The 144,179-nt window shown below is 37.0% G+C and overlaps 2 protein-coding genes across 2 annotated transcripts; one reads left to right on the top strand and one right to left on the bottom strand.

Annotated features, from left to right (window-relative positions):
- Window positions 1–66,172: 66,172 nt before the first annotated feature.
- PNPLA4 (patatin like domain 4, phospholipase and triacylglycerol lipase) lies at window positions 66,173–91,105 on the top strand. Its single transcript, XM_082337857.1, has 9 exons — window positions 66,173–66,217; window positions 67,521–67,833; window positions 68,598–68,724; window positions 74,312–74,496; window positions 78,599–78,693; window positions 78,865–79,000; window positions 82,422–82,487; window positions 88,271–88,423; window positions 90,389–91,105. Exons 2-9 carry the CDS (start codon window positions 67,603–67,605, stop codon window positions 90,518–90,520), a joined length of 1,125 nt encoding a protein of 374 aa, XP_082193983.1. The 5' UTR covers window positions 66,173–66,217; window positions 67,521–67,602; the 3' UTR covers window positions 90,521–91,105.
- Window positions 91,106–104,216: 13,111 nt separating this feature from the next.
- LOC309603844 (uncharacterized protein) lies at window positions 104,217–113,459 on the bottom strand. Its single transcript, XM_082337691.1, has 4 exons — window positions 113,388–113,459; window positions 109,788–110,135; window positions 108,522–108,625; window positions 104,217–104,967 (listed from the first exon to the last, which is right to left on the bottom strand). Exons 1-4 carry the CDS (start codon window positions 113,434–113,436, stop codon window positions 104,788–104,790), a joined length of 681 nt encoding a protein of 226 aa, XP_082193817.1. The 5' UTR covers window positions 113,437–113,459; the 3' UTR covers window positions 104,217–104,787.
- Window positions 113,460–144,179: the final 30,720 nt, after the last annotated feature.

Genomic DNA, 144,179 nt, shown 5'->3' with positions numbered 1-144,179 from the left:
AGTTTCCCTGACTTTTAATTACTACACCACCCACAGCTAGGACAAGTTCACCTACTTCTTCTGGCTGAGACTTAATTCATCTTCTCAAATGCATCCTTATTAAAAGTGATGTGTCCCAGTTTGGACTTTTGCTAAACTGTAATATAACAAAAATGCAACATTATGGTAAGCAGTATCTTTCAGAGCGGCCATTCTTTTTCACTTAGAAAGAACATTCATTTTCCTTTCTAGTGGATCAAATTTTCTGCCTTCTCAAATCAATGAGAGTTTTCTCATCAAAAGTAAGTTCAGGCTTTATTTGACAAATGTTCAGCATTTCCCTTAGAATATCTTGGATAAATTAGAAGACTGAAAAGGAAAAAAAATCCTTGATACTGTCCTGTATCTAAGATCCCAAGGAAATGATCCTAAATCATTCTGTTGTATTTTATAAAGCTTGATTTTAACTATTTAAAAATAGGTATTTCACTGTGACTATGGCTCAACATGCATTAGGGCTGAAATCTGGCAAGTGTGGGAACTTTTTAGGTAAAATGTTATTCCAGTAATCTGACATACAAAGCTGATTGCATTATACTTTTTCAGAAATATTTTCCTTATTATCTTTTTTGTATTTACTATTTTATTAACAGCATTCTCATCAAGATGAAAATCAGAGGATTATGTGTTCTTTTTGCCATCTATAAAAGTCTTACATGATATGAAGGATGTTTTTGTAGTAAAGTTATAACACATGCAATAAGAACATAAATTAATGTTGAAACAAGGTATCTGCACGCATAAGCTATAAGCATAAACTGTACATTTTTTGGTAACTACAGTGCTCCAATAGACATGAGACCAAAAAATTAATTCCAAAATAAAATCTTCATAGTACAAAACAAAAGAGTTCTCTGCTGGTCTCCCTTAGCATATACTTTAGTTTTAGGACTAAACTTAAAGCAGGGTCAGTGCAAACCTTCATACTTAAATGATCTGTAGACACTTGTTAACTGATAGCTGCAGGTTAAGGAGAGTTTGGGGAAACAAGCTCAGCTTTCCACACCTACAGGCAAGACTGATTATTCTCCAGGCTGGAAAGACCAGTGATTCTGAGACAAACTAAAGCACAATTAAAATTATAAACTGGAAGATTAGGAGAGCGTGAGGTACTCTCTGCAAGAGTATTTCAGGCCTGTGGAACCCCCTCCAGAAATTCTTCATAAAGAAACACCTGCATTGCCTCAGACAAAAATGCCAAATGACGACAGATATGAATATGTGTGTGCTTTTGGATGAGTGGGAGGCTTGCATAGAGGTGGTGTGAACATCTGTGGTTGGTCATGGATGGTAAACAAAACCATGGTACAGGGAGTCAAGAAGAGCCCAGGAATTCCCACAGATAATGGAATGTGCTGAAGGAAATAAGGCTTCAGCCTGAGGAGTTGTTCTTATCACTGCTGGAACCAATCCCTTAAGCTATATGAAGCAGGGAAAATATTAATCTATTCTTTTAGGAATATAACAAGCAATGCTTGCTGAGGAAGTCTGGCATAGTATATACTTGGTGGCAGGACGGCTGAGCAAGAAGGTTTATCCCTCTTCAATTTTTATGTTTAAAAATTATTAGTCCTGGAGGAAAATGAAACCTTTTGAAAAACGGTGCTTAAAGATGCATAGTTTTGCATCTTCTGTGAGGTGACAATTTTATGTATATAATACAAAATTTAGAAAGGAGATCACATCTGATATAAATTAACAGCGGTGCTCATATCCTACCTTGTGTTCAAGGTGTAACTACTTATTTCTGCAGATAGGAACCATCCAATGTTCCAGCAAAGCAAACACTAATCCATCTCATCTTGAAAAAGAAGGAGGAACTTCCTGCATTGCCTTCCTATCATTTGGGAACATCAGCGTGATTATCTAATGCGGAGGAAAAACTAATGTAAATATTGTTTTTAAAGGGGCACTAATCCTATGACATCATATTTTATGAATCCAGAATGGTTTTAAACAAGATATAAAAACTTTATTTTTCCTTATTTCAGTTTGGAAAAATATCTGTTAAATTCTCAGTAAAATGAAAATCAGAATAGTTGAGTGCCAAAATATCTTTCTTGCTCAAGAGAGACACCAGCAAAAGATATAATGGGATGAAAAGATCTAAAATTATGTGCACTACTCGAGTGATCTTGGGTCTTTATTACATATCTTACTCTGAAACATGGAAACATTTGTTAGAAGTTGTTTGTTATAAACCACACATAGTCCTGATCAGCAAAAATCTTTACAGCTGACAAAGAAAATTAATTCTGCAAACTATGTGGCAAACTGGGCTCTCAGTTCCAGTAAATCTAGGCTAATCCCTCTGTGAAAACTCTTGAGACTACATTACTTCTTTAGTGTTGTTCTGTAACTGTACAGGTTCTGTACTGAGATTCCATTGTGAATGCAAAGAAAACTATCCTAAAAATAATGTTAATTTATGAAGTTATTAATTCAATTTTCACAGCCACATCCATATGAACACAAAAATTTGTATTTCATTAATTCTAGTGAAAGAGGAGAGGATATAATTTACAGTGGGTTTTTCTTATTAGTGGGAAATTCCTTACAATACTAACTTTTGCATTCTTATATTCCAAAGAACTGAGTAACATTTTGCCTTGCACTGCTAGTAAGAATATAAAAAAAAAATCTTGCATATCTTTAGGCAGAAAGCAGCTGTTATGCCTCCGCTCACTTTTTACCCCTCTGACTGTGCAGTTCTTCCAGAAATTCAGGCTACACCTTCACGATAAAGCAAACAAACAAATAATCTAACAGTTTGGTTAGTTGGTTGGTTGGTTAACAAGAAAAGACAAAGAAAAAAATCAGACTTATAGCTTTTCCAGGGCTGTATTTAAACAGGACTAGGAATCATTTTACAAAGACAGAAGAATGCTGTGTTTTAGATTCATGGAACAGTTTTACAGTTATTCTTTATTAAAATGCTGAGGGATTTTTTTTCTTCATTCTGAGATGAACACATTTTTTTTTCTTGAATAACAAGAACCTTAGATTTGTGCCAAAATGATCTTAAGAGATGATATTTTATCTTTTTGCCGAATTCCATCATTTTTCACATCTTTGTAATTATATTTAAAAGGCAGAATGCACGGTTAATGATGTGCAGCACTGTTGCTGGAAAAAAACCAAGCCCTGAAAATACGTGTGGCTTGATAACTCACAAATCTTGAAGGATCCAGATGTAATTTATTTTAGTGTCTCTTTATTTTCCATGTATTTGGTGTCACCTACAGATCTGACAGTTTATCTCCCAATATTAAATGAACTACGGGGGAGAGGGGGTGAACAGGAAGAGAAAGGCAATCTTTCTGATTTAGAAATATAACTCACTAACCCTGTATTAGGAATCACACATTAATAGTACTTTGGTTTATATTTTTTTGTTATAGCTCATTACTCACCTGTATCTCCTTATGGGGCGCTTACTACAATAAAAGCACGGTTTCCATATCTAATATTATGCATACTAATCATATTTTACATATCTAATTAATGCTATACAGATGAGGACTACTATACAAATAATATTACACACCCTTAAGTGCTTGTTACGAGAACATACAGCTGCTTTTCATAGGAAATACAAGTGATAGCTTGTTTGCATTTTCCCTCAAAAACATCAGTGCAAATCTGTGCTATTTTGCCATCAAAGGAAGCCATTTAATGGATTTCACAGAACAACAGCAAAGGCCACATGGTATTAAAATGTATACTGCTGGATCTGTTACATTAGTAAGTTACTTCGATGGCTGGTCTGCCTAATTCTCCAATCTCACTTTGTCTCTTTAAGATCTTAACTCAGTTCCTGTCATTAAATCTTTTGTCAATGAGGTGAGAAGTCCATTGAGCACAGGTTTAGGGAACAGCAGTAACCCTGAGTGAGATTTGACTACAAGGGAAGGGGGCTAGCAGACAACCATCAAACTCATGCCCTCAGAAATTGTGAACACTCACCAAAAGTGCATTTTCCTCTTCAAAAGAGGAATGTATTCACACACTTACAAACGTCAGGGAAGATTCCAGTTAATGGCACACTTGATAGATGTGGAGGGCAGTAGCAGAGGAGACTAGTGCCAGTCCCACTGCAAATGACCCACCTGCCTCCTTGAAAGTCCCCCATAGAGCTGCCACATAGCAACCTGGCCTACAGCTTAGGGCAGGGGCTGCACTGTGGAAAACAGCATAACTGTGACTCAGAGCAAAGCCTGCTATAGATCACAACACGACAAATTCTTGTCGGACCTCCTTCACTTCCCACAAGTCCAAAGTTACTGCAGGTTGGAGATGAGTGAAGGCAGACCTCATTAGGATAGTTTGGAGAAAAAAGACATCATCTGCATCCACAACAGATATATAGTTTTGAACCTCAATGTCCTCATGGCACAATCTGTGCTCCTCCTTTAGAGTAGCATGACTATTATGAGTATGAGCTAGTCCTGGTCATAGTCTCCAAATGAAGCTATTAGGAGATGGTTCCACAAATGTGTAATATAATGATATACTAATTCAAATCAAAAACATGAAAAAAAATGTAACTGTAAATAATTTTTAAAAAATCTTCATTAAAAAATGAATCAGCTTTTTAGAATAGAATAGAATACAATAGAATAGGACTATTTCAGTTGGAAGGGACCTACAACGATCATCTAGTCCAACTGCCTGACCACTTCAGGGCTGACCAAAAGTTAAAAAGCATGTTATTAAGGGCATTGTCCAAATGCCTCTTAAGCACTGACAGGCTTGGGGCATCAACCACCGCTCTAGGAAGCCTGTTCCAGTGTTTGACCACTCTCTCAGTAAAGAAATGCTTCCTAATGTCCAGTCTAAACCTCCCCTGGTGCAGCTTTGAACCATTCCCATGTGTCCTATCACTGGATACCAGAGAGATGAGATCAGCACTTCCCTCTCCCCTTCCCCTGTTCAGGAAGCTGTAGAGAGCAATGAGGTCACCCTTCAGCCTACTTTTCTCCAAAGTAGACAAATGTGTTTTAACAAACAAAGGCACTGACCCAGACTTCAGTGAAAACAGCGGGCTGTCCTTCACCCCACTCAAGGAAAAATTAAGTTGTCTAATCATATAAACTTTCAATGATATTTCAGATCTTCAGGGTGTCAGACATTCACATAGGACCAACAGATGTTATGGGATTAGGAGAGACCCTTACTCTTCTGCAGGTGGAGGCTTAGATACCTATGGTAAGAGTATCAGATTCCAGCCACCTTGGGGAGAAGCCTGTGAGACACAATTTGCTGTGTTGACATCTCAGGCTGGATGGAGAAGCCAAGAGATTCTGGTATTCAGTCCTTGGGGGGAAAAAAAAAAAATCACAACTTTGGCTTCTGTACAAATTGTTTAACTGTCTTTGACAGTTTTAATGTTAAATTCTTTCACAGACATGCATTTTCAAAGCCATTTTGTGCAGTACTTTGTAAGAACAGTGCACACAGTACCTGGTCAATGTAATGATTTATTGTATATAGACTGTACAAACTATATAGTCACATAGCATGCAAGTACAGAATTTTATTTTATGGATAAATCAGTCTAAAAATAATTTATTTTATAGAGAATTTAAAGACTAAGCTTTCTGAAGAAGTTTGGGAGAAAGTTGTTCAGAAAATACAGTGATTTCAAATTATATTTGATCAAAAGAAGCAGCATTCAAAATCAGATTTAACTAATCCTTAAGCGAGGGTTCAAAGTTTAGAGTAGAAAGGAATCAGAGCTGCAGTTAGAGGATGAGGCCACAATGAATTCTTCTCATAGTAAGAACTTAGGTCTGGATTTCTGCCATCTCCTTCTCTGATTGATGTTTTTCATGTGATTTCAGCCTTGGGTGAAACGAGCAAAATAAAAAAAAAAAACAACAGATCCTCTAGGAGTAGGCTAAAATCAGGAATTTTGTTTGACAGAGACTAAAGTTTAAGACTATTAACAATGGGATCTGCAGATTCATTGCAAATATCCAAATTGCCTTTGTTCTAACTAGATCAAGGAACCACTTTCCTGACTATGGGGCTCTTGAGAATACTGTCCTCTGATGTTCTGCTTCTGGCTTGGGAAATGAAGTGTATTGCTCAATACCATGTGTGATGCCTAGTGGCTGAAGAAAAAAACCTCATTCAGTTTCAAATGACTAACAATGGATGGATGTTTTCCATTTATTTCTTCTAAACACATTTAAATTATATTATTTAAAATGGTGTTTTTGTATAAGGCAAAGGGAAGACGCAGATAAAATCTACAACAATCTTGTCCCTATACAGGTTCTTCTTTAAAAGACTGCATGACATAATAAACATATAGCTGAAATTGAATATTTTTTTGTAATCTTTGTATGGAAAGCCAAGGTCACATTAAGGTGGGAAACAACACAGAAATTGAGATGGAAACATTTTAAGAGTTTAAATTAACATTACAGCCAAGAATAAAAATATATTTTTTGTTTTCACCTACTGTATCTATATTTCAATCTTATGTAGTGTTTTTCATCCAGAAGTGCCCCAGAGAAATTCTGTGGAAACATCAAGAAGTAGGTAGAATTTTCATGGCCCTTTAGTAATGAAGGAAAGCCTTTGTCTTTCTGGTCTTTCTCTACATGATCATTTCTCAAATGGTTGGGGTGTCATGCTGCCCTTTAGGTTTACACTTAAGTCCATGGACACATGGTTCTAATGAATTTTAATGAATCCTTAGGAATTTTTTAACATTAGTCAATAGTTTGTAGTAGTAGCACATATTGTGCATTAATAATAGGCATTTTTCCATTTCCAAGCCAACTATTGAACAACATATGTTCTTCTTAAAAGAATAGATTAGGAAAAATATTATACAAATTGCTCTGAAAATAATAAAAAAGGTACATATCAATGGCAATGAAGTTGAGTAAAAGGCAATTATTTACTGAAACAGGGCCTTAATTCAGCAGTCCATTGGTAGAGAATTTCAAAGTCATTTGTACATGAGTATATGGTGTGTCAGACTTTATTTAGATTACAGTCTAAAGAGAAGGAGTGAGGAAAAGCGACATGTTGCTACAGAAGTGATGAGACTTGTTCATTAGAGCATCAATCCTTCTCAGTTTAAATCTATTGAAGTTTAGGGAATGCATCTGGACATGATCACTCTGATTTTTGGCAGAGTGAAGAAATCAGAAGTCACCTGGAGGAAGTCAGGCCCCATATCCATTCACAGGCAGTGTTAGATGGTGAGCCTACTTTGGGGGGCTGAATGTCCTTCAAGACATGACATTCTCTCTCCTTCAGTCACAGAGGAAAATTTTAATTAGGACAGCTGCAACCGGATCAGCTAGTCTCCTGGTCTAGACAGGTGTCTCTTGTGAGAAAGAATGATACCAGCCTCTTTAGACCCTGCAGTTGGGTGGCCCATGTGTTTTACTCTAAGCAGGTCCAACTCTATTATCTGACATGAATTAGGGAAAACCTCTTCCTACCTCTGTTCTGTTGCTTTTATAAGAAAGATGACAGAGTTTTAGGGACTATCTAGTTTTTGTTCTTTTACCATGAATAAACTAGAAATAATTCGATGTAGTGTTTCACAGCTACACCACTATTATTATCATCCATTTTTTCTGCATTCGGTAGACTGGTATGCAAAGGACCTTTTGCTGACGTTCAATGACAATGATGTACTGGGTCACTAATGAGAGCCCTGTCAGCTGTGGGGGAGCCACATCCCATGTCCTCTGGATCCCTGAGAACCTCCAGGAGTGGGGCTGCTCCATGAGGAGGATGAGTCAGAAGCCACAGTGACCCAACCAGCAGCAGGGCAGTGTCCTCACAGAGAAGGGCCCAGCCCCACGGGACCTGAGCAAGGCAAGTAGGGCAGGGTTGCTGAAAATAACAGGTTATGCCAGCAGTCCAGTGACGATAAGACAAATTCAGAGCGGCAAGTCAGGTCCAACCTCCATCCAGGAAGTCCATCCAACAAGTCGGGAACAGTGTAAGGCAGACATTGGTCTGGAAGCAGCAGCAGCACAGCCCAAGCAGGGAATGGGGGCCCAGCCTGAGCTGAAATAGGGTTCCTGGGACACAGGCAAGGGAGTGGGGAAGGTCCCTGGTGAAGCCAGTCAGGGCCATTAGGTGAAGCCAGTGCAGGGCCATCTTACTGCAGTGAGAAGCAGTCCAGCCTTACAATCTCCAGGCCCTGCACCTCACGCCTTTTAACTCAAGCATTGCTCAGAGTGAAAGGAGAGATGCAGCAGTTATAAATCAGTTGGTCTGCAGTGTAGAGAGCCAACGGCCATTATCATGATCTATTATTTCTACTATGAGAGCAGTTACAGACCAAGGTTCCACTGTTCTTGGCACTGCAGAATAGAGCTCTTCCACACGCGGGTCATGGCTCCGCTTCATAAGGAAGGTAAGGAAACAAGGGCATAAGGGAGGAGAAAGATGGGTGAAATGTACAATTCTGTGCAATGAACAGCACTCTCTCACCAGCTCCTGTTTTAAATGGTTAATGAGAATTGCTCAGTGTTTCTTTGCTCCCTCCCCTGCTTGAGGTTCATAAAGCCAACTGTGGGAGCTCTGAACTGTTGAAAAGAATCCAATTAACTCATTTTTCTCATTTGACCTGACAATTTAAGTGGTTTCACTGTTTATAATGTGTATGTTTATGTGTGTGTGTGTGTGTGTGTGTGTTTATGTCTATGTACTGGTGAGGTCTTTAAACAACTGTACTGCGTTGTTGCTTTTGGTCCCATCCCACCCCCCCACCCCCTCAACAGATTTTCTTTCTGATTTCTGGTATGAGAAATCTTTTGGAACATGCAATCTAACAGCTCTTCTAGAATAGCCTTTCTGTCCTTGTGTGTTAAGATCTAGTAAGATTCTCAGTATATCTGAAGGTATTTCCAAGTTAGTCAGGAAGTGGAGGAGAGCAGTGATAATCAATTACCAGGACAAAGTAAATGTTGCCTTCTGGTCTCTTATTATAAGAACATAACTCACATCACCTACCTAATTTTTATGACTGACCCTTTCCTGTCTATACACAGTTCAATTAATTGGATATGACTATTTCAGAAGACTTCTGTGTCTTACTGTTTTCTTATGACAAGTTCTGGGTTAAATTAAATTAAAATGAGTGTGTTTGTCTTGTTTCGTTTACTTTGCAATGCTTAGTTAGATTGATAGAGAAATAATGTCAGTCTGCATGAAAGGCATCTGCATGAAAGACATTGATATTTATCTATATTCTGTCCCTGTGTAGATACAATTTTTGAGTGGAAGCCTGCTATTAATTCTCAGCTTTCAATATGGGACAGATTGAAATCCATCTGTGCTCAAAAAATTTTAGCCTATTCAAGCACTGGCAGCCAGACCCGTTCTGAGATGAATTAATGGTGACACTATTACTTTTTAGAACACACAGGATCAGTTCTGAAATGAACAGGGAACAATGAATCCATTACATTGTTAAGCGTTGTATTTTATTAAACATGGTTATAGTCCACATGCCTGGGTCAACCAGAAATAACACTTTTTTCAGCAAAGAAATGCCAGCACCATTTATCTATATGCAACAGGAGGGGGAAAAAGACACAGAGCAGACTAGGGACAAATTATGGGTGCAGTCTGTCACATACACACACAGCTGTAAATCTTTTTGTTTGCTTCATATGTAGGTATAAGGATTGAGTGTAAAAAGACATTATACTGATCATCCTTTAGCCTTAATTTGGGGAATTCCAGAGCTAGCAGATTGAGCCAATGTAATACTAGCTGAAAGGAGGTTGTAGCGACGTGGGGGTCGGTCTCTTCTCCCTAGTAACAAGCGATAGGACGAGAAGAAACGGCCTCAAGCTGCGCCAGGGGAAGTTTAGGTTGGATATTAGGAAAAACTTCTTCACCGAAAGGATAGTCAGGCACTGGAACAGGCTGCCCAGGGAAGTGGTTGAGTCTGCATCCCTGGAGGTATTTAAAAGACGGGTAGACATGGTGCTTGAGGACATGGTTTAGTGGTGGACTTGGCAGTGATAGGTTAACAGTTGGACTCAATGATCTTAAGGGTCTTCTCCAACCTTAATGATTCTATGATTCTATGATTGTAAAGGACAAATTCATCTCAGTGGGAGCTGTAACGGTAATATGCATCATAGATAAAGAACATGAAAACATATGAGATGTGTTGCTAAAATTAACTTTTATGTGTCCTTTACAGTTTTCAAGTACTGTTGAATGAAAAAATATGTGTTCATATGAATGTTCATGGATAATTAATGACAAAGATTGAAGGCATCATGCAGTGAACTGAAAGTTACCAGCCAAATTAAATTTGCAAATACATTTTTTCTAGAGACTAAAGTACTTATTGCTAGCTAATAATATTACTTAAAGAACTGCTAATGAAATATATTGTTAATAATAACACAGAATGAAACTTCAGACCTTTTAAACAATGGCATAACTCATTTTGACTTCAGAACGGTTAAGATTAATGCATACCTCTTCATGTAAGCAGCAATGAAATAAATAAATAAATAAATAAATTCACCATTATGTTGCCAAATCTTTGTCAAAATTCAGCTGCGCTAAGCAATAATTTTTTATCAACTACTTTCTATATCGGTGGAGGCTTCTGTGTTCAAAAATGGGCCAATTACTGAATTTACTGACTGTAACCACTCGTATTTATTCACATTTCTTCATCAGTGAGTGTGGAAACTTATTTCACTTCTCAGTGGTCTGGCATTGAAACAAAAGTTAAGCTGTAACCTTTTTACGGTCCTTTAAACGTATTGTTTTCACCAGACAGAAGGTTCTGCTATATGCCTCACAAAAAAAAGGGGAAAAAAATATCACCCTTTTCCACCTTATTTTTTTTTCTGCTAACATATATGTGGTTGTATGTTGTGGCCAACATATTTTATAATTGACATTCATATAGATTTAACAGGCAAGAGGGACTAGCTCATTGGTAAACCCTGTCTCATTTATACATAAATTTATTGATCTGAGAGGTCACCCAGCATATAAATTTAGAAGTGCTGAAGCATTAATTTCTCTAAAATGCATGGAAACCTCCCCCTTTGTGCTTAAGTAGCCATCTGAGGCCACACAGGAACAGTCACAGTGTGGTTAAGTCTCCCATTATTCCAGCCTTGCAGAGGCCATCTTGTGCGAAATGGCTAATGCATTTGTCCCACCATCATAGATTAAACAGACAACATGGAGTTGGGAGCCTGCAGAGGGGAGGGAGCCTTTCATTAGGCTAAACCCTTCACATTCTCACCCATGCCATAGGTAGCTCTGACAAAAGGTTAGAAGCACAAAGATTTAGGTGCTCCTTCAGGATGTGAACTTATTACCCGTCTCAGGAGAGAAATGCAGTAAGAATATAATACTTCCTAGAACAGCACCAGGTCAGTCAGCATGGCCTTGGCTGTTATGGTGAAATCTTAACCTCAGTGAGTGCAGAAGGAATGCTTTCAATAATAAACTTAGATACTGGGCTCAGTAGAGGAGCTGATGCTGGTTTCCTCATCTCCAGAGATCTTTTCCCTTTGCATGTAATCACATACAGCAGATTGTACTGTCAATTTGCAGCTCCCTTCCTCCCTCTAATACTGATCTCTGATACCAGGAAAGGAGAAAGATAAATATTGATTTTCAAGGGGGTGGCTTGCCTCTCTCATAGAGCCCGTCACTGTCCTTTTCAACATCTTTCATCATATGATCTGACACTTGCCTTAAAATAGACCTGTCTACTCCCGTATGTCAAACAGGGCATTAACACAGACCGAGACTTTTAAGATAAGAAAAGAAAGACCCACTGAGAAAAAGGAATGATGAGTGCTACAGATCTAGCAGAATCTGTTCAGTCAGTCCACTAATTTCTTGTCAGTCTCATCAGGGAAGAGATTAACCACTTCAGAAATCACAGCTGAAGAGTCTGAGTTACTATCATTCTCTTTCGAGAATCAAGGCATGACGTTAGTCTTTGTATGTGGGAGAGGACTGTATGTATTGCCTGCCCAGATCCAACTAATGACCCATCTAGTCCAGTATTCTGTCATAGTTCCCAGGCAACCCCCTCATAATGCTGGTAATTTTTAAATAGAATGTCCATAGGATCTTTTTTCCCTTAAAAATTCATTTGTTTCCAGAAAAAGAATCTTCCAAATGAGGTGCCGCAGAAGCTGCATTACCGTCACTCCTTTCCAGCAGCTCTGCAAAAACCTAGGATGGAAATAACCAGGTACAGTAGGTGGTAAGGAAATGTTACTTGTTCATGACAAGAGAAGGTTTGGACTTTTAAAATTTTCTTCTTGAACAACAATTTGGAGGTAGCCAGCTGCTACTGTATACTTCCTTATGCCTTGCTTTTAGTTTACCTGGAGTTTAAGAATTATTGTAATCAGACCTACTAAACAGCACAAATCAGTTTCATCCAGAAAACTTGTATTATGTCCAAACAGGTTCACCAAGTCATTTTATTACTCGATGGACTCAGCTTCACATCAGTGGCACAGATGAGACCAGTGTTTGCCCAAAGTCTTTAGAGGCAGGCAACGGAGATGTGAGGGACAGGTGAAGTGTACCCAGACAACCTCACCAAGCTCTATGATATAAACAAAGCCAATCAAAAAACTTCTTAGCCTTCACAACCCCTATCAGGTGATCAGTAATCATTTAACACTAGTCAGCCATCTGAAAATTAACATTCTCTGTAACCTCTCAACACATGGGGCTACGCTGTTAATTATCTCACCTTTGATAATAGCTAATATTTCATTCTCCAGAGGGAAAAAAAACCCAAACACTTTTCAACAGATTTATGTAGGCTTCTCTGCATCTAGAGATGGAGAAGGGAATCATTGTTAAGGTTTAGAGAATGAGTCTTAATTGTAATTGTTAACTTTAAACAAAGTTATTTGGCATGTTGAGTGCTATACAGGTGCCCAGGTCTTCATTAATGCCCATGAAGGTAGGGGATGAAACTCACAGATTTTAAAAGCAAAGGGACTAGCTGAACAACCCTCCCTTTCTTCTGTCCCCTTTCTGCCCTGGAAATACTCATGCAAACACAACCACACAGAAGATAAAAATTTGCTTTTAAATAAATTATCTTCAAATTACATCAAATCTGATTCTAAAGTCCCTTTTGGTGACTGGACCATCTCCCTCAATAAGATGTTTGTTGTTTAGTTGCATTGCTACTCCTATGCTGCTAGGAGATATCATCTTATTTCAAGTTTAATTTTTTGTAACTTCAACTTCCAGCAACTGTATTTTGTTATGTCTTTATCACCAGACTTGAAAAACCTTCCAACAGCAGATATGCCACCTTTCAGCCTCCTTTTCTACAAATGGAAAAACTAAGCTACTCTGAATTCAAATAAATTTGTGAGCGTCCTTAGAATTCTCTTATTTTTTAATGTTCTTCAAGACAGAGCATTAGACCTGGACAAAATGTTGCATAGAAAGGCAAGATAATTTCCCTCCTTATGCTCAAAATTACACTTATTTTAATCCCAAATTTGAATAAATCTTGTTGCAAAATTACAAAAATATTTTCTCAAAATCCTTTATGTTACTCTCACTTCTAAAATACAGATAAATTGCATCTTTATTTCATAAGTACTTTTGAAAACTCAAACATGACTATAAACTCATTCATTGACTCTTTTTTTGTTTTTGTTTGAAACAATTTTTTGTTATAGTAATTTCCCTACTAGGTACAATGGTGAATGTGCAACTATTGATAGTCTTTTTACAACACTCCACATATTAACTTTTTTGTTATTTTATTCTAAAAAATTACAATACATGATCCAACCACACTGAATGAACGTACACACATTGAAATATAGACATTAATATAGGAATAACATACTGTACAATTTTTCACTTGTATTTTAAAATGTCATTTCAGGATATAGAGATTAAAAAACAAAAAAAATATGATTTGATCATTTTAAAGACTCTCTCTGGAACAAAGACTCCAATTTTAAAGACTCTGAGAAATTACATGTTATCTGTCCAGGTCAGAGAATAGTGAGAGATTGCCTTTAACTCTCATTCATACCTCCTTAATTCTTGCTGGATTGGCTGAGAGGTGATATAAATGCAGCCTTTCTTTCTGATATCTTTGGGAGTTTTTGAAAGTCAAAGTTCTTCAGAGAAAACATCTTCCATAATTATATATCTATGGGTATTCTCACATATACAGATACAAATAATGGAATTAATATACCTGAAAAGCGAGATTTGTCTTCCCTAATCTAGTATTCTAAAAGTTAGCTACCTCATCTAAATTGACTGGTTAGTGCACAGCATCCAAAAGACAGGCATACATCTAGTTTATTCATTCAGCCTCAATTAGTTAATTAATTCATATCATCTGTTTCTAGTACCATTACCTCTTAGAAATTTCACCTCTCAAGATGCCCAAAGGAGAGGACTAGTTGCCTAGTTCTGAGGTAGCTAACATTTCAGTGTACATATTCTTGTACCACTTTCCTAGGATGTAAGGGTAAGTGAAACAGGGTGCAGACAGGTGCATTCTGCAAACAGCTGTTTCCACTGAGAGGGTCACCACTTGCCAGCTGTTCCCCAGCTGCTGGACACACTCACTTGCCAGTTTGCTGATAATGCTCCTTTGCACAGTTCAGGTGAAACAAGTTGGATTGCTTGGATGAGTTATTTAAACCGTCTAATCTTATTTTGAGTGAAATATGTTAGGGATCCCCAGGGTTGGGGGAGCTAGTTTAATTTAGGCAGTTTAAAAAGTAAATCCTGAATAACTCAGCACATTTTGACTGAAAAGAGGTGCATCAGCAGCACAGCTAGGTGATCAGTTGCCATTATATGCCCATTTTAGTTGCAAATGAGACAGAATAAAGATTGAGGTAACTTATCATTGGCAGTAAAGCAACACTAGTAATGCAACTCACACCTGTGAACTCCTCATCTCCCTAGTCTTACAGAGGTCAAACATTTATTGGAGCACTCAGGTGCAGAGCTGACACTCACAGCAGTTCAGTGTTTATTTACCATTAACCAGGTCAAGAATTTCGTCCTTCTTTTATTACCTCCTTGCTGTAAATCCCTAGCCTTTATAAACCTCATCAGAATTAAGGCAGTCTGGCATCACGTGGGTTTGTATCTCTCATCTGGATTCTCTGGTGTCTCCTATGTTTCAAGTGCTAGTCAAGGTATTCCCTCACACCCTCCCTCACACATGGACCCTCAGGTGTCAGATTAGACACTCCCCTCCAGGGGTGGCACCAGTAAGGTCTCCCTTTCCTCCTCCAGAGACCTTTTCCATGATGTGTATCTTTGAGGCATCTGAGGCTGTCACATCCTGTTGCCGATTTGTTCAAAGAGCTTTGGGTGTGATAGGTGTGGAGACACTTACATATGTAAACACCCCCAAAAGAATGATCATATATATTTTGCCCTCTTATGAAAGTCCTGATGCATCACCACAAAACTAAGACAATTCACTAAGAGCAAGAATTTAAGTTGTTTACGTGAAAGTGCTAAAAAAAGTACATGATCCTTTGAACTAGCCGCAAGCATGATATAAGCCTCTGCCTTTGTAATGACTTATATTTTACTGAAATAAAAGCATTCATCTTTAATCCAGGCAAGCTTTTTTCAGAGGTGGTGTTTTTGGGTTTTTTTTAGTGTGTACTTTGCATTTAAATATTCTGTACAGATCAGCAACATTATCAGAAATATCTCTGGGGAAATACTACAAATTATGAAAGGACTAAAAACATTTTTTAATTTTACATTAACACACATTTAAACTATAATCTTTTAATTATGTTATACCATAAAAGCCTTTCACTTCATGGAATTCAGGAATGAGAATACTGTAAGAGATTCATTGTAAACAAATGTTTGACTCCATCCTTCGCAGCAATATGCAGTATGCCTCCACTAGGTCTCACCTAGAAATGAACAGTGCTCCTAAAGTCGCTGTTTTTCCCCATCTAGATTATATATAAAATCTAGAAGAATAGGTTAAATATATACATCTAAAATTAGATGAGAGGAGCCTCAGCCAGAGTCCTGAAAGATAATCACTTTTGTACGTAGGCAAAGCTTTAACAGAAAGCTAATCTCTGAAGAATTTATTTTAGTCTAAAGTCATGTGAGCATTTTAGTATCAACTGTGAAAGTGATGATCAACTCTTAAAATTTTACCTGATTTTATGTTTATATGTGTTTGTTATGCAGGCTAACAGTGGACATGTCTATTCGGCCAAAACAGGTAGTGAGCCTGGACACGGGAGCTCATCTTGCTAGTTGTTAGCTCCCTTGCTGCTTTGGGCTGCTCTTGTTAGCTCTGTCAAAGACAATTCCAGTTTATGGTCCTGGAAATAATTCATTTGAGAGACTGATCCCAAAAGCCAGTATGGAAGAAGCAAGAGACAGAAGCAGAGTTTGACTCTGTATGAACTAGCAGGGTTTGCCTCTAGATACACTTGTGCCACGCTGGACCTCATGCAATACCACCCCTCAATTTCATGCTATAGGAATATCACTGCTACATATTCTTACATTAAGTCAGAAATTTTGAACTAAAAAAAAAAAAAATCAGAAAAAATAATCTGACCAGAGTGAAGTTCCAGCAGGAAACTCAGAATTAATTGCTAGGCAATTTAGCATAGAAGATGGTAGCTGTCAACAAAGTGAACAACACAAGCTTGTCTGTACCTCTTGGCTTCTGAGCTAGGGATCTTTTCCTGGTACTGATTTGTTTCTCAGTGTAGATGCAGGCATTTGAAATGTGCCTGATAAGACTGGTAAGGATGACGATCTCCACAAACTCTACCCCAGTGCACAGGAAGCAAAGGTCTGTTGTGTGGAGGAGCCATGCTTTGGGGCCAAGCCTGGATTTCTCTCAAGACCTGGGAAGAAGAAATCCTCTATTTCCCTCTATTTTCTGTGCAGTAAGGGAAGATCTTGTCTACAGTGCCTCTGAGCAAAAGCCTCAGGCCTATGGAGGATTTGCAGATCTCTACTGATCATTTTCAGGGTGCAAATATATTTAGCTATTCAATGTTCTTTTCTTTACTGGCAACAGAGGGAAAGTAACTTGTACCAAAGTGGGATAAATGAGAATTTGTATTCCATTCATGCTCTGATTCTATTCATTGGGAAAATTCATATCTGTGCAACAGATCTCACAGTCTTTAAATTAAGTTTGCTAAAAATCGAAGTTTTTTTTTCTTTAATATTTAGGGCGGGGTTTTAAGTCTCAAAGTTTGCTCTAGCCTATAATCATGTATTATAATCAAGCTGTCAAATGTTTTCCTACAAGCTGTGGTCATTTGGGAAATCTTTCTATGCACCATTTGTGGTCTCCAGCTGATATCATGTTATTAGATTGACAAATTATGAAATTACAGTGTACAGATATGATTTTTGATGCTGTGATACATGCTTTTCCTTTCCACAGTAGGGTAGCCCACATGGATTTCTGTGCCTAGGCACTGAGCTATAGGGTTCTGACTTCATAGAAGGGTGTCAGATGTGCACTTGGGGGAAACGTGCCTCAGAGCCCAGAGCTAGAAGCAGTGCTAGCACTGTGCTCAGGCTCCAGAGATTTACAGCATATGAGATCCCATAAAATGTAACGCTAACACAACTGTCTGGAGAACATCCAGTCAGGGAGGGAGCTCTCCTGGAGCTGTGTGCCTGACACAAGCCAGAATCAAACTGTGCATACTAATTTTGATTTAATTTGTGTTTCTTTTTTTTTTTTTTATTATTATTACTTTATCATGTATTATTAACACAATGCTTAAATAATTCCTTTAATTATCCTTAAGATATTGAAAAAAATGAAAGGTCCTTCAGCAAAGGGAAGACTGAGAACCACCTGGCAGAGGTATAAACAGCAGGGCAGAACATGAGCTATTTAAACTAAACTGTAACGTAGGTACAAGAAATGGAGAGGTAACAGGGAGAAAGCTTTTGTACAGAAATTATATAGACAAAGTGTATGCCAATTTCCAGATGATGCTGATGAATTTAGAAAAGAGACTATAGGACTTATGGACCTGTAATGACTCAGGTTCCTAGTCATGCTTCTATGTAAACTCACGGGGGAGTTGAACTGTTTAGTTATGTTTCTGCACAGCTAATTGTGCTTTTGACTCCCTTGAAGAAAGAAAGCAGAGCAATGTACTGATAATGTTGGGGATTCTTTTGTGGGGACTTACAAACTAATCACTTCACTAGTAACAGTTTCTCCTCTCTAGTACAGCACATATCCCTCCCATTGCTTGGAACAATGAGTTGGTTGGGAAAGACAGAACTGATTTATTTTTCTAAAACAAGCTATTCCTTTTTACATTTTGGAATATTTGAAAACTTTCAGTTGTTCTATAAAGTGACTGGAAAGTATGGCAGAACTCAAATATTTTCTTTTTTTTTTTTTTTTTTTCCTTCCAAAATATCTGAAACACATGTGTTTCCACCAGGTCTAGTGAATTCACCGGAGGCTAATAAGAAAAGATTCTCATGAGCGTGCCTGGCCCCACTCCACAGTGCACAGGCAGAAGGAGGAGAGCGAGAGAGGCCACGCTTTCACCCATCCCTGCAGCACTTGGGTAAAAGTGTGCAGGATAAAGTATTTTCTCTGTATAGGTGCTAGAGAGAGACAAGAAGTAGACCATACAAGCATAGCTAAATAACGTGTCCTTGAAAAAAACACTTCAGTATGCAGCTTAGCAGAGCCTTCAAATACTCCACATGGGAAATGCAGCTGTTGCAAAACTTTCTAACACATAAATTGTCAGAATCTGGCCTGCAGCCAGGAGCTTAAATGTATTCAAAGTATCCTACATAAAAAAAAAAAATTTGGGACAATTTTCATTCATATAATACTCATGAACCATAATGTACTGCTACCTAAATGTTCACAGGTTGCACAGCAGAAAACAGTTTTATCAGCAGAAAACTAGAAAACTCTGCAATATCTTTTTGGTCTTCAAATCCTTTAACTCCTGTATATCACCGTATTTACAGAGCACAATACTCATTTCTAAGCAGTATTTGCTTATTTAAGACCAGCTGCTTCCTGACCCAAAATGCCATTTAAACAAGTAATCCTAGCTCTCTGACAGCCTTACTATTTGCCCTTTCAGTAAACTTTTTCTTTCTTTCTGGCATGCGAGCACTTGCACTCTCACCTGCAGTTCAGATCAGCTCCCAGTACCTCAGAAGGCTACTGCTTTGCTGTGAGGGGTGTGATTGTAAAAAACCCTAGCTTTTATTAGCAGTAGTGGTCCTATTCACACCCCTAATCAACCCTGAAATTGATATTCTTCATCTGATCTGCATAGGTCATCTGGCAGGTCACTGCCTGTGTTACATTACACCAGTGTTTTTCCACTAACCCAGTTAACAAGGTTAACTAGAAACGTGACAGACAGAAGAGAGAAGCTGGACACATGGCACATATTATTTGGTTTAGAAACTAGTGAAGGTTTGTCTGTGGCAAGAACATAAGAATAAATGATTTATGACTCAGACAAAATAATTTTAGTTTCTTGGGGTTTTTTCTGAATGTCAAAACTCTTGAGAGGCCAAATCATGTCCCTCTTTACCCTCTCTACTCCAGCAAACTCATCTTGAAATAAACTGTTTACCTGAAAGCAAAAGGGAAAAAACAAAGGGGGGAAAAAAAAAAGCAAAAAGCTATTTCGCTTGCTGGTGAGACTTGAGAGAAGAGTTTTATAAATTTAACTGCCAATATACCATCTGCCTCTGCTGCTCCTTTGAGCCTAGTTCTTCTAATTGTGTCTTTAACAGATGACAAAACCCCTACATTCCTCTTGGGCATTGTAAAATAATAACAATTAAAACATGAATAATAATAATTAATGATGTACACATGGTGCAGTAAGTCTGAAGTCTGAATAGGCTGCTTATTCTGCAGGAAGTCTATGCATATTTAGTCTTGAGAGATAACTTTAACAGGCACTCCATCGGATGCCTGGATCTGTGGCCACCGGTCTTGGGAGGTCAACTTTACTCAGTAAGTGATACACTGCAGCAAACTCTATGTTCTGCATCACTTTATGCCTTTTAGTTTCTACTGACAATAACCAATTTTAGTGGGTAGACCACCAGCCAGCAGCCTGAGCAAGCTGTGTTTTAGACATGAAACTTTTGAGAATAGTTACCCTTTTTTCCACCTGTTATGGGAGGCGCCTCAAAAGCCAATGTGGAAAAAACAGTTTGTTTTGGTTCTTAGCTGCATTCCAGTTAATTTTTCTGCAGCTCTGCTAGTTTAAAGCACCATGTTACTTCACACACTTGGCAATGGAAGTATCAGCCTTATGTAACAGATCTGGGAAAAATGTGCTGGGAAAAATTTGATGTCACTTTTCCCAGCTGTAACATGTGCTGAGGGAACTGGGGTTATGAACTCCAATGATCTCCAGGTGATCTTTGAGTCTTTAGGATAATTGGTACATCATACAAATAAGAATAAGCCTTAGGCTTCTTAAACATATAGTGGCAGGCTGGTTCAACTCAGTTAGACTGTGGGCTGTTGCTCAGACTTACGGACCTGCTCCTCCAGTCCATCCAGCATGGCCTGTTTAGGCTGTGAGTGCAGCCAAAGACTGAGCTCTGTCTAGTGTCCAGGCCTGCAGCAGCAGAACCAGATGGTTAAACGTCACCTTCATCCTAGCACCTGCACGCAGGACACTCATGGAGTTTTTCTGAAGATTTTTCTGAATGTTTAGAGGCTTTTGTTTCTTAATTTGTATTTTTAGTTTGACCCTTCCAGAGTGTCCAGGAAGAACTTTTGGGGGGGAAGGTTAAAACTTGCATGCAAACTGCTGGAATTGTGAGTAAAAATATCCGTAACTTGTGATTAACTTCATGCGATAACCATTGTGTTCATAAATTCAGTCCATTTTTAATGTTTTTCATTTTGGCCACAGCTGCTGGCTGTTTTTCTTATCCCTGGTGGAATGGTGGCTGTGCCCCAAAAGACATTTTGACATTTTAGCACTGAACACTGCTTTGAGCAAGATTAGCCTCCCACAATATGGAATTCTCTTCTTTCTTTTATATGAAATTTGAAGCATGACTGTGAAATGCTTAGTTTTCTGCAAAATTGAAGATACTAATTTTCCTAGCTTTCCTGATCCCTGGTTCCTGTTCAGTCCTGGAGTAAGGTTCACAGATGAAAAGAATTAAAAGATATTTGTGTATGTAGCTGCATGTCCATTTGATCTCCTCTTCTAGCTAATTGAGATGTAAGCAGCCATGAAGTTAGAAACAACTATTTAAAAAATCCTATATTTATGGAGGAAATAAGATGAAATGGAACTCCAAAAGTGCCTCCAGATTACTGACACCGAGTTTCCTCAGCTGGCATTAAAACAATGAACATTCAGGCATCGTGGTCAAATGCCTTTTCCTCATGCTTTTTATTTTTCATGCTGACTGTAATCTAATAGTAGAGTGAGGCCCAGATAGATGATGATTATCTGCTTTCCAAGCCTACTCAGCAACTTTTGTCTGTTGCCTGAAGGTAATGACTTCAAAGTAAGTTCAAAACACTGGAAAATGTGTTTTGTGTAAGAAGACTACTTCTTTTTTATATTTATTAGAACTTATGGAATACGTTGCAACAAAATGCAACAGTTATCCTAAGATGTTTGACAGCTTATTATCAGTGAAGTGGATCAATTACGCCTCATGAGTTTTATTGTAGATTCCTTGATTTGATAATCAAGTGAATTTTGCAGTATGAATAAAGGTAAATGTAGAAACATAAAATTTGCTTATAGACTTGTTTGCGATGCAAATTTCTGTTGCCACATTCATAAAGCACTGAGAGCTACATACTAAAATGCATTTCATTTAGGTCCAGGATTTGCCATGGATTTCTAATCTTCCATAGTTCTAATCTTAATGATTTCCCCTAGCTACATAAAAATGAATTGGTCTGTATCTGCACTTCTCTTTATTATGTAAAGCAACTTTGCATTTAGCAGAAATATTTAACAACCTTTTTTGTTAAATGATCATAAAGTAATAACTACTTATTTAATCAATTTTTCTGAAGCCTTACTTGTATGGAGATGTTGGCATGACCCGCAAGCAGGTTTCTGCTGAATGTTGTAATAGAACATTAGTTTTCAAGATAACTTTTTATTTGCAGTTTTTAATGTCTCTATTTTATTTGGTGAAGAAATCATATGCCTGCTTGCAGCCAATTTAACAACTGAATTTCCAATAAAGACCTATGTAGAAATAGACTTAGAAAATCTTTTGAGATCATGGAAACACTGCTTGCATGATACCTATATTAAAGTGTCTAAGAGCTCACTTCCTTCACTGTGATGAAGATACAGTATCTCTGACACGTCAACATTTATCTTCGTCTCTTCAGATAAGTAAAGTGAGGTTCACTTCACTCAGATAAATGGTTTAGCTGGTGATATTCCCTGTCTCATCTGGGGCATGAGAAAAGTGGCTCCCAAATGCCAGCAGTACAGAATAACTGTCCAGTAAAAACTAAAAGTAAAGAGCCCAAATGGCTTCTTCCAGGAGCCTTCACTGGTTGCTGGCCTAGGCAGGTAATAAGAATTTATAATAATAGGCCAGGCATACAATGGACTAGTCAGGACAATCAATCATGTGCTCCAAACCTGTGTGTTGACTGGAGGAAACAAGTCTTCCTGAAGAGAATCAGCTCATAGAAACAAAAGGAAATATGGATCCCCAGTTATTCACTGAGGGAAGCAAAGCTAGCATGGTAAGAGCACAGGGCCCATTAAGGCAAGTCACAGAGTCACTAATGGGAAAAATAAGAGGCTTTTTCTGGTCTTGGGAATTAAAGCTAGTCTGGAAGGAGGCAGTAAGAATATTATATAAACAAAATGTGCCAGAAGTCAGCTCTGGAATAGATCTATAAAACCTTGGCCATACAAACAGTTTAGTTAAATTAGGGGACTATCTGTAGCAGAATGTTCTCTACAGGCTTGTATGAGCAGAGCATTTACCAGCAGCCATCACATGTGTTTTGCTCTACCCAGGCAGTGCAAGGGTCAGAGAGAACCATCGTAGGGCTAAATTGATCTTGACCATTTAAAGACTAGTTCAGTTGAAGTTATCCTGTTAAACAACAAATGCTATCAAAAGAAAGACATCTTTAATTTGTTTGTTTCTGGAGGGGTTTTTATTTTTTTGCTTTTATGTGTACTACTTTGAATTTTTGTTTGATTGTGTTATATCTACCCGATCTGTGGCCTAACCTATGCTCTGTAATAATGAAAATACCATTTCAAATGGCTGTATAGTACTGTATCTTTTTCTGAGTCATTTACTGCAGATTATATTCTTCCTGAAATTGATCTAATGTCTCAAGCTGGTAAGAAACTATCTGAACCTTCACCTTCATTCTTTTTCCAACTGTTTCATTAACCAAAGTGGAATGAATATACATGTGGATTGCAGAAGTCCTCTAGGCTATTGGCCTATTGTTTTCATAATCTTATTTTTAAAGGTCAAAACATCCTGCAATGCAACAGAGGGGAATGCATGGGGGAAATGAAAGACTCCTAATATTCCTCAAAGGCTGGAAGTGTTGTACTTTTTTCATCTGCGGAGAACAAATTTTGAAAGCTAATGTCACAAACAGATTTTACGCTGAACATTTAATGCCAGCCAGGCAAGGTGCTATGGCATCTGCCTTTACTAGTCCCTCCCCAGTAAGAGCTGGCTGCAGAAGGACCCTCGTCCTTTCTAGTAACACTGAGGAAATCCTCCTCTGCCTGGAGCCTGTCACGCTGGCAGCATCCTCTGTCGGGATGCGGCCTGTGGAGGGGCAGCGCTGCACAGCACAAATTGGGCAGCTGCCCGTGACAGGCTCATTCAATGGCCTGATGTCTCCTCAGCTGACTTCTATGAGAAGAGGAAAAGACTCAGCAGGAGAAAACAGACAAATGAGAGAATGAGAGGTCAAATATTTACAGCGGAGCTGTAAGACAAGAGGTCTGAAATCCCAGGGCAAATGGTAACAGGGTGGCAGGGAAAACAAAATGTGGCGTAACGTATAAACACACAGTAATTCACTGTATATTGCCATGCAACATGGTATCAAATAGCATGATTTACCATGCTAATGGGTACAAGTTACAGTTTCCATCACTTTAGACTTTTGCATCCAGTTACAGAAATAGGCTTTAAAACTTTCAGGATTCTAGATTCCAGGTCACCATACAGGCTCTTGCCAAGTACTTTGCATAGGATTTCAAAAGGAAATGGATCAGAGATTTATAAATATTTTCTTCCAAAAGGAAAAAGTATTAATTAATATTTGTTATGTCTGGAAACATTTCTAGGTAAGAGGTGAAATTAAGCTTTAGTTTTAGTTCACATAAATTAACAGGTAGGTGTATGATGCATAAGAGCTGGATGCATCCTTCATTTTAGTTGCTATACAAAATTTCAACCACATTTTTAAAAGGATTTTAAAAAGAATAAAGCTACAAATTGTCTCTGCCAGTAGAAAAGAAAAATATCTTACAACTTCATATTTGAAAACAAAAAGTTCTCTGCTGGTTTTCAGTACAAAGAAACAAAAATAAATTAATATCCAACAAACCAAAGACTGGACTCTGGGGGAAAAAAAAAAAGGCAATTGGATTACAAATTTTGTACCCCTCAATATATTAAAAAAAAAATCTATGAAACAAAATAACTCCAGTCTTCACAATGATGATTTAATCTTCTGGTATATAATCTAGACCTACACCTAGCAATCAAGCTTCATGATCACCATTGTGCAAAGGAAGATGTAGGAAAAGGTAACCCCAGACTGAGAAAGCTTAGCACTAAGTAGGACTCAACTGGATGAGGATCCCACACAAATCCAGCCGAATGGGCACCAACTGCTAAACAACTCCAATTTTAATATTTAGCTTGTCTGGAGAAATGACTGGAATTCAGGTCAATGGCTTTACTGAAGAAACTTTTTTGCCTCTAAATGAACTGGGGAAAACAAAACCAAGGTATCACTGGAAAGCAAAAAAAAAAAAAGGAAAACATCTATTTTTATTTATTAAGCGGTTTGAGTCCTCCTCTAAAGCACTTGGGCACTCCAGCAGGATTAAAAGATTTTGGGTGGAAGTAGTACTCAGGGCTGATGGGACCTTCTGTCAGGCCAAGTGTGAATCTTCCTCAGACAACTGCTACCAAGGAAATTCTCTCCTCTCCTCTTCTCTTCTCTCCACATGAGAAGTGTCAAGGTGATTTGTGTCACCTCTATAAAAGTGAAGATAAACTTTCCTGATCACTGCAGGCTGAACTGTGTTAGACACACTCTGGAGTTATTTTGACTCATCTCTATTCTGTCCTCATTCTTGAAGCTGAAAGAAAAAATTAAGTGCAATCGTTAGCAGTTTTGCTTCATGAGCAACACTTAGAGAAATCTAAACTGACCTGTTAGACACAAAATGTTTTTCATAAAGGACAGCAAAATGTCTTCTTTTTAACAGTTCAGTCAGGGCTCGAACAGTTTTCAGATGACTCTGCTACTCTTGGTATTAATAAAAAAAAAAAGCACAAAAAACATAGTGTAATAACTGATTTCTTTGAGGGATGGCATTTTCTCTGAAATTCATACCTTGGGAAACAATCCATATTTTGCAAGCAACTATGCAGTTGATTTAATTAAGTTAAAATTCACTCAGTTCTCTTTCGGGAAAAATATGTTCTGTAGTGCTGCTTTTTATAACATTTTTTAGATAGATAGTTTCCTAAAATGGAATGGAAGATTATGAAAGAACCAAGACACTGCAAAATGGAATCAGAATATGGATTATTTAAAAATAATCATGTGTAGCACTTGCAAGTTTTTATAGTCCTTGGCTAAAAATACCTGCTAAATACTAACAGTCCCTTGTTTCAGGTAAAGCATTCAACACTCATCACTCACAGAGGAAAAATTTAAAGTTTGTTATTTAAAGAGATAAGTGTTGAAAGACACACATACACAACTTCCCCAGCCAAAACCAACATAGTAGTTTGCCTCCTTCCAAGTCAATCACCAACCTCTGCTTTTTACTGACTGAAATTATTGTTTCATAGAAATCATTATTTTATTAGTTGGTTTTAAAGGTAATACTATGTTCTGTTTTTGCAGTACTGCAGCTATGTCTGTACCAGCAAATTAACTAATGCAAGAGCTCAGATTTGAGTCCTCTGACTTGATCAACTATTGATAGAAGAGTCCTGGCAGGCTCTTAAATTAAACAAATATTACTCTCCCAAACAACTTCTGTGCAAGGTTCAGAAATGAGCACATTGAAGGGACCATTCCCAATAATTATTTTGCCTGCCACCACTCTGTTTTGGAGGCTAACAGAGTTTAATTGTATGGACACAGACCATTTCATGCCAGCTGGCCTTGCTGCCAGAGACTAGTTTTCAGCCTGCTTAGCTTATTGGTTAGACTAGCAAACTTGTTAGACTACATCAGTGAAAAAGTTAATTCTGCCATCTGAGTTAAAACTTTCCTGGCTGAAGATACAAAAGAACACACAAGAATGCCTTTTTTCAAAACCTACTTTCTTTTTTGCGTGTTGGTGACAGACTGAACCTTGTCACACTCTTACGAAAAGTCTTGCTGAAATAAAGGTGTCTCTGCTCTTTGCCTTAAGAAGAAAAATCTTTTAAAAAAGCTTTTAAAAAAGATGTCTGTGTGTTTTAAAGCAGCAACATTTTAACAAACTCTGGATTTTTAAACCCAGTGGGTGAATTAACAGAAGTCTTCCAAAAGTAAAAATGTTCCCTTCACATCTGTTGTTTACAGTGACAGATCCTAGCCTACATCTGCAAGAAGCTCAGGAGAAAATTCACAGTACATGTGGGGGTGGATGCCTTAAAAGCTTGTTTACTCTCATCCCTGTGTCCCACCAAAAGTGCCCCACAGTGCCCAGGATCTTGCTGGGAGCAGGGCAGCCTGTGAGGGTCTCTGCAGAAACTCTCACCAGCCCCAGAGTTTTGGTTGTGCTCCATGCTGTCGTCCAGATGGACATAACAGCTCTTAACTCCTTTCTTGGAAGAGGGATTGAGGATAGCAGTACATGCATGCAGCTTTCTTCCATTTACATGTAGAAAGGGACCTTCTACACCTGGGTAAAGGCCTTCTAGAGCCATTTTATGCTGCTCAGCACTTTCCCTTGCTTTGCATAGAAATAACTAGTAAATAACAAAGCCATAAAGTATTGCCTGCTTCTTTAACTGCTGAGAAGCATCAGCTACTAATAGCTAATAGCTCCCATTCTGATACTTACCCTTGTTTATCTACACCGATGGGAAACATCTCATTTTCAGAAAGAATCATGCAAAAGTTAACAACAAAGGTTGAGTTACGAATGAGACTGCTTTTCACCAAGAAAATTTTGCAGTCTAAAAGTCTCATACACTGTTTTCTGCAATTAATTATAAGGGCAGTTAAGCATTCAGCTATGTATTTTTCTACTGGTATATATTTATATATATATACACATATCTATATAGTTTCTCATGCACATACCATATATACACACATAAATATATACATATCATATACACATACCATGGAGAAATATATAAAATACATATATAACCCATAATTAGTGCATGATATCAGTGTATAATTACATATGCATATATATGCACTAATTGCCATGTAATTAGATGTCAAAGTGTGATACTGGTGCTTACAGGTTCAAGAAAACATACATATTCAGAGAAGTACTTACCTCTAAATGGATATTTTCTAGAAACAAGGCAACAGCAAGTGAAAAGATCAAAAATGCAGCTGCAGTCATGCAAGCTCATTTTGAAATTATAAGTCAATTAACAAAAAGTAGGACTTGTATATTAGTTGTCCACAAAATTTGTCAACACTTTCATATCTTACATGACATAGTCTAGATACACACTTTTAAGCCTACTTACGTATTTCTCATTGTGTACATATTTGAGAGAAAAATTCCAAAAGAAAATACCCTGACATTTATTATATATGTATATGTTACCTTGATGAAGCTTACAGGTTGTGTGAATGAAAGCAAAAATTGGCTTTATAAAATAATTTACTTCCAAAAAAATGTACTTAAAAAAGTATGGGTTTAATTATGGATTTAGGTTGTAACGTACTGCAGGTAATAATTTTGATATTTGCCTTAAACTTGTTTGGTTTTTTAATTTGAATTTCACAGAACAGTAATTTCTTAAACAGGTAATGTAGAGACACAGAAGTGAAAAGTGTTAGCTCTATAAACAAACTAAATAAGCCACAATTAGTTTTAAATTCCTCTTACACCCAAGGGATCATGAAATAACACATGGGAGACCTAAACTGAATGAGTGAAAATAAATAATCTAATAATGCTTTGGTTAACTTGCTAACAACATTTACCATTCAAAAGAATAATGGGCCATGCTTAAACTGCCTGATTAATGATTGACGCTGTAACATTTTAAACCTGACTGACTGATCTACCAGGGTTTTACAGCCTTTGTCATGTTTTACTCCTCTGTTGATCTGGGGGAAAAAAGGTAACTAACTTAGCAAGTTTCTTAGAGATCCAGAATGCAGCTCAGAAGAGTTTATTAAGTTTGGGTTACATATTTTCCTTCATATATATACATGTACATGTATGACAAGTAACATAAATAATATTTATAAAAACTAGTCCATAACTGAATGAAAGATGTTTAGCTCAGTTAACAAGCTGGATGTTTCCTATGTTTTTGTTTGGATCCATCACAAAGTATTATGCTAATTTAGTGATCTAAACCAAAATTCAACTGAGAAATATCTCAACTAATATTACTATCATCTGGACCAAGCATTCATTCTTCATGGAGACAAAACCAGAGGTGAATATGGAAAATCTTTGTTGTTAACTAGCACTAAAAAATAACTTTTATTGCACTCTTTTCAACAGCAGTTGACTCCAAAAGAAATTCACAGTTCCTGATTCTTCTCTAGTCTACCTTCTTCTGAAGAGTAGGTCACTTCTTCAAATTTCAAGTCTTCACTGTGACTCATTATTTTAGCTTTAAGTCTAGGCTATCAGTTTCATATTCAAGACTTCATATATTTTAAAATGTAGCTGTTACTCTTGCATTCAGAAATCTTGTTTAGTGAAAGCTTGAAATGTGGTGCTTTTGTTCTAAGGCAGTATTTGGTACTTTAATGCTGGAAATTGAGATAAAATCAGGAGTTAAAATATTGCAGACTTTCAAAATGTCTTACTACAAATTCTGGAATAAATTACCGAAGTTACGGAATTAATTTTGCAGAAAGAATATGATGTGACAGGCAGCCGTATAATTGTTTTTCAGGTATAGTCATCCTAGAAAGAATTAAGAACATTTATTAGAAAGTCAAACTCAAATATAAGAAAAACATGATGAAAACTGGTATTTTTAGTAATGTTTTCCTGATTATTCTTTATATTCCAATTTGACCTTATATTTATAGCATTATTGATATTATTATAGCATCACATAGTTGTGTGTATGTGTGTTTGTGAATAAAAATGTGTATCATATCATACATACATATAATACATAGCACATTTTATTAAATGTAAAAGTTCATATTAATTATGTGATATTCTCTACTTGTAAACTGAGGCCTAATACTGCTATATTTGTTGGCTGTTTTGCATCTCAGAGCAGGATAATAAAGAAAAGGTACTCAATGCAGAGCTGCTGGAAGGTGTTCAGTGGTTTGGTGTGCGGACAGCCACAAGAAAGAAGTTTCAGAAAGGTGCCAATCAAGAAACAAGTGAAGTACAATAAAACATCTTTCTATAACACATGCATAAGTTATGTCTTATCCATACAAAGTTTTCTTTATAGTAAGTGTTTGAAGATCATGAGGGGGTCTATAAGCTACAGAACTAAGTATATCAAACACTTACGTAGTTGCACAGTTGAATGTGTTTGAAATTGTGAAGGTTCCCAGCTCCGCTGCAAGTCTAGCTCCTCTTTTGGACCATGCTTCTTATGACCAGCATCCAGACACATCTTGAGAATAATGAGGCCACAGCTACCCCTTTTTTATTTTAGGAGTTGGCTCAGAACTTGATTCTGACCTGAAAAAAAAAAGGGGGGGGTGTTGCAGAAATTAGTGAAATGCCGAAGCAATGGCTGAAATAGACTGATTCCTGCTCATGGTTCTTGATCTGTATTTTATAGTATACATATAAACACCTTATTCTCTTGAGTGTGTATATTCCTACTATCAAATTAGTCAAGAAATATGCGTGGTTAAGCTGATTGTAAAATAATTAATATAAGATATAATTATTAAGAACTGAAATGGAGGCTACGGTCAGATGTTGCAATAAATCCAGATTTACAGGATCACATAAAAATTGTGGAGGCCACATCGAAAAAGTAGCCAAGAGCGTCAAATTTGTTTAAGAAAATGTGTGGTAATAAGTGAGTAGACAGATTTTCCTAAATTGTCCCTTGCATTACCATGCTTAGCCTGATCGCACATCCTGCAGCCAGTGTGTATCTTTTTCCTGTCTCTTCTTTGTTTCTTTTCCATTTTCTAAGCCCAGAACCTGCAAGCAGATGCTGGCCCATGCCATGTCCCTCCTTGCCAGAATCACTTCTCAGGGTCAGGCCTTTCTTCACCCACCACCACGTTCTCTGAGCCAGAACCACTACTCAGAACGACCTTTTCATCCTGATATTCGATCAAATCACTCATATGACTTTTCAAAGACACTTAAGAAATAACTCCTTTTATTTTTATTCCAGACTCTCTGTCTCTTGACCATCCTAACACCAAAGGGCTTTATTCACCCACACCAAGTGGCAACCAGAATTACACCTCAGCTGTGAGCCAGTCCTGACAGCGATTTAGGATGCTAACTGCTCCAAGACAGATTGCACTCTGCAATTTCTGTTTGCTGTGTTCCCCACTGGACCTCTACAGAAGCGCTGAACCTGTTAGAAAGAGACAGAGGCAGTCCAGTCATGATATACGGAAGAGAACAATAGTCTCTTCTATTTTCTTGCTGAAGTCTCAGCCGCTATGTGTGAAGTCTGAAGTCTGACTGACAGGTGTAGTATATTCAACAGCTAAGACAGAGAAAGTGAACCGGAGGAGGTTTGTGATAGAATGGGCGACTGCAAAGCAAAAGGACAGTCTTGGAAGGGGAAATATGAACAAAACGCCCAATTTAATAAGGTATAATTTGCCATCATGTAGGAAGTAGTCTGCAAGTGCACAGTCCACGCTACAGAAGGAGCAGGAGCTGTTGAAAGCAATGCTGATGCTCACAGCTGATTCTAGGAAGTGCAACATCTGTAATTAGTTAGTGTTCTGCAAAGTTGAGCTGTGCTCAAAGTTTTGTTTTGCATTTTACATTTTCAATAAAGTTTTGCTCTTCTCTTTCATATGCCTGACAACTTTACCTTGATATTTCTAGACGAATAGATCTGTTAGCAGGGCTGGGAAAATGAAAGGCTGTGGGATGCCAGGAAAGGAGTCTGGAAAGTCAAGAAAGGCTGGAGGAAAATAGCAAAAAGTGAAGATAGGAACAGGAGAGAGAGCCTATGAGAGATTATTTTTTTCAAATTAATAAGAACACACACTCACAAAGGGCCACCAGGCTTTTTGAATAGACCATCAAACATGAATTAACTTTCCTGGGTGACAGGGAAGAAATGAGAAAAAAAAAATATGTAGTAGACACTGCTCTTTGCATGTCTTTCTCACTCCCAAAATTCAACTCCATGCTCTTCCATGGTCTAGCAAATACTGTGGAGGTCACCCTAGGTAATGATGCCATTTACAGATTCTTCTGAGATTTATGCTGTATAAGCACCTCTTTCACTTCAGAAACTGGCAGTGGAGAAACATGCAGACTTTCTTTTACTTTTCTCTATATGAAAGACCTTGGACAGTAAGAGACAGCAGAGAGACAGAGTAAGCTTAAGAAGGCAGGACTAGCCATAGCATAGTAGCAACACCTCAGTGAGACCTGACGGAAAGTGAAGGTAATTTTATTTTATAAAAACACTGAAATAAAATTGATTTCATGCACTCAGTTACACTGTCATACTCACATTCTCACAAGCACCAAGAAGACATCTTCCCATGCTGCAGACACCAAGGCCTTTGAGCCCAGGAAGTCTGCCCAGGTTTCCTTGTGACTGCAGAGGGGACAAGGGATGCCAGCTATTGAGTCCTCCTGATGTCTTCTGGGTCTTGCTTAACTATGCAACCCCTTGCTGGTTTTAGGTCTGCCTTTTGTATCCTTGTATGGGCTGACTGTGATTGTGGTTTTTGTATCTCCATCTGCCCCAGTCAGGGAGTCATTAGGATTTACTCACTGTCCTTTGTCTACTTATCTAGGTGTATTTTGGCTCCTACTTTATTCCCTGTCTTCCTTCCATCACCTTTTAATGGCTTGAGTCTTTTTAGTATTGGCCTATGCTATTCCTTGTTTTAGGCTTCCCCTTTTCTTAGGCTGTTATTTTCAGATCTGGGTATCCTTAGAAGCAGCACATGCATGTGTTAGAGTCTTGGTGACCTCCTATTCAAGATGCCATTGGGACCTGTCCTGCTCACAGCCATTTTCCTGCCTTCTGTTCCTTCTAGTGCTTCCCTAGCCAGACATTTCTCTTGTTTCTTCATTCAGACTGGTCTTAAGGTTTCTATGACATTTTTATACATTATCTTGTATTGTTTCAAGAACCCTTTTGTACTTTTTGGACATATCCCCAGACAGAAGTAGTGTAGAAAACAGACTCAAGCTCTAGAAGTTTTTTTGGTTACTAGGAGAAGACTCGCTGCAGTTACTTGCAGACCAGTATTGGCTATTTCACTTTGCTTTTTCAACAATTAAAATGGTTGAAACACTGAGTGAAGCTGAATTGAATCTGATTACTTTTTTAGCCTGTCCTAAGTTATTTGCTTCTTTTGTTACAGTTAATAATACAGGAGCTATAGTCTAAAATTATCTCAGGTATGTGATCCCCACCCTTTTGGCACAGCAGTGATTACTCAGTAAATTACTCTTAAACCCAACTATGTGTGGAATGATATGGACAACAAGAGAGAAAAAAATTTGAGAACTGGAAACATCATATTTCTGAATTGTCTAACTTAGAAACAGCCTCTAGATTTATTTCAAATCTTGCTTGAAGTTTCCCTTCATGCAAACACTTTCATGAGAAGTAAAGGGAGCTTTTAACTTAACAACTTTGACATGGAACTAATCTTTACTGCAGTTTCACAATATACCAAATTGGCAGTCAAAAAATCTACCAACTTAGCAAGAAGTAGCTATAGAGTTGTATGGTTTGTGTTCCATTGACAGAGTTATACATGAAGTATAATTTATACATGTTGTTCAAAAATCTATATAAAGAGCCAGAGGTTATCTGGCAAAGCTTCTGATGAGCTTGTTTTATGTTAAGAACTGCCAGAGTAGCAGCCATTAGATGCAGTAATTGATGTGCTACATCCTTAGAACTTACAAAGCAATGCTTTACTTCCAAATGGCCCTATAATCTTCTTCTTAGTTTCTTTGGTATTGATCATTAATCTCCATACTTCATCTCAAAATTAATCTGTAGTCCACATACTTCTGATTAAACCACTTATATTTTGATATCTCCCTTTCCTACTTCTCTCTTATCCATCTTTTTTTTTGATCTGATTTCCTCACAGTCCTTTTTTACAGAAAGCGCCATTAGAAATCTAATATAGACTGATGATGAAGGCTGTGAGTACAGGTTTAAATTCTATACACCTCAACACTTCAATAATGTGGTTAGCCTTTGAAGCTTTATTAGGCCTGAGACACAAAGTCTGATCACTTTCACAGTTTTCCTACTTGGCAGACATTGACTGTTTGTTAACACATCATTGAAACAGTTACTTAGGAAACTTGTGTTTTATTGATTTCAACACTTTTCAACATACTAGGAGTGAGAGTATGATTACAGATTAAAGGAGCTCAACTATTTTTTTACTGAATATTTTTGTCTCCATTTGATGAGTTTTTCCTGCAATAATAACTTGGAGCAACATCATCTGATTTTTTAAGTATCTAAATGACAGATCAGAAAAAATATTTGAATAACAAAAGGTTGATTTTGGTTCTATCAGAGAGTAACAAACAGGTATTTAAAATGGAACGTCTCAGCCATGTAATGGCCACCTGTTAGCCATATATTAGGATGGCTGACACATATAAAATATTTATGAAAATGATCTCTTAAAGCTTCTTGGACAACTTTATTCTCCTCAACGTTGAAAGAACTGTGACTTAAATGAGGAAAATAAGTTTAATATTAAAGAAAATCTAAGAAGAAAAGGAAATTAAAGGATAGCCACAAAAACATACAGTAGCTGAAATTTTTCAACTACTTTCACCTCCATCGATACAGCCTAAGAATCAAAATAGAAAATCTCCATTGGTGTAATTCATCGTAATTGCACTGGAGTTGGTGGATTTATGCCCACTGGCTTTAGGCCCTGGAACCCTACTGTATAGCTGTCCTTACTGCATTATGTCTCCATCCTCGCACCCCATTCCTCCCAACACTTCCTCTTACACATTCCCACTCACAGTGAAAAGCAGTGGAAAACTTCCACTGTACATGACGGACTGAATTCCTCAGACATCAGCACCTGATTATTTTTTGCTCCTCACAGAAACTGAAGACAGGATTAGCACAACAACAATATATCCCCCTCATATTCTGGAAAAACACCTTCAAGTATCTGTATGTTCCATTCTCTTCATTTTCTTGAAATGACCGAATGCCATTCTTCTGTGGACACTGACAACCTTCAAGGGTATCTACTGCCTATCATTAACACAATGAACATTCAAGATCAGAAACTAGATGAAAGACTCTATATGAAACACTACAGTGGTAGGAAATCAAACAACATTAATGAAAGAAAAACTAATGTACAAGATGCTTTTTCTACAATGAATATTTCATACAATGCTTTTTTCAGGTTCAGAGCATTTCTGGACTTTCTCTCTGAAACAAGTGTGTTTCACAAACACACACACATGTTTTTGCACACTAATAAGACAGTTGTGACTGATATTGCAATACTGCAGGATATAGCACTGAAGAATACAATCTTATCTTTAATTCTCTTGCTTAATCCAACATGCAGAACTTTTGTCTTGCAAACATAAATCAAATATCATATGCCAAAACAAGACGATGTGTGAAAATAAATCTGTTGGTAACAGCATTAGATTGGGTGAGACAGCATATGGGCCATAAAGGGTAACTTAAATTTGTACGTTCCATAATAACTAGATTAAAGAAACATAATGATTATTAACATCCAAAAGCTTTTCTACAAATGGGGGTGGAGAAACAGTAAGGCTCAAGTCTACATATCAGGGTCAATAACCCAAAACAAGTCCTTTTTGCTTTACTGTAGTTTCATTTCATGGATATTGTGGTCTATAATTAATGCTGCAGAAGTGAAAATAAGCAATGAAATGGAGATGACTAACAGAACCTATAACAATTTGCAGATAGTATAAATACTTGGTGAAAAGTACAGATCTTAAAATTACTTCACTGTAGACAGTGGAAATAGTATACCTCTCAGAATTTGTGTAAAAAAGGCTTTGTTATTTCTTTAAAACTCTTAGATTTAAACATTCACAAGACAGTAATATCTCTACACAAAAGTTTATTGAAAGTGTAGCATGGCTCATTCCCCATGTCATAATATTCACTAAGATGAGTGAAAAATTGGAAAGTAAGCAAATTATTTTCTTTAATGCTTTACTCATGGTAATATGCTGCTGAATCTTATTTCTTCCAAATCACAAGTTAATTTCTTCCCTTTCTTGGGAGGTAAGCAGGGATATTCAATGTAGCTTAAGAAAACACCGAACTTTTAGAATATGGATTGCCTTAAGTTCATTTTATATAATCAACACATTAAATATGATAAAATTAATCCTATCATCATCATATAATTCTGTTTTGAAAGGCAAGCCAATATGCAGTATTGAACATATCATACTGCTCAACAGTACTCAGAGAAATCTTCTAGGCCAAATGCTGTGTGAGGGTAACAGCCTACCAAATTCCCATGGATACTCATAACGCATGAAGGCCCAAAGGTCAACGGGTCATGAGAAAAAAGTGTTACCAACCTGAAGTGTACAGCTGCTGCATCTGTGAGCAAGTTCCCAAGAACAGCCGTGGTGCATGAGTGGCTGGAGGTCACGAGGGCATGAGAATTGGGGAGGTTCCTGCACAGTGAAGTCCACCCCTAGAGTCCACCAACTCCACTCTAACTAGGGCCCATGTAACCACATATTACAACTATATTAGCTCTTCAGCAATGTTAGGATGTCAACAAAGACTCAACATACCACTGTTTCCCAGAAATGCCACATCTTGAAAAATAAGAGATCTAATATATGGCTATCATACAACCACACTTCTCTAAAACCAACAACGTAATTTTCACAATGTATATAAAACATTTTTCAGGACAAATACGTGCAATATAAGTTTCAGGATGCATAAGCCCTGAAGGCATCACAAAATAACCCAAGCATTTCTTATCTTTGCAAGAAAAAAGAAACACCCAACAACAAAACTATCTTGTAAAGCAGATGCCTTTTTTCTCCCCATAATAATTTGCTTCATCATTTGCTCATATAGCAAGTATATCTGAAGTACCTGAAAATATTACCAAGAGTTAAAGACTAATTCACAAAATTCAGAAAAGAACTCGGGTTAGAGAGTTGAAGTTGCCATGATATATATATATATCATTTTCCTCAAAGGGATATTCGTAAACAAACCACAACCAAACATTTTTGCTTACTTTCCCTCAAGACTCTTTGTAAAACAGAGAAACAGAGAAGATAAAAAAATGATTTTTTTTTTTTGGAAATGAAATTGAGTTGCATGATTATTCCAATAATTTTTTTCACTATCATATTTTGAAACGGGACATGACATTTTTTCATGCTTATTGAAGACATAAAAAGCTGTAAGTATTTAAAAGGCTGAAAATTAAAAACAGTACAGAAGAAATACATAACAGTGTAAGAGGTCTTTCATTATTTGATCTGAATTTTTTGTATTTTATTATAGTAAGCATTCTTATTAATACAGTTACTAAAATTCTTTATATAAAAAATATGGGGAAAATATATATGGGTTTAAGGTGAAAAAATACTTTCCTAGTATTTAATAGGCAGATATTCCCAAGTTCAAATACTATGCTTTTCCCTAAAATAAAGCAAATTTTTACAAAAAAAAATTTTGGATCAGTTAAAATATACACTTACTTTTCTTGTCTCCCACAGTTTTTGGATGTCTGTCATATAACATTAAAAAATAATGTGGACTTCTGGTTTCAGGACTGTTGTCCAATCAAGTTTACAAATTAGAAGTGAACTGTTCCTACTACAGTTATTGAACACCAGGAATAAATATCTTGTTTGATAATGAAGTGGGGAGGGAGAAGAATACTGCAGGACTGAACTAGGCTTGGCAGAAGAAAGAAGAGGTCAGGAAGGAATTATGACAATTAAAAAGTAAAAATGAGATTGAAAAATCAACTGAAAAATTGATTTTTCATTAATTGAAAACAGAACATCCAAATCTTAATCTTCACTCCTTACTAAGAAATCCATCAAAACGAATATCTTCACAAAAGTCAAATGCAGAAGACCAGCTTCTCTGTCTGCAACGACATTTATTTGCCAGGGCATGATATAAAATTTCCTGGATCACAAGACCTGGTTCTCAGATCATATGTACATAACAGCAAGTGAGATGGATGCCTTGTTTTCCTCTCTAGGAAAACCAGATCATGTGGTAATGAAAGCCTACTGCTTATGTAGGTCTTTTTCATAGCTAGACTGCATCTAGGGATGGAGACAGTTGGAGCTGGGAAACTGGCAATACTCCTGGATCCTGCAATACATATTTAGCTTCTCATAATGTCAATACAGTTAATAAGTTTGGGTTCACTGCTTTTTTGGCTGTAAGGCTGGATTATGGCCAGCCACTATGCCAAAGCTAACCAATAAATGAGATGCAGTGAGTTTCTGCCACTTAGACTGCTTTGCACTGTTTGCTTTTGTTTCTTACAGAGAATCCTAGATCTCTGGGTTGAGCTTCAGTGCTCTCGACAGCAATTACATTTATCAGAAGCAATGATAATTTCCTTAAAGACTCACACTCTTGGCTTTTTGGGAGCATTATCCAGTTATAACTAGAAAAAGAATTCATTTTCCCTTGAGGAACAAATCCCCCCATTCTTTGTTTTCAGAAACTGCAGCAGAAAACGCATCTTCAAAATTACAATTTTCAACTAACGCACAACTGCAACTAGATTTAAAATGTTTACCAGCTTTTGCTTCCAGGGCTGAACACCTTCATCTGCCCAGTAATTCATAATTTGTTATTAATACTGAACATTCAAATTAAGAATTTTTTCCTAGCTTTTCTCAGGTATCAAAGCTCTATGGTTAGCAAAACAATCTTTACCAAGATCATTGATAATAAATCAGTGCCAATTACTGTAGGAGGGCTTGACACTAACAGATGTCCTCAAAGTTTGTTTCAAAAGTTCCCCATTGCAGCTGTATAATTTTAATGGCAGGATAAGCAGAATCCCTAGGAAAAGGGTTCAGATTTGCCTTGACTAGTTGTTAGGACATTTAGCTTAGATCTTTCAAAATTACCAATGTCAACAAATGGGAAAAAACTTCATGAAGAAGCAGCAGTGTGGTTCCTCTTTCCTATTGCAGCTCTTGGTAAATCACAGAATTTTTATTTTTCCTGTGAAAACTCTCACACCATCAAACTGAAACTACATGTAAGGAAAGAGAGAAAACGTTCATGATGGAGGAGCTCAAATACATATGGATGTTTGTGAAGGGGAAAAGAGCGGAGCTAGCTGTCAAGGCCTGGAGCACTGTCCTCTACTGTAGGAGTTTTTCTCTTATTGCTCAAGGCCATCTCTCTAAAAAGACACAGCTGTCTGAGATGCCTCAGCCAGCTGGGGAGCTCTTAGAGAAAAACTGGAAGAAGCCTCAGTGAAGGCTCCCTCACCTTCCATTGTGAGCTGCTCTTAAACTAAGGCTCTCCATGCTGGTGGGTATCTGTCTGAGTTATTTGCAGCTGCACTGCAACCATTCCCACGCCTGGCGATGCACCCTATTGATCTTGACCCTAACCCACAGATCTGACTTCCTGGCCTGACCTTCAGCCTCAGCACCCTGGCCTCACTCTGGTTCCTGTCTCCAGGCTGTCATGTGACAGCCAATTCAAGAGATAGTCACTTGAATACAGAAGTTTTAAGTCTCTAATATAGATCAGATCCTTTGCAGTTTCACTTGGTTCAATAGCAAGGCCTGTAAAGGCTGAAATGTCCACAAGAACCTAAGTTCTCCAGAATTTCATAGTACCTTTTATTTTGTAAAAATAGTCTCAGAAAAGAAATACTCCTACAGTTTATACGCCTTCTAAAGTTAATCAGCCATATCCTAACTAGAAGTTTCTTTCTCTATTGCCATGTATGTATGTGTGTTCGACATTTATGAAGAATAATAATTAGATCATTAGACTGAGAAGTCTGTTAGAAAGCTGGACAATGCAATGAAAATAAAAACAATTCTCTAAATTAATTTCTGTGCGTAAAAGTTTTTTATAACATGAATCACTGTAAGATTCAAAAATAAGGATTTTTTTCTTCATTTCAACCTCAATTAATACAACTAATTCTGTTATTTTTCATATTTTTATGCTCAAGAAATGCCATTTATGAGTTGGGGCTGCCAAAATGTCTGCCTCTAGTCATCAGTAAACTTTAACTCCTCTCTGAAGATAAAGTCTTACTGAAAATTAGATTTGAAATATGACACCATTCATGCAAATGTGTGACTGTTGATCATCCTGTTTTTCTGAATACCCTATTCCTAATCCATAACCACAAACTGATTGCATTCTTCTGTGGCTGTCCCTCATCATCTAAGGAAATAGTTGTAGTTTTAATATATAACATCAAGTCATAGACAGGCAAACTGATTCATAATATGCCTGCCATAAGCCAGCTCTTACCTTATTAAAATTGTCACCAACTGATAGTACAGAGAATCTTTGCATACAAGACAAATATTATAATTTTTTTACAGTTTAGTAAGTTTTAAGAATATGTTTTGGAAATGTCATTGTAATTTAGTTCTGCTTATGGAATAGGCTCTTAGGGCCAATAAGGGACTATATATTCCAGGAAAGAATGAAATCTCATTTTTCTCCTCTGAGGTAGCTAGTAATATTTTTAAGAGGGAGGACTACATGTCTCATATTAAAGTATAAAATCTCCTTGCAATACAAACATTAACTTTCTTGTCACAAGTTACTTTTTCTTTTGCTGTGCATGAGGTAGAATGGAGGAATCACTACTACCCTGAAAAGTGGTTCATTAAACAACCTTTCAGTTTTCCTGGAAGTACTTTGTAGGTGCTTGGACCTGCACCTGACCAGTGCTCTTCGGAAGAATTTCTACTGCTCTGTATCGTGATAGTAGGCTCTTTCAGCAAGGAATACTTCATCTTGGAAGAAAGGATTTTGCTTTATGTATACCAAGGAATGGGTTAAATGAAAACTGAAAAGAAGAGCAGAGAAATTAATGAAAAGGGGTGGTTTTTTTTTTTTTTGGGGGGGGGGGGAAGAAAAAGAATTATATAGTTATTATCCCCTTGAAACAGAAAGAATTTGATGGACTGCAGGGCTTGGCTGCCCAGAGATGAGTAGTCAAAGCTGTGCAATCTGCGGTTACCTTCTGTTGTGATCGAAGATTATCAGGGGTTGGTTTGCCATGAATGTCTATACTTCAATCTCTCATCGGCACCCAACTACAAAATAGTGCCTTTCTCCAAGAAACTTGTAACAACTATGTATCCAAGAGTCTCTGCATGATTCACATCCTTGATTCCACACCTGGATTAAAGACTAGTAGGAAGAATGAATTTCTCTGTTTCTCATGAGCTGACATATCCTGTCCCTGTCAAGTCTTTGGTAGGTCTCACCTTTCCTCATGCGAGATCCTCTGGTTTTATCACATGCTGAAGACCTCTTCTATTGCCAGTTTACAGACACAACATGAAATCTTTCAGCAGAAATGTTGTGTGTGTTTTAAATGCTCTTTTTTACTGTTCTTTCCCTTCAGCCAAATTACTAGGCTATTCTGTAATACAAAATGGAGATAGAGAATATTCTTTTGGTTTCCACCACCACCTAGTGCAATCCAATGTAACAAGGAAGTAAAATACTCAGTGTGCTTACTGGCTTAAGGCAAACAAGGTCCCTTTGCCAGCATCAAGTCTGCCCTGAATTCTCAGAAAAGATGAAGAAAAGAAAGAGGAGTTGCTAAGTCCCTACCTCAGGAAGGAAGGCTACCTTCTATAGCATGTAGAAGACTGGCAGACCTAAAGATCTGACCAGATTGTGGGATTACCAGCAAGGTAGTGGTAGTTATTTCAAAGTAGTTATTTCAAAGTGCTGTTGGTAACAAACACTACAGAAAACCACTGTTCTCCACTGTGGCTAAGTCTTCAGTCCTTAGTAATAGCAATGGTATGGAAATTTTGAAATAAGGTGTTTGAAACAATGACAGTGAGATTTACACCTCAACCTCACTTGAGACAGAACAAAAGACAATTTTTGAATGCAAGAGATCTTTCTGTGTGCTGGTACTAAAGACTCCTGTCCCAAAACACTGGAAGCATTCAGGCTTTTTTATTATTGATTGGTTAAGTCCAGGTTTAAAAATTTAACCAATTTTTCCCAAAGTTGCCTTCTGACATCACGATTCTAGATATAGATTATACTAGATTAATATCTAGGAGTAATAAGCTACTTCTCAGTAGAACATTAAATCCACAACTGCCTTTGTTTATTTACCACCCAAGACTAGGGTGAAGAATACACATATTTGACTCTACATCAAGTGATCAATTATTTTATAGCTAACCAAGGACATTATGATTTTACAGTGTGAGCTTTCAGATTCCTTTTGCATTCAGTAATACAGGAATTAATCTGTAACTGTCTTGAGCCAATCATCTTTCCTGATCCGTATATCTTTTAAATAGATGTCATTCTAGCTAAAGGAATTTGAATATTGAAGAATCTGTTATATAACTTACAGCTATAAGTAAACACTGTTGATAACAAGATGCATATTTTCTATCTTCACTTTATTGTACTGGTTTTTGATATATTTTTGTCTATGGAAGGAGAAAAGGTGAGCTGAAAGCTTTCAAAATGATACAAAATGGAAATAGACTTATATTTGTAGTCTTCTATTGCACCTTTGTCCATAAAATTCTATGTTTTGGATATTGTAAACTCCTCACGAGCAAAGAAATAATTATGTTATTCACATAACATTTGTAAATGGCTTCAAATTGTGGTAACTGTGGAAAACGTATTTTAAGCCAAAACTTCAAGTACGAATTCTTGGGATTCAACCTGAATGCCAGAGCCCTGACCTTTAACACTTCCTAGACCAAAAGGGAAACTATAACAAATACGTGTCAAGAGGTGATGACTCTTCTCTCTGTCATCTGAAGAAACTTAGCAGTATCTGTGCCCTTCCAAGTATAAGCATTATTACATCAACAACAAGTGATGTGAAGCAAGCAAGCAAATCTTTAACTAATTAAGAATTAAGCTGTTTCATATCTATGAGACTTACCAGTTACTCTCTTAAGAACAAAAATATATATCTGCTTTCTGCCTAGAGGGCTATTAATGGAATATGGATGACTAAGTGAAGAAGTACTTACACATAGAATACAGCCTTGCCTGAACAAACTGGTGAGGAAATCTGTAAGAAAACTCCACAACTGGCTTAAAAAGTGTGGAAGCTAAGTCAGTTAAGAAATTTGTATAAATTAAATGCACATCTGAAATAGATAATGTCACTATATTAGTGTGGATAACATATTTTCCTTTTTATGGGGGTTATATGATGCTAGAGTGGTTTGCCATGCCTAACAGTAATGCAACTCCAATGCTGTGTTTTTCTTTTTCCTAGAACAGTGTCAAAGAGAGAAGAAAATGGTAAAAACCAAATAATTGTTTTTTTCTTTACAACGTGACAGAAAGTGCAACCAAAAGTACTGAAATACTAATGCAGGAAAAAATATAGTAAGTGAATTCTAATGGCCTTTCACTCAGTTTTGACAAGGCTAGAGATAGGGATCTGCTGCAAGAACATAATGGTTATTGCAATGCAGAGAATTTATCAGAAAATGCAGAATATCAAGAACAAGGTGTCAAATCTTTGCTTCAAGACTACAAAGAAGCAGCCAACAAATCAATAGCGACTATAAGCAGTTTACTCATAAATCCTGGAAATAAAATGATCTCTCCTCAGCTAAGCTTCTAATCTACAACTATTGTACCATCAAAATAGGTCTTCCATTTTCCCTGTGTGTAACTGGATGCAAACAAATTTGCAAAGATCACTGAATCCATTTTGAAAGAATAACAGTCTATCATAAATCACACTGCAACTAAACCTTATAAGTCATTATTATTTGACTGCTAGTGGGAGAAAGGAAGAGAGATGAAAAATGTCATTTTAGCAGTGAAAGGGAGTAAAATAAGCTGAAATTGCATAGAACTACTGTCAATCATGCAGCTACCACTACAGCCATTCTACTGCACTTGCAGAGCTTGGATAGTCTTTTCCTTTTGAATGGTTAGTAAATCCATCTAATCATCTTTTTCCTCCCAGTGACACCTCTCAAGTCTGGTCACCTTCTCTTTTTGCTGACAGTTGCAGCTTTTTTGTCAGCTTCTGAGAAGAAAGATTTTCCGTATGTGGGAAGGAGAGTGGTTGACATAGTGTTGACCAATCAATGAAATCTGTATCAGGCCATTTGATCATCATATTCTGCTTGTATACAGAATTATAGGTACATACTTTGGCTTTCTTAGGAGCACAATTCCATAATTCCCCATGTTTATAAGAGTCCATCCATTATCTGTGAAGTAGAAGTTACATATCAGCTGGTTTGCACTCACTATAGGTTATAAATCTGTAAAATTCTACTACAGACAATACTTAATGAAAGATATATTTAATGAATTCTATGAAGAGTGACAAGTTATCCAAATGCATAACACATTACTAACATATTAGAACTGCTGGCCAGCTGAGATGCCATTTCTCGTTTCCTCTCTCTCTCTGGATAACCATATAAATATAATTATAGCTATAAAAAATTATAGTGAGAGATTCATAATGTTTACAAAATAATTAGAATCACCAAATTAGTGAAGATGTTTGAAATATTATTAATGGATCATTTGCAAACTCTTTTTCTATACTACAGAAACTATCATTTGCTTTTTTGTCCCATTTTAATACCATCATCCCAATGCTCCTCATCAATATCAGTAAGTGCAAGAATCCTAAAACGTGTCTTTCAGAATGTAATTTAAATCTTTTTCCTAATGTGACTTCAAAAACACTAGAAAGAAGTTCATTAATGTCTTCAAAACGACTTGCCAGTTTTTAAAAAGGAGACCAAAAAAAAAAAAAGAGAGAGTCCAAACCTTGCAGAAATGGTATCGGACAAATTGGTTGGAAAAAGTTTCAACAGCTGTCGTTGTTCCTTTTCTTTGTATTGCAATGCCCCCTGCAGGTATAAAAGATCCTCTGTTTCTCCATAGCATTTTCTTTAGCTTCAGTGGAGCATCTCATCTGAGAAACACAGGACTTCCAAAACACTTGCTAATAGCAAAACATCGTTTGAATCACACAAAAAACTTACAGTAGAAAACAGAAGGTAGAGGAAAAAAAAAGTTGATATATACTATAGCTCAGATGGAGACTATATGCATAATACAGAGAAAAAAACACCTTGCAGAGGCTAGTGAAAACTTGTGTCCTGGTCTGTACTCTGTAGGTCTCAAGAGGTTTAAACTGGAGGGGAATATGATGGTCTTGTAATACAATTTCAATACAAAACCTCTGGCCTCAGTCTTAAATGAACTGCATGTTGTTATTATTTTTCTTAAATGAACACAAGAGAAAAAGTAAATGAAGTCTCTCAGGTTGATAGATTTTGTGACCTACCCAACCCTGCCAATATATGTTAAGCATGAACCCAGACCACTGTCATTATGTGGTTACCATTATATCGCAGAACATACTTTGACAAATAATGGATGCTCATACCTCTTTGACAGCTTTCAGATAGGGAGCTATGGAGCAGACGATCAAAAAGACTGAGGAGGTGATGTGGACCTCCTACACCCAGGTGGGGGCCTGATGCCACTGAACAGCAGTTATGCTGGTATGATTAGAGTGATTACTGGTCTATCCTAACTGCATTGTTAACACTAGGTAAATTGAGGGATTTGTGAAAATTTTTCACAGACTAGTAGCTTGATTAAGGAAGCATGTCAAAAAGGAGAGAAAGCAAGATTTCACAGTTGTTGGCAGGTAATATTTGATTATATTATTTGTCACGTTTCCTACTGTGTTGAACTCTGAAAGGACGTTAAGCAGACGTTCCATGAAGCAATTACAACATACTCACTCCAGACAGGGCATACCTGAGACAAGGAGGAGTGGATACAAGTGGATACAGTAGTTCATTTTTGTGGAACATACAGTCTCAATGTAGGGACACATGAAGCTGCAACACCACCTACAGTACATAAGGGTAACATAGAGGATTCTATAGGCATGGTCCCGGCCTGTCCCCCAATGACAACTTTGAAGTATGTAACTAAAAATTAATAAATTAATGTATTTACTCTGTAAAGTGTTTTCCCAAAGAAGATGCTGCTATATAACTAGTACTAAAGTAAGAGAGTAGTAATTCATTTCTAGCTGAAGCTATGTAAATACACTATACATTATAAAAATGAATAAATAATGTTCCAAAATACTTTTGTATTGAAATGTAGTTTCCGCTAACTTTAAATTTACTTGGTCTTCGGCAGCACTACATTATAATTTTGGAAGAGTAGAAGAGTGCATTCCAGTTCTAAGGCTTTGATTGTAAACTTTTTCCTTCAATTACATAAACAGCTATTGCAGCTGATTAATTAGTAGTGACTGATCAAGTTGGTGAAATTCTATTTTTTTACCCAATAGACATATATTCCAGACTTTGGAATTGAAAATACAGGGCATTCATAAAACTAGACGACAGAAATCTCATTAAGGAAATGTCTGTAAATAGGTTTGGCTTAACCTCAGATTTAGTGATCTCAGCTTATGAAGTGAGGGGTTACAGTGCAGCTACAGTGGTAAAAAAAATATATATCTACTGAGATATAGATGCACATACATACATATATATGGGCACGTCCTTCAGTTCAGAACTATTTAATACCCGCATACTAGGCTGTATCTCTACCTTGAAAAAAAAGAGGTGGCCATTTCCTACATATACCTAGTACCCAAGGTTTTGTTATGTCTTGTAATCAAATTCCATACCTTGGTAATTAGTGAGTTTTTTGGTATGACTTAGTCCTTGCAAACGGGATGCAGCAAATAACCTGTTTGGTTACAGTTCAGTTTTCAGTATTAGTCAATCCATCTAATTAGTTAATTTAATGTGTATCACCTATAAGGTGTTTTTTTCTATTCAAATCCTAATCAGTATAATTAAAGAAAATAACATACTTGAAGCAGTGCATTCTTTGCTAAGCAAATACAGAAGTTTAAATCAAAAGAAATTTTTTGTTGGCCTGGAAAGAACTGGAAATTCTGGAAAGAACTGGCTGTAGACTTGCTTTAGAAACCATGACTCATCTTATGGTTTATCTAAGCAGTCTTACATAAGAATATGAAACAACATTAAAAAAAAAAACACACAAGTACAAAAATTTCAGAATGAGATGTAATGGCTGCCCAACTATCCTTTCTGTTTAGTGCTGAAGAGACACAGGAGATTAGGAGGCAAAGTTTATTTTAATGCTTTTTGTGATTCATGTCACTAAATTTTATTCTTTTTATTGATCGTTTGATACCTACTCAGATATCCTACCATTCCTACAATAGGTGCATGGAAGGAGTTACACTGGATTTGTAAAAGTTCCATGAGACTAACAGGACAATGACAATCAGTATATAAAACACAGTTAAAATTGTTGCCTAAGAAATGGCAGCATGCATATACTTCTCCTTAGGGAATTACTCATAGAAAAATTGAAAGGAAAATATGATATTAAAAATTCTTAATCCATAGAAATAAATTACAAGTGTATTTATTTAAATATTTTTAAATGAATCATTCAGAATAACTACATGTGATCAGGAACACACAGTCATTTTAACCTGTGCCTCTGGAATGGCAAACAACTTTTTCTAGGGAAAAATAAATAAATTTTGTTTTTGTTTTTGTTTTTTTTTTTGTTGGCAGGACTGGATTGTGAGTGATGGAGGAGCTGGGAAGAAGAGAAAGAGGGACTCACTTTTCAACAGCAGCACAGATCTATGCAAGTTCCACAGACACCTCTAACTCTGGGCTTCAGCTTGCAGGGAACTAGATCCAGAGAGCAAGAAGTCTCTCCCACTTCTGTACATCATTGAAAGTACCGAGAAACTGACGACAAATAACTAACAACTTACGGAAAAAAAAAGGTTGAAAGCAAAAGCATGCTGCATCTACCGGAGATTAATATCCTTCTATAATGAGTGAATAAAAATGGACCAGAGGCAATGTTTGAGTTCAGCAACTACACATAATTAGCCACAGCACCAATATTTTACTGTAATCCTGGAAGTCTTTGAAACTAAAACCTTTAAAGTTCATGTGGGTGAAAGTGAAACAGCTTCCCTGTTCAGCACTGACAATATCTAGGTAAATTGTTGGCATTATAACCACTTTTGGATCATAAACACTTGCTTAAGGTTATTAATGCTATAAATTAAACTCCAGACTAATTTGGTTGTGTTTCACTTTCCTACCACTCGAAAGATTGTGGCTGTGTTACTGAAAAAAGAGCTGAAGAAAACAAAATTAGTGACTTTTACTTTCATATGCTTGACTCATGAAGATCTGCTTCTCTACTGGTGCAGAAAAAGATACAGCTCATCTTTTTTTTCTTTTCAGAGAAATCCAAAAGGTAAGGCTATATTCACATCTTAGGCTAACCTCTGCTTTTACTCTGTTAAACATGTATTACATCAGTGATGATGTTTGATTTTCAAAGATGAGAGAATAAGGTGAATGTGCAACAAGTGCACTAATATGCTATCAGAACCAAGTTCTATAAAGTTCTAATGCTTTTCTGAAAAACACTAGAAAAAGTTTCATCCAGATAAGTCATATGTGCTGATTTGTCGCTTACAAATAGCTCAAAGACTGTGTAGTTCCATTAGCTGAAAGAAGAAAGATACTCTCATATATTTCTTAAAAAAACTAGCAAAAAATGCAGCACCTGGTGTTCTGCTTCTCACACATTCCCCTGGAGTAAACATCAACAATATTTGTCCGAATTCAGTCTGAAGGCATCTGTGCATCCTTTCTGACTGAAAGTGCTAAAAATGAATCAAACACTTAAGAAGATGTTTCCCTCTAGCTTTATAAATACTGAATATCGAGATTTGGCAGCTCAAAGATAATAACTGGCGTAAGTAGGCCTCTTGCTCTAGAATGATCAAACAGCACTGGCATTTTGGAGTGAGTTATCTTCTTAAAAATTAGAAATCTAGTTCCATAATATCCTTTCCTTGGTTTAATTTAAAATTAGATCTATTTGTTATTCAAAATAGGAACACAGAGAAAACTGATACTTCAATAAAGGTTATGCATAGGTATACCCTTTCAGAATATCCGGTGATATAGCCCGAAGTTCATATTTCTAAAACAAAACAGCTTTCCTTCCTACTACAGTGTAAGGTCCAAGCTACTACAGTCTTACAAGCGTGTCACACCCAGATCAATTTCTGACATCAAAAAAATGAAATAACTGCTGTTATTTCTGCTATTAGTTTGCCTTCTTAATAAGAGGGTATTTTTTTCGATAGATACATTGAATGTTACAACTGAATCTCAGTTCTGTTTTCCTTCCTTGGTTCTCTTTTATCTTACAACTTTACAGTGTCATGAAAGTTTTTCAATTCTAAACCACAGAAATTAGGCAGGCAGAGATCAATTGTACAGAAAAGGGAAATATAATGGGATATATGCAAAACTGCAATCAAATTTGATAAATCAAATTTATCCCAAGAACATTACCACATAGATTGAACTATTCCAGCAGCAGGCTAAAATGATAGAGTTGTTTTCCCATTTGAGGATATTTGCACCTCACAGTTTGAGCCAAGCATATGCAAATTACTTCATCTTATACAACTCATAATTACAAGATAAGAATGATTTCCTCCTGGATTCACCTGATATGAAAGCATAAATACCCAGAAACTGTCAAAATACAATCTGTCAATCTTAATTTAAAATTTAATAAATCAGACTCTTAAAGGGTGATAAGCAAAATCCTTTTGTAGTAAAAAAGCCTGAAGAAAAAAAGTACTAAAATTACTTTTAGTAAAAAAGTAACATACAAGAAGATTTTTGCCTAAGATAGTTGCAAGAATGTCAGAGATTTTTGCTGAATGAACTTAACCTTTTGTAGCACAAAGTCTACATGGTCACATGGTGGATTTACAGCATTTCACTATTTGACAGCTTGCACTTCAAAAAATTCCAGTTGCATGCATATAATCCGAACATGGACTGTCATAATTAAAGCTAATCAAAACAGGAAAACGGTCAGATATATAGATCAAGACAACTATGAAATTGTAAACAAACAGCAGCTGAAAAATTTAATTCCTTTTAGAGGTTTATCTAATTCCTATCAAACCATCAGTCAGTGTATACACTGATTTAAACAGAGTGGCATCACAGCCTCTGTCCATGAAGGTCTCGTCCAGATTACAACAGTACATGGGCTGCCTTCATTTCTGCAGTGACAACAGGTTTACCTTGTGGTTTTGTTTGGTGGCAAGGGCAAAGAACTATTTTTGCCCTCGGATTCTCTGAGGTCAATTATCACTTCTGAAAGCACTAAAGCCAATTAAATGTAACTGAGTCGTTTTTTTTTTTTTTTTAATTTTACACATTCATGCAAAAGTGCAAAGAATGATCACTGTATATAGTATAATTCCAAAGCTATAGTTTTATTATTTATAAAAAAACCTGAACGTTACTTTGCTTCAGGAAACAGAATGGTTCAATGAGCCTTCAATATGCATTTGAAGGCTGCATACATATTAAAACATCTTAAAATGTACTTTTCCCTGCCAGATGCACTGACTGATCAAGAGGAAATAAAAATACAACTCCTTTCTTCCTCAGGTTCTGTGGATTCCCATGCAGGTAGAGAGAAGGAGACACAGCCCATCTTCCCATCTTCCAAATTCAGAAGCTATGTGTTCACCTATCCTGTACGTGAAAGAGGCATGTAAACCAAAGATGCTTATATGTCTCTTTTAAAAATATGTAAAAATACATTCTTTTATTCCCAACCTGTATAACATATTCATCAGGGGTTCTAACACTGAACTGTCATTACTTCTCCTGTGTACTCTGTAAACATCTTTGCCTGTAACTGGTTGTCATGAATGGGTGATTTAAATCGCTTAAAGAACCACTGTCAAAGGTATTAGCAAATGTGTTTTTAATATGATGTTGTAAAAGTGCATTTTAACAAAGTTCAATGGCAAGGTTCACTCTATTACTGTACAGCACAGTCATTTGAACAATGATTCCAAGCTACCAAGGCACAAACCAAAGTTACCAAGACAAAATCAAAGTTACCAAGGCACAAATCAAAGTTACCAAGTCAAAATCAAAGTTACCACGCTGCAAGGTTATGCATGATACTGGTTGCTTACCAAAGATCTGCATTGGTAAAAAGTCTCTCTGCCTTGAGAAACAACCTTGAGAGGCGTCCCAGCTCAAGGGAAGATCATTGCCATGCAGCCAGGCTGCTTAGCCAGGAGAGCTCAAAGAAGGCTCACTTAGGCTGTCATATTTATGGGATAACGTGGTTGACTTGTAGTCAAATTACATGTGATGGGAAAGGTATGCATGAGACTCCTTATACCCACAACTTTCTTTGTTCCTGGATAAATGAGTCTTGGAAAAGCCACCCATTATTCATGTGTTAATCGCATGATCTGTGTCACTGTGTCACTCCGCTCCTTTGTGGGTTTTCAGAGCACAGACTGAAACTAGAGGAGTTCTTGGCCTGTTTACGGCTTGGGCCTTTACCTCCTTTGGACCCTGTACCAAACTACCGCTAGTTTGGTTAAGGGGTTGAATGCATCTGTCATACCGGCATTTCTCATGAGGACTGTGATCCTGGAGATTGTTATGTATTTTAAAACTAGCAGGACTTATTTGTTCACAAAACAATGGTGAGAGAAGAGAATTTTTTGTGTGTTTTGTCACTAACACTTCCAGCAAGGAGAAATGCTTTGTCCAGTAAATACAAAGAAAAAGCTTGAAATGAAATATTTCTGCTTAAACAGTCAGTTTCATGCTTACTCAACTATCTGAACTTATAAGATGCTTTAAATAGTTCATGCTCAAATTATTCATAAAGTGATTGTCACCGATCTCTAACGATGATTCCAGAAAAGTATTTGCACGTTCCATTTAGTATTATTGCTCCAGTTCAACAAATGGTCTGAGAAATCTATTAGCTGTTTTTTAAATTACAAAAGAATGAATTTAAAATGCAATTTTTACCAATAAACAAATTTACCAAATATCTAGGGAGATTTTTTTGTCATTATCAAAACCAATAGGAAATACCCTAAAATAGAGTTTCTAAAATTATGTTCATTTCTGGAAGGTTATTATTATTCTACCATATTTAATTTGTGATTTCTAGCACTGGACTTTTTTTGTAACAAAAATTTAATAAACTAAATCGCTTGGAAATTAGTTTACTATCAAATATGAAATCATTGAAAAAAAAAGAGTAAGTGCCAGTAACTCAGAGCAAAATATCCCAATATTAAGCCATATTCGGATACCATGCACTTAGAACACACTGATGCCAAAAGTCATGATAGACTATTTATAGCATTTAAGTTGTCATAAGATAGCAAATTATATTGAAAATATTGTGATATTTTTAAGTGTGTTTGTAAGGAAAGAAATACTTTTAGTTTGAATTTCACCTGTAAGAAATCCTGCACTCTGAAATTATTTTATTGTTCCCAAAGTGCTCCAGTCTCCTCCGGGCTTCCCAGATGTGACAAGCTGTGCCCCAGTATGAGAAGGGTCTGGGCTGAGAAGTGAGAAGTCCTTGCTCACGGGCAGACCTCTTTACTCCTGCTTTGGATTCCTCAGAACCAGAGTCAGAGAATCATCATCTGACAGCAGCTCCTGCTGCCTGCTGCCACATGTAACCTGGATTCAGAGAGACTTGACCCTTTCCCTGCTCTACAGTGGAAAACACTATGAGGTTGCTTATGCAATGTCTACAAGGCCTGGGCAAAGGCTCCTGAGGATACACGGCAAGAGGATATAGTCAGAGAGGATTGCCATGCAAAGACGCAGGGATTTTTCAGCAAATTCTTTTTACCTATAGCAGCAGAACCGTTCAAATGAAGATTTACTTAGAAAAAATTCTCAGGATGGCATTTCTGGTAGAAAAGCGTGGCTTCCCCCAGAGCGACTTCATGTTTAGACAATGGTTTTCATTCTAAACTCAGCTCTGCCCCATCTGGAACAGTTTTCAAGTCAGATGAGCTTTTCATCACTTAGTTATTTCAGGATAGGTATATTTCCACAGTTTCTGTTGGAGCTAAGCTATTTAAATGGCTACTGAACTTAAGTATCAAGAAAAAAAATGTTAGGGAGATAGGAAACAATACAACCAAAGAGGATATTTTATGTCTAGAATTTACATCTAAGAAATATTTATAAAACACTAGCACTAACAACATAAGTTAACTGATGGAAGCAGAGAGGTTTTTTATCCTTTTCATACAAGGCTTATTTAGACTGTCATAACTTCATCTTCCCTATATTCCCCAGCAGCAAGCTTTCTACTTGTTTCAGGATATCTTAAGTCATGCAGAAAACAGTATTACTGGATAACATTTCATCAAAACCCCTGCTTTGTCAGGTTAAAATCTTGATCTCCTGGTAGATAATGTTATCAAAATAACCACACTTTGTTCACCTTTACCCCTCAGGAAGATTCAGCAAATCTGTCAGAAAATGTTAGTACAGAAGTCATAGTTAGCAAAGATATTCCAGAGAGTGACAGATTCAATTTTCCATTTGTTTAAGACAACAGACAGTTTAAAATAAACATTACTAAACTGTTGATATTTCACATTTTTCACTAAATTTCTTTGAGTCTGGTAATTGTTATTATTTTGTAGTCATGTTTGGAAAGTGGAGCAAATACACAAAACATTCAGCACATGAACTTCACGCAGGTTGATTTGAAGGACTGAAATTTTACATCTACATTTGCCTCCATTTTAAACTATTTGTTGCAGGAACATTTGTATTTATACACGTGTTGATTACAAGATCTCCAAGTCATTTAAGCAAATACTGACTACAAAAGTGCAGTCATTATATCAGACTGGTGGTAGAATCCTAAGAAAGGAAAGGTCCTGGAAACAAGTCATATTTATAGATTTGTTTTCTCTCTGTTGTAGAGTACAAGTTAAAGCTGACCTTGATATACTACAGTAATGTAGAAAGAGCTTCAATTAGCGAGTCTTTGTCTTACGCAAATGTTGTTCAATAGCTTTTAATGAAACTGCCAAGTATCATTACAATAATGTCTTTTGCTCATTTTACAGTGATGGAGATGATTTTAGCTAGCAAAGTTTACTGGCATAAAATATAAAGTGAAATATAGAGCTGAAGAAGCTGTGGAGCTAAAGTAGAACTCGGAGCAGACAGATCTGATATTTAAAAAAAAATAACCCAACCCATATGTGCCAAAACAGATCAAAATACAAACAGGAATTCAGATAGTTTTGTCTTCTATCTCCTTCTGTCTACAGAACCTCTTACTCAATCTCAAAAGCCCTTTCCTGTTGCCCTGCTCAGCAAATTTTCTCTTGCTTTGCACTGAACTTAGTACAATTCCTTGCAAACAGGTTATTTTTAGATAAAGAAGAATGTTTTGTCATAGTAAATCAACAAATTACTTTCTTCTCTCAGTCTAGTACTGTCTCTGCCAGAAAAGGAGACATTGAAGTTAAGTGTTAGTGATGCTGTAGTTAATAGTATCTGTAGATAGTACAACAAGATCATGTGCTCTTGGGGTGTGTTACCTGGTGAAAGAGAGGACAAGTCACTTTGGTCACTAAATGCCATTTGTGAGCACTTTGAGTCTGTGTTGACTCATCACATACTGCCTGCATGGAAAGTGGAAGCTGCGTTTTCACAAGGAGAGGAGACAATAGGCCATACGGAGATCAAAAGTGGCCCACAAAAGCTGAGGTGATCATTCATGTCCTTACTCAGAGAGTCTGGCTTTTTCCTCAATTACTTTTTTGTATTTTTACAAAGATCAAATTCCTGCCTAAGTACAGGAGTCAAAGTCTTAACTGTTCTTTTTACATTTCTATGCATAGAAACAGAAAACAAAGATGAAAATGCTTTAGTATGTTTCCAGAGCTCTATTTTAACATCCAAATATTTTTTATGTCTACAAACTCAGTTATGACCTTTTTAATTCTGAATCAGTAGCTACAAAGAATTAATGAGGCTTAACTAATCCACTTCATATTCACACCATTAGTTTATTTAGATAAATTTTCTTTACTCTTCCTATGTGGACAAAAGCTTAACAAAGACTAATAAATTGATAGAAAGCATATTACAAAAAATAAACTGAATGGTAATTTGCTTAATTAGTCACTGAAAGACAAATGTTTTTACAAGCAACACTATTTTTAGAAATGTCACATGCAAAATGTAGTGGATTCATGGGAAATACTTATAAAGAGACATGATGTAAGCATACTCACTAAGTTCGCCATTGTACATGCTTTCAATTGGTTTAACGTGAAATATAAAGAAGACAAGATAAAACAATGGAAGGTGAGATAAAGGGTCAAAAGAGGACAGATGGCAAGAAAATGAAAAAAACAGATGAAAAATAATGACTTCTAGTAACTGCACATACAATACATTATGAAATACAGGGAAGTTATCAATAGTATAAAGGTTTTGAAATCTTTTTCAATCCACATAAAAATTGTTTTTGTAAAGGTAGTACAGGACTGGGGGAAAAAAGATGATTTCATAGAGAATTAGGCAAAAATGTAGGAACTTATTTAATCTGCTAAAGTTGAAGTATTAGGACTGTGAAAGATGCAAAAAACCTAACTACTTACATATTGAACTGAAACTTGGAAAGGAATAGTAGCCTACACATCAACAGTGATGATTATGAGCTGTCATGGTTTACAAACACATCTGTTCTCATTCCTGTACCCAGTATCAGTTACTCATATTTAACAGAAGAAACAACAAACCAACATCTACAGATGGGTTTTCAGAGGAAGTGATAGGGAGAACACAAAATCACAGAATCCCAGAATGGTTTGGGTTGGAAGGGACCTTTAAAGAACACCTAGTCCAACCCCCCTGTCATGGGCAGGGACATCTTTCACTAGATCAGGTTGCTCAAAGCCTCATCCAACCTGGCCTTGAACACTTTCAGGGATGGAGCATCCACAAATTCTCTGGGCAACCTATTCATGGGCATGGCAGCTGTGAACCTGAACACAGGCATCCACGCAGGCTGTGACAAGAGGAAAAAGATGGAGTGCAGAAGTAGACACTTTAAATAATGTGTTAGGAAATTAAATGAGACAAATTGTCAGCAGATGGAGTGATTTAACAGCAATGTGCCATTCCCCTTCTATAGTGTCCATTTTTCTGACTGAATTTTCCATTTAATGGATGACTTTAGGTTTTGCTCTCCAGCTTCCAGACAGTAATTCATCTCACCTCAGAATTTCAAGTGATGGTGGACTCAGCAGTTGGCAGCCAAGTGAGTCTACACCATTGCCAGGACAGAGGCTCCTTCTGCCAAACTTCAATCATTTACCTCTGAGGTGGTTTTCTTAGACCTTCCTCAATGTCAATAAAGAAAAATAAGCAGTCTTAGAGAATGATTCGCCTAACATATTTTAAAAGTCTACTCTGTGTTGAAATGAATTCCTTTCCAAAAATGTCTATTTCTCTCCACTGCCCAATGAGGCAGCATAGAATGACTAGCTCAAATATCCATGTCTAGACTGTAGCCCATGCCTGCATTCCTTTGACAAATCCCACCCAAGATGACAAAAACTGAGACAGAAAACATGAAACTGTCTGGTTATATGAAAAGAAACAAGTAAAAAATTGCTGGCCCTTTTATGAACTATATAGGCATTTAAGAAAGATAACTCAATACCAAACAAAATGCATGCCTTTGGGATGCAAAAAACCCCCCTTTATTTGGGGAATATTAAAGAAACAAGAGCAATTCTTGATTGCCCGACACAAATCTTCATTGTCACTTAGGTCTTTGGCTTCAGCTATAATAAAATCAAGCAAAAACAGAATAGAAAAAGAACAAAAAAGCCAAACCACTATCCCTGTTGTGACTGCTCCTAATTTCATTAAATTTTCTTATGTTTTGTTCACCAGATCATAAAATTACCATGAAATTTTTCAAGACAATTTGCAACATATGACAAAGATCTGCTTTATACTTACAGATTTATAATAATTTCTTGGGGTTTTTTTCATTGTTTTTTCCCCAAATTAATCCCTTGGCGTTATTGAACATATCTTTTTATTATTTTTGTTTAGAAAAGATTTGCAGATTTCAGATTTCTGCTTGACTCCTTGGTCAGATCAAGAGTACTATGGAAGTGGGAAGTGGGAAAGGCAAATGCCATTTATGTTGACGATACTGATCTATAAAGACTAGCCAAACAGCAGTGCCACCTACTGTTTAGACTTTAAATACAGAACCTCCCGAGAGCTGTGTCCAGGTACCTTATGCATGGTTTACAGTGGGAAGTTCACTTAGAGAAGGAATTACTTTCTGTAACTGCAACAGTGTAGCTCAAAAAAAAAAAAAAAAGTTTAAAAGCAAAATTAAAAAACAAATAGCTGTGCATGGGTGAGATCACTGTCTTCCATTTCTGTCTTATTTTTTCATGCAAATTATTCCAGTAGGGGAAATAAGAAATTTAAAAACTTTTTTAAATTAAGGGATAAAGTGGGAAGGCAACTGCTTTCACAGTCAAATGGTCCTTTGATTTGTTACATGATTTTGGAACATATCAGCAGCACTTGAGCTTCCTACACACTCTCTCTCTCTCTCACTCACTCACAACACACACACATGAAATGGACTTGCAGACTGAGCTATTCCTGAAATTAATGATTTTTTCTTCTACAGAAAACTTACAGAAATTAATGTTATTTTCAGATTAATTGATAAAAGGCACATAAAATACTAGCAGATCTTATTTGGAGGAAACGTTTGTACTGACATGTTTAATAAGGTATCCAGGAGCAGCTCTTACCGTAGGGTTAGTGGGGTCCATCTGCACAAGAACTTTATAACCTCTCAGTAAATCTTTGAGTCTGATTTCATTCCTGCGTCAGGCCAAGGCACAGCACATGCTAGGACGGAGCCCGGCACCACAGATGCCAGGATAGGAAGTGCACTGAGCCCACACACCAGCCCCTGGTGAGGATTCCCCTGGATCCCCCCAAACACCTACCCCCATCAACAGGCATGGGGCAAGTGGGACTGAGCATGGGAAGCAGCACAAATGAAAAAGTTACTAGGTCCTTCGGGAAGTAATGGCCACTTGCGAGGGTGGGGGTGTTTTTCCAACTTATAACAACTAACTATCCTCCTTTTGTATTACTGAGGTAAAGAATAAGCTACAGTGCTCTTGTTTCATGTGTTTGTTCTCTTTAAATGTCAGACGTTACACATGGGTACACATATACACAACAGCCTGTTACAAAATTTTCTGTTGAGATCGTCACCAGCGAAAAAAGCCTCAGAGGGGCTCCTGGAGACACCATTCTAGAAAGCTGTGAGTTTTAGATTCCCTGTCCCTCTTGTAAAATGATTACAATATTCCAGTAATATGTGAGTCCCTAAATGTAGGATACATGCTAATAGTTGAAGACACCTGACAGTGAGGCTTCTAATTCAACCACCTCGGGTACCTGAAAGAGGCCATTCAGAGGGCAAGTTGCTTCATCTTAAGATACGATATGAGCTGATTTACTTTACTGCAAATGAATGTCAATGTGTACCTTACATTAAACAACCAAATGAATAAAAAATTTTGGCCAAATTCATAGGGCAGGAAAATCTTTAATACAGATCTTTCAAAATGAAGAATTTCAATTCTCATTTCAGAGCGATGCTTTGTTTTAAAATTTATGGCATTTATTTTTAATAGAATAAAGTATACCTTGACCTGCAATTTGTTATTTTGGGTAGAAAACAGGAAGTGTCTCTATTCACTATCACTCCTTTTGAACAAACTCCTCAGCACATTTGCTATGTGTGGCAAAGAAAAGCACAGATTAGCTTTACAGGCTAAGTGTCAGTGAAGACAAATTTTCTAGTCTGAAGTGGTCAGTTGTATACCACAAAGGACAAGCAAACTCTTATCTTACTTCCCGTATCTGTGGTATAATGATAGCCAATACTGAAAACAACTTTTAATATTATAACTAGATGATAACATAAATACATAAAGGCCTGACCTAAACTCTCAGAGACCATTGGGAGATGTATAGCTGCTAAAAGGCTGATCTAGTAGAGTATCTAGGTGGCAAAATCAGATCCAATGCACGATTTAAATAATGCTACTCTGTCCAATCTAGATAGATGAGGCCTTTGGAAACTGAGGAAGAACTATCTTTTCTTCGATATTTAGAAGAAACTTGGCATGTCATCTTTGAACTAGATAGCAGCTGTGAGTCAACCCGGGGGAAATCTCAACCTCAGTCTTTTTGTTAGCTGCTGTTACTCAGGTTTAATTAAAAGAATGCTCCAGATAAAGCACAGACAGGTGCAAGGGAATAAAAATGAAGAGTACCTTGTCTACTCAGCTTGATCAAAGTAAATTTAACTGGCACCCAAGTGATAAACTGGGGGCAGAAAGGAACAGACAGAAATCAAGATAAAGACAAACTTTAGTCAATACAACCATGAAAAACTAGTGTTACGTGTTCCTTGTAAACAATATTTTACCATTTTATTTAAGGAGCCTTAAATCACACAATGTCAGTTAGTCTTTACAATATTTATGTTTTGTTTAGTTAACTATGCCAATCATAGCCTCACTTGCTGCTCAAACCAACCACAAGCTGGTCTGCCCGCAAGTTATATCATATAAAGCTACTATGCAATGTTGCATATGACTAAACTCAAACAAATTCCTTCAGGCTTGGACTGAACTTCTGGTAAGGTTCAGCATATCTAACCAGCTATTATGTACTACCTATATACTATATTGTATAATACCTTTTTTTTTTCAGAAAGGGTGAGACTGTTAGCCTTCTGCCTTGAATAATTTTCTTGCCTTAAATCAGCTAAATAGGAGAACTGTCTCGCACTTTATATATATATATATATATATATTTTTTTTTTTTTTTTTTTTATTCTGATTTTGTCTGAGAGGCCATATTACAGGGCTGCATCAGGGAAGTCCATTGTTCAATGGACTTCTGGTAACCTATGTTCCAGCTTTCTAAATTGCAGCTTAAGATACGTTCTTATTTCATAGAATATGACAAATAAAAGAATTCTTGAGCATTTCTAAGGACAGTTTAAATTATGCAGTTCAGGGGTTTCCCCCCTTTAGTCAGAATTCTATGATAAAGGCTTATTCACTGGTTAAAGTTTTAGATTTAAAGGATAACAGAGATTTTAGATTTCTAAAATTTATTCAAACTAATGATGCAATGTCTAGCCGCTGATAATGATGGTTTTCTTCTGCTTACATACCGTTAAGAGACTTGGCTTCAAATACTGGGAGACACTGCAATTATTCAGCTTATAATCAAAAGAATAATCAGAAACTGGTGAGTAGTAATTAATAATACAATGCCATGGTAATTACTATTGTAACTAAAGTTACTTATTTTCTTGAGCAGCAGTTAAATCCACTTTCTTCTTCTTTGTCACTCTTGGGTGTTTTTCTGAAATTGATATATCACCGTTTTCCTTTTCCTTTCCTTTTTCCGTTCACACTTTTGGATCAAATGTGGTACAGTTTTCTGGAACTTTTACCTTCAAATACATTCATCTAGCTCTTCTTCCCAGTAATCAAAAAGCTTTTTTTTTTTTGCTTTCTCTGGAATTTGACTCTTTTTTTTATTTGCAATGACAAACCCAATAATTAATGCAGGCTGTACCTATTCTATAAAATTCAAGCCCACCCTTAATTGTGGACTGTTCCTTAAATGTTAGCTGGGCTTTAGTAATGTTATAATTTACTAACAAAGTTCACTAGCAAAGATGTAGTCCCAGTGTTCTGTATTTCTTTCCCACAGACTTGAAAAGAAGCAGGACAGGAACTGGAAAAAGCAATTAATGAAAAAAATAACTGCACTCCTTGCTCTGAGAAATTGTTTTCCCATATGATGCCCCAAACTGCATTTCACCTTCATATTTATTTATAGTCAAACTAAGCCTTCTTTTTTTCTCTCTTGTAGATATCATTCACAAAATATACACTTTTAAAAAGTACTTTTTCCTGAAAATTCTCTTTGGAAGTACACCTTAGAAAGATACTAGTCATGACTCAGTGATGCACTGGATCTGTTTTCACCTTGCCTTTCAAAAGGTGAACTTCATCGTGTTTTTATTTTTCCCTTTTTATTACATTTTTCAATATTATGTCTATACCATTTGGAGAAGATCTTTGCTAGAGGTTGCTGACTCTAATTTCATGAAATTGCCCAGTAGTATCACAGCTGGTTTCCAAGCCAGCTGCTGAACTTTGCCTTCTGAAAGCCTTCTGCTACTGTTATTCTTTCTCATGAGCCTCAACACAGCTTCAGCTTTGTTAACACCTCCTTTCTCCCACAGTTCCTTTGTAGCTAGACATTTCCACCCTAGTTCCCCACCCTCCTTCCACCCTATGGAGTCACCAGTCTCCCTCCAAAACCAGTTGGTTTTTATCTGGAAGCACCTCTGTTCTTTTGAGCCTACTTTTGGGGGGGACAATTCCCACATTTGCTTTATCTGTGAACTTCTGTCTCCTGTAATCATTCCTCTTTGGGTCACTGTTTGGACACCTTAGCCAAGCACAAAGTGTTTCTGCAAGCAGGATACACCCAGCTTAGAAGTATATTTATTATAGGTTATTACATACAGTATATTTATTTATTGGTTGCCATACACAAGTGATCACTACTAGGTTAGGCATTAATATGCTCACCACCTTTTATAGGAGACATGCAGAGTCTTTGCTAGCCAGGCAGACAAGAGTCAGGAGGATCAGGAGCAGTTCCTGCAGCTCCTTGGAGCACAGCTGCAGTTGTGCCATCTTCTGAGACCCTGGGGTTTCTTTATGATTTTGTACTTGCCCATGTCAGTGCTTTTCTTCATCTTACCCTGTCTGCAATTTCAGCTTTCTTATCTCACATGAGTCTCCTCTTCAGACTTTCTGACAGCTTTTTTTTTTTTTTCCCCACAAGTCAGCAATTTCCTCAGAAGTCTCAGCCATGGTTATGTAGCTGTGCAGCATCAGCAATGGGTCTGGCATCCTTAGAGCACAGACACCTGAACAGACTTCAAGACAGAGGGAGTCACACTCCTTTTTTTTAGTGGTGAGATGACTGTGACACAGGAGGTAAGGAAATGGATTAGTTCTAAGTGGCTACCAGTCAAACCCGTAGGACTGAGTATCAGTTGCTCAACGGTAACCTTCTATATGCTCATGCTTACCCCATAAGAAAAGCTTATCCTTTTCCTTGTGATACACCATTAGACATTTCTTCAGATCTTAATATATTGCATGCAATAAATAATTATATTTTTTTAACTTTTATACCCATGTATCAGCATCTGGATCTAGGCCAATTTGAATTAATGTTGCAAAAACCTTCATTGAATCCTTTAGTGACACCTATCTAAAACAAGAATCTTCCATCCTCCCCATGAAAATTTATTATGCAGAGCTACAGAAAAGAGACATTCAGTAGGAGAAATAATTTTTAAATATATACAATTCTGAATAATATGCATAACAACTTTGTCAGTACTAAAAGAAGACTTCCAACTTAGGTTTTACTCGCAAAGACTTTATATGTCTCCTCATTTTCCATGTAGGACTCAATCTGTGAAGTAAGAATTCAGTCTTACTGGTAGCAACACGTTATAGGAGTCACACCACTAACCAACTTAATGATGCTGACCAAAAATGTGTTAAAGTCATATTACCAAAAGCTTCTTTTGCTGCTGTAGCTTAGCCTGTTATGGGAACTGATTTTACCCACACCTCCAAATAACTTGTAACTTAACTATATCAGTGCTCCAAAATACCTGTTCTGGCAAACACCATGTTGTAAAAACCCTGAAATGTTTATATAACTCATGCAAGCCTTTTTTGGTGCACTTTATTCTTAAGAAAATGGCAGAGTATTACTAAGAACAACAACTATTAAAGGAACAAAGAGTGAAAGATATGTAATGCTATAAAAATGTTGAATATGGATAAATTTATCTAAACACGAACATGTAGCAAATAAAAGAAGCTTTGACACCTGAAGGATAAGGGTCTGATCGAGACTAGCTATGGGAAAGGGAAAGGATTAATTTGAGATAGGGAGCCAAAGAAGTCTTATACTTTCCTCTAAAAGGGCAAAAGAGACTTGAGTGCCAGCTGCTAGATAGAGACACTATCTCTGTTTGCTGTCCTTGGCAATGACTTGCTTTGCCTACACTTGGAACTATCCCTGATTAAAGGTTTAATTCTCAACAACTCAGAAAGCTTAACCTACATCACTCATTTTCCAATTCGTTAATAGATCGGGGACAGTACAGAAGGAACAAGAAGCTAACTAATGTACTTGAGTCCACATCTGGAAGGATGAGAATGAAAAGGGTGCTCCTGCCATGTTTGTGACCTTCGTACTTGCCATAGGCACCAAGCAAAGTATCAGTTTAGATGCAAGTGTGGTCCTAACGATACTGCTGCCCGCTACAAATTAGATCTCTGTCTGTAATTAAAGCAAGATTTTTTTTCTACCACTCTGGCTCATCTGGTTTTCTCATCTAAAAGCTCATCCTGTAAATACGGGGAAAGAACAAGGATGATGAAAAGAGAAGGCAGTAACTCCACCACAAGACAGTTTGGTTGTTGTAAGACAACCCCAGGGCCCTGTTTTGCAACTATTTCTTTTCACCATGCATTTGGGCTGCAAGCCAGTTGCTGTTATTGCTGCTTCCTCTTCCTGCCCATACAAAATATTTGCAGCAAATTTCAGTTTAAGTAAATCTGAAACAACCAAAACAGCCCACAACTCCTTTTGTAAAGTGTTGAAGGACTATTCCTTATGAACACTGAAAATTCAAAGGCAACGGTGCTTTATGCAGGGAGATTTTGGTATAACTGCCATCAATTCCATGGAATATGTTCCTGTTTTATTGCAAACTGAAATTCAGTGACAACAGTGATTCGGGCTTTGCTGTCTTCACTTTTGTCAAAAAGCTGGGTGCAGAACTTTCTACTTTTTGCAGAGAGATGGACAGAACTATTTGCAGGCTATTCAGTGTAGTGATCTTTCTTTGGAGATGGGCCTACTTTATAAATGCATGTATGTCACAAACAGGTTTAGTAAAAGTTAAACACAAGATTGCAGGAAACTTAATAACCTCAAGAAATTCAGTATTTGTCTATGACTACAATTGTATTAACACAGTGCAATAAAAAGAGGCTGTTTTGTTTCTGAAATATTTTCCATTTCCCATCCTGAGCAATGAGAGAAACAATGCATTTTACTAGTCAGCTGAAGTGGCATCTAAGGTTGCTAATCATGCCAATCATTTAAATTAGGGTAAGAATGAGATAAAAGCAATGGGTAACAGACATGTGGAAAAGGTAGAAAGAAGGGGAGGAAAAAAAGAGACTTAGTGGGAGACATACTCAGGTCTGTATTTTCTTTTCTTTTTTGTCTAGCTTTTACAGATCACTATTCATGTAAAAATGTCAGAGATCCACTTCATGTTCTTGTGAAAACAGAGGCTGAAATCTCAGGTATTTCTGTATTGCCCTAGTAAGAAGCATATTTAGGATTATGCCATTGATTAATTTAATTCTCTTCCCTCTTACTTAAAAGCAGTATTTTAACTTATAGATTGATAACATGCACTAGCTATCACAGAGAAAAAAATCCAATTAGACTCACAGCAAGCAATTCCAAAGTCATGCTGAAAAAGAAGATGCCTGTAACACTTCACATTTTGTAAATGTTCGTATTTCACTAGCATGAGTCACATTAAATGTGTTTTTTTCCTTACACTGAAAAGTAATATGTAAATTAGTATCTTCCAATGTTCAGACCCACGGATGTACATCTGTAGTTCTCATTTCTAAACATCTTCAAGTTGCTAATAACATACATACATAACAGAAGTGATTTTTCCCATGATTCACCTTTTAAAGATTACAAGTTTTTTCCTGTCGAAACTCTGCTAATTTATGCTTCATTATAGGCTAAAAAGTGCAATTGTGGATTATGCTACAGTAAGGTCTGTAGCCTCTATGTAAGAAATAGGTGCTTTGCATGATTCCATGTAGAAACTATCCTGCAATTTTTTATTCCAGTATTTTCTATCTTAGGATACCATCATAACAAACCTATAGCTGTTAGTAAGATGTAAGGGTCAAATTAACTAGTGGAAAAAAAAGACACCAGCATTATCTGCATATTCTGTTTCTCTCACAGGCATAAATTTGATAAGCAGCAAGTTAAAAGTCAAATTTAAGGACACTGAAAGGTTCAGCTCTGTAAAGGAAATGTGGCTATTCTTTAATCCTGTAAAGTCTACAACAGACTAAACTGAAGCACAAAATAACTATTTCTTATTAAAGGAAATACTTTAAGAGTAGGGAACTTAGCAACTGAAAAGATGACTAAATGGTACACAACCACTTTAGAAAACAGAAGCTGTCAAGGTTCCCCTCACAAACGGCTGCACCCCCTTCTATCCCAAACCTGTACCAGCCCCTCTCATATACCAGTAAAAAGAGTAATCGCTGCCAGAGGTAGAGGCTAATCTGTGTGAAATCTAACATTTTTTTTTTTCCCCCAGCTAGTTTAGTTTTAACCCGTCAGACCCCTGGGAGAGTTCACACACCTACACTTTTATCTCACAGGCATCTTTGCTCTCCCTAGTTTTTTTCATCCACTGTTGGCTACAGGACCCCTCTCCATCTTGAATCTGTACGCTGTGTTGGCTCTGGCACTCGTCTGCCAAAAGGGTGAGCAGAGTCACCTTATTAGAACATGCACACACAAAAAAAAAGAAAAAAATATCAACTTTATTGCCGCCCTGATGTCACCCCTTCAGCAACATGAAGCCCCTTCCTACACAGTGCCCGGCCCGGCACAAGCCGACCAGAGGCCGCGGGCACCCGCCCACACGAGGTCTCCCAGTAACGGCGACAGCGACAGGTCACAGGGCGAGGGCGTGAGGCGGGCGGGAAGGCGCCCCGCGGGCCTTCTCCCTCGGGCGGCCGCAGGGGGAGGCGGCCAGCCCCGGCAGGCACGCCGCCACACCCGGCACCTGTCCGCCCGGTGGCGAAGGCGGAGCGAGCCCACCTCACCCGGCGACAGCCGCCCCTTGACGGCTGCGCCCCGCGGACGCGGACTCGGACGCGCCCGCCCTCCCCCAGGGCAGCCGGCCCGCGCGCGTCCCGCCCCCGGCTGCGCAGGCGCGCAGGGGCAGCGTCACGGGGGAGGGGCCGCGCCCCCAAGGCTCTGCGGGCGGCCGTGGCCCCTCCCGGCGCAGCGCAGGGAGGCCCCTCCGCCGCCGCGGGAGGTATCGCGGTGGGGGAGCCCCGGCCGTCTGGCGAGCTGTGGTACGCGGCAAGCCTCCCGCCGGCGGCCTCCGCTGCTCCCTGCCGGAGCTGTCTCCGTGGCCGTTACCGAGGGAAGTGGGGCCGTTCGGCCCCGGCCCCGGCCCCGGCCCCGGCCCCGGTCCCTCCTGGGAGCCGAGGCGGGTGGGGCGCCGCCGCTGTGCGCCTAAACCGCCTTAGACCCCCGGGAGGGGCTGAGGCAGGGGCCTGCGCGGAGGGAAGCGGGGGAAGATGGCGGGGGGGGGGGGGGGTCTTGAGGTTAAAATTGGAAGGGATGCGGCCCGCTAAAACATCACCCTTCTGTCGCACGTTTACAAGTTTAAAAGACGCGGTGACTTTTCTTACTGCTGTGATGGCTTCAGTTGTCACTTGACTTTCTGTATTTGTTACGTTTGTTACATTTAAAAATTTTGTCTCACAGTTCCAGCTCGGTTTTGCTTGCTTATATCGGTTGTTTACTGAGCAAAGTAGAGGGAGGAAAAATCAAATTGCATTGTAGGCCTCATCTCATGGCACACAAGATGAAGAAGAAAACCTGAAACTCACTTATTTGACTGGGGTTAAATTTGAAGTTGATAGTATAAGTCTGAGACCTGCTTACACAAGATCACACGGGTTTGTTTGCACTGGTAGTCAGGGCAATAACCTATTTTTCTTCTCATGTAAACAAGTGCATTTTCATACGTTATTCTTTACAGTCAGAGTCTTGCTTGGTGTAAACCAGACTTTTTGATTTGCGTGTCTTGCTTGGTGTAAACCAGACTTTTTGATTTGCGTGTCACTCCTGTGATACCCTTGTAGCGTAGAAGATTACAGGGCTTGCCTTGTACCATCTGGCATGCTTGAGTGTTTCTTACTAGGATCTTGACATCAGCACTTTGTGAACAGGTGGTTTGAAGTTGCTGGAACACTCCTTGCACATTTTTCCGCTGAGGTAGAAGGAACAGTGTATTCACATTGTTAATTATAAGGGACAGTTTGTTCACTTGTTCTTTGAGTTACTGACCATTTTAGTCCTTCCTGTTTCTGAAATGAGCAATTGACTTTATGGGTGGTGGTGAACAAACACAGTGCCAGATGGAGGCTGGTGAGACAGACAGTAGCTACTGAACAAAAGTTCTGCCTAGAACTGTTTCACTGTCAAATGAATCAGCTGTTAACGCATCTGTGTTTTAGGTTGTGATCCCTTGAAAACTAAATGTGAGAGCATTGTGAAGAGGGCCTTGTTACAGTATCAGGGCCTTGGTGTGCAACTACCTTTCAGCTACTTTTTTTTTTTTTTTTTCCCCTTAATGTTTTTAAACAGGTTATGTGTAGAAGAGAGAAAGTTTCTACTGTGTACTTCTATGGTGTCCAAGCTCATCGCTTGATACATCCTTTGTAACTCCATGGTAAAACAGCTTCTGAGAGTATCAGTTTGGTTACCACATCATCTGGATCCAGAGGTGACTTTTAAGAAAATGTGGACTCCTAGAAGCCTTTGTGGTGCTCAAATACTGTTGCCACAGCTGAAAGAAGGCAGATTGTGTGCTTGCATGTTTCCAAAAACTCATCAGTTCTGGACTGGAATTCTAAACTATTGCACCCTAAGAGCGCCACGTAACAGACTTAAATTTGAGGTAAGTATTTTTGTGGTGCTCTGGGTATAAGTGGTATGCATCAATACAGTGGTAATATAATTTCTTTTAGAATCTACAGAGCTAAACTTTTGATCTTGCAGGCTTATTTATGAATTGAAGATGCCTATCAAGGTAAAGGGGCAGGCAGCAAGAAGTTGCAGGAGAACCAGTGTTTCAGAATGAACTTTTTGTGTCTGATAGTTCTAAGCTGGGGAGAAACATTAATTTTTTTCAAATTATACTTTAGACAATACTGCATGATAACCGACAGGGTTATTAGAGTGACAGCCGTTTAGTGAAGAATAGGACCAGAGTTCTCTGGAAAACTTTTCACTAATGCAATTTTGCACAAAAAATGGGAAAAAGTCAATTTTTATTGGATCGGTAAGGGAGGATAAAACCATAAGAGTCTGATTATAAAAATAAAAAAAAAATATCTGTGGATATAAACAAAAATAGTGGGAAGGGACACAAAATTAAGGTTAATCTGGGACACTGGCAGTTCCAAATGGCAAAGTTTTTCTTTTTCTAGATGTCCAATTAAGTTCATCTCTAAAATATAAATTTCTGCCTGCACTTTATAAATACTAGAACATTGTGCTTTCAGCTAGTTTAGGGGGGGCTAAGCAATTGAGAAATTCATCTAGATAGTTTTACAACTATTTTAATTGACTTTATTAATCTGTTTAAGGATAAATAATGTTCATCTTATATTCACCTGTTGTTTCTTTTTTAAATAGTAGTATTTGACTGTATGATTGTAGGTTTCCAAGGTAAATGATAAACGATCAGTAGTAGATATGAGAATGGCTACTAGTGCAGAGGGAGCTAAAATAGCTGCTGGAAAAAGTCCCAGTGGAGTACGTGATGGAAGCCAACATTCATTAGAAGGTATTGAAAATTTCGCTACCCTCTTAAGAAGTCAGCCTTCCCTGTCCTTTCTAGACATCTTGTGTTAATGATCAAGATGGTCTAAACCCTTAATTTGAAAGTTCTGTGTTATGTGATGTGTTTATTTTTTACTTTTAAGGGGATTATACACCATTTTTACAGTTTGCAAAGACTCATGTAATTTTCCAAAGTGTCTTAATGGCTGATTGGATTGTGTGCTGATTATTTTGTATTATTATTATTTTAATTTTTTTCTTCAGCTTCATCAAACTCTTACAATGCTTTATTCCGTGTGACTAGATAGATGCAAAACTTAGCTTTCCCGTTCTCTTGCTAGTAACTGTGGTGACTCTTAAGTAGAGTATAATCTGTTGAATGGGTTATTGTTTTGTGTGAGCATATTTTTGATGGGGAGAATAAATTTCTCAGGTATTCACTGAAGGCTGCGAATGGTCTGTGATGCTAGTGAACTTTTTTTTTCTGTTATAAATGTGAAAAAACAATTAAACATTCCTGTGTGAGTGATGATTTCTGATTCAGGTAAATTAGTAGTTACAATTATGACCTTTATTTTAGCAATGCTGCCTAGCTAAACAGTTCTTTCCATAACTTTGCTTGTTTTGTCATTCCTAGCTAATAACTAATCCTCAAATGTGCTGTTATGCATCATACATTTTAGCTCCTGTGCTTCAGGGTGCTTGGTCATTCTCATTCTATGTATATTTAATTTTTGTTTGTAAAGGTTTTTTAGTCAGTTGCTTTGGGCATTTTCAGCTTTTGTTTACAAATGGGTGACAGGGAGGTAGTTATGACTGGTTAAGACACTGAGATCGTATACTGTTTATATAATTACATTGCTCAAGAAACAGCAGTATGAGAAACTGTTGTGCTGTTTCTTGTGCATGACAATTAGGAAGACAGTACCTATCCTGAAAAAGCTATATTGTACTATATCATAATTCTGCTGTACAGGCTTGTCTCCTTACGTACATTCTCTTATAGGTTTGCATTACAAATGGATGAGACATGGCTGGGTAAACAGAAATGCCCTCCCTGCCCTCCCCAGTATATTTTTAATCACCAGTGAATTCTTTTTTTTTTTTTTTTTTTTTTTTTCTCAGATGTGAGAATCTTTGAAATAGAACTCTTACGTTTATTCCTGAATGCTCCTGCATTATCTGTAAAATAATGAGATTGAACAGCCCCAGTGTCCTTCTAGTTTCTTCTTGTACTTATCTTTTCTTATGCTTCTGGTTTTTCTTGTGGACAACAGAAGCATACCTATCCCCTTAGCCAGTTAAAATCTTTACATTGTGAAATTTGCCAATCATGTAAGATGACAACATTTTTTAAAAACAGTGGCAAAAGCATCTGATATGTCTGATTTATGTCATATTTCTACAGTGTGTGCACTGTCTAGCTGAAATGTACTTGTGCATCCTTTAAGGTTCATTGAAATTTTTTCTTGACACGTGCCAATATGATAACTTTGAGTTAATAGATAATATTGTTAACAGTCAGTGTTTCATACCATTTCTAAGATAGCGAGATTTCTGCTGTTTGCTCAGGCACCTGAAAAAAATGGTCCATGTCCAGATGTGACTGTGCTCCTATTTCTGGTACTCTGTAAGAAATTGACAGGCAATAGTCATACTATAGACTTAATTAAGTTTCTCTGCATGTCCTCTTGGGAGTTGTTATAACCCTACTACTCTTTTTGATCAAAAGAGCTGTGATCTGCCAGATCATCAAAGCAAAAGACATTTTTGAATCATACTGTCTCTGAAATACACCATTCCAACTTGCAAATCAAGTTGTTGCCATGACATATTTGCAAGAATCAAAAGAAATGGGAAGGTTTATATTCTTGTAAAAGTGAGTATTGTGGTTTCCTATTTCTTGCTTTTCTGATTTTACGGGACATTCATCTAATGAATGCTTTCTCATCTTTTACCCAGATATTCCTTTGCAACATGAAACGACATTGCTTAACTGCATCTGTCAAGCAGATAGTTCCTTATAGAACCATGATTCTTATTCATCTGTATCATCTTTGCAGGTTAAGTGCTTTCTTACAGATTTCTTGTAAGAGGCCTTCAATTTGATGTACAGAACCTCCCCGCAGGCAGATGCATAGTGCTGAATGAAGATGTTAATATTCTGTTGTTTCTCCTCTATAACACTGATTATTTGCAATACTCTACTCATTTTAATATTCTGAACAAATGAAAGAAGACCTGATTGTTTCACCCAGCAACAGGTACTAGCTGGCATTTAGGAGCTAAACGTTACATGATTTTTCAATTAACAACTGGATAAAGCCCTGAGCAACCTGATTTGATCTGATAGGTGGCCCTGTTTTGAGCAGAAGAAGGTTGGACAAGAGACCTCCTGAATTATTCTATGATTCAATTATTATTTTTTCTCTCATTATGTACCCACTTGTAGGGTTTTTACATGTATGTGCAAAACCCATTTCTCAGTCATGCAGCTAGATGTAGCCACTGGATCTGTCATTTGATCCTGAATGTCATCTGCCAATTAACGTTTGTACTGAAGTATTTTTAAATTTCATGTATTTGTGACAAATACATAATGTAGACCTGGGAACTGACCCTAATTAATAAAAATATAGCGACTTGATAACACAGCCATGGTGTTGCTACTTTTGATTTGTAGTTCTCTTGGGGAATCTGTAAAACAGTGCTGTATTGCATGCCATACAAATCCAGTGGATCAAGTACTTCTGTTTGTTTTTTTGTTTTTGTTTTTTAAAAAAGATGATTTATTTTTAACTGCTTTTTGGATTGCATTAATTTCATCTTTTTGGACTTGAAATTAGTCTACTCTTAACAGAGTGTGAGACTAGCAGCATTCTTTAACAGTATTCCTTTACTTGAAATCTTACTGTTCTTTTTTCTTTTTGCATGTTCATCTCTCACTGAGTCCTTTTGTCAGTCAAGAAACCGATGTGAATACTCATTCAATAATCTCTGTCTCTTGGGTAGGGGAATGGAGAAGGAGGAAGAGAAGTATGGGATCTAAGTGTTAAGAAATTAACTCTCATCAAAGAGTGAATGCCATGTATCCAGACACTGAAGAGAACAGTGGTTACTCACAATAACTGATAATTAGATAGGACTAAAGCTTATATAAGAAAATAAAACTTCCTCATGAAGACTTGTAGGAGAAGTCAAGGACATCTGACTTCAGGCAGTATATTTTCAGTAGGTTTTGATTTGAGATTCAAATAATCTCTTCAGTTCACATAACCTCCTTTTCTGTTCTACTCACTTGAGAAGAAAACGTACCAGCCAATTCTTTATACATTGAAGTGTGATTGTCTTCTACATTTGTAGGGATTTTTTTTTTCCTTTTTAAAAAATCTTAATCTAAAATTTCTTGCTGTAACTATGCTTTAGATAGTCTTTAATTTTCATCTTTTTTTGATTTGTGAACATCTAAATATTTTCCAGCAAGGAGAGATACCTTTTAGAATGCTTTGTAAATGAGCCTTCTTTAGAAGATGTGTATATACATATGCTTGTTTTTATTTAAATAAGTTTATTATCTTACACTTGTGTTTCTTAGTTACATTTCATAGGTCCCTTAGATGTAATTCTTGGGACTTGTGAACTCTTACTTTGCTTGTTTATTTTCTGACCAACTAACTATGTAAACGTGGTCCTTATTTCATATAATGTTTGACATTAGTAGTGTCTTGAGCCGGAAGTCTCTTTTGGACAAAAATAGGAGTTAATTCTTCCATGCTTGCTTTTGTTCCTACTTAATAATGCAATTGCTTTAACCAACTCGGAGTGGCCTGTGATGCAAATGCATCTTTGCTTCTAATTTGCAGAAGGCATGGAAACAGCTGCAGCAGTTGGTTAAACTACTGAGAGTTTAACTAGCCTGAAAGAAAGCGTATCATGGCATCATACTTCAAAGTCTATTTTAGTTTTTTTCCACTCTACTAAAAAAAAAATCTTCAACGAAAAACTGTGTGTGTTGTTTTTCCAGTAAAATCTTGCATCAACTTTTATCTTCTATGCAGTACAGTGATTTCTCTTTAAATTAAAAGATCCTTTCTTTTTAAAAGTAGTAAGAGGATTTATCATTTGCTTCATTGCAAATGCCTTTCTCTTACATTGCCACAGCAAGAGCCAGCCTGAAATCCTTTCTATCAGTACAGATGTGTTAGATGTAAGTTACAGGTATTCATACTTGCAAGTGGATATGCAAGTGTTTCCAGTGTAAAGGGGGTAAAGTGCCCGCGTTTAGTTGATAAACTACCTTATTATAGTGTAATGTTTTAGCAGCATGACTGATACACCATACAGTATGCCCTGGTACTGAGATGTGCGCTCATGCTCCCTCTCTTTACTTTTAATCATGTTATGGGTAAAGCAGTTGAGTTTATCGTGTCGTCTTATCTAGTGGTTTTGAAGGCTGTTTCTTATCCTCGTCTTTCCTGCTCTTCCCATTTCTGAGCTGAAGAAGCAACTTAAACCAAAATCTGTTGCTGTATATGTTTGCCTCTGTTCATCAGAACTGACACCACAGTGTCTGTAGATTATTTCCAAGAGAAGCCCCTCATCAGCTATCTCATTATGAACCAGAAAAATCAAGTGTAGTCCTGAATATACTGATTTTCTTTTTAGTCCCATTCATATTGATGCTACCCAAATATACTAGTTTATTTTTAATTCAGTACTAAGATAATCTGTACAAAGTCTTGTATATCTGTGCAATATAATCTGTGAAGTAGCTTGCTTTCGTAGTTATTTGCAGAAACAGAAGAGCTAATATATACAGCCTTTTTTTTTTTTTTAAATAAACCACCCCTAAGGATCTGAACTTATGCTTCCTGTTTGTGCTTTTTATTAGATTTAAATTCTGTCCTTGACACCTTCAGAGTGTATGTGTGTGTTTTCGTATATTTATTGATTTGTATTTTACTTTGGTGGTTTGTATTCCTTCTTATTCTAATAGCAGCAATGATATGTTTTGTATTTTTCTTTTCTAAACAAGAAATTACTTTAAAGAAGAATTTGTCTATTAATGACTACTGATAATACTAGTAGGCAAATGAGTTCCAGAGGTGAAGGAAAAAAAATGCTTTCTTAGAGAATTATATTGGATTCAAGACTGTGTGTGTAAGGGGAGTATGATGACATAGTAGCCAGCAATTTTATAATTAATTTGACTTTTTACTGTAGGTAGCTAACAGTGTTCACTCTACAACAGCATTCTTTTATCACTTTTGAGTAGCTACTTTTATTTTGTATTTCTTTGACAAGTTAGATGAAAATGTGCAATTACATTGTATATAGATATATATATTTCTTGATTGAAAAAGGGATTTATGCTAAGGAGTGTTTTAAAGTTGTTTTTAATTTTGGAGATGCTAAAATAACTGCTACTTGTTTGATGTATTTGGTAATCAAAAGGTTTTACTGTTCTTAAATAAACTGCTTTTTGTTATATAGATATAATATATTATGTGTTCCATGCCAAAAGAATAGATGTATATTATAAGATAAAATTAACTGATCCTTTTTCTGACTGTGAAACTTTATTTCCACAGCAAAAATGAAACATATCAATCTGTCATTTGCAGCTTGTGGGTTTCTGGGTATTTACCACTTGGGGGCAGCAGCTGCTTTTTACAGGCATGGTAAGAAGTTCCTGAAAGTTGTGAAAGCTTTTGCGGGAGCTTCTGCGGGATCACTGGCTGCCACTGTCTTATTAGCGGTACCAGAAAATATAGAGGTAAATTAATAAATTCGTAGGTATAGGACATAATAATTTTCAAAGGATATTTTTTATATAATCATCTACCATTAAGTTTTTTTAAAATATTTTGATTCTTGTTTTTCTTTTTGCTTGTAAAGGAACAGGACTCATGTATGTGTTTTCATTAACAAAATCTGTGACTCATAGGCGGAAATGTTTATGAAGCAAGTAGTTCTTTATGAGAAAAGTGTCATACAAACTTCATATTTTAAGCTATGTAAATATAAATTTCATGTGTGTGAATGTTGAGTTGTATGCAACCAGATACACTCTAATATACTGAAATGTATATGCACTTAATCACTGTACATTACAAAGTTAATCATTGTTTTCTTGGCTAGAGGTAGGCTTTGTTAAGCAAATGCATAGCACCATCCTTTCATCCTTTTGTGAAGGGAGATGAAATTGGTAGATGGACTGTTATCTTCATAAAGTTAAAGAACACCACACACCGGCTCAAATTTTGTTCTCCGTGCTTCATTAGACAGCGCAAGAAGTGGCTTGTGTACCTCCTTTAGACTCAGTGCAGTTCACAACAGCAGTAGCCCCAGTGTGTGCTGGGGAGGATTAACCCTCACAGCATTCTGTTCTGACATGCTCCATACCTGTGTGTTTGGTTTTCTTTTACTCCAGAGATGCCACCCTTTTCTCACCTTGGACATGGTGTCATGTAGAAACAGCAAAGTGATATTCAATGACTACTCTTACAGGTTCTGTGGGAGAATTATTCCCCCTCAAAAAACAGCTCTCAATTTTCCATTTAAACAATATAACAGAATGACTAAAAAGCAGATAATAATAAAAAAAAAAAGCTGCTTTAAAGCTGCTTTGCCCTCCTGAAGTGCTTGTAGTGACTTTGCCTTAATATATGTAGAGGACTAGGCCTTGCTGAAATGTTAATATTTCTCTACTATTTTGAATTATAATTAACAGCATTATTGTAGGGGGGAAAAAAAGGCTGTTAGATTTTTTTTTTTTTGGTTCTAAGTACACTTAGGTTTCAGTCCAGTGAGCATCGGGTAACTTTCTTGGGGCCTTGCTTGTTACAGCTTTCACTGAATATGATTCAAACAATAGTCCCAGCCAATACCACACTTCTGCCACTGATCTTTCTGTTTGCTTGTTGTTTGTTTCTGCTGTGATATGAACTTAGCTTGCAGTTAGCTATACTTCTGTTGCTTTCAGCAGTAAGTTCTTCCCTGGCCTCTTTCCACCCCACCACCCCCCAGGTGCATTCTTTTTATGATTTGGTATTAGGAAAGTTCCACTCTGTTGTGAAGAGAACCTTACTTGTATTCTGTTCAGGTGTTACTCCTTTTCTGTAGCCTCTGATTAGTAGTTCAGTTTCAAGTTTGCCCGGTATAATGCATACCTCTGACTTTAATTTCCCATATGGTGAGCACAGCGGCTAGCCTTTTCTTAGCCCAAGGAAATTTTTCTGCTTGTTCTAGGCTCTGGATACGAGCATTTGTTCCCAGCCTGGTCCAACTTAAAAAAGTCTTTCTAAGTGAAAAATATTAGAAGAGTTTTTTTCTTTTTTATGTTTGTGGAAACTAAGCCTATATTACATTGAGTCTGATGGATTTTTCCTTGAAAATACGTCATTTTAATGCAAACTAAAGAATGTTTCATGAACTTTTTAGTCTTTTTAAATTATTATTATCTGCTTTTTAGTCATTCTATTATATTGTTTAAATAGAAAATTGAGAGCTGTTTTTTGAGGGGGAATAATTCTTCCTAATACTCATGAAATTTAAGTAAAGGCAGCGTTGTGTACTGAATAGAATTAACTTTTCATATCAGGATAATTTTATTATTACCTTTATTATATTTCTAATTTGAAATATTTTATATCCACAAATATAACTCTTACATCAGTTAATTTTTTTTTCTTCTTTTTTTTTTTTTTTTTTTCCCCCTCTCTCCAGAGATGGCTATGTTAGACAAGCTATAATTAGGACTTTCTCCATCTCCTAGTCTCAAAACTCTAATATAACCTTTCCTTATCTTGGAGTGAATGTAACATTGAGGATTTCTTGTTTTGACAGTTGCTGTTCTAATGTGACAATTTGCAAATGTTTTTCAGTCATATCTTGGATTTTTGTCACTGTTGAAAAGGCATGGGACTTGAGAATTCTAGGGAGGCTTATAGAGTTATAGATAAGTATGTATTTATTTCAAAAGTACCTTGATCATGTTTGATGTCAAGTTTTCTTAACTTAATACAAGTAGTTACAATTTCTAAACATGTCCTCAGTCACTATTTAAAATTTAGATGTATTGTTTAAAGCTTCTAGGACTAAAATTATAAACAACTTGTAGGGGTAAGAAATTGTCCCTTTTGGCAGCAAGAATTCTATGGTCTATTCTTAGTACTGGTAATATGGAAAGTAGTTTTCTGTCATTCACCTAGGTTTGGATTCATCCATTTCCCTATTACTCTTAGCTCCCTGTCGCTTTATTAAAGCATCTTAGATATAAAGATAGTAGTTCTGAGGTGCTTCTATGTACGGTTTGTGGGTTTCTTCTCTATTTAGAGCGAGAGGTGTCTGAATGTGCATCTTTCCAGCTGACTGACTACAGAAGAAGCCTAACTGGCTAATATAGAATAAATTCAAGACTTGGTGCATATAACTAGTTTAATATATTTGAATTGGCTTGGAACTGGCAATGGCAAGTACCTCCTAGGGTAAAGGTGCAAATCTAACCTATGTGAAATGAATTAGCACAAATCTTTACAGTGATTGTTGCTTTAAGAGGTATGGACCTCTTAACAAACTTTTTTGATACATTTATTTGAAGGCCATATAGAGAAAGTGCAAGAACTACATTTCTTTCTTTCACTTAGGTGAGTGCTGTGTCGTACAGTTATGTGAGGAAGTTAAACTGCTCCAACCAGCTTGTTCCTGATCTCATACTAATCCTCACCCCAACTCTTTCCTGTTTTTCCTTCCATTAAACCCCGTACCCTTCTCCTCAATAGGGCACATTCACTTCTCTCTCTTTTTTTTTTCTTTTTTTTCTTTCCCCAGTCACATCAATCATTTATTTTATTACTAGCAACATATTTGTTCTGTATGCAGGAAGCTAATAAGCCAGGAACCCCAAACTATCTATAGACAGATCTTTTATTCTGTAAACATGTGGCTATATAGGTGAATATGGGTATAATACATCTATTGAGTACCAATTTCAGGAAGTTGCATAAGAATGGACTTAGTTTTTTCCCAAGTCCCTAAAATCATTAGAGAAGTCTGCATGAAAGGATAAAAAAAGGAATACGAATACTGAATAGTGAGTCTTAAGCATTCAGAATCATAATTCATTGTTTCAGAATCTTTTTGCTAAAAAATAAATGCTACCTATTCCTTTACTCTCCTTTTGGAGTTCTTATGGCTCACACTTCAAACTATTTTTCTGCAGTCATTAATGCTAGGCATTTCAGTTTGCGTAAAAGAGGTTCTCTATGCAGTGGAATCTGTTGCATGGTTTTCTGCAGTTGTCTTTTCTTCCTTTGTCTTCCATTCTAGTATTCCATTCATTAAATACTTCCACAGTATTTTATTCATTAAATATGAGTATTTGTTAATAGCATGGTTTTTGCATTAGTGAGAAGAAAGTGTAATAATTTTTTTAGTGCTTATAAGCATCTTAAGGTACTTGTGTCTGGTTTTAGTACTGATGTAGTCTTTAAAATAAAAGGTGGCTTTACACTTGAAATGTAAATGATTGTTCTGGTAATAACATGGTTCAGAGAACTGATTATTTAGCAGTGGTAATACATAGAAAAATAGCCTTTAATTTTCCTTGATTGTTAAAGTGGTATTCTTGTGAGGTTCTTGTTGTTTGCTTTTTTTAATTAGGGATCTTGTTTTCTTACAAATTAGTTCTTATAAAAGGATCAACATTTTGTTATGCATATCTTGTTACAAAATAAGCACGTATGGGAAAGTATTTTAGTCGGATCTTATAACTCTCTAATGATTAAAGCTTTAGCCACTAGTGTGTTTTAGATACAGCAGTTGAACATTCTTCTCGTAACTAAAACATCCTTAATGGTGAATATTTTTATTTGCAGAAATGTAAGCAGTTTGCCTATGGATTTGCAGAGGAAGTTAGAAAATTGGACTTTGGTGCTGTAACGCCTGGTTATGATTTTATGAAAACACTTAGGTACCTATCTTAATGCATCTATAAGAGCGTTTTTGTGTGAAGGTCTCTAACTGAAAATTGAGAGTGTGCATATGTTTTCTGTGGGGAGCTCAGCACTCTTTCACCCCTAATGTATTTGCAAGGTTTTTAAATAATGATGGTGAATAATGTTTAGTGTTTTCTTTACTCTAGGGAAGGCATAGAGTCTATTCTTCCTTCTAATGCTCATGAGGTAGCTGAGAACCGGCTCTATGTGTCAGTCACTAACACCAAAAATGGGGAAAATCACTTGGTTTCAAGTTTTGCATCCAGGGAGGACCTCATTAAGGTAATGAAGTTGAGTACTGCTGCTTTAAATAAAAATGTTCGAGTTTCTTCAAGGTTTAGGAGTATGTTATTAGGTACACAATAAATCACTCTTTTACTCAAGTAATCACTTATACTACCAGTGGCTCTACAACCATAAGATAAACAATGGAAGCAGTTTTGCAAATTTTGCTAAAATTTATTTTTGTGTGTGTTTCCTTCATCTGTTTTTAAAGCACTACCTTGTAGGCAAAGTCTGTTTTAAAAGGTGACAGGGTAGCTAATAGTTACAGTAGATGAGAATAAAACAGAGGATCTCCAAATTTTGTAACAATTTGCTGAGTTTTTGCATCTCTTACTTCACTGATATCATTTATATTATGTTTCATCACAAAACAAAGTAAAGAAAAGAAAGTTCCTGTCTTAAAAAAAAAAAAAAAATCCAACACTTTCTACAAGTCCTTGTGGGGAATAGATACAATGTAATGTTAAGTACCATATATAAACTGTATTTTAACTGTCACTGGAAAGCATATCTTTTAGTGCCCCTCTCTTTTCTTTTGAAGGCCACTTTTTAAATTTGGATCAGGATTGTATACATGAGCTGATATGAAACGGTAGGATGAATTCAGATCAGATGCATGTAAAGCAAATGTTCTTTCTAGTAATTGGTTATATCTTAGTGGAGGAAATCACAAGATATAACAGAATAAAGGAGGAAATAGAATAAGAAGAAATTCCTTCTTTCCCTATCCTTGTAGATGCTTAGAGTAAATAAGAGAACCTGTATAATTAAAACTTAAAGGAAAAAATACCACACTTGTTAACAAAATCTCAAAGTATGCATTGGAAGTTTGCCTTTAAAGTACCATTTTTTAAAATTTTAACCCTGTTATAGTCTACACGGTCAATCAGTTCTCAAAATTTGTAGGACTTAATCATGCAAAGCTAACTATGCAAAAATTTTATCTCAAATTATGCAGTGTTATTTCTAGCTATGGTAGCCAGCAGTGACAAGCATGGAGTTTATTATTCTGTAGGTTTATGGTTTTTTGCAGTGAAATCTTCTAACCTGAAGACAATTAGAAGCTTCAAGATGACCTTGGAAATACATATATTTTATTTGTATTTCAGTAGTTCTTTCGTTGACTTAACCATTTCTGTTCTATTCTTTTGTTCCATATGCTAGCAGCGGAATGGGTTGGAATAATAGTAATAAAATTCCAAATAATTGCTCATTGGAATACATTCATGTTGTCTGTTCTTTCAGTGCATCTTGTAATACATGTTTTTGTGTGTGCCTTCAGCTATGCATGTATACAACAGTCTTAATGCTGGTGGCTGCCCCAGTAGCATGGAAGATAGAGCTTGTTAGGTTATATAGTCATATTACGCCTTTCCTAGACATGATCTACTATATTCAAGGCATGGATGAAGATACTGCTGGGCAAGCAGTGTTTTATAACAGCAAAACTTCTGTACCTTCTGCCAGAAATCTTTTCGCTTTCGTATGCAATTGATTTCAACGCTTAACAAGCCTTATGGTTCCAAAGTTTTTCATAATGGCTAAACTGAATATATGTTGCTACAATTTTAAGCTTTTATTTTCTTTTACTATTCCCAGTGGACGTGGAAAGGCAGTTAATAATCTCCCACTTTTGAAACAGTCTTTACATATGTGAACAAAATAATCATGTACCAGCATTCCTAGACTTGCAGTTCTTAAACTGGAGCTGAGGGGGAAGAGAGGCATGATTTGTATGTTTGTGAGGGAGCAGGGTGTGGAACACGGTTGTATTTAGTTTGGAAAGGTGGGAGCGGTGGATAGGAGTCCACACTAGTCTATTAGTGGTAGGGAAATACTGAAAGTGTTAGTTCTTCAAACTTGTCCTTCCTCACCTCACTCTTGAGATCAAAGTGACTTTATAAGGAAGGCCAACTGCTTTCTTCAGTCTTCTTGAAAGGAATTCGCACTTTGCAGAGGTCACCTGGTTTTGACTCTCTTCCTTCACTAAACCTTTTGATCCCATTTCTCTTAGTTTAGAAGGGCCAAAGTTATTGAGATGGAGTTGAAGGAGAGAGGAGAAAGGGAGTTGGGCAGGGGAAGAAGCTGATGTTGGGAACTTGGGAACCCTGTAGGATGTCACTATTGAAAGAGGAATAGTTTCAAGGGGGACCTTACGATTTTGTGAGGGAAAGGCCTGTCTGGTAGAGAAATAGCTACAGTTTCACGTTTGGAAAATAAGAAGAGAAAGCCTTTTTATCTGAGCTCAGACAAAGCTTTGGTGCTTTAGATTGCTGGGAAGAGAAACAGCCAAGAAAAGAGTTCTCAAAGTGAAAGTTAGACTTGATATGGAGTGTTAATTGAAACTTGTTAGGGGAGGAAAGGTGTTTAATACTGAAAGTAGCTTAACTTGTTGTAAAAATAAATGTAATTCCACCAAAAAAAGCTCAGGCATTTTCTTCTATGATCTCTGTGGATTGTGGGTTTTTTTGCATCTGATCATCCTTCACATAGTATATACTCCAGTCTGTAACCTGCTTCTGTTCCCCAGATTTCTCTCTCATGCTGCCATGCACGCACATGCATGCATATTCTCCACATTTAGCTATATGAAAATTTCTGACATACTGCACTTCGTCCACACATCTACCCCTTGTCTTTGAAATGCTGTTAACTAATTGCATATATATATATATATGGGTGGATACATAGGTATAGAGATACACACACAGTCATAGATATTACTATGAGTGGATAGAAAGGTGTGTGTGTGTGCACATCAGTACATGACAGAAGAGGTGTTGTGGTCTAAAAAAAAATAAAAATTGAGAACTGCTGTAGACAGCAACGTAGGCTTACAATAGGACAAGTAGTAATTTGTTAATACTTGAATGCATTAAATGGAAAGTATTGATACTGATAAAGATATACATCTGTGAATTTTCAGGCTGTTTAGTATTTTTCAAAATGTTTAATTCTTAGACAATCTGATTTATTAGAAGAGTAAACACTATATTAACATGCCAGCAGAATGATTGGGTGAGCTTCTTCTTTGACAATACTCTATATGGCATTTTTTTCAGCATATGCATAGTTTCTGCAAAATCATAGATTTACTTCACAGTCTGTAAGACTAGGTTCATACTCTTTTGAATCACATTAATCAACGAGTTAATCTGTGATGTTTTGTTTTGAGAGTTGTCATAGAGAGTCAAGTCATAAAAAACCAAACCCTACTGAGTAGTTTTAATCACATTTTGACATACTACAACAACAAGACATTTTGAGATGACAATGGTTTTACGAAAAACTAATATATTAACTGGTTACTGCTATATTATTTAATACAGATAAATATGTATGAAAATATGTATTGGTTCAGAATTAATTTGTTGCTTTTTCTTCACTTCTGTTCTCTGTTCTTCTTTCTTTTCTCTAGGTCCTGCTAGCAAGTAGTTTTGTACCAGTATATGCAGGAATTAAGCCAGTTGAATATAAAGGAGAGGTAATTTTTCATTAAGTTTAACTACCAACTTTTTTTTTTGTAAGAGCATTCTTCATTTATGATGTAATTATTTGATCTTGGGGGAAGGGTAGGTGGGAATTGCAGTACGGTATTTTGTAGAATAGTTACTGTTTCTGTTGATACTGTAGATTAACACCATGAAAGATGTCATGAGTTCATTCATGTGTTGTTTCAAAAATTGTGGGTGTTGAGACTGAAATGATCTGTGTGGCATGAAACTGTTTCCTAAAGATAATGTCTCCTGCTTACCATTAGAAAAAGCTTCTTGTAGTAAAGATGCTTCTCACGGTAAGTTGTGTTACCAACTCTAAAATGTTTTCTGCAATTTAAAGGACCACCATTCTGATTTTCTGTTTAATGGAAGGAATGATAAGGGAGGTCTTGGCAGCTTGGACACTGCTGGAGTACATGTGTGTGTCTACATCTGTGTTGTAATTCTGTACGGAACATGAGAACATGCTTCAGGCACCTTCAAATCTCTTATCTCTGGATAAACATTAAAGAATAAACTTTTTTTCCCCTATAGCACACAGCTATAAAGTTTTCAAAGATGTACGCTACTATAAGAAAACCTTTTCACAGTTGCCTGTACTTGGTTTAGCTTCAAGAACTTTTTTGTCTTACTTACATAAATGTATTAACATTTTAAGAATAATTTTGACTGTTTAGTCTGTTTGTAATTACTAGAAGCATGAAAATAGCCATTTTTTTTCTTTCTGAGATATACTACATGATACTGTCTCCTTTATTTCCTCATATGCATCCAAATGGTGCCTTTAGAACATCTATAATCCTTACAGCCACTCTGCCAAAAAAAAAAAACCCACCCCCCCCAAAAAAAAACCACAAAAAAACAACAAACAAAAAAAACCCAAACAAACAAAAAAAAAACACCCCACAAAACCATATGCATTTGTCTCTAGCAAGAGGGAATTGGAGTTTGTTATGTCAGAAGGCTTGTCAGCTTTAGAATTATGTATACAGCAATATATACCAGCTAAAATGTTTGAAGGGTTTAAATCAGTATTGCCTGACTGCTTGTGTTAAATGGAGACTCCTTGCAGCTTCCCAGGGTCTGGAAATTTTGTTGATTAGAGTCTTTATATGTTGCTTGTGCAGTTGAAGGGGCATACATGGTTGTTTTAGGTTCATTCTGCCATTAGTTAAAGGGAAGGAAGTGTCTTTATTTAATTTCTTGTGTTGTTCTTTCAATTAAGAGAATGAAAAGTTGGCTCAGAGTTTTGTCCAAAACTTATTTAAAACCCATTTTATTGGATGAACACTGCTATTATGATTTGCCCGGGTATTGTAGTATTTACTGAAACACCTTCAGCCTCTTCTTAGTGGACAGTTCTTGTTCCTGCCCAGCTTTATTTTTTGCTTTCAGAAGTGAAATCAGTGAATGTTTCACAGAAACTGGTTCTTCTGTTACTTGAAAGTTTGTTGTTATTCCCAAAGCTTCTTACTACTCTCCTTCAGAAAAGGCAGTTTCTGAGAAGAAGGTTGCTTTCGTTTATTGTTATTTGTTGGAATGATTAGTTATGCATGTCTGCACTGACTTTTCTCATACTCTTTTAAAACACTGCATTTGTGGTTTGGGAATTTTTTTTTTTTTTTTCCCCTGGGAAAATTGTTGCCCATAAATGAATGTGACTTCCATTCTTTAGGCCAAAATGCTTAGAGCAGGGTGAGAGCAAAGATCATAGGATTTCTATTGCAATAGTATTTCCACGGCTTGGAACAGCGGGTAACAAGGATATGTGGGTGGGTAATAGGGGCCCTAAAGCATGCAGCGTAGAGCCAGATACATGGCATGTAACCTCGTGATCCAGACATGGTAAGCACTGAAGTTGGTAAGATGGATATTGATTTGGCTCTGCGAGGCCGCCTATCATATTAGCATCATATTCCAAGTTTTCCGAAAGCTTTACTGTAACAGACTAAAGTTCTGTCTGTCTACCTGCATTTACATTAGTTTCAGGGGGTAAATTCCTTTGGCCATATGGTCCATGGCAGCATGGAATTGAGCTTACTCCCTGCTGCTCGAGTCTACTGGCCTTACCTGTGCTTCAGAACAGCTGATCTGGATCTTCTCTGGGCTACATATGTCACTTGCATACATATCGCCAGGCCATCTGGGAATGTTTTTGAAAGGTACCTTAGATAACATACTGAAATACGTGTTGCGTGATACGTAAGGGAGTATGGTGCAGTTTTGCTGGGACAGTGTCAGAAAATACCCAAACCTGTTGCTAGCCTGTCCATACTGCCTGGAGAGAGTAAACCCCAGGGTAAACTGTTCCCAGCATTGCGCTTTAGTTTTCTTTTCAGGAAGAATGCTTTTTGGGAAGCATTTGGCTCACACTGGAATTAGCTAGCATACCTGTAGTATGTATGCTTGGGGGCTAGACTTTTGGGGTGAATAAGCTAAATTGCATGGTAACATAGGCATAACAACAGTCTGTTCATAGTATGTTTTCTTCTGGTTTGATGAGCCTAAAAATAATCTAGCGCAAAAGGGAGTATAAAGCAACATCTGAGAAGTTATAGTCTGTTAATGATGTCAGCTAGCTTTTTACCTGGGCTGGGTGTTTAAGGTGCCCTTGGACTAGGCTTCCAGTAACAGCAGGGCAAACTTGCTCCATGTGAAATTATCTTTCTTTTAGTTGGTTTAGTGTCCTCTGAATCTCTGGCAAGGTTAATCTTTAAGACAGATAAAGATCCACAGATGATTGAGTTGACTGTATCTGATGATGAAGCTGTAGTTTCTGTCACTGTAGTTCTTACAGAACAGCTTTGTAAAAACCATCTACTGGTAAATGGGTAGATTCTGTTAGGATCAGCCGAAATTCTTAATTTCATTGTCTGGTTTGGTTTTCATTCACATTATTTCAGAACTCTGTCTTTGCACTGTACTTACAAAAAAGAAACTAATTCAGAAGTTACCAGGAATTTGCCTCATCAGCTAAGAAGCATTTTTCAAGAATTGGTTAATGAAATGAAAAGAATATGGGGCATTATATTTCTTTATTTTCAGCATACAAATGTTTTATTTTAACTATGTAACATGAGATACTGTGGAGCCAAAATATTTTTGACTGAGAAGCATTTTTTCTCCCAAATGTTTGAAAGAAAATAAAATGACAGAGGGCGTGTCAGCTAGGAATAACAGAGTTTACAAAATATAGTGCTTAACAAAAAGTATTGCACTTGCCTTGGTAAATATTTTGATTTTTCGAATAAATATTGAAGTTGCATAAGAGGAGAGGGGAAAAAAACCTAAATAATCAGAATTTTTAAAAGCGGGAGAACTTCTAAGTGGTAAAAGTACTAAGCTAGACTTGTGAAAGACATTAATAATGTCATCTGTTACGGTGTCTTTGACTTGGCTTAGACAGGGACTCTACTGTTCTTGTCACTGTAGGAACTGCAACAAAAAGCCACTTAGTACTCCAAGGAACATTGCATTTAAATCAATAATAAATGACTATTTATAGACACACAGAAAAAAAAGCCTTAGTGTTAGAAATGTTACAGTATGTTGCAGCTTTACTCACAGTTATCGCAACAATGGTGTAATGGAGTTTGAGAAGTCTGAAAGATAGCTTTAAATGGTTTTATATTTTTTTTTTTTTGCCTCTTTTTCTAAGGCAAAACAATCTCAATCCTAAGAATTGAGAAATACAATTTTTGTGGAAAGTGAAGGAATTCAGTGGTGGATTGTGGGTACTGACATCAAGAGCTAATGTCAAGAGTCAAGCTCTAAAGCATGTTACAAAATAATAGGGTGAGAAGGTTCATGGACACTACTGAATGTGAATATTTGTAGCTTACATTTTAAGCTCAGGAGCACAAAGAATTGTGAAATGGCAAATTTCATCTGAGAAAGTGAAAAAGAGGGCGGAGTGGAGGGACAAAGCAACCTTCCCCTCTGCCCGCTCCCCCCAAATGGTGCTTGCTATATATCCATGTGTAAAAGAGTAAATCCATGTATTGCCAGATATGGGAGTTGACAGTGGAAGGAGGGGCAAGTGACAACAAAGTCTTTTGGTTGCATGAACTCAACAGTGGTACTGGGAGAAATCTATACCTGTAGAATTAAAAGGAGGTTTGCTTTAAGCAAGAGTAAAGGATACAGCTGAGAGGGATCTATACAACCAAGTGACAGACCTCAGAGAATCTCAGGGACTTCTGAAGAACAAACACTGTAACCTGAGATAATGCTTCCTGTATAGCAGCCACTGCACTGAAAGCTAGTGTCTTGCCAACAGTTTGAAGACAAGTTTAATTTAGATGTTGTAAACAACTTTGTAATAGTATACTTTTTGTGGGAGTTTGGTTTTGTTTGGTTTTTTTTTTTTTAATTTTGTGACTAAATTCCTGTGGCATTTGCAGTAATTTTGTGGGAAAACTTGCATTATTTTGCTGTTTCATAACAGTCACATACAGTATCACCTACAGCAGAAAAGCAGTCTTCTGCCTGACTGGCGCTAAAGAGTACTAGTACAATTTGCCATTTGTTTGTAGTGTTCTCTGTAAATGAAACTTGAAGCTGATATCCTGGAGCATTCAGTTTATCTTTGAGGAGGTCAAACCCTTAAGAAACACTGAGGTGAATCTTACAATATTATTTCTTACAGGATTTCAACTTGATTAGCTTTAGGTGTGTGCAGTAGTCTACATCATACAAAGTTAACGCGTGTTTCCTTTATAATTAGTGGAGAAGAAGAGAAGAAAGCACTTTTTCAGCACAATTCAAATCAGATGTAAGTGCTTACTTTAGAATAAGGTGGATCATTTGCTAGAAGTGTTCTCTCCCTTGATGATAAAGGAAGTGTAGAATGACTAATTTGCCTGCAGATGTATGAACTTAAGTGAGATGCATCTGATCACCAGACCTCATTATGATGTCAGTGAATGCATCTAGCCAGTAGACTGGTGTTGAGTTTTGAGTTACGCATGTAAGCACAGTAAGAAATATGAATGTCTAAAATACATTAGAAAGAGATGTCACAGCTCTCCCTGCTTATACTAGGATGGAATTTTGCTATGGTCCCTGTGAAGATCAGGCTTGTGCCCCTAGACTGCCAAAAAAATGTGAGGCTCTGCAAGAAATTAATTGGTTGCTTTTGTTTTTTCTTCCTCATTCTTTCCTATACTCCTGTAGCAGACCTGATGTCTGCTCCCTCTAATGTGCTGTAGTCATTCAGGTCCTTCCCACTTTTACCCTCCACTTTCCAGCTATTGCTGTCTTGTGTTGTATATGTAAGAAGACAAGAGGCTCTGGAAGAAGAAGAGAGAAGCCATTTTTGGTTTAGGTTGTGCAGTCGGTTTACCTGCACATACAGATTGTCCAGCTCCTAGTTTGAATCAGAGTAATGTTTGAGAGGAGTACACTTCATCTGATATGGTTCACATGTAATATTAACAATCTTAACTTTTCATGTATGTGTTGAGAAAAATTCTGTATGGGGCATTTTGTTATTAGGTCAACTAACAAGCCGTGTCAGTAACTTGATAAATATATTACACACATATTTACACATTATGTCAAATACTCATTAAACAAACACTGTGTGTGTACATTGTCAGTTCCTTGAGTTTTATGCTTCATACTCAAGCTTATTCATGATTTTCTCAGAAGGAAACTTGTAAGTTTTCTTGAGGGTGGGGTGGAGGAGGCAGGGACAGGAAGGATGAAGTGTTTAATTATGAACATAGTGTGCTAAGGTTACTTTGAAAATATTTTTATTTTCCAATAGAAGTGGGTTGATGGTGGTCTTACCAATGGCCTTCCTATCTTGCCTGTTGGAAGAACTGTGACGATTTCTCCTTTCAGTGGTCGATTAGATATCTGTCCACAAGATAAAGGACGTGTGGATCTTTATGTTAAATTTGCAAAACAAGATATAATGGTGAGTTGCTTGTTTATTAAATAACTTCAGAAGAAGGAAAGGTAGTTGAGCAGTTAAGGTTATGCTTATTTTTAAGTGTTTATTTTCTGCATATATATCAGCTTAAGTAATGTTTTGGAATTTTCTGTTTTGCAAATGGAGTGTAAGCTTTTTCTTAAACATAAGGGAAGGAAGACATAGAAGAAATTTTGTCAGAAAGGTTGAAAAGCTTTGATCTAGCACAAAATTGAGCAAATTATCACAGGCTATTAAATGTAAATAATGTAGGCTTGCTTTAAGTATCAGCTGTCTTTGGCTAGGCAGAGTGTTTATAGGGAGAAAAAAAAGACTTCTGTAGAATACCTCAGGAGGGGGAAACTCCAGAACATCCCTTCATACTTACTGAAATTAGCTGCTCTAACTGAATTTAAAATACAAGTTTGTTGTACATTTGAAATGGTACAGTGGCTTGTCACCTCATTGCTCAAGAGAGCTCATGTTAAGATTTTGAACATTTGTAACCACAGCATTTTTCCAGAAGTTTTGTTAGATGTTACAGAAACACTTCTGTATATGGAAATATAGACTAAGACTGATTGTTATGGCCTTCTTTTAATCGTTGACATTTCTGTCTTTGCAAGCGTTGTCTCACAAACTTTAACCACAGTATTGCTTCCTTTGACATGATGAAAGAAAATACTGAATAGCAGTAGACCTAGCTGTCAACAAAACTCCATTAGAAAGAAAAAATAAAAATTAGCAATAATTGTTACTTTTTTTAAAGTTTCTTTTAGACAGTTCTTAATATGTTTTCTTAATTTGAGTAATGTAATCCTAAATTGGACCAATTTCTGAATCTTTATGTTTCACAGAGAGATTTTAAGCATGATAGTACTTGGTAAATGATCATAAAGCATGAGATTATTGATTTTGTATATATTGAAAATATATGCAATTGCTCACTGTATATTTCTTGGTTGTGATTTGTAGCTAATATCTAGTGCATCTAGAGGAGGAAAAATGAGCTGGTGATTAGATCAGTTTAGAGACAAAATTAATTGCAGAGTTACATTTCTTCTAGGGTTCTGCAAATGCAGAATTGTGCAGAATCTCAGGCAACATTTTAAACTATTCCATTTGAAGCACCCTTAGCTTTTAGAGCTGTAAAAATGTGAACTAAGAATAAATTTTTTTCAGCAATATTGTAATCTGCATAAAATAGAGATGTATATTTTCATTTATCTGGATTGGAATGTGAGCAGTCTTCTGTCTCTTTGAACCTCCTGCATCTATTAGTGTAAATTTGAATAATTGCTTACTTCAAATAATGAAGATTAGTTTGATATTGTTTTTCAAAATTGTGAATAATGAAGTATGTGGCTAAAGTATTAAATTAATGATGTAAATAAAGTGTTCAGAACTTTATTAAATCTAATTATATTTTTAATTTTGTTGTAAACAATCATGTCTTTATTCAAGAATAGAGTTCTGAAATCTTTTTACACCATGAAAGTGACCACTTGAGATGCTGAGTAGGTCTTAATTTGTTGGTAATACAAGCTACGTTTATACTCGTATGTTAAACATTGCCTGGGAATGTTGCCAAGAATATGGTGGCTTGCACTAGTAAGCTGTCAAAATATTTCCTTGCACAACTTTAGCATGTGCCAGCTAGCACTCTGCCAGACAGTTCTGGGAATGGTTCCGAAGTTAAAATGTTTCAGAAGCTTTGGGCAGTTTTACAGGCAGACAGTCTGTCTTGGAGGCTGTGAGTTTAATAGTGGATATGCAGACCATTTGTGCCAGTTTGTCTTGGCGCTCAGCAGTGTACCTGGACACGGTTAATTTACTAGTGTAGACATAGCCATGCTGGTCTTAAGTTTTTACATATGCTACATGAAACAGATGACAGAACAGATAGCAACACAGTCAAGTCTAGATAAGTTGCTTTAATAAACTAATTTATAGCTTCTCGCTCTGTTGCAGCTGTCTCTGGCCAACCTAGTAAGACTTAATCAAGCTTTGTTCCCACCAAACCAGGAGAAAATGGAATCGTTGTACCAAAATGGATTTGATGATGCTGTACGTTTTTTACTGAAAGAAAACTGGTTTGAATAGATGGTACATAGAAAATGAACAAAACCTGATGGCTATCAAAACACAGCTATGGGCATCCTACAGAATCTAAGGGATTGCTGTCCCAGTTTATGGAAATAAAAATCCCAATGTAATTGCATCTCCTTCTGCTGAGAAAGTATCAGTTGCCCTCCGAAGACCTATATAAACCTGTCAGAATGATAATTGTAGTTGCCTGGCAGTTGTCTTGTTTTGAGAAGGTTCAAGCTTAGATCCGTTTTGCTTCAGCTGAGAACTTGAGTGTGGGATTTGTAAAAAGCTCATGTTGTCATAATAACAGAAATTTGGAAAAGTCTTTTTCAGTGTTATTTGAGAGACAAATCAAGGTTGTACCATGAAAAATTACAATCTGTATTGTTCACTTAATGTAATAGTTGTGCGTGCTAATTGGATGCTTGCAATATTGCTGATCTGATACTCATCTTGCAGTGTTCCAAAGGACTTGAACACTTAGCACTAGCCACAAGAAAAAAAACATTTGCACTCTTTTACTCTGATATATTTATTTTTTAATGTTAAAAGTTCTTTCCTTTTTCAGTGAATGTGGTCTTTTAAAATTTGAAATACTAGTTGAAATTTGTAACAGAAATGTAATGTTTGAACGTAAAAATATCTTGTAAAGAATGGTGTAAGAAATTGTTATATTTATTATGTTTTCTTCCTCTGCTAAAATTGAATAAATATATTTTCTTGAAACTTTTGTCAAGAGGTCATTTATAAATTTCTCAGAATATTGTAACTACCTGATTATCTGCAAAAAAACCAGTCTGTTGGAGAGAAGTTGAAGTAAGTTAGCAGGTAATGAACTCAGACTCGCCTAGCTTGTTCTTTTACCATTCACCTTGCACTGACTACCTTAAGTGCAAGTTCAGATTTTCGGCCTTAATGCCTAAATCTGAAAATCCACAGCTGTTCATTTGAAAGCAAACAGTGTTTGTATTTTAAGTGGGTTTTTTTTAAGTTGATTTCTTAGTACTTAAAAAAAAAAAAAAAAATGGAGATTGAATTAAACATGTATGAAATTATAGAATTCCCAAAAAACAACAGAAAATCTGGGGAGGTTAAAAAAAAAAAAATCTGGTACAGCTGTTTGAAAGCCTCTTCAGCACATAGCCACCAGATCTACATTGATACGTAGATTGCATCAGATTAGGATTCATGTGGCAGGGATTGAATTCTTTTATTACTGTTTTTGATAATGAAAGAAATAAAAAAATGCTGATATAAAGCCTGAGGTTCTGTATACAGTGAAAACAGGATAGCTTGCAAGATTTCCAGATCTGTAGGACAGCATTTTTGCATGTAAAACTGAAATAAGTTACCTTTGTGCTACCAAGGCACCTGTGTCTGGCTCACTTTCATACTCATTTATACAGAGGATAACTTTCAGCATGAATAGAAATAGTAGATAATGCTATTAAGGAGTTCTCTTTCACACTGGTCTGCTATGGCCTAAGTCTCTGATTCAATGGTAATACCCGTTTTGGCACTCTGGTGGAAACTTAAAACAGCTCTTTTTCACTTTGCGTTCTGGGGGCCTGGAGCTACTCACCAGCTCTCAGAAACAGCGTACATCTTCTGATCGGTTACCATTCTGAGCGTTAATGGCGCCATATATGTTTAGCAAGCCTGTATAAAGCTTGTTTCTCTGGATGCAGTTTTTTTGAGTTGCTTTTAAAGGAGAAGGTTATTAAATGCAGAGTTCATTTACTGATGATGTATGTTGCTTTTGAGCATCAACGTTGTCATAGTTTGCCATGTTCTTTAATCCATAAAAATCTGACTTCTTTCAGCATGTATTAATGTCACCCACAGGAACATATGCAGTATCATGTTTACTGAGCCCTAAGACCCACAGGTAACTAAGTGCTTTAGAAATTGACCGTCATAGTCTTATGGTATGATGATACAAGATTTTTCAGGAAGAATAAAATCATATTAATGCAGAGATAAGATGTGGAAGTATTCACTGTGATAAAGTGGTGGGGTTTTTTGTGTTGGAGCATAAAAGTTGAAGGAGGACAGAAATTTGTTCAGTCATAACACGAGTGTTCAAAGGATACTGCTGCATGCATAGCAAGACTCAGAAGATTTTTCAGTTACTACCATTTTATACATGTGTTTTGATTGCAGATGACCTACCCAAAGCAGAAGGATGCAAGCCTATTTTCTCTAAGTTGTTCAATTGGTCCTAACAAAGCATAGTAAAGCACATTCAGAAATGCATTATTTTCAGCCAACTATGTTTAAATCCATTTTGTTTGTGTGAAAAATATCTTCTTTGAAAAAAGGGTTATTTCTTAGCATATTTGGGTAATATTTGCAGCAGGTGAATCAGGACGATAGTCATAGTCTCTTTGTTTCATGTAAGAAGCCAAGGCTGCTTCTAAGCATTCAGGTTTTGTGAATACTATCCATTTTATTTCCTCCTTCCCCCAATCCCTCCACTGTATCACCTTGAAATATGAGATACAAAGTTTAAAGAAAACCTATTTTTCTAAGCAAAGTAGTGTTTTTACAATAGAGACATAACCTTATTAAAGGTGAATCTATTTGCTTTCTGGTTTAGCATCCATAATTGTATGAATTGGTCATGATTTCTTCCTATTTATCGTTGTAAACTTCAAAGCCTCCTAATTCAGTTTTGTGTTTAGGTCTGTATTTACTGACTCACTATTTCAGTGCTTGAGCCTGGACAGAACTTTCATTTTACAATCTCTAGTTTTAAATGCACTTCCTGTATCTGATAAAATAGCAATGTTTTTATTGCCAAAAATGATCTAGAACAGAGGACACCATATGGATGTGGGGAGTGTTGCTTCTGGTTTTGCGGCATGTACATGCCATTTGTGTTCACTACACAAATGAGGGGAAACCAAGGAATGTTTGCAGAGGTGACTTCTAGGTTAGGAAGGCTAATAAGTACCTTTACTTAGGTCAGTCTCTTTCATGGGAAAAGATCTGATCCCTTTTAGATAGTCTACCTATCTTCATCTGTATTAGTACTAATCCTATCCATACTCCATTCCAGCTTTTCTAGTTGGAATATCTATCTATCTATCTGCTTGTGTTCCTAACCTAATCATTTTTCTGTTTTAAATCTCTTCTATGTATAGTCTTAGTGGGCAATTACACTTGTACATTTTTATTGGCTAAGTATTTTCTATTTAAAAGAGAAACAGTGAGAAATCTAACAAGATCAGAGCCTCTTAGACTTTGTTTTCTATTAACAGTAGTCATATTCTTCAAGGAGTGAATATTAGCCTTTCTGAATGGAGGAAGCTCAGGGGGGTTTTACCACTTTGCATGTTCTTCAGTTTGGTATGGATCTTATGGTAAGCCACCTTGTTTGTTTCTCACAAAAGCCTAAGGTAGTAGGGATTCCTCTTTCAAAAAGTCCTAAATAAGTGGAGTTGAAAATCAGTTAGCGATATCTGTTGTCAAAACAAACCACAATGAAATATATTAACTTGCAATTTTGAGAACCCTTCTTAAATAGATCGTGTTGTTCTGTTCTGTTAGGGGTGTTTTAAGTGTAGTCCTCATGTGGCTGAAAGCCGAACCTGAACTTTTCAGAATTTCATCTTTTGATGGACTTGCTACACAAATAGGCTGCATAACTGTTTTAAAAAAATTTATTAATACCTTAAAAAGCTGAAGGAAATGAAACTTTCTAAAACTCATGCCTATTTTGTACCATGATGCTGTTGATAAGTGGTTGCAATGACATGGACAGTGGGATTGAGTGCACCCTCAGCAAGTTTGCTGATGACACCAAGCTGTGTGGTGTGGTCGACACGCTGGAGGGATGCCATCCAGAGGGACCTTGACAGGCTGGAGAGGTGGGCCCTTGTGAACCTCAGGAAGTTCAACAAGGCCAAGTGCAACATCCTGCACATGGGTCAGGGCAATCCCAAGAACAAATATAGGCTGGGCGGAGAATGGATTGAGAGCAGCCCTGAAGAGAAGGACTTGGGGGTGTTGGTTGATGAGAAACTCAACATGACCTGGCAATGGGCGCTAGCAGCCCAGAAATCCAACCGTATCCTGGGCTGCATCAAATGAAGTGTGGCCAGCAGGTCAAGGGAGGTGATTCTCCCCCTCTACTTTGCTCTCATGAGGCCTCACCTGGAGTATTGCGTTCAGCTCCAGGGCCCCCAACATAAGCAGGACATGGACCTGCTTGAGCCGGTCCAGAGGAGAACGACAAAGATGATCAAGGGGCTGGAGCACCTCCCCTGTGAGGACAGGCTGAGAGAGCTGGGGTTGTTCAGCCTGGAGAAGAGAAGGCTCCAGGGACACCTTATAGCAGCCTTCCAGTACCTGAAGGGGGCCTACAAGAAAGCTGGAGAGGGACTTTTTACAAGGGCATGGAGTGATAGGACAAGGGGTAATGGCTTTAAACTGGAAGAGGGCAGATTTAGATTAGATATAAGGAAGAAATGCTTCCCTATGAGGGTGCTGAGGCACTGGAACAGGTTGCCCAGAGAAGTTGTGGACACCTCCTCCCTGGAAGTGTTTTGAGGCCAGGTTGGATGGGGCTTTGAGCAACCTGATCTAGTGGAAGGTGTCCCTGCCCATGACGAAAAGGTTGGAAGCAGATGATCTTTAAGGTCCTTTCCAACCCAAACTATTCTATGATTGATAGAATATCAAACAATACTTAAAAAAAATAAAAGGTGCCACTTCTGCTGAAACGTTGTTGCTAACTCTGCTAGCTGTGTTGTCTGGGAAACCATTATTTTGTTTTTTTATTTTTTTTTTTTTAAATTCAGAATTCACTAATTCTTTTGAAAATCATTGGTACAGACAGTCAAATCTAGAACATGAGACAGGGTAAAGTAATATCCTGAGGATGAACATATTTTTATGATAAAGCACAATGTTAATATATCTGTTCTGAGAATATTACTTCAGATTATGCTAAGGATATGCTAAGATATTTTTTCTTATTTAAATATTCCATGTAGAAGTATGTTTAAACAGACAAGATATACAAATCCTAAGAGATTATTAAAAATAGTTCACTTCTGTACTGCATCTGTATCTTTCCCTCTTGGTCTATAGATAATAAAGAGTGTTTTAGGCAGCACAGATCCTTCTATGCTGAAATATTTTTACTGATTTTAGGAAGAAACACTGAGACTTGTGTTTAAGAATGTAAGTTGTATGTAGATACCGTTCCTCCTCTAGTCAGATCTGTTACCACCATTTTTTTCATATGTCACAAAGTAATGGCAAATTTGAAATACTGTTTTCTTAATCAGTCTTAGGTAATTACAAGGGAGAGAACTTGTGCAATTGTAACTGTACTAGGGAAAGACAGAGAAGCATTAAGAATATTGTTTTCCATATTTGTGAATTGGACATCTGTGTAAGACTTCATGCCTTCCATTTTAATTATGATCTTGATAAGGATATACAACATGACACCTACTGAGATAAGAAAATGGAGTTTCAATGTGAGACAGAAAAATTCAGTAAGTTTCCATCTTTCCTCATTAAGCTATAAACGAATTCTAGAAAAGCTATTAACTATGAAAGAAAAAACATGGAAGTACCCCAAAGAGCCATGGAAGTCTGTCTTTAACCGTTAGTATTCTCCATAATTAATGAAGTTATGGATGACCTGCTCCTGGTTTTCTCTCTCCAAGCCCTGTTCATATGTAGCTACATGTACATGTTCTGTCAGGCAGCAGGAAGCTTAGTCCTGAGTCAGTTTCCTTAACTTCGCCTAGCAACAACAGCTCAGCTTTTGCCATGAGAAACAGCAAATGCAAGAGCTCATTCCACAGGGAGAAAGGGGTGCTCACCTCTGGGAACTCAAGCCAGACGTAAAGTGCTGTGAAGTTGGGACTGAGACTCTGGAAACCACCCTAATATTTACTGGGAGACTTGTGGGATGAAGGGAACACAGAAGAGAGGTGTTCTTGATGAGCTCTGTTGCAAGGAGGTTACTGCTGCATTGTTCACGAACTGGTGATCCTGGTAATTTCATTTCAAAGTACAGTTGTGTTGCAGTTGCAGTCTGAGAGTCTCCCAACAGTTAGCTTCTTGGATGCATTGAAAATTGAGCTACAGTTTTAATTTCCTACCCTGATATAATTGGACCAAGTAACAATCCAACTGTTGCTTTTTCTGGTTTGTTTGTTGGTTTGTTTTTTTTTTGTTTGTTTGTTTATTTTTTTACACTGTTCATTCTAGTCTAATGTAGCTTTATTATTTTGGTATTGTAATGAAATCATTATCATCTTCTTGAGGTCTTGAAAATGTGCATGTAGATGCTGCAGGTGTTTGAAAAGGAAATGCGGCAGCTAGAGGCTTTTGGTATAAGCATGCCCTCTAAAAAGGCAGTTTACACCAAGACTTCCGTTAAAACTTCAGTCTCTTTGCATGCTGACGCAAACATGACAGCTTCACCTCTTTTTAGACCTGTTGAGGAGGATCACTTCAGTTCTTGAAATGAAAGAATCTGTGAACTCATTCCTGCCTGGAAATTTGATAGTGGTTGGGACGTTGCATTCAATTAATGCTTGCATTCTTGTATTTCATAATTTTCCATTTTTCAGAAGTGCAATGAATTTCTATCTGAACGTGTCAATGCCCTGTCTAGGATATTGAAGAGTAATTCTGCCTTTTCTAATAGCTCTTGTTTTCCTAAAAAGACTCTGTTCTGACCTTCAGACCTTTGGTCACCTTTGTTTGTGTGTGAAGACTGGAAATGAAGATCACTATCAGTATACAACAATTATTTTACTGGCTAATACAAATAGTTATTGGCTAATACAAATAGTAATTGGCTAGGACTACTAGGCTAAGCAGTAATGCTCATGATCCAGATGATGAATGTCTGATGCCTAGACTCGTAATTAGAATCACAGGATCATAGAATCTTTTAGGTTGGAAAAGACCTTTAAGATCAAGTCCAACTGTTAACCTAGTGCTGCCAAGTCCACCACTAAACCATGTCCCTAAGCACCACATCTACCCGTCTTTTAAATACCTCCAGGGATGGGGACTCAACCACTTCCCTGGTCAGCCTGTTCCAGTGCCTGACAGCCCTTTCAGTGAAGAATTTTTTCCTAATATCCAACCTAAACCTGCCCTGATGCAACTTGAGATTTCCTCTTGTCCTATCACTTGTTACTTGGCAGAAGAGACTGACCCCCACCTCGCTACAACCTCCTTTCAGGTAGCTGTAGAGAGCAATAAGGTCTCCCCTCAGTCTCCTCTTCTACAGGCTAAACAACCCCAGCTCCCTCAGCTACTTCTCGTATGACCTGTTCTCTAGACCCCTCACCAACTTTGTTGCCCTTCTCTGGACACGCTCCAGCATCTCAACATCTTTCTTGTAATGAGGGGCCCAAAACCGAACACAGTATTCAAGGTGCGCCCTCACCAGTGCCAAGTACACGGGGATGATCACCTCCCTGGTCCTGCTGGCCACACTATTCCTGATACAAGCCAGGATACTATTGGCCTTCTTGGCCACCTGGGCACACTGCTGGCTCATATTCAGCTGGCTGTTGACCAACACCACCAGGTCCTTTTCAGCCAGGCAGCTCTCCAGCCTCTGTTCCCCAAGCCTGTAGCGTTGCATGGGGTTGTTGTGGCCCCAGTGTAGGACCCAGCACTTTGCCTTGTTGAACCTCATACAATTGGCCTCGGCCCATTGATCCAGCCTGTCCAGATCCCTCTGTAGGGCCTTTCTCCCTCCAGCAGATCAACACTTCCACCCAACTTGGTGTCATCTGCAAACTTACTGAGGGTGCACTCAATCCCCTCATCCAGATCATAGATAAAGATATTAAACAGAACCTGCCCCAATACTGAGCCCTGGGGAACACCACTTGTGACCAGCCGCCAACTCAATTTAACTCCATTTACCACAACTCTGGGCCTGGCCATCCAGACAGTATTTTACCCAGCAAAGAGTACACCCATCCAAGCCATGAGCATCCAGTTTCTCCAGGAGAATGCTGTGGGAAACCTTGTCAAAGGCCATACTAAAGTCCAGGTAGACAATATCCACAGCCTCTCCCTCATCTACTAAGCAAATCACCTTGTCATGAAAGGAGATCAGGTTAGTCAAGCAGGACCTGCCTTTCATAAACCCATACTGACTGGGCCTGATCCCCTGGTTGTCCCGTATGTGCTGCATGATGGCACTCAGGAAGATCTCCTCCATAACCTTCCCCAGCATCGAGGTCGGACTGACAGGCCTGTAGTTCCCTGGAGCCTCCTTCCGGGCCTTCTTGTAGATGGGTGTCACATTTGCTAACCTCTAGTTTAACTGGGACCTCCCCGGTTAGCCAGGACTGCTGATAGATGATGCAAAGTGCCTTAGTGAGCACCTCCACCAGCTCCCTCAGTACCCTTGGTTGGGTCTCATCTGGCCCATAGACTTGTGTGTGCCTAAGTGGTGTAGCAGGTCAATAACCATTTCCCTTTGGTGTATGGGGGCTTCGTTCCGCTCCCCATTCCTGCCTTCCAGCTAAGGGGGCTGGGTACCCTGAGAACAACTGGTCTGACTATTAAAGACTGAGGCAAAGAAGGCATTAAGTACCTCACCCTTTTCCTCATCCTTTGTCACTATGTTTCCCCACGCATCCAATAAAGGATGGAGATTTTCCTTAGCTCTCCTTTTGTTGCTAATGTATTTGTGGAAACATCTTTCATTGTCTTTTAAAGCAGTAGCCAGTTTAAGTTCCAGTTGGGCTTTGCCCCTTCTAATCCTCTCCCTCCATAACCTCACGACATCCTTGTATTCCTCCTGAGTTTCCTGCCCCTCCTTCCAAAGGTCGTAAACTCTTCTTTTATTCCTGAGTTCCAGCTAAAGCTCCCTGTTCAGCCAGGCCGGTCTTCTTCCTCGCCAGCTTGTCTTTTGGCACATGGGGATGACCTGCTCCTGCGCCTTTAAGATTTTTTTCATGAAGAATGTCCAGCCTTCCTGGACTCCTTTGACCTTCAGGACTGCCACCCAAGGGACTCTCTCAACCAGGCTCCTGAAGAGGTCAAAGTCTGACCTCCAGAAGTCCAAGATAGCAGTTCTGCTGACCCCCCTCCTTCCTTCTCCAAGAATCAAAAACTCTGTCATTTCATGATCACTATGCCCAAGATGGCCTCCAACTATCACATCACCCACCAGACCTCCTCTGTTCACAAACATCAGGTCCGGTGGGGCGCCTTCCCTAGTTGGCTCCCTCACCAGCTGTGTCAGGAAGTTATTTTCCACACACTCCAGGAACCTCCTAGACTGTTTCCTCTCCACTGTATTGTATTTCCAGCAGACATCTGGTAAGTTGAACTCCCCCATGAGAACAAGGGTTAGTTATTGTGAGACTTCTCCCAGCTGCTTGTAGAATACTTTGTCCACGTCTTCATCCTGGTTAGGTGGTCTGTAACAGAATCCCACCATGATATCTGCCTTGTTGACCTTCCCCCTGGTTCTTACCCATAAACACTCAACCCTATCATCACCATCATTAAGCTCTAGACAATCAAAACATTCCCTAACGTAGAAGGCTACCCCACCGCCTCTCCTTCCTTGCCTATACCTTCTGAAAAGTTTATAGCCATCCATTGCAGCACTCCATTTCTGTGAGTCATCCCACCATATTTCCATGATGGCAACTATATCATAGTTTTCCTGCTGCACAATGGCTTCCAGCTCCTCCTGTTTGTTGCCCATGCTGCGTGCATTGGTGTAGATGCACTTCAGTTGGGCTATTGCTCCTGCCACCTTTCTGGGGGGAGAAGCCCTAGTTCCTATGTGTCCATTCTCAGGCGCTTTTGTGGTTTCTAACACATTCATAGCCCTTGAGTCTTTAGTGCTCATGGTTTTCCATCCCCTGCCTCCCCTGAGATGGCAGACTGAAGGACCTTGCTAGCACATCATCCCTCCAATGTTGGTGTGCCACCCCCAGGCTTATCTCTAGTGAGCCTCGTTTTAGCCCTTTCCCCCTTCCAACCTAGTTTAAAGCTCTTTCAATGAGCCCTGCTAACTCTTGTGCTAGGATCCTTTTACCCCTTTAAGACTGGTGTACCCTGTCTGTTGCCAGCAGGCCTGGTGACATGTAAACTGACACATGATCAAAAAACACGAAATCTTGCTGGAGACACCAGGCTCGAAGCCAGGTATTGATCTGCTGGCTCTTTCTGCATCTTTCCTCATCATTCCCTGCAACTGGAAGGACAGAGGAGAACACTACTTGTACTCATGATCCCTTAAGCAGTCATCCCAAGGCCCCGAAGTCTCTCTTGATTGCCCTTGGACTTCTAGTTGCGACTTCCTCATTGCCTACCTGAAAAACCAATAATGGGTAGTAATCTGAGGGCCATACCAGGTAGGAAGCTTTCTCTTGCCATCTTTAACCCGGGCCCCAGGGAGGCAGCAGACTTCCCTAAGGAGTGGGTCCAGTCTGCATATGGGGCCTTCTGTTCCCCTCAGGAGAGAGTCTCCTATGACAATGACTCATCTTTTTTTCTTTGTGGAAGTGGTTTTGATGCCGGGTGTAAGCTGACTTAACCTTGGTGACACCTCTGAGCTGGATGTACCATTGTCCCCGTCATTGGTTCCATTTTATTCCTTCAAGAGAAGTTCTTCATATGAACTTCAATAGCTGTCCTTTCTCATATCTCACTCTAATGTATCCACACTCTAAATGTGTTTATACATAACACATCTTGAAATCTGTAATTACTGTTAAACTCCTAGTGGAGCATATATTTAATTATCCTTAATACCAGATGAAGTAATTGGAAGTTACTGTTTCAGTTGCTATTTTCCTTTAGCTTGTCTATGTGTTTCCTGTCAGAGTATATATTCAAGAGATTTTAAGGTAAACTAGAGTCCTACTAAAATTAGCAGCTATGTCTCCAGTTCCCTGAGGGCTAAGACTCCATCCTTTATATATTAGGTCATGAACTTGAGGCTCTTGTTTCAAGTCATTTGGAACTGAAGATACACATGTGGTCCAGAGGGCCCTGGACAGGCTGGAGAATTGGGCTGAAGAGAATCTCATTGAGTTCAACAAAGGGACATACAAATTCCTGCTTCTGATTCACACAGAAGGACCTGTGGTTACTGGGGACAACAAACAGACCGTGAGCCAGAGATGTGCCTTCATGGCAAAGAAGGCCAACAGCATCCTGGTCTGCATTAGGTAGAGCATTGCCAACAGTTCGAAGGTGGTGATCCTTCCTCTCTAGTCAGCAGTGGCTAGACTACATCTGGAGTGCTGGGTCCAGTTCTGGGTTCCCCAGTATGAGAAGGTATGGACTAACTGGAATAAGTCCACTGTAGGCCCACAAAGATGATTAAGGGCCGGAACATCTGACATATGAGAGTCTGAGAGAGCTGGAACTATGTAGCCTGGAGAAGGCTCAGGGGGATTGTATCAATTTGTATAAATACCTGATAGGAAGGAATGAAGAAGACAGAGCCAGGTTCTTTTCAGTGGTGCCCAGTGACAAGAGACGATGGGCACAACCTGAAACACAGGAGGGTCCATCCAAACATCAGGAAACACTTTACTGTGAGACTGACTGAGCACTGGGACAGGTTGCCCAGAGAGGTTGTAGAGTCTTCCTCCTTGTAGATATTCAAAAGCCATCTAGACATGGTCCTGTGCAACCAGCTCTATCTTACCCTGCTTGAGTAGGGGGGTGAGAATACATGATCTCCAGAGGTCCCCTCTAATCAATGGTTCTGTGATTCCTTGACTTACTGTAGGATCAGCATTTCATATAAATATTAATGTTCTTAACACTACAATGTGCAGTTTTTTTAAAAAGAAGTATAAATAGAAAAAAGTGATATTTCACGTGTCTAATGTTAAGAATTGTGTGCATTCTAAACTCATTCTGAATTCGGTCTTGATGTTTCATTCTGTGCTAAGCTGCCATAAAAATCCATGACCTTGCTGGCTACAACATAACAAATAATGTCTTTTTGCTATCCTTGTGCTGTTGGTGTTAGATGATGGAACGTATTACCTATTACTTGTTTTCAGCCCCCAGAACTTTCTGAGTATTTTACCTTTCAGACTGGAAGCTTATGTCCAACTTCTTTGGAAGCACTATGTAGAAAATAGCTGTTTCTGAGAACCGTGTGAAAAAGTGCAGAAATCATGTTGACCTTCATTTGAAGGGCCATTGATCTGAAGTGGAGGCAGTGTTATAAAGTGGAAAGAAAACGGCCACATTCAAGTATATGAGTTACCTAAATGAGATGCTTTTTAAATGCACCTTCTAGTTATGTCTGCTAGATTAGGTATGAATTCTTGTCATTTTTGCCAAAATGCCAGAGCTGGAAGGTTTCACTGAATGCATTGACCTCTTTGTGCTTCTTCTACTTGAAGGTGACTTTGGTTCAGTGACTGCTGCCTTCAGTTCTTCTCTTCATAGAACTGCATCTTTTGCTTAGATGGACTTTGCACCTCACATTTTAAAGGATGGAATGGGTATTTTTCTCTCCTCTAAAGCTCCATGTTAAATATATAAATATTCCCTGTATTTAACCCCTTAATATTTAAGCCAATTTATAATTTTAACTTTAAAATGAAGTTAGACATATATTATATGGAACGAGGATTTTATTTTTAAAAGACGCTTAAAATAAGAAATTTGAAGTGCAGAAGTGCAATTGAAGTGAAGAAATAGTTTTACTGCAAAACAAATTAGTTACATATTTACATTCCACAATTAGGGTTTGATTTACTGACTCTGGAAACATAAGTATGTATGACTGCAGATGCAGTCAGTTCCCAGTTTAGGTAGAGGAGGAGGGAAGACCATTGTTTAATTCCCACTGTCTAAATAAATAAAAAAAAAAAAATAAAAAAAGATTCTTCATGATTGTTCTCCCCCTCTCCAAATGCTCAAGCACAGTCTATCTGTCCCTCTGAAAGTCACATTTCACTTTTTCTAAATGTATTAGCCAGCACTTTCACCAAAAGGAATCAAATGCTCAGATCAATTTCTTAAATGAAAATTATTTGACATCTTTACTGATAGAATAAGGAAATATATTAGAAAAAGAGGCTAGTGATGAAGTTGAATCTGAATCCAGCTAGCAGCATCTATCCACTTCTTAATGTCCAGCCCTGAGTGTCAACTATATGACTTGCTGTCCTCTTTTAAGTGAACAGTTTACTCACTTTTTATAACTGCTGCACAATTAACATATAAGACTGTAACCTCTGTCATGTTATTCTATGAACCGTTTCCTTTCACATAATATATTTTCAGTGGTAAGCAAATTTGAAACACAATATTCAGTTTGCAGTATTTGACTGGGGAAAAATAATTTTAAACAATTTAAATATTTTGTAAAAGGTTTAATTTCCTTCAAGTCACACATACATAAGTATACGAAGGCAACACTTCAACTACATTACTATGCAAATTATGATAAGCTCTTTCTATGCAGCTTAGTTCTATTGCTGTTAATTACACAGATTCCACAAGTATTCTAAGCACTTTAAAGGAAGTTTAAAAGGCAGTTTGTAAATCCAAATACTTTATATTAAGCAGTAAAGATAAGCCCTACAGCAGTAAAGCTATATCTATGTGCCTATCTACATGTCAAGATGATTTCAGTAATTAATGTTTCTTCAGAAATCATATAAGTTACAACTTTTAAAAACACATTAAGTATTTTAATTCTATTGAGAGATGCACGTACCCAATATGCATTACATGAGTGGCATAGCTGGCTAAATAGCTAAGAGTGGAAGAAGTTGCAGGGATTTGTAAATGTGGGGAATGTGTAAGGAGTTAGAAATAAGGTCAGACAGTGCACTGGGAGCATGTGAGGAATTCCTCTCTGACAAACTCTTCTCTAAATCTGTCAGTACAGTGGACAGATACTGTATTACAGAATTGCATTTGTAAAGCAAAGAAGCTGTCTTAACCTGGATAAAAACAAAATTCCAACTGTGTTCTTGTGCTTGAGGTAGAAAAAACTCTGACTTGTGGTCAGAGTTGTTGGCATTGAAAAGAGGTTTGAAACCTTTAGCTTTTACAGTATTTTGGTGATAGTTACATACACTAAAGCTCATTTCATTTGTAGCTGCATGGAGTGGTAACTTCTTTAGTTTGAAAGAAATACATGAACAGATGAAAAAAAGTTTAACAAAAAAACATTCCAGTTAATGATTTGTGTGTATGTTTCTTTTCTGCCTTGATAGAAGTAGCACACATCACACATACTCATATCTTAGTTACAACTGCACACACCTTGCTTTTCATACCATTTTCGTTCCAATGCCACTGAAAGTTCTTATTAGTGACATATCTTCATATTCTTGATTAAAACCATTATTAACTGATCTGGATGGCTGGTCATAAATCCATTCACTTGGCAGGGTAGCACTGCTATCTGTATTTCTTGCCTCATTCTCGCACTTCTTACACCACTGGTGAATCTGTTGCAATATTCCACAAAATATATTATTAAGCAGTAAAAATGTTTCCATCAGATACCCCATCTTTTCAGAGAACATATTGCTAACTTTACTGGGATAGGAATCCAGCATTTATTCTGATTTTTTTTAAGTTGTTATGGATATCACAGTCAAAATGAAACTTGGAAATATTAGTTTTAGCTACACCTTCATAATTGACAGACTATTCATTATTATTATTATTATTATTAATATTATTTTAATTATATTAATAATATTATATTAATAATTATAATAATTATATTAATAATATTACTATTATTTAATTAATATTAATAATATTAAATTAATAATAATAATAATAAATGTTAGTGATATGTAAGCTAAGATACTAATACTTCTGTAGTTATTGTTTGACAGCTTATCTGGTTCTAACTTAATAAACAAGTGGAATATGGTCAGATGTGGGACATTATAATACAGCAGAACAATTATCGTACATTTTGGTTTAAAATAAGAGTAAGAACTAATATCAAACAGTGTTAATTTAGTTCAGTGAATTAGCTTCTTATATGCTGAATTCTAAGCCTTTACAGGTTGTTTCATATGATACTCAATAGGCAGAAAGTGTGTCCGACTGTATACCAATGTCCGACTGTATACCAATGATTTCATTTAATACCTCTCCAATTCCCAGTGCTATCATTGAAGATGTCTGTGTGTTGTTACTTTAGAAAAAAATGGAGCATGCGAGTGGAGGGAGAGACATTCTTTATTCTTACGTAGCATAAACAATTTTTTTTGAGAGCGGATGAGATGGGTGTCTTCTTTTGGGGAGAATCCCCAAGCAACCACTGTAATGGTTTCTCCATAAAACAGACACACCTGTCATGCAGGTGTCATTGGGTTAGCACATTGCTGTGCCCTAGTCTGGACATGGAAGCACAGGAAAAGTTTTGCAGAAGTAAGAAGCAAAGGAACAGGTGAGAGGACTTTAGACTCAGAAAAGGCAGGTCAGACCTCTTCCTGAGGTTAGCAGCTCCATACAGAAGCTCCCTAAAGGACTTGACTTAACCAGCCATGACATGCCGGATTTAAGCAGTTGCCTGTAAGGGTCAAAGGGCCTTTGAGTAATCTAGTCCCACTTTCATTAGTTTACACTCTGATTTTGACACAATATACATTTACATGACAGGAAACATTTGTCATTTAGTAAAGGAATGACCTTTAAAAGTTATAAACTTCCTAACTTTATAAATTTCAGTGTCGGTCTGTGTGGTGGGTTGACCCTGGCCAGCAGCTGAGCACCCACAGAGCTGCTCACTCGCTCAGTCCCCCATCCCCAGTGGGACGGGGGAGAGAATATGAAGAACAAAAGCAAAAAACCTCATGGGACAAGATAAAGACAATTTAACAGTGAAGGAGAGAGGAAAAAAAGAAACCCAACAAAAAACCAACTGATGCAGAGGAAATCGTTCACCACCTTCATCCAGCAGACCAATGCCCAGCCAGTCTCTGAGCAATGGTCACCTTGGAAGCAAAAAACTCCCTTTGCTCTTCTTCCCCTACCCCAGCTTTTACTGCTGAGCATGTCATTATGTGGTATGGGATATCCCTTTGGTCAGTTGGGGTCAGCTGTCCTGGCTGTGTCCCCTCCCAGCCTACCCCAGCCTACTCACTGGGGCAGCAAAGTGAGAAAAAGAGAAAGCCTTGATGCCATTCAAGCACTGTTCAGCCAAACCATTGGTGTGTTATCAACACTGTTTTAACTTCAAATCCAAAACACAGCACCATGCGGGCTGCTATGAAGAAAGTTAAACTCCATCTGAGCCAAACCCAAGTAGAATTTGCTACTGCTTGCTAATTGTGCTCACAGTGACTCATTTTAGGAGAGACTAGGCTGGCTCACTTTGTATATTCAGATGTGAAACAGCTTCTGGCAGGCTTCTGCTGCTATTGTATTTTAGCAAGGTTTACATCTCTCTCTGGTATGAGTTTACTGTTTCCCTAAATACACATACCTTGTCTCCTCCTGCCTGAACTGTGAGAACATTTCTGGTTTTGATGTGGCTTTGAGGTAACAGTACTTAACAACTGGTTACTAAAGAAAACAAAACACAAACCTCACTTGACCTATAAGGGCAATCAGATACCGTAAATGTCTTTGTAAGTCTTGTAACTTATGTCACTGGTGCTGAGTCTTATATAATGATGAAGTTCTTGGCTGTGTGGCCATATCAGCAGAGTGTGAGCTGTTGCCACCATGCCAGGTTCAGTGACACTGAAGTAGCCTCTTTAAACTGCACAAGCTGAGAAGGAGAAGACAAGCTAAAGGAAATCCTGCCTTTCAGTCAGGACTTGGCTACCTGAAAGATCTGTCTTTCTGGACTTAAAATAGCTATTGGTTTAAAACCAGGTTGATTCCTCAAGAGCTAAGTTTTCTTCCTCTAAGCCTGTTAAGTTTGGTACCTATTCCTGTGTTTGTTAACTTTTAAGGGACTCCACAACAGTGGTTTTGAGGAGAGACATTGGTGAAGCACAAGGAATTTTTTAGGTCTCATATAAATTATAATCTTTGAATTACGCTTGCAAGTAAGGACTTTGTAAATATAAGCAGAGCATGCTGTACTGTTGAGGGTTAGGCATGAGTGTAGTGCCATCCATGCCTTCAAAGACTGTGATGCTCATTTGTATCAAGTTATGGCATAGCTCAGATTTCTTCTGCTCATGTTTATTTCCTTCCAAATGGTTTCATTTACATAGAAGTTATTCTCAAGTAGGATCAAAGTAGAGCTATTCATTAATAGCTGGATTTTTATGTTTTGGTTCCATAAAAAATAATGGATTAAAATGATTATGAAGTTTTTCCTGAAGTGGGGAACAGAGCCATAACTAGGAAAGAGGGAAGGATTATTAAAATATCATGGGAAGCATAAGAAATCACCCTGGGTTTAGACAATTTTGTATAAAAGAATGTTTTTTTTCTTCTCTTGCAAAATATTTTCAAATTTCAAGTTGCCAGGGTGCTGCACTGCTGGCCAGGTAAATGTCAGGCAGTGTCCATACCAACTAGTGGGTGGGAGTGGGCATAAAACCCTGGCATGACTCGTTGGCTGGCCAGAACATGAGTAAGACAAAAGATGAGCAGGCATTGATATATGCCCAGGGGAGCTCATGAAATTAGGAGCTGGAGCCCAGGAGCACAGAGGGAGCAGGATGTGTTTCAAACTGCTAATCATTTAGGTGATTTTTTTCTCATTCTCTTTTGTTTCCAGGTAAAAGTAAAAAGTTCAGCCAGCAACATAGAAAATAGCTTCCCAGTTGTCAGCAAGCTCAGAAAAAAGTAAATATAATTTCTCTATATGTCAGAGCTTCCTTTTTTTTTTTTCATGGCCGTGACCTCAAAACATTCACAGGCAGGGGATTATACCTCTAACTCTTTAGTTAACAAAACAGAGTGACTTTTTACATTGCCACAGGTGCTTATTCAGGCTAATCTGCTTATCATTTCTTTCCATCAGAAGATGCCACCCATCTTTATGTTTGTAGTATTTATTTCTGAAAATATTACTTACACCGAAAGCTATGATAACTGTGGTGACAAAGATGGTGTATCCAAGAAGAAGGAACCAACTCCACCGGGGCTTATCTGATCTTATACAGTCTTTGCATTTGAAATCTAAAACAAAGAGAAAGAAAATTAAGTATTTGAAAGAGAAAAAAATGCTGCTTTTCTGATAAGCTTTCATTTGAAGGATTAGTGAGGATTGACCAGGCAGCAGAGTTGTCTTTATTTTTATCACATTTTCTTTCACTGTTTTTTCAGGCTAAAAGGTTAAGCTTCTCGTGAGAGAAAAGTTGTCTTCTTTTTACTTCAGACATGAGATTTTTGAACGTGGTATAAGCTACTTACAAAATGGATAGTAAACAAAATTCTCAGTTTATTAGAAGTGGCACATCCAAAAACATCTTTATTACATAGCAAACACTTAGGTAATGATGAAAAAGCCAATCTAACTAACAGTTATCTTACTAAGTCTCAGACAATTTTTTCTTCTTTTTTTAAAAAAACTATACCAAACATAAGCTTATGGTGTGATAGAAGAATTTCATTGGCTGCTGTGTTTTTTTAGGGACTCAGAAGAATTGCACTGGATAACTGTTAAACATAATGTGAAATCTAGTATGAGGGAGATGCTTCGTGGCATTTAGCATTTACTGGTCTGGAAAGTCCACATGGAAAAAACTTGGCTCATCTGAAATAGTGTATCTCGGTCACTGAGGTCACATCCCCAGCAGGATTACAGAAACTGGATTCATAATTTGAGGATAGGGGAAGAGTTATACATATTTCAAAAGAGACCATTGGCTTATAAAGAGTGAAGAAAATGACAAAAAAGATAATGAACGATTGTTGGGGATTTGATTTTTTGTTTGTTTGTTTTGGTATGGAGTAAAGATCCAGCAAATGTTTGTGAAGAATATTAAGAAAAACTATTTTTTAATCTATATATATATATAAAATTTAATTAATGTTATATATAAAAATGTATAAAATATTTAGAATATATGAAATATAGAATCAATGTTCTACTACACAGTGAACTGGTTTAGATCCAAAGAAAAGTCTCTGTCCCTGAGTAGTCTGTCTGTCCAGTTGTATAAATAGTTCAAACAAAAGACGTGCCTTCCCTCCCCTACTCATACAACTGTCGACTGCTTTTTCCCACCCTTCCTCCACCAGAGGTGAGTGGTGGGAGAGAAGGCAGCAAGGCTGAAGGAAAATTGAATTCACCTTGCACACATCAAGTCAGTTTCTGTCACTCCCAAACGCTCCTTACCATGCACTGTAAGCTTGGTGCCATTTCCACATTTGCCCTGGGTTTTCTGAGTTAACGTCACGTCGCAGAAATAGGAATTACTGGCGTTCTGGTCAACGTTGCTCAGTTTTAAGATGGAGAATCCCCTGAGGGTGTTCTTTGTAATGTGTACCCGTGGCCTGCCCGTGCCAGGGGTCGACTGGAGGCTCTGCTGGTTGTGGCAGTCGGGGCCTTTCCTCCAGTACACGACTGGCTCCTCGTTCTCCTCACTGGGGTACTCAAATACACACAGCATCCACACCGTGGAGTTAAGGAGCACGCTAGCATCTTCAGGGTATTGTATGACTGAAAGCTCTGGCCCACTGCTGCCTGTAAGGTGTAAATAAAGGCCATTCAAGTAAACAGAGGTATGCTCTCTTAGGAAGGGTTGTCTTGGCCAGCTGAATACATAGGCATAGCTGATATTTGGACGTACAGACAGCCACAGCTATAAGCATGTATAGCGAAAGGTACATAAGAGTGAGGCAAACAGCAGTTTTGCTACTGCTTTCCAAGAAACCAATGCTGCAGTCAGCGTTCAAAACAGAGTTAGAAAGACAGTCATTAACTTTGCCTAAAGATCATGTATCAGATAAATTACATGTAGAATACAAGAACTGCAAACCCAGAAGGTGACAAAGCAGGAGTTGCAAACAGAGCAGAGGACTAGATTAAATTTGTGTATAGTTCCTAATATTCTTAAACTTTTGGGATGCCATCATAACAAAGCTTTGCTCTAGGAAATTTCAAACAATATTTTCAACTTGCAAAAGCTTCTAGAAAAAATACACATACTTTTACAAACTTAAGATGTTGTTCTGCAAGTGTCTGCACTTCATCTAAATGTTATGTTTCCTACGTATACAACAGCTTCTGGCTCAAATTTTATTGTCTCTGTAAAAGTTTGTCAGATAGATACATTATTTAGACAATTAATAATGACTTAATAGTCATTGGGCATATTAAAGTTTGTATGAAAATGAAGGATGTAACTAAAACTCATTTCAGCAACAATTTACTGAAAAAGCTCTGAAAATACCTTTGTTCTGATCAACGTGCAAAACTGAAATGCTCTTTTCACAATTGCTGTGTATGTGCTTATAGTATTTTTAATGAAGGAGTTTTACCAGGAAATACATATTGCCAATAGCACAGATAAAATTTGCAGTATGAGATAGTTATGTCATTATTAAACTAACGAAAAGATGTGAAAAATCTATTTCCATGCTGTGTGTTTGAAGGGGATCTGTGGGAAAATGGCAGTTACAATTGTTCTAGAGATCAATATCACAAAAAAAGCCAGGATTATATTAAAATGGAATTAGACCAAAGGAAACTAAAGATCATTATTACCTTCATTAAAAGTAATGTTAATGCTCCATGAATTTTATCCTATTATTTCAATACATCATTATTTAAATATTTGCATGCTCTTTGTTATGGGCAAGAATACTGGAAAAAAAGGAAACACAACTACAGCTAAACAGAGTAAAAATTAAAAATGAAATAAACACAACAGTAATGAATACTTTAGGAAAAAAGAAATTCTATGATTGTGTTAAACTAAATACAAGGATTATTTGAGATTACTCAGGCTCACTGCTTGAAATATTTTCCATGGAATCTCAAAACAATCTTCAGTTTCCATAATTTTTCAGCTTTGGTAGTTCCTGACATCACATCCCAGAGTCTTTGGGTATTTTTTTGATTTTTCAAGTAAAGCCTTGTATGGGTACTACGTACACATAAACTAACTGTGTACAGTTAACGCAGAAGGATGATGAGTCCATAGATAGTGGATATCTTGAGAGAAAATTCTTGCACATATACAGGCAACAATGAGCAAAATGACTGGGAGCATGCTTGAAGTAAATCTATTACTGCTCTTTGAACAGCTAAAAGGAAAAAAAAGAGCAAAAAAGCACTGCGAGCCAGACAATACACCTCAAGAAACAAATCTGATACTAATTGCAAAGGATCCAGAAGGCTAAACTGATAATGCATTTAGATATTTCCTCTTCCAGAAGCAGTCACTAGCCAGTCTAAAAGTTGGCAGGCTGCAATGTCTGCATTTTCTCCCTCACCACAGGCATGATGGCATGAGCCAGCTCCTGGAGGTCACTGAAGTGCACTTTACTTAGGCAACCTTCAACTGGCGAATAGTTTGAAAGGGCTTTTCCAGGCAGCGTAGTGATGAACTCTTACGGCTTCTTGTGAATAACAGAACGATCCCCCACTTGACATGCATTTCAGGTCACATCTCACTCTTTTTATCACCTGACATGACTAAACTTTATCTGCATTTGAGTTTTGAAATTTTAATTAATAAATCACGTGAGATTATTCTACTTTAAACTCAGTTATTTACACTTCAAATACCCACATTTAAATGCCTACACTTAACCATACTTTCTCTTTGTAGTCAATAAACAGAAATAGTAACTTAAAGGAAAGATTAATTTCATCCCAATCACAATAAAGGTTTAAGCAGATAAAATATTGATTTGGGTTTTTTTTAACCGTAAAAGCACCTATTTCTCACATAGAGTAATGAGTTCAGGAGAAGACATTAAAAATTCTGTGAAACGAATCTTTTCTTTTCCATCTGAGGACAAAAATCTAGATTTCCATCACAAATGTTCTTGGATTTATGGAATTGCTTTCAAATGAAACAGTTTATCTTTTAAGTTTTATATCTCCATTTTTATACAGAGTATAAAAAATTGGAAAGTCATTACTCAGAGCAGACAAAACATGATTTAAAAATATAAGAACAAATCAATAAGATGTTTTAAAACAGATGGTTACTCCTATCTTTATATAGTCATTCTTTTTAGACTTTTTGTCTTTTGAATGGATATACTGAGAAATATATGTCCAGAAATGACTGGGCTGTACTTGAAAGAGATTCCTGAAAGCTAATACATTTTAAAATGGAAATAATCCAGAGGAGTTTCTGGGATACACCTTTCATTTGGGTGAAAAATAAATATCTTAAAAAATCAGTACATCACATTGATAGCAATATTTCACTACCGACAGAAAACCAGTCTCACCTCAGTCTATGAAGGAGAGGTAGCTAACTTTGTGAAAAAAAAAAGATGGCTCATATCTGAAATATCTTTTGCATTTTCATCAGAATGTACAACTAAAAAAAAAATTAGTCCCAAATAACTTTTTTTCTTTCAAATTTGTTGGTGTAAGTGAATACATACACTTTTAAAAGTACTCTGAGACCCAGTTTTATAAAAATCCTGAAATAAACTTAATATGCTGTCCAGTTGACCTGTATATAAAAATATAGATTCCTAACATGTAAAAATGAACCCATATTTTTCTCCTTTTTCAGTCAGGTGTAATTTTAATTTCTATCTATCTACTCTTTTAAGTACTTTTATACTTTTTTCTCATTTTTACTTTCCTCCATAAAACAGCACCTTGAAGACTTTACAAAGTAAAACTGAGCAACTGACACTTTCATCCTTGCTTAAAAATTATCTCTGCCTTTCTTGATCAGTTAGGGTTTGGAGAATTCTGGGGTAAAAAAAAGAAACCCAGACAACAACCCCCCCTGCTACTTACCTGCAAATTGAGCAAAGTAAGATATTGTAATTAATATACCAAGCCGCATCGTTTTCTTGGGATTGCTAATGCAGAGGTTTTAAAACCTCAGCCGAGACTAGTGATACCACAGCTTTCAGCAAGTAGTTGAAAACTAAATTAAAGCTCTCCTAAAAACATGTTTTCAACCTTGTTTCTAAGGGGAGGTTCTTGTGGTTTCATTCACTGTAACTATTTCCCTTTCTACCATCACACTAATAGTATCAGTTTCTAATATCATAGTTTCAAACTGAACTCCACTGGGCCTAGTTTTCCATTCTGAGCATTTTCTTCGAATGACTAGGAGGATCAGTTTTGTATGGCAAATTTACTCAAAGCTGCTCATCTGAAAAAAAATTACAAAAAACCCCCAAGATTGGGAGCAGTGGTTACGATGTAATGCAGCAAAGTTTGCAATAGACACCCAATTCTGACACTCTTGCTCAAAGTCCCGCTTGTGTCTTAAACACCACATAGATGAAGATGACTTTGCTTTATCTAGTATTGGTCCAATTTGACAAATCAAATATACCACAGGAATGGTTCAGAAGAAACATTATTTTTCTTTGCTGAAATGATACTGAATGTCTAATTATCATCCTGCAGTCCAGGATACATGAACATTAGCTGCCAAAAACTGTAACATGGCAAAGAGGGCAATGTAGTTACCCTCCTAATACATACCTTCTGAATTTACAGGAGCCCATTAGATTAGCTAACGTCCTTGTAGGCCCTTGTATAGACTATTAAATTTCATCCAGCAAAGTTACCCCTAGGCTTAACTAAAACTTGTTTTCATCCAGCTACACTGCCTACAGATTTGAATGTCTGGGTTTGACTAAGAGATAACTTCCATGGAAATATTCAGTTTTGATCTGAAGGCTTTGAGAGATAGAGAATCTACCAACTGAATGGTTAGCTGCTGTGATGACTAATCACCGTCACTGTGAAAGGCTGTATCTTCATTTGTATTCTGATCTCTGTCTTCAGCTTCTCATCACTGAAACACATTCGACACCTCTTCTAGAGTCCTTCTAAAAAAAAAAAAAAAGGAGGTTCTAAAGATGATACTTATATATTATATAGGATAATCTCCTGATATTCTTTAAAAAAAAAAAAAAACAAAAAAATGCATGCAAGTCTCCTGCTGTAAGACATCTCCATCCTGGAATAAGGTATCTGATTCTGTTTCTTGTGACTGGTATGCTTTAAAGCTGGACTCCTTAAAACCCCTTTATTCAGCATTAAAATCAAATTCCCACTCTTCTGCTCCTGGGTCTTGTTTACAGATCCAAGGATGTTCCTCCACAGAGTCATACTGGGAAGTCACTGTCAGCTGATTTTCTACTTGAAATGTTATGTATCTTTTCAGAGTCACTGCTTTCTAAAGAGGTACAGGTATATTGCACATTCCTTAAATAGCATTAAGGCTACAAGCAAACCCTGCATCTTTCCAGTAGATGTTATTTAATGATGTCTCCTCAGTGACAACTTTTAGAGATGGTTGTTAAACTGATCTGAAATCACTGATTGTACCCTCTAATAATTGTAATTATTTGCACTTACATCTTAAAGAATTCTGTTCTTTTAATTCACATTCAAAGGTACATCTCAGGAAAAAAAAAAAAAAAAAGTGTTACCTCATTTTGTTATCATCAGATAAACAGATGTATTTAATTATTTTTACCAACATCTGAGTATAAGAATATCTAATTGGATATGATTCTTATTGATCACATCGGATATTAATTAGGTTGAACAGAGAAACAAAAAAGGTGCAAAACTCTTCAAATTTCATATTTCTAGATAGTAACTCCTCAGATAACACTCTATTTTTATCTATAACACTTTGAACAACAGTGATAAAAGCCCTATAAGATACTTATTGAATTGAATTGAAGAAGAAATAACTGATTCAGAGAAAACTGATCAGACAAGCATAAGTAATTTAATGCAGCTGGTCTAGGAGTCACATGTGCATCTAAGCAGCTATTCAGTATCAAAACAAACAGGGTGTTTTTTTTTTTTCCCCTGAAAATTAATTCAATTAATCAGATAGTAATAGAGTTATTCTGTACTCTAACTCAGTGTTTATATCAGTGTCTTGATCCAATGAATTTGGCCTCGCTAAAGTTTAACCTGGTTTTAATCATATGTAATTACGATCATGCTGAACTATACTAAGTAGAATTTCAGGCTGTAAATAAGCATTGGTTTATTGCCTGAGTATTCAGCAAACAGAAAGGCTTGTCTACAATTGTAACTAACTAAGCCATTAAAAATTGCTATTTTAATTGCCTTGAAGTTTATGTGTTAATATTATACAAGGCAAAAATTATATACTACCTTTCTAAAATACTAGAGAAAATTGCTAATGAGCTGAAATCCTTCCAGAGCTTTGAGTTTCAGCTAACCAAAAGATATATGTTCGTACTTAATGATAAGCATGTGCTTAAGTATTTTTCTATTCATTAAAGATGTTTGAGAAGAAACTATGTCCCATAGGAGTGATGTGCATGGGGCATAAGCATTTTCATGAAGAGAAATCAGATGACTTTTGTACTTAGCTATGCACGTGAAACTTGTGACCAAGAAAACACAATGAAAGATTTGACATAATGAAGAGTTCAAATAAGATGAAATCTAAAAATGCTCTTTTATGGCAAAGAATAGGAACTATTAAAATGTCATTGCATAAGAAGTGCTTTTACTCTCTAGCACTGGAGACATATTAATCTTTAAGTATTTTATATTCTTCCTGTGCATGAAATGACTGACAGAGAAGAATTTTAAGAGTTGAAACTTAAGTTAAGAACTGGACAACGACCTTCTAACTCGTAAAAAGAAGTGCATAATTTTGAGATACCTAAGGATTAGGGGATCGATGTGTAGATCTATTTCAGGAACATCTCATGGTGATAAAAATAAGAATCAACTCTATGAAAATATTAGAAAGATACCAACTTATAAGTACAATCACATTTAGATTTTCTGGTAGTCCCGTGTGGTTTCTCATTATCAGCTTCAACTATAATTTAAGGGAATTTAGAAACTTGAGTCTGATTACCTGAAAAGTATCTTTTTAATTTTCTACTGAAATAAGGATTAGATATAGGACTATAACAATGACAATACCTGTGAAAAAAGCCTTGATTCCAGCTGATTATTGTCCTTCCACAGGACTGCAAAAAAAGATGGAGGGATTTAATGAACAGGCTGTAGCTCCTCTGGTAGCAGCATTATTTTCCACTATGCTAAGACTTATGTGAGTGGTGAGAGTTAAGAATGTAACTGAATGGCTGCCTCACTGCTCTGTGGTTGCAACCTGGAGGAGTTGCATAGTAATGTCTAAATGAAAAACAAATACACAATCTGCTTTGAAAAGGTATAACGGTGTCACCAAGAGATGAGAAAATAAATTTTGTGCCAATTTCCAGCTGAAGCAATGAAAAAGGATAACAAGACATGAAGGAAGAACCAAACAAACAACCTCAGACAGTAATATCTCTTCTCCAGTCCTTATTTGGAGGGATTTGTCCATGAGAAGCAATTAAGCATTTTATGAGGTCTGTAAAACTGGAGGTGAATGTGGCTGTGAAATAAAATGGTGCCTTATAGTTTGACAACTACCTCAGAATAGCTACTTTACAATATAGAACAGCTTAAAGTAGTCATCTCCTTAGCATATCTTAAACAAGTAGCATAACTTGCATTCAATTTATTGTTTATGTTTATTCATGATAAATTTAGAGCCCAACAAAGCAGGCAAACACTATAAAAGCTTACTAATGGTAAAGAACAGCAGACCTCTGGAATAGCTTGTCTGGGAAAGCTGGAGACCTCTGAGAAAGATGGGACAAGCATGTGTAAAGAGTTACACGGATGTAGTGGATCCTGCACTGGCCAGTGGTGGACAACATGATTTGTTGCTGACTAGAGCATATGGCTGCAAGATTTCTCTGTGTTTTCTAATTGGATGTACAAGATGGGAGAGGGTTGCAACAATAGCACAGACTTAGACAACCTACCTGACCACTGAAGGTGCTTATTTTCCAGTGTCTGTTCCTGAACACTTCAGAGAAAATCTGCAGGTTCCCCAGTTAATGCGGAGTATGTAAACTCCTGCTGGGTGTCTCCGTAACGATGCATCGTTTAGCCTAGTAGAAAGTTAAAGGCACTGCAGGATCCTTTCTAATGATAACCAGAACAAAATAGGAGTAAAAATTAAATTCAAAAGGGAAAAGCAAATACTTTGATGGTACCATATATTCACAATTAGGAGAGAAACTGGATGAAATCCCAAGTGAAATATGGGAAGAGTATAGAGTCTTATTTGACCAAACTTACAAGCTTAGTTTAATTATTTAACAGTTCCTAATTCTTATAGTCAAGAGAGGAAATTCCATCAATACTAGAACATTTACCATGTGTATACATTTCTTTATTAACCATGATGAATTGAAAGTGGCATTAACCATTTGAAATCTGGAAACCAAATTTATGCAGTGTTTCTTTCAATAAGCAGGTATGGATGGAGATGCCAGCAGTGCATGTCAGTAGTAGATCTGTAGCTTGCAAATTGGAGTTAGAGCAAATTGTTTATGAAGTCAGCTGATTTCAGACCCCAGGATTGTTGTGTATTACTAATAAATAAAAACCTACTTACTGTTTAAACACAACCATTGGAGGAAAATAACTTTACTGGATTTAAAAAATAAGTGTTATGCAATTAAGAAAACTGTCTCTTAATGTACGTTACTAGGTGGCATCTTGACTTCTTGATTAATCAGAATACTTGGACATCAGGAATTTGAGGCTTTCCACACAGGGGAATCTGGAATGTGCTAGCAGTTCATTGCTCTCTGTGGACACATCTACATGCAGAACTGGTTTTTCCTCTGTGATGAAGTGTGCTTCTACATTCTGGAGGTTTCTTCCATATTCTTTGAGTAGGAGTGGAATAAGCTTGAGACTAAAGCACCTGCATTTTGCTGTCTCCATGTGTCAGGAGTGTTTGAGCTGCCACCATACTCAATGGAAATGTAGTCAGTATATGCAGTGGAGTCTATGAGACACTTCAGCTGAACAGCTGATAGGAGTCTACAGTATATTGAGATGACTTACTCTTCCTGGGGGTTCTTTTCTTGAATCCAGTGCAGAGAGATCCAAAATAGCAGTTAAATCTTTAACAAACAACCCAAGCATGATAGTGGCACTAAATTTTAGCAGGCTGCATGAATCAAAATATTTCCACAAAAACCGACATAGGGGTTCAACATTCTGATCCTGGAGATAACCAAAAGTGATAATTCCGTAGTTTCACTAATCATACATGATTCTCTGAGATGTCATGTATAGATCCACCCCAATCCTTCACATGTGCTCAGAGGATTCTTAATGTACATGGTCAGCTCTGAACTGTCTCAAAAATGCTGTAATGAACATATAATTTCCTGATGTTGTACAGCATTTGTATAAGAAATGGAAAGCTACAGTCCTTCCTCAGCTTATCAAGGTGAAATTTTGCATTTCACAAAGCTCCGGAGTGCAATACGAATCAAGCTATTATGGAGTCAAAACACCCTTCCTTTGTCTTTCTTTCTCCATCGTCATTCTCTTCACTCTCTTCTGCATTGATGATAGAGACCACATTGAAGGTGGCCCTCTGACCTGGAAATACAATTTACCCTGTTAAACTGAGGACATTTTACTGCGGTGCTTTTCACTGTCTACTGCTGCACCATAGAAGGGAAGCAGTTTATCAAATAGGTAGAAACCAAACTATTTTGATCTTTATAGATCAATATCAAACCTTTAAAATCCACCTGGAGATCTGAAGGCAGCTAGTGCAAAGCACAAAATTATCATGTTATATATTCCTACTGAAAAATCAATTCAATAAAGAAGCCACAGATTTTTATATTGGCTTTGGTTTCTAATCTGTCCTGAGGTGTAACTACATTTTAGGGTGCCCGGCAGCAAGATAGCCTCAAAACTGTAAACACAAGAGTCCCAGTAAACCAATGAGAATATCTCTTTAGATAGGAGTTATCATATTCAGATGGTAGGACATTATCACACAGGAAACAAAACAGAAGAAGAAAAAGAAGAAAAATACCTTCTTGCACATCTTGTTTGCACAATGATGATATAACTGTGGTGTAAACTGATGTTACAGCACCTGGAAATCTCACTGCTTGACCGTAAAAAAACTGGCAACCACATACTCCCAGAGAAATCTTCACCTTGCCTTATGTTTTGAATCATCTACCCTACCAATTATATTGCAAATTTATTTGAAGCTTCAGCTTCCCAGCTCTTACCTTTTCATTCGTTAAGGGTGCGATAGCCACTGTAAGAGTCTCTCAGTTTCCTGAATGCTACCACCACAGTGAAAACTCTGGAGTAGATGCTCCTACACTTCACAGTCCTGCTGGATAGAGAAAAGACTAAGCCAGGTATAAGACAATCCTTACATGAGATACAAAAGAATTTTTTTATCAGAACTACCCTTTGAAACCTCCAACAGAAAAGATGAAACCTTTTCAAGAGTAGCTCTGTTCACTGCCAACTCAACAAGTCTTTGCGCTTTCTCATAGCAAAAGTAAGCAATGCACTTATCAAGACTAAAACATAACTGTTCTTCATCTGTTGGCAGGAAGAGTAAAAAAACGATGAGGTCTTTCTACACTATACATAAGTTTCAGCTTGAGACATATTAATTCTCTTTGGAGCAATTCCTTTGACAGAATCTGATAATTTCCCCCTTTTAAGAAAGTATTAATTTCATTACATAGCAACAAATAAAAGTCTTACTTTTTTTTTTTCCCCCCAGTTAACTTTACAAACAACCTGAAGTGCAGGATATGTCTGAAATACAACTCTGTTCCTTGAAGTATAGGTAGTTTCTCTAGCCTTTATGTCAGTGTTGGTGGACTAGTATTGAACAAGACAGTTGATCCAACTTAGAAAGCACTGTGTTAACGACCTTCAAATCCCACTCACAGTATCACACTATTTAGACATTCTACCATTTGGATATCAAGCCATGGACTTTTATCTCTACAGAAACTATATTTCATGCATGGAAATAGAAAACTCAAAGAGGGGAGGTAGAGGAAAGAAATGTTAAGGGAAGATGAAAAAGAGGAAGAGACCATCCTAAAAATAAATGTAAACCCACTAACTTATTTACATAGCTTTATATTAGTGGTCCTCAACCTACAGCTCCCAGACAGAATGTTTCCTGTAAGACTCTTTGATGTTCTTCACAGCTGCACAAATGAAATTACCTGATGAGGATTGGTTTACTGTATGAGATTGAAGGCTCCAATTCCTAACAATACTTTTACAATCAGTAATGAAAAATTAATTGTGAAGTTAATATTATTTTGATCCTGTATTGTGATTTATCAGTAAACCAGGAATCTAGATTGTCAGAAATTATATTCTGTTTGACAGAGATCCCAAAATGTAATTCTAACATTTGAATAAATATCCACATTTCTTTTTTGCCTGAGGCTCATTGTAATTCATAGAGGGTTTTTCTCCTTTCAGGGCTGTTGATCTGATGAAGAAAATATGCGTTGTTTATCATAAGGAAATGAAGAAGAAAAATGGCTGGCTTTTAAGAAGTTGGAGCTCTAGATTCTACTATTAAAAAATGTGAAATGAGTTTTTAAAAAATTACTTTAATGAGTGCCTTCAGGGCACTGTATTTCTCTCAGTGTAAAACTTCAGATGCTGTCCAGATATCCGGATGTGGAGCTCATGGCAGTAATTTTTTGCTAATTCCCTTGAGACAACCAATTGATGCATAAATTGAAAAAAACCAAAACAAAACGAAACTCAAAAAAACCCCCACCTTGAACGATGGAGAAAAACTGAAGCCAGAACTGGATTACATTGGCAGGGTGATATATGGAAGCTTGTATTATCACAGCCAGCCTTTGTCTTTTCCTTTAATAAATTTATCAAGAGTTTCCAGTGGTAGCAATCTTCCACCTTTGTCCAGCATTAAATGACCTTCTAACAGTAAGGACCTGAAAGCTAGTATGGCATTTTCACGAACTGAGCATATTTGTTCTCAGCCAGCGAAAATCACAGGTGTTAATAATGAGGCAACTAAATTACTGTTTTCTATCCCTATGGAGAAGCCAGCAGCAATCAGGGAAACAGATGGGCTAGCAAGAGTGGTAATTCAGATTCTTATACACATATGAGATTAAACTGCAAAATAGTTGGTTCTTATGTTAATCAGCAAATGTTTTATATGTAATACTGTCAAACTGAAACAGTGAAAATGCTGTGTGTGTTAAATCACCAATAGTGACTGGAGAGATGAAACTTCCTCTTTTTAATTTGCTTTCTTGGTTTTATTTTTAAAGGCTAGAAAAAACACAGAAAAACTAATGCTTTCTACTGCTAGTCTAGTGGGGGTTTTTTTCCCCTTTAATTTTAAAACAGAAAGTAAAAAAGATAAATACATAAAGCATACTCCAAAAAGCAGTACCATTAGAAGTGATACCATGAGATTCATAGGGAAACATTTTATTGGCTCATGTAATCTTTTCCTTTAGTATAACATTTAATCCACTCCTTCTGCAAACACAAAATATCCAGGGAGCTGTCAGACTTCTTTCATTTTTGTAAAGTGTTGCCTTTTTTTTAAATCATTTTATCTGTTTTGGTTGTAGCGACAGTTTTGCTTTCCTCCTCCCAATTCCTTTTCAGTCTCTGAAAATTTCATATATAACCAGTTTTCAGTGTGAGTAAGCATTTAATATGCAACTAGGCTCAACATCACAAATATCATGTAGTTACCTAAAGTGTAATAAAGGCAAAGTTTAAGAACATGAGTCAAAGAGAGAGCTTATAAAAATCCTGCTGAGCTTGCTGAGGTCTTGAATGACTGTTGAAAGCCAAGAATTGTGGCTTGACTATTCCATTTCTAACACTACATGTTCTTTGCAAACTACATCTCTTTCTGTGTAAGTGAAAATGGGCCCCTGGAGGGCCACATGCAATCCAAGAGCAATGTAGACTGATGTGACTGAGTTCAGCAGAAGCACTCACCACAACTTTCATTCAGTAACACAGCCAGCGAAAGGGAAGGTGCTGCAAGCCACATGTAACAGGCAGATGCTGGAAGGTCTGCAGCAGAACAGAGGGAGTGGGACTCCAGGTTTCAGTCTGAAAGTACTGTAACTGAAGATTAGGCCATACACAACTCCCTGTTCTAGCTAGCTGAAGCCAAATTTGGAACCACATGAGCCAAGAAATGTTTTTCACTTTAAACAAATGCTGAAAGCAAGGCAAAGCAAAGTAATTTTCTGTCTCCATAAAACTCCCAGCGTTATTAACCATTCTGAACAATATTTGTTGTTTGAAGCAGGGCCATCTTTAGAATGCCTGCAGGTGTCTACTCTGGTTATCAGAGACTGTATTGTGCACTTATGGCAATGAAACTAAACAAAATGGACACCATCCTATTTCTTTCCATTCTCCAATATTTCCATCCACCAGAAATTTGAAGAACTAATTCTCTGTTATGTGATGTTGGTTTGTTGTAAAGGAGGCAGTTTCAGCGTCAGATTTGATACAACTTTTGAGCCTTTGAGACTAGCCACACTGTAGTCTTAAAGGGGTGAACCTGAAAGGAAAAACTAATGCTTTGATTTTACATGTCTGTTGTGGGATCTCACTGGTTTACCTGTGATGAGTGGAGATACATTTTCCACTAGTAGGAAAATGGAAATCACTGACAGCATCAGCCTTTCTCTTTGTGCTTCAGAATCTAAGGCACAGATTCTTCTGATGTTTGCAAATCCTGCTTTTGAAAAGGAAGTTTGGGCATTATTAACATTCTCTTCAACAGCATTTAATAATGGAAGGCGGCTGACCAATTCAACAGCAAGTAAGGTAATCATGTGACGGATGATTGAGGAAGTTGGGAAAGATAAATATAGACAACCTTTCACTTCTGTTTCCCTCCTCTTTTTCCCCTGTTTCTATTCCATTTTGTACTTTGTATAGGATCATTGTGTCTTGTTTGAGCAGTTGAATGTGGGAAGAATAATGGAATTGCACATAGTTGTCTTATTCTGGTTTCTTACATCATTAGCTTTTTAATTATATTGATTTTTGAAAATATAAACAAACTTAGTATTAAAGCTGTGTAATTTCAACTTATGTTTTTAGGCACAACACATTATGTTGTTATTAAAATGTATCCAGTGCTGTCACCTACACCATATTATGATTATGATTATGATAAGCACACTGCATTGCTTAATTTGCTTTTATTTACCATGTATATTGAACTAGATCTACAGGCATATAAAACATTATTAAAACATCTAATTTTATTCTTGTTGCTTTAATCAGGTTTATATTGTAGAAATGTGGATAATTATCTGTGGAAGATATATAGGGACTTTCCATCATAAGCAAGTAACTAAGAAACAAATTGGTATGTAAACTTTACTAAACCATTTAAACTTCAGAGTCTCAGTTTACCTTCTGTAAAGTTAGAGAGATAATAATTTTGTTTGCTGTTTTCATTCTATAGATTTCTAAGGTTTTCAGACCAGCAACTGCATCCTATTATTTACTTATACAACATAAGAGAGAAAAACTTTTTATGTCTCTTGATGTGTTGTCTTCTTAGTGTTATGATGGCATCTGAAGATCATGGGTAGTTTCTACTGGAACAAAGTTGTACAGGTAGTCAGGGGAAAACAGTCTATGTCTGGCTTTTCCCAAAAGGCTGCTCTCTAACAGACCTGACACTGTCATTAAGTCTATTATCTATTTAAAACTGGCAGTTTCTCAGTTTCTTTTTTTGTGGGATGGGAGGAGACTGTTAAATTAGCAGGTATAAGACTGCGAAGTTTAAAACTGTTAACATTGCAGTTAAATTGTAATGTTTAAGCTCCCAAAAGAGCATTCGTGAGTGCTGCAGGGACTGTATTTAAGAAACGTTCAATTACTTAGAGTATTAAAGAGGAAACAGTAAAAAGAACAGATGTCCGTGCTGCAAGATAGAGCACTGAAGATAAGGGAAAAGGTTTGTACTTTTAGTAAGTTATTTATAACAGGAGTGACAGAAAATTCTTAAAAGTCTTCAGTTGATAGTCATGAGTCCATAGTACTTTAATTTATCACTGTGGTGATAAATGAAACAGAGTTTCATTCCTGTCTGTGAAACTTGAATTAAATATTCTTACATGAGAAATATTTTAGGAACTTTTTACTTTATATAGCCAGTCAGTTAGGAGCCAAGTTTTCTGTAGCAGGTGTAGTAGCAGAATGTTTTTTTCATTCAAGTTCTGCCTCCTTTTGCTGAACCGTAAGCATTGTATAAATGACAGCAATTGGCCATCATGATGCATCAGTAACGTCACTCTCAGGTGACATCCCTAAAGGATGGCAGATGGTATCTAAGCCAGCTGTCAGATCCTAATAAGTAAAGGTCAGAACAGCATCTGTCTCCATTAGTGCACACTTGCTGACATGCAACAAAGCGCACTTAAGTTTTGTTGTTGCTGTTAGTTCAGTATGGAAGCATCTTTTAATGAAAATATAAGATGATAAATTGCAAGTAAGTGGCCCAACTACCTTCCTGTGTGGTTTATGCATTTTAAAGTCAAGTAGCAGATACTGTTCATAATTGTTTGCTTTAAGTGTGTGCCCAAACATCTTCATCAGCAGATTGATAAAGACTTCAGCTGGTCTTAAGATGAGACTCATGATTTCTAGTCAAATAGTACAAGCCTCAGTATTATTTGATGGGAGGTACGTTGAAATGTCACCAAGGAGCTATGATTTTCGTGTAAAAAACTAGTTCAAGGGCATAGTAAATCCAGGTGGATTTAGTGACTTTTGAATGTCAAATATGACTCTCAAATATAATTCATGATTGTTTTTCTCTCTTAATGTTAAAAGGGGTTTGTTCCCTGAGATTCTTTAATTTTAGAGGTCATTGCAGATATATATACATTGGAAAAAGTGGAAGTTTAATTAAGTTCAAAAAAATATTTCTATATGATACATTCTTACTCTGTTTTTTTGTGTGATCTTGCCTTTCCAAAGTCTGTTTGTCTGTGGAGGTAAAGGTAAAGGGAGACGGAGAAGAAGGAGAGGAAAAGAAGACAGAGGCAGAGGTGGAGAGGGAGAGAGAAAAAGAAGAAAAAAGTTAGGAAAGGAGAAGGAGAAGGAGAAGGAGAAGGAGAAGGAGAAGGAGAAGGAGAAGGAGAAGGAGAAGGAAGGAGAAAGAGAAGGAGAAGGAGAAGGAGAAGGAGAAGGAGAAGGAGAAGGAGAAGGAGAAGGAGCAAAGTGAGATGAGGAGAGTGTAAAGTATGTTAGCATGATGGAGGATTGACAGGACATTTTGAAATTACCAGGGCCCACTGCTGAAGAAAGAAGTAGCAAGTTCAATTTCATATCACTGTGTCATATGCCTGTGCAGTGTATTAAGGGGAAACTTAATGTTTTAAAGTGTTTTTTTACGTTTTCCATCTTTCTCTGCTGTGATGAAATTAGAAAAGTTTTAACACACTTCTCAAATATTGTTGGATATGTAGTCATATTTTTCATTAGAGATCTGTGATTTGACTTTGAGAGCTAGAAAGGCAGGGTTCAATGTCAAGATTTGATATGTCTTAAGACAAACTTCTCCTTTTCAGTGCAAGGAGGCCACCACCAGACTGGCCAAGCGATGCAGTTTTCTGAGAGTGACTTGCCAGAGCTACTTAACAGGTGGTAAAAAATTTCCAAAACACTTCCTTTTGAAGAAATCTGAGCTATTCATAATTTCAGTTCATCCCTTTACCCTCTGCTCATTACCTGTCTTGGTGTAATGTTATTGTCATCGGTTATAAACAATTGTCAGGTTTTTTTTACTACTTTTTATTTTAATATTTCTTTTCTTCTTGATCACCACTGCAACAGCCCTAACCTTTTCTAACACAGCCTGTTACTGCCTTATTCAGTTGGTGGCCTGCCCCCAGCTATGTTGTTTTATTACTAGTAGCAGTTGAGATATGAGAGGTACATAGTTCCCAATGGTGACAAATGTAAACAGAATGTAAACAGACCTGTCTGTGAAACCCTCAAAAGAAAGAGTGCTAACCAAAGAAACCACATGACATTTGTGGGGCCCTAAATGAAGTGGCCTTCCTTTAGTCCTTTAGATAGGCTAATTGTTTTTACAGTTGTCCCGACAGGCTCTCTTAAAAAGTTACAGAGAAGGATTTCTCTTTTCCAAAGATGGAACATTGGTTTTGTGGCTACTACATCATAATGGGCAATATCACAAAAGCTTGCATTGTGTCATGTAGCAGAATACTATTACAAGGGCAATCATGTTATATTTCCTAACATCAATATGTTATCTGCTCCACTTTATCTAATAGCCCTTTTATCAGTGAAGCCATTATGTTATCAGTTATAAACTGTAATATTTTGTGGCAAGTACTATAGTTAATTAATCCCCCATTTCTCCTTTTTAGCAAGAACTGTTTCAGATACAGGTGGCCTCTAGGCTCTGCACATCCTTGAACTTCTGCTGCATCATTTGCAATGTAGCTTTGCTGGGAGATTGCTGTTTGCTCTGCAAGTTGCTTAAGGGTGAGATTCTGATTGTGGAGAAGCTATGAAGAGACATTACTGCTTTGGTTTAATGTCGGTGTGAAGCAGTGTGTGTGTTTGTGTGTATCTTCATAGAGATGTGACCCAGGAATCAACAGCTTTCCTGCTCGCTGTTGGACCTTACCCTGTGCTCAGGTCTAGTGCTGTAATTGTGACTTCTCTCAGAAACATTGGCAAAACTGAACATGCCGCTCACAGGGACAATAAAACCCTGGTAGGATTATTGTTACCCACCTCTAGGTCTGGAAGATCACTTACCACTATATTTGTTTTTTAGGGAGGATGTCCCTCTTTTGTCACCTCTCACAGGGTGACTCTGCCAGGTGTCTTTCTCCTTTGCACTTTCTGCATAGCTGAAAGCCAGCATTGGTCCTGCAGCTGACCTCAGCTCAGGGCTGAGATTAGAGTAGGTTAATGCGAGGAAACAAAATGTTCTTTTGGAGCTGCTCACCAGGAAGATCTGGACACTTGCACTGAGGCATTCATGTTGCCTAAAATGCAAGAGCATGTAAGCAGCAGACCCTCACTGAAAAAACACCAAGGACAAAGGATTATAAGCATTTGGGACTGGAAACTAAGTCTTGCTGCAATATTACCAAAATTTTTAACTAGAGAGAGGAAAACTAGCATCTGTAAATTGCTTACAAATAATGTCATCTCTGATGTTGAGATCCAGACCTAATAATTTTCTATTTAAATTTCCTCCCCTATGCCATGAGATTACATATTGGAAGTATTTGTGAACTACCTTTGGATAAAAGCTTTTCATTTTAATGTGTTCTATACCGTAGGTCAAAGAGAGATTTCTGGAGGAATTGCCTGTGGCTTGCAACGTGTTGGACTGTGGAAAAGGCATGTGACAACTAAGCTGTTGTGTTGAATATTATTTCTAATGTTACTAAGCCATTCAGTGAGCCTCTTTTCCTGCTACTTCTCCATTCACCTGACTAATTTTCTTCATCTGTCTTTATACTTTCTTCTCTAAGTGTGTTCACATTTGCCATTTATGCATTAGGTCCTTTTCCGAACAAACCTAATCCATCATTTAAAAGACTTAGACTTCATAAAGTATAAATATTTTCTGCCTTTCTAGATTCCTTCAAGCATACAGATCTGTGTCTTATTCTGAGTTAGCATTTGTTCGCAAAACAGAAAAATTTGGTTAAGCTTTCTGAAGCCTATAGATCTTGCTAAATTAGCACACGTGTTTTTTGAGCCATTAAGCCTTCAACACAGAAGATGGTCAGTGCAGAATTAATGACAAAGGAGTTTGCTTATTGAGCAGTGAGAATGAAAATAAATATTATTCCTTTCTCCAGTTCACAGTGCACTATCTATCTTACATTTTGTTGGTTCTTTGTTTTTGAATGCTGACCTTTGCAGCCAGGATGTTCCCCTAATGAATTTAGTTTTAATTCAATTTCACAGTTATATTAAAGAACACTGATAATATAATCAATATTTTAAAATTGTGTAGCAACTGGAGCCTTAGGATCAAGGTTCAAAGCCTATTCATTACCCAGTTTGATATTTTAACATAGCTTGGCATCTTAACTTGCCTCACAGCACTATCAAGTGAGTCTCCATATAAAAGTAATTCTCAAGAATTATGGAGTAGGTACTTTTGTATCTTGTTTCTGACTGCATTATACTAAGATGTTTGAACTTTCTTCCTATGGTAAGGAAGATCTGCTCTTGGATCTAGAGACTTTCAAGGAACTTCCTGTACTGGCGGCTGGCATTAAAAAAAGATAGGGACATTTGGAGAGGTTTCCGAAATAAGGTATTCCAAAAAATTTTCCTTTTGACCCATTTTATTATGTATATCTAATTACATATATAGATATAGGTTTGGATTTAGATGTATATATTTAGATTTACATTTATGTTTTAAGTAAGTGTTCCATACTATTGCAGGATAAATATTTTTGAAGATTCAATGCTAGTTCTAGCTTTATTTTGCTTGAATTGGATGTACAGTTCCTCCTTGGTTGTCAACACTGAGCATGAGTACCTCTGCTAGCCCCTACAGAGAGAAGAACTTGTACTGTAAGAAGTCTTGTACCAGTTGTGCAAACATGAATGTAAAACACAAAATGGTGCACGGAGAATTTAAAAGAGGTGGACCATAAGTCCTAACTGAATGTCTAACACACCGTGCTGTAGACTGAATATTTCCATGAACATTAGAGGTAGAATTAATTATAATTTATCTGCTTGATGTTTTCTCGTTTTTTGTAGTTTCTCAGGTTTATTCATACATTTTCACTTTGAGTACGCTATATTAGTCTTTTTATAAATGTGCTGTTTCTGAAATGCAGTGTTAGGAGCAGCTACTACCCAGGGCTTCCCCTTAGTTACTTACTAATTAACTAATTAACTAACTTATTTATTTATTTTCTTACTTACTTATGTTAGTTGAAAAGATCATAACTTTCGAACTATGGGCTTTGTATTGTACTACAAGCAAAAGTACTGTTAGATCAAATCCCTCAGTTGGGAAGTGGTTAAGTCTATAGGAGCAAGAGGTCTAATTTCCCTTTCCAGCAGTTTGCATTATAGATAATACAGTGAATGTATCTATTTATTTTGCTAGAGCATAGACAAAAAATATCTTTGCTATTACATACTATGATTTTCAGCCCATAATTTCCTGTGTCTTTTTTTCATTTCTTGTTTTATCAGAACATACAGTGACATAATTAGTTTTATAAAACATTGTATATATAAGATAAATATATGAGACTCAGAGAACAAGGGCATGTATTTTTGTTAAAAAAAGATTGTTACTTTTACTGGCTGTACCTTCAATATAATTTCTACAGCTTTGGCAAATATCATATCTGCAAGCATGGTAACTGTCATTTTTTCTTCACTAATTCAATTAAGCAAATCCAAAACTATTACATGTGCATCAACTTTGTTCACCAATTAAATGTCTTTACCAGTATTTTCCCAACAGCTTCTATTTACCAAGTGGTGATGTGCTTTTTATGCATCTAAAGGGCCGAGCATCTGTTTGTATGGGAAAGTTCCATTAGACCATAATAATCTTCAGTTAATTGCACAGCAAATATTTATTTCTCACACATCAAATTAATGAAACAGGTTCCATGAGAGAAAAATCACTTCAGTTTGGCAAACACCACCTATCAAGCTATGTGAGACTTCCAAGGCATTCTTGGCAGAAATCCTGTATCTAGAAGAATTGTGTACCTTTGGGAATACTGTCATCATTTAATTACTAGATGATAATGTTGTTGTAGGTTTGTTTATTGTTGTTTTGCTTTTTACGTAGAAAAAATAAAATAAAAAATTGTTTTTTCTGAATTTACTAATGTGCTGTGCCATGGCTACAGCAGCATAAGTGAAGAATGATCATTTTCAAGCTACTACAAACACAATTTAATCTTAATATTAAATAAAATTAACATTATATTAGTATTCAATATTCCTAGAGCACTTACTCGTCCTCATATATAAATGTGAAAGGAGCTTTAAAAATCAGTTTTCAAAACCCTCACTTTGATTACAATAATGACTGTATCTTTCCTGTCTAAGAGCAATGTGGATGCTTTTTATGTGTCTGCAACAATGATTGTTTCATATCCCACACATACTTTTGTATTCCCTTCCCACCGATGCTAATATTGCCTGTGCTGTGTCATGTGTGAAGGCAATGACACTATACACAACTGCTTGTAACAACAAAGGACAATGATGCATAGAGTCATAAAGTTTTTTGAGCAGAGGAAGCAGAAAGCCTAACTTGATCTCTCACTATTTAGGTTCATTTTGTTGCTATAAAATTCATACCATTTTTCTTAACATAAGTTTCTGAGAGCCTCATAAATATTTATTTTTGCTTGCACAAACTTCATTTTTTATGCCATCTGCTTCTTCTGAAGCTGACACAAAAGTAGGTGCATGGGATTTGTATCACACGTAAGGGCTCTTAGTCTGTCCATAGAGATTCAACTTTAATAGCTAGGAATTAACATTTTAAGTTAGTTGAGTTTGATGTCAACTACCTGGACTTAATAACCTTACTTTTTTGAAACATGGCTGAAAACAATGACATGTTGATTTGCTTTCTTTTTTTTTTTTCCTTAAAATTGTTTAAATTACAATTAAAAATATGCCTTTATGCAAGGACTATTCACTTGTTATTTATTATGTGAAACACACCTATAGAACTGTGTTCATGAAGGTGGAAAATCTATCATAAGTTCTCCCTGGTTGTACATAAAATGTTACAGCTTTCACTAGGAGATATGGTCATTATAAAGGTGATAAACCCTTAGAAAAGCAAAATTCATAAGATCTTTAAGTAAAATCTGTATTTCTTCTGAAATGTTGATAAGAAATATCTTTTGAAAATAGGTCAGTCACAATTTTAAAGTCTTGTAATTTGGATAAGTTAGAACTTCAGGACTCTGGCCCATGGGTTAGATAGTTTATTTAGAAGTGGAGACTAACCACAATGTATTTTTTAATCAAATTTAAATTTAAAAATCTGGTTTCTCACTGTTGTATCAAATCTTTGTTGATTTACCCTCAGGAAGAAATTATCTTTATTTAAACCCAAAACTTTTTTTGTATTGAAAAAATCAGTGTATAGAATGGATTAAATAAATCATGTAAAAGTAACACTTACAAATAAAAGCTTCCTATATTCTTAAGTATACACATATAGTTATTGTATATATTTTTATAGATAGATAAATAAATAAATATATATTTATATATAAATATATAAAAATATATAATATATATAAAATATATAAAAATATATAAAAATATATATAAATATATAAATATATATTTATAAAATATATATAAATATATAAATATATATTTATAAAATATATATAAATATATAAATATATATAAATATATATATATAAATAACTATATATATATAAATAGTCACATTACAGAGATGTAAAGTGAAGCAGTCAATCTTAAAGCTGTCAATCTTTCAAACAGGAATTCTCCTTGAATATGTTGTCAGTCTTCAAATCTCCCTGTGTTGTGGAAATAATTAATCTGGGGCGACACATACCAAGCAAACTAAACCCAAATATAATTTTCTATACCTCTTAAAAAAAAAAGAAAACACCCAGAAATATTACAAATCTATGTTATCCTCCCCAATTTTACATTGAAATTATGGATAGAAATACATAACTCTGTTATATATGCAACAATCTGTACCTAAAATAGCTTTTCTGTAGTACACGTATTACTGCAGGATGGGATAAGGAAGTGTGGCTTGAAATTTTCATCTGATTTCCTTGGGGTATGCCTTGTTGCATTGCTCTTACTAAGGATTAAAGTAACTATTCCAAACTCTTATGGCATAAAATCTTAATATTACACCATTGAATACTGTACAGGTAAGGAACAAAGATATAGCATTAGAAGTTTGGTAACATTGAGTAGATGCAAAGAGGAAAAACACATCATGCCTGGCTGAAGAAAAAGATCTTCTTGAATCCTTCTCCACTCTCCCTGTCCCTCCTTCCCACTCCCATGTATTACCTATGCTATCTGTTGTTATGGAGATATATTCATGACAGCTGATGACCTGGTCTAAGTCAGATCTGTAAAGAAAAAAAATAGAAGATATTAGAAAAAAATTAAACAGTACGTGAAATAAAAGCAATCTGTCAAATCAAGTAAATTTGAATATCTTTATTGTGAAAAGTTTGTCACTGAGATAGCAAAAACCAGTAGACTACTTCTCATTAGTAGCAATACAGAACTGCTCTGCTTTGTGTATTTTAGAAACCCTAGTACTGTAATCTTCAAAGCAGAAAATTCTCAACTGGCTAAACTGCGTCATATCAAATACATTGCAGTAGTACTGTGTATTTGCTAAAGTGTATCAATATGGAAGATTAGAGGCTGCAGAGGGAGAAGGAGATTGGGAGAGAGAAAGAGACAGAGAAAAGAAAAAGTGAACACTTTTCCAATGAGAAGGATATGGAGAGGTTGTGTACAGAAAATTGTTTCACAGCCTCTAGTTCTGACTATGGCTAACTCAGTTTCTGCCAACTGCTTCTGGGCTGGTTGCAAAGGCTGGGATTTTCAGGTGGCACTGAAACCCCTCTCCAGGACTCCAGGCTGTGACGAAAACCCATGCACAGAAAGAAAGAGTGGACAGAAGGCAGTGGGCCTTTGAGTGCCTTCAGTGAAAATTTCCACCAGACAGATTATGTTAGGCCTGTTATGCTACAAAACAAGACTACTGAGTGGTCTTTTTCAAAACACTTTATTGGGATAGACCTTTCCTTACTTCTACTGGGTGGAAGAACAGCAAAGTTACCTGAATACCTCAGTCCTTGCCATCTTGGTGTACCAATAGAAATCTCATAAATAGTTTTGCAAAATCTATCCTCTTTTCACAGTTTTTAGTTTGAAGTGGTCCTCAGCCAGTGCCCATCAGCAGAGCTAAATCCTTCATTACAAAAAAATCTGACACCATTGCAGAACAAGAACAATGAAATATCTGCCAAGTTTTTATTTAAAAACTAGATCCAACTTTACTTGACTCTTAAGTTAAAACCCCAGGCGATCCCATCTCAATCAATGAAAGGTTTTTATCACTTTGCCTCACAAAAGATGCCATGAAGATTTTAACACTTGAATTCAGTAGGTTAGCGAATGTAGAAAATATACCACTTTATTGTTATGTTTCATTCTCAGTCACACAATGTCTTAAATCCAAATGCAGGTCTCCTACAATTACAGTTTCCTCCTTATCTCAGTTTCATGAGAAGTACAACCATGCAGCATGCTTGTTGAACAGATTTCTTTTTCTCAAGTGACACAAAGAAAAATACAACTATTATTCTTATTTCTTAAAGATATACAAAACCTGGACTGAGACACCTACCTACTCTGAGGCACAGGATGTTTTATTTTCTGTTATTAGGTTGGTACCGAAAGCAAATTTCCTTAGTTCAGCTACAAAGCAGTTTGCACTGTATAGAAGGACATTTTTTGTCAGAAAACATTGAAAAAACTGTAAGGTTTCTCCCTGAGTTAGTCAGTAGAAAAGTTTCTTCTGCTTTCAGCAAGACTAGGATTTAATTCTTAATTTCCTGTCAGTTTTTATATCTTTATATCTATAGTATTTAGGAAACTGCAAAATGAAACCAGCCTAACAAAATCCTGAACCTAGTGAAAGTTATGTTAAGTCTTCTGAAGCTTGGTATTCTTTCTCTCTCTGTCTTCCTTTTTTCTTTTTTTTTTTTTTCTTTTTTAATTTTAAAGAATTGAGGATTAGCTGTCTAGTTCCTATGAGATGTGCTGCGTGAGTTGCTTTTGAGAATAAGCTGATACAAGATTAGTAAGAGCAGGACAGCTATATCCTATAGACCTCCTTAGATCATGAACTCAAGTAAGTTCTGCAAATTTGAGGCATTTCAGCACTTTTCTATCATCATGCCTTTAACCTTTCTTTTGTGATTATCAAATATGCCAGTGTTAATAGCTGTCTTCTGAATTTGATAGCTGGAACCCAAAATACAAGGGGTAAAAAGAAAAGTAGCACAGGATTAAAAAAAAAAACAAAAGAAACAATAAAAAAGAAAACATCTTGAATCCCCAGAAATATTTTAGCAAACACATTTGTACCTAACTCAGATGAAATTCACAGATCTAACAGGAAATAGCTCTTTGTCTTTTCCTAAAGTTATCAAAGGGTTTCCTTAATCTTTACCTATGAAAAGAAAACTTGTATATGTAATTTTCTCTTCTCTGTCCTTTCCCTCCATTTTGAACACAATAACAGACCTTGCAGCTGAAGCCATAAAGCCAAGAATTTATCTGTATTATGTTGTATACTCAAATTTGTTTGGGAAATCAAAAATATTAAATTAATAGTATAATCCTTCTTGTAGTTATTCTATTAACCTTTCCTTTATGGTCATAGAAAATGAGCTTTTTCTCTGTGTGTGTGAGTGTCTGATGTGATCATGATGCTGAAAAACAGTGGAGAAAAACAAGCGTCTCTTAAAAGGAGATCTGTCTCCCAAAGAAAGCTCTGGGAAGTGGTATGAATTATACATTGCACTGAATTCTGTCTTAACTGAAAATACCATTAGGAATTAGCAGCTTTTAAACCAAATGTGTTAATCAATTGTTTTCTTCACCAGCTGTGAAAAAGAAGAAAACATACCTTGTGGCCCAGGAAGATAAAGACACTGTATGTGTTTGCAGGGGGTATTGTAAAGCAGGAAAAACAACTCAGAAAATGGCACATCATAAGATAAGAGAAGCTCACATGAACTGTTTTATCTTTTCCTGCTACACCCATAGCTCTTCCTGCTAACTCACTTTCTCACACTTGCATCTAGTGAAATCCGTACATAACAATTATTTTCTACATAGTCAGAATGTCAGTTTATGGCATGCATGCTGTTGATTTACCAGTAGAAAGTTCTGATAGATCCAGATGTGTCAATGGGAAAATGACAGCAGAAAAGAGCCCTTTGTGTTGAAAGGATAAGGGCTCCCTTATTACACAGCTATGAGAAAGAGAGTCCTTTAAAGTGAATGATCCCCTTTGAAGTTTTTTGCTCAGTAAAAAGATAGGAGTTTCAGGAATAAAAAACATACACGGTCCAGTTTTTTTTATTGCTTGGGGGTTTGTTTTTGGGTTTGTTTTTAAATTAGTATTTGACGAGACATGCATCCATGGATTCATGAATTTCAAGGTGTTTGCTCATCTCTCCCTCTTACCAGGATTAATTTATAGTGGTACCTATGTTTCCATACTGTAGAGAGGAGAAGGGTACAAATATTTTACTATACATGGGAAAGACGAGTAAGACATGGGCCAGAAAAAAAAAAAAAAAAAAAAAAAAAATTCATATTATTTAATGTTTGGAAATCCTGGTTTACTTGGACTGGTGCAAAATCTTTCAAATTTGGCAAAGAATATTTAAATAGTATCATGTAAAATACGTTGCAGATACTATTACTGATGAATAGGTTTTGCTAGCAGTCTGTTTTGGTTTTGTTGTTCCAATTTTACAGTGAGATAAGATCACAGCTTTTAATGGGATGCAGAAACATGTTGCAGGTTAGATTAGAGCACAGACAGACACAGTCTCCGATAAGGAGAGTGATGCTGTCGACCTACCTGGGTCTTCAATGGTATAGGAATATGAGAAGCAACATTATTATTTCTGATGATAAAAGATGGAAAAATGTGAACAGTTGTAATAAATTAGTCTCCTTTTCTTAATATTAAAATTGAGATTATTTTTGTGTTAAAAGTGAAAAATACTTGAAGAATTATGCCAGTTTTGGCATAAAATTGGAAAACACTGAGGAAATTAAAAGTACTCTGTTCTTTTACACCTTTTTTCCTTATCAAGAGAGAGACAGGTTATGAAATGCAGTAGATTTTTCAGACTCTCCTTGTTCCTGAGCAGGTCACAAAAAACCTCCCACGGTATCTGTTACATGAAAAGACTGAACCTTCTCTTTGCTACAAATTTCCTAAATACAGTAGGCTGCTATTTTTGCAGTTTCCATTTTTACATTTTGAGTAGCAGGAACAGTCTGGGCTCAGCTTTACCTTCCAGGAACAGTTGTTCCCTTCTCAGTCGTGGTTTTGTAGGAAAACACAGAACAGACTAGAATTATTAAATGTTTTCCTTTATCACCATGTAAAGAGACACTCTGCTAGTAATTTAACTTCTGTTGGAAGACTTTTGCTGCCCTACCTCTTCTCCTGCTTGAATACGGTTTCATTCTTTCTTCATTTTGTCTTTTTCAAACCTATTCTTACCCTTGATTTCACTAGGTATATATGATTTGGTTGCAATATAACTGGAAGATTGATTTTCTCTTGCATTTATACATGCAGGAAGGAACATTCAGATGTACACAAATAATATGAATCATCTTCCATTTCGAACAACATTCTGGCATTTATATACAAAAAGAACAAGATGGGAAGTAAAACAAAATCTTAGTGAATGGGGCCAATATACCTTTTTATTTTACAGAGGAGGACAGGTAATTCCGTATAGTTCTGTGCAAATACAGAACATTAATCCCATCAAGTACAAGAAAGTGATATTTTATGTGCCCTGAAGAGGCTGATTCTTTTAATGGTTATAAAATAATTGGGTTCACAAGGAACCAACCAACCAACCAAAAAATATAAAAGTAATAAATTGGCAGAGCAACAATTTATGGATGCAACGTTGTTTGTCATTTCACTGCAGTAGCCCCATTGACTTCAGTAGGGTTCAACTAGATTTCCCCTTGTCTGCTGAAGAAAATAATTTTTCCCATACCAGGAACAACCAGTTCAGTTCACAAACACACAGCATGGTAGTACTCTGAACTCATGGGAGCACAGAGGAAAGACTTATATTTGACAGAAGAAATCTGACCAGCACAAAATGAGTTTGGAAAACAGCTGTGTCTCTTAATATTTAAAGAACTTTCCCATTTAGGTAAGTCAAACCAGAAATTTCTGAGTCCGCACTATTGTTGGTTGTTTTTTTTTTTTCCCCTCACAAGGATCAGGGAGCACCTTCAGCATTACCTTAGAGGGAATATTTTGATAAAGAGCCTGACTTATGCCATTTTGGAACAAGGAAACAGGTGAAGAGCAAGGAGCATACTACATCTCAGTGATACCTAGCTGTTGTTCAGTGTCCTGGGAAATGCTGTCAATGAAAAAACATTAAAGAATGTGATAAACTTCAGTCATAGTTGCAGCTACAGACTCAGGAATCTGTCTTCGTGTTTTGAATATCATCTCAAAAATTTACTAGCTCTTGGCACAGCAGTTATCCGAGTCTGCACTATCTGTGTATACTCCCTGGAGGTGTCTACACTGCCATCAGTGGGATGAAGACATCCTTGTTGAGTGCCAAACAGATAGGCTACCTTTCACCTTTTTTCCTTGTAATGCTCCTGAACCTTCATGCCGATAGCTGATAAGAACCTTGTGTGATAAATACCGGGTTTGAATTTAGAAGTGCTGTTTGGTATCAGAAAATTCATAAACAGTGCTAAGCATTGGTGAAAGCAAAATGTTCCAAGAAAATTCTTTTTGAAAAGTATGTTGAATAAGTTACTTGACAAATAATATTCTTGTGAATTGTTTAACAGTGTTCTAAAGGCAATATTATAGAAGTGTTCCAGAATATCTGTACTATCTTTAGCTAACTGTAAATAACTTTGCTAGGGCATTTTGTGGTTTTTTTGTTTGTTTTTGGTTTTGTTTTTTTTTTAATAAATAGCTTTATGTCTGTCTGGTTTTGATGGCTGATAAACATTGCATCTGGCAATGGGATCATAGATTTTGTACATTACTATCCATTTACTATATGTAAGAACTGATTCTTATCCTCATTCATTCATTTCAGTATTTTCTCCAACAGTACATTTTATCAAGATTTATTTTGTCACAATTGCTAACATGTAGTTATCAGGGATATCATATCAAGATTTACATTCCTTTCTTGTTATACTACAGAACAATATGTTTATCTGTACTCCTTAAATTTAAATGTGCAACATGCACAGAGTCAACACTTCTTTTTTGTATCAGATGGGAGATGCAGCCTCTGTTTAAATAAGTTCCATAAGAAGAATTGTAACTTGAAGAAGAAAGTAGCATATGATATTTATGCTATGCTATTGCTAGCATGATACCATATTTAAATACTGATTTGGTATTTGACCAAAGGAGAAGACTGCATGAAATAAATACCTAATTTCTCTCTACAGTGTAAGAGGGGAACTAAGTGACCCAGCAGACAGCATACTGAGAATGACATGTCTAGAACCATCTAGCCAATATGGAAACTTATGATCCTGCAGTGGAAATCATAGTTCTTTACAATGCCCCTTCTCAGAGCTGCTCCTCCATCCACAGATAGAATTATCTCCTGAGGAGAAGTACCCAGAAACTTTTTTGGAAAATGGAGTATAACTGAACTTCATTTCCCATCAGAAGTCACAGGTGTCTGGGAGAACTTCCTCATCTTGGAAGAACAGGCTCTCTTTCTGGTCTTTTAGGACCTGGACTACACTGGAAATTCAGAAGCTGTCATTGCCCTCTCCTTCCTACTTTTGAAATCCTTAGAAAGCTAGCGTGGCATGCAAAGAAGCTGTGCCAATGTGCTCTTTTATTGGGAAAGGCATGTGTTGAACAAAGAAAGAAGTTGAGACCTGTTTGCCTACTTTCAGTGTGGAGACAGCAAATGTACAGCTAGATCTTGTGCTTAGCCTGATCCTCTCCCTGTTCATTTGCCCCTATGTTCTGAAAGATGCCTTCAACTTCATACCTCTTTTTGGAGTGTACGGGTCTCTTCAGACCAGTGATGTACTGCTTTAGCCGAGCACCATCAGTGCTCAGGTTCCTGCATGTCACTGTTGGGCAAGAAGAACAAGAGTTAGTCGTCGGTGCAGACATAGGAAGAATATCGATTCTTGGAAAGAAACACTCAATTCTCTACGTGACTTGCCCTTCTTCAAGGTTAAAGGTGCTTTTCCCTTCATTATTTCTCTATGACAAAACTCTGAACAGGGATAGTATGGTCTCTGAAGGAGAAGGAAGGAGTGCTATGTTTCCTTTTTAATACTAATTCTGAACAATAGTTATAGACCAGTGACCATTAAAGGCAGAAAGATCTCTCAGAAAAACTCAAGTTGTGCACTATGATTTCCTTCCTAGCTACCTTTATTTACGGATGGTCTGTTAAATTTTTTTACTTTTTTTTTCTGGATGATGCTATACTTTACTTTTAAAAGCAATAAAATTCAAGAAGCAGCAGATACTTCAGTTCATGGATACTGATCCTGGCACAAGACTTTATGCTATCTTTTCTTGTACTGATGCATTCTAGCTTTTCTGCAGCTAAGGAGAATGAAGAAATAAAAGGAAAGAGAGAACACTTTTCTGTGCCTCACCCATTTAGGAGTACAGAAGTGCTAAGTACTAATAAGCACTAAGTACTAAATACTCATACGTGAGGTGTAAATACTATTCACGGTTTCTTTCCTTTGTGTATTGCTTCAATGTCAAATGACCACAGATGGCAGAAGTTCCTTTCAGTCAAAAAACCAACAGGATTTGAAGATTAAAATTTACTGAATTGTACTGCTGATCAAACAGAAACAGAGTAGCGTCCAATTTACTTCTACTTGGCCTTTGTAGCAATACAGAAATAAAAAGCTATTATTATTATTTTATATCTCTTAAATCAACAGACTGACTTACACAAACCGAATTCTACAAAATGGCATCATACCCAAGAAATAAGGAGAAGGAAATTGTTTTTCTTTCTTTTTTATTCAGCTACTTCTTTTAGTACAGCTGATGGAAATATTAAACCTATCATGTCCCTGAGGGCACCACCAGCCCTCACCATCACTGCCCAGTCCCCTCTGGGCTCCCCCCACCCTGCCCGGGGCCCAAGACCACATCTCAGCCCCCCGGTGCTGTCAGCCCCTGCCCCAGCAACGCTGCAGCAGGGTTGGTCTCCCACTCCTCACAGTCCTGCCCTGCCTGGCCATGGGCCCCACCGAGCTGGGCCTACCGGCGGGCCCACGGCCTGGCCCAGCCTCGGCCCGGCCCTGTCCCCAGGGAGGTGCCCAATGCCCAGGGCTGGGCCTGCCCTAGTGCCCTCCAGCTGCCCTGCTCCTCACTGGGGGTGGGATGGGCCTTGTCTGCCAGGCCCTGCCCTGACCCACACCATGGGGAGTCCCCACAACCCTGAGGTGCCCTGAGAAAATTTAAAGCTGTTTAGAAAATGAATTTGTCTGGGCAAACCTGCTATCACTTTATCCTCTAAAATACTCATGGTCTTCAAAGAGTCATTGCACAGGGAGATGTCTAAGGACATTTTCAGGTTGCTTTTACACCATACCAGCAACTCTAGAGAGGCAAGTGTCATCTAGATATATACAGCATGTCAGCAAATATTTACAGTTCTTTTGTAGAACTTGAAAAGGAATTAAAGTGCTTATTTCTATTTTACTGAATTTGTTCATGCCTCCAGGTCACAGCAGTAAGGCCCTGCTAGATGATGATTCACTAATTATTCTGCTTTGGAGACTCTGTTTAGCATTGGTGAATGCTGCCCCAGACAGAAAAGACCATCAAATATTCTATTCTACTTGGTTTATAGATTAAATATGTCACAACTGGTACTTCTAATGGCATTTTTAAAAAATTATTCCCAAGGAGAGATGCGGTGGTTCAAAATTATGCCGGAGGGGTGGCACGTAGGTCCTGCTGCACTGAAGGACCATTGCCAGAATGTCGCTCTGCCTTTCAGTTTGTGCAGCTCTGCCACGGGTGGGTTTACAAATATTTATGCTCGAGGCACAGAAGAAACACAGAGAGCAAAAGGGAAAGAAGGTGTTGAGGTGTCTTCAGGGGGAAGCAAGGTTGGTTTTTGTTTTTCCATTGAATTTGTAGAGTTCAAAAAGGGTAAATCAGAGGTAATGCAAGTGAGGCATAAATCTGATAAACAGTAGTCTTTTTCCAGTGGATCAATCGCTTTCAATTTCAGCTTCCTTTCTGTCAGAGCTATAAAAGCTAAAATGCATCACTGTGAAACACGAATTCAAGATAAAAGAGAGAGTCAGGAAGGAAAGCACTATTCCTCCCTTCCAGGGAGAGGGAAACAACAGGAGCAAACAGGCACTGGGAAGGATATTTACCTTTGGATGGGCAGCTTGACTGAAAAAATAATAGAAGAGCTCATTAAGTACCTCCTGTGAAAACAACTGAGGAGATATTTCTTGTCAAGGAAAAGATAAATGTCATTCTGATAATAATGAATATGTAATTAGTTAATTAGCAGAAAAGACCAAAGACGAGAACTTTATGGTTCATCTTAGCTAGTGGTCCTGAGGCAGTTTAGTTGTTAATATAATGATAGTTTTCATTTCTGTTACTATCTTAATGAACCTGAATACTTGCGACAATACTTGCAATTGTTTTCAAATTTAAGGTTTCTTTCCGTTCAGAAGAGAAAACATGCTCACAAAGTTATGAGAATCATAAGTAGTAACAATAATGCTATGGTATTACATTAAAAATTCATCCAAGTTCTTGAGGTTATAATTAATAATTAGAAACTGTAGACTGAGTTAACACTGAAAATTATTGAAGCAATACTTTACTCTTTTTGTTATTTATTAAAAACTAACATTGAAATGCCTAAATTTTGGAAATATGTACCTTTGGTATTTAATAAAAGTTAAACTAAAAAATAAATAAAATCTGGCTTTATACACTTCTCAGCAGAAGACAAAAGCAAGGCAATGTGTTGTCATTTAGAAATGTTCACCAGCAAGTCTTGGGCTGTTTATCCTTTGCAGAACAGAAAATATACAGTGGAAAGCCATTCTTGTGCTGAACCAGGAGAGTAAAACATGTCTCACTAAAATTTGTCTAGGTATTTCCATGTTCTTGCCTAACTTGACTTCACCCAGAGGTGACAGGTGACCTAGATTCCCTAGTTTAGTTAGGATCTACTGAAAGATGTTTTTCTTTTCCAATAACAAGATTTTAGGTTTTACTACATATATGCTACAGGAGATGCCAGTGCAACTCTTGTTTAAAAATATGCCTTTTTCTTCCCTCATTATTGAAATAAGAATACTGGGCAATTTCTCAAACATTAAAAAATGTCCCAAATGTGAAATAAGTCTGCTAGATAATAAGACAGAAATTAGAATAAACCCGATATTTCTGCTTAACACAATAGTTTCCAGATATTAGTCAGCTGCCATCAGAGTACTCTGCTAATCTGATATGCACAGATATTTACCAGAGTGTGTTCACACAGTCAGCAGCATTGACACCATATACGTGCCACAATAAGAACTGAAAAATCACACTGTTAATGGCCATCCTCAGTTTTTGCCTTGTTAGCAAATACATTTACAATTGATCCCTCCATAATGTTTAACTGGGACGTATGTATTTTGAATGGTACACACTGAAGTTTTCCAAAACACAACAGAATTTCAGATAACTGTATCCATTTTACCATCATCTTATTATTTGCTGCCTACAACACATCAGTCCCTCCCTGTGCCATATAGTATTTCTGCAGGATCTCTCATCATATTCAGATTTTTACACAAAAGGATGTTCAACAGTCCTCTCATTTCAAATATTCAGTTGCATGCAAAATTATGGGTATCAATTTAGTAAAAAGAATTTAGTTCTGTGTGCCATTTGAAAATTACCATAATTCATAATTTCTCACATTGTCATCTTTACCATGTTTTTGTTTGCGGCGGTTCTTTTACATTGACTGTTCTGCTTTTTGTCTGCATAAATCATGTTTGTATTTGTAAAAATGTAGTCCTAAATGATTATGACTATGCTGTGCTGTGCTGGCCTATTGAAATATAACTTAATCATGAGCACATGACCAGACATAGTGTTCAGTCCCTTTTTATACATAAAAAAATTAGTAGTGATACATAATTAAAAACAACCTTTACCATTTGACTTTAATTCTTTGTAAAAATATTTTACCAGTAATCCTAACAAGTCTTGAGCAGCATTTAGCTTTTGATCTGAAATGTGAATGAACAGGATACTATTTTTTTAATGTTGACGGGTTTTTAACAAATACATCCAGTATTTCAGAAAGATTTAATTCTTAACTTGTCGACCAGTCTAGTAAAAAGATAAATTACATTATATGTATGTTTAAGTACACTAATAACAAATTTACCCAGAGGAAAATGTTTCTAAGTCACCTTCTTGTTTTATATAAAGTTACATACTACATTAGGACATCCATCTGTCTCTCTCCCTCTCTTAAAGATGCTGAGAAGCTCAGTGTCTGTGCGCAGATACAATTGAAAATGTATCGTAAGTGTATACTAATTACATTGAGAGTGTGATTTAAATCCAGGGACTTGACAAAGCAGTTCAGGTGCAAAGATGAGAACTTTTTGGTCTTTGCTTAAATGTCTCCGTACATGTACAATTGATTTTGACTATTCATTTGCCATTGTATCACTTGTGACCACAAGCAAAAAAAAAAATAATGTATTTTATTAAATAACCAGAAAGGGTTACTTGGAATAAAACCAAAATATCTCCAG

Source organism: Platalea leucorodia (assembly GCF_965183815.1).
Source record: "Platalea leucorodia genome assembly, chromosome: 2".
In the NCBI taxonomy this organism is placed as follows: Eukaryota; Metazoa; Chordata; class Aves; order Pelecaniformes; family Threskiornithidae; genus Platalea; species Platalea leucorodia.
This window is presented reverse-complemented; position numbering and strand designations above follow the sequence as displayed.

Coding starts and splice junctions, on each gene's coding strand:
- PNPLA4 (XM_082337857.1), top strand. CDS start 67,603: ATGGTAAAACAGCTTCTGAGAGTATCAGTTTGGTTACCACATCATCTG. Junction 74,497..78,598: donor CGGTACCAGAAAATATAGAG/GTAAATTAATAA, acceptor TTTTATTTGCAG/AAATGTAAGCAGTTTGCCTA. Junction 88,424..90,388: donor TTGCAAAACAAGATATAATG/GTGAGTTGCTTG, acceptor GCTCTGTTGCAG/CTGTCTCTGGCCAACCTAGT.
- LOC309603844 (XM_082337691.1), bottom strand. CDS start 113,436: ATGCGGCTTGGTATATTAATTACAATATCTTACTTTGCTCAATTTGCA. Junction 110,136..113,387: donor TTACTTTGCTCAATTTGCAG/GTAAGTAGCAGG, acceptor TACACCTTACAG/GCAGCAGTGGGCCAGAGCTT. Junction 108,626..109,787: donor CACCAAGCTTACAGTGCATG/GTAAGGAGCGTT, acceptor TCTTTGTTTTAG/ATTTCAAATGCAAAGACTGT.